The sequence below is a fragment of the Mytilus galloprovincialis genome, chromosome 2, assembly GCF_965363235.1.
Source record: "Mytilus galloprovincialis chromosome 2, xbMytGall1.hap1.1, whole genome shotgun sequence".
In the NCBI taxonomy this organism is placed as follows: Eukaryota; Metazoa; Mollusca; class Bivalvia; order Mytilida; family Mytilidae; genus Mytilus; species Mytilus galloprovincialis.
Genome location: NC_134839.1, coordinates 110,731,754 through 110,856,957, shown reverse-complemented (window position 1 = coordinate 110,856,957; position 125,204 = coordinate 110,731,754). Strand labels below are relative to the sequence as shown.

Below are 125,204 nucleotides of genomic sequence, written 5' to 3'. Positions count from 1 at the left end.
CATGATATTAAGCAGCATTTATAAGAGTTATTAAGAGAATGTTATGGAAGCTTGTTTGTGATATGAAATTAGGCAACTTTAATAAGAGCCATAGGGAGAATGTTATGGAAGCTTGTTTGTGATATGAAATTAGGCAACTTTAATAAGAGCCATAGGGAGAATGTTATGGAAGCTTGTTTGTGATATGAAATTAGGCAACTTTAATAAGAGTCATAGGGAGAATGTTATGGAAGCTTGATTGTGACATGATATTAGGCAGCTTTTACAAGAGTTATTGGGAGAATGTTATGGAAGCATGTTTGTGACATGATATTAGGCAGCTTTCATAAGAGTCGTAGGGAGAATGATATGGAAGCATGTTTGTGACATGATATTAAGCAGCTTTAATAAAAGTCATAGGGAGAATGTTATGGAAGCTTGTTCGTGACATGAAATTAAGCAGCTTTAATAAGAGTCATAGGGAGAATGTTATGGAAGCCTGTTTGTGACATGATATTAAGCAGCTTTTATAAGAGTCATAGGGAGAATGTTATGGAAGCTTGTTTGTGACATGATATTAAGCAGTTTTTGGGATACGATTGCTTTCAAGCAATCTGTAGACTTTTACCGTTGACTCAGGGCTGCATTCCCTCACGTCAACCGTTTTATTCTAAACATTCAGCAACATCTCCAATTCTTATGATTGTCTTGCTTTAAAAGGTAAAAACAGGCAAAAGGATTGAACATAAACAACTTTCCTGTAATGTTCTTCTCATAATATTCATATTTGATATTTCCCTTGACCTATATGCGTGTTTTTAACAACACGGAAAATCAGAATTAAGCAGTATTTATATTTAGTGTTTTTATAAATTTAGAAACACGTCAGAGGGAATTCCCCAGTTTTGATAAATGCGAGAGTTCTCTGACTTCCGATAATTCTATTTCTGTCATATAAGAACTGAAGTGGAGTTTTTCCATATTTTACCGTTATGAAACTGATATTTGATACTGTACTCTCATAAAGAAATGGAGAACCATTCATCATATCATTAAATAAACGTTCTTTTTCCAAATCGCAAGACGTGGGTTTGTTGGGTTACACTAATGTCCTGACAATGTCCTGACAGTGTCCTGACGGAAATGAAAATGTTAAATACTTCTTTATTATTGAAAGGATTTACTTGAAATTTGGAACCAAGCAAGATGAGAACTTATATTTAATAAATAAAATTTAAAAAAATAAAAAAAATATTTATCAGAGTTAGAAAACTTGACCTGACTAACTTGACTTTGAAACTACTAATGTCCTATTCGAAATGAAACGGCTAAAACGTGTTTTATTGACAGGATAGACTTCAAATTCGATACCAAGGAAGATTAAAACATTTAATACAAAAATATCAAAAGAAAAAGGAAAAAAAATATTTTTAAGAGTTACAAAACTTGACCTGACCAACTACGTCCTCCCGTGACTAATGTCCTGAACGATGTAAAATGGTAATAACTTTTTTGTTCTGTGAAGGATCGATTTCAAATTTGATGTCAACGAAGATTCTAAAATTGAATATAGAGATATAAGAAAAAATATTCAAAAAACTAATTTTAAGTGTTAGAAATCTTGACCTGACCAACGTCGAATCTGCCCTGACTAATGTTCTGATCGATGTAGAAAATGTTAATAACTTTTTTGTTATTGAAAGAATTGACTTAATTAAAGTTTCTTACCAAGGAAAATTATAATATTCAAAATAAGCATTATGAAAAAAAAAATTGTTTGTTTTTTGAAATGTTAGAAAACTTGACCTGACGAACTTGATCTTTGTCAATTTAATCACACCTATATTTATTAAAATTGGAGTGTTTACTTACCTATATTTTTCTTATTTATTTCACTCAATTTTTGTTTTTTTAGTTAATGAGGGATTAAACATGTCAAATAACATAAATAAGGACAGGAAATGGGCTTCTTTTGATTTCAAGATATTGTTTTTACAAGCATTCAAAGTAGAATTATGTTAGAATCACATAGAAATATAAAAACTTATAATAAACATAATGGTATTATATGTCACTGTCTTTTGGCTTTCTTCTACACATATATTATGAATTATAAAAATGCATTAAAGTTCTTTATATTTAAATTAGAAAAAAATGAAATATCAATATAATTTAAAGAATTAAGTCTATTCTGTCTTAAGAGAGAGAAAAAACAGTTATATAATATTTGTCATTTCTTCATCGGTCAGGACATTGCAGGACAAGGGTAAACATTGATCAGGTCAAGTTTAAAATATTTTTATTTTACATTCTTATACTAAGTGTTGTAATCTTCCATGATACCAAACTTGGTAACATCCCATTAAATAACAAAAAGGTTATTGGCATTTTTATAACGTTCAGGACATTCATCATGACAAAGATCAAGTTGGTCAGGTCAAGTTTTCTAACATTTGAAAAATTAACAAACATTTTTTTCTCATAAATTCCTATATTTAATGCTATCATGCATCGTCCTTGGTAAGGAACTTAAGTCATTTTTTTTCAAAAATAAAAAGTTATTAACATTTTCTGCATCGGTCAGGACATTAGTCAGGGCAGAGTCGACGTTGGTCAGGTCAAGTTTTCTAACTCTTTAAATTATTTTTTTTAAATCTTTTTCTTGTATCTCTATATTTAGTATTATTATCTTCCTTGACATCAAATTTGAAATCGATCTTTCAAAGAATAAAAAAGTTATAAGCATTTTACATCGGTCAGGACATTAGTCACGGGAAAGACGTAGTTGGTCAGGTCAAGTTTTCTAACTCTTGAAAATATTTTTTTTTTTTTTTTTCTCATATTTTTGTGTCAAATGTTTTAATCTTCCTTGGTATCGAATTTGAAGTCTATCCTGTCAATAATAAAACATTTTTTATCCGTTTCATATCGGTCAGGACATTAGTAGTTTCAAAGTCAAGTTGGTCAGGTCAAGTTTTCTAACTCTTATAAATATTTTTTTAATTAAAAAAAAATATCTATTAAATATAAGTTCTCATCTTGCTTGATTCAAAATTTCAAGTAAATCCTTCCAATAATAAAAAAAGTATTTAGCATTTTCATTTCTGTCAGGACACTGTCAGGACATTGTCAGGACATTAGTGTAACCCGGGTTTGTTTATGTATTAATGCGCATGCGTATAGTTTTCTTGATTTCAAGGGGTATCAGATTGAGTGGTTGCTCTGGAATCCCCGCTTCATTGATTAATTTGAAACTCATGGGACTCTTTCTATGTCTGTCTGCTATTGAGGGTTATTGTTGTGGCATAATTTTAAATCATATGCATCATTTAAATTAAAATGAATGTAGTGTTTACCTATAACACCCCTTCAGCCGAAATGGAGTCTTCCATATTATCGTTTCGAGTTGTCTCCCTTCCGGAAGTATTTTCCGTCAAAATCGAAATACAATACGACTCGTCAAGAAAAATTAACTCGTTAGATGTCAAAAACGTCGTATTATATTAAGAACAATCTTAATTATAAACAGAGGAGTGTGTACGGAAAGGAGTCATGCCCAAGGACCCTAAGGAAATTAATATTTAAAGAGTTAGAAATGGGGTTCCTCCTAGAATTAACGGTGATAAGATACGAAGTGAAATACCTTCTGTCACTCTCAGTGACTGCTGTGAAAAGTAAACTTGGAATTGATAGTACAAAAATAAAACACAATAAGTACATTGCTCATACACTTGTTTCCGGGATTGGCTATTTTTAAAGTTGAGTGACTATTCAGATTATTACATTTTGCATGTGCAGTTGAATTAGTTTTGAAAATAATACTATCCAGCTGTATTAGGGCTGCCAAAAATGCGTGAGACTCACGCATGTTCATGCTTTTTTGCGGCAGTATCCTTGGATCTATTTTTTTTCCCTCTTTGATCTTTTCAATTTTGGCAAAATCTCACGCATTTGCTTAATTAAAAGTTGGCAGAACTGCTATACATGTGTCAATGAAAACTATGGCAATCGTATCCCTCAGAGCATTCTGCTCTTTGATTATAAGAGTCATAGGGAGAATTTTATGGAAGCTTGTTTGTGACATGATATAAAGCAGCTTTTATAAGAGTCATTGGGAAGAATGTTATGAAAGCATGTGCATTTGAATTTGAGAGCACTTACAAGAGTCACTGAAAAGCTGGTTCATGTCATGAAATTGAGCAGCATTAATGAGTAATCACTGAGTAGAATGTTATGGAAGCATGTTCATGAAATGAAATTAAGCAGCATTTATAGGAGGTATTGAAAAGAATGTTTAAGGTTACAGTCTTATAATTGACTGCTCCATAGGCTTACATGCAAAACAGCTATAAGTCTATATATATGTTTCAATTCAGCATAAACCTATAATCAAACAGAAAAAAATGAGTTCAGAAAAAAATTCAGAAAAAAATGCACTATTTTGTTTCCCTCCATGTTTTGGCACCGGAAACTGGAGTAGTAATACAAGACTGGTACCTTAAAGCATGTTAACGACATAATGATAATAAAATTCAGCTCAAGGATATACTGTTTGTGGTGTTTATCTTGTCAATTCAACCAAAAAAATTTTTGTTAAAGGCACTGTAGTGATATGTAGGTCATCAATTGTTAACGGATTCAAAACTGACTGAGTTATTAATTTGATAAAGTGCGACTGAAGTTATGGTCCTTGATGATCTATTGGAATATTGCAGTTATATCTCTTTTTGTGAAATTAGTTATGAATCAATTATCAAATGCTTTAAACTGTTGTATCAGTTAATGATGAAAAATTGAAGTCCAGTTATATTTTGATCATTTTGACTTTTGCGGTCATTGAGATATGGTGCCAAAATGTTGTCCAAGTGTAAAATTGGCGCTTTTATTTTTGCTGTTTCGAAGTTTTAGTTCTAACTCGAATAATTCAAGCCCTTTCCTAGTCCGATTTTCTCCCACACGAGGTTAATGTAGCCATCGTAGATCAGCAGAATATAAAGATTCGGGTTATTTTGGTTCTTGGTAAAACGGCAAATAGCCATTTAAACTGGACAGGTAAACAAAGGTAGAGAACGCCTTTCAAAATACAGAAAACCCAGTTTTCCTTGTTATCCTTTGGTTTGTTTAGCTAATTGGAGATAGTAACTTCATTGTTCGATTAAGGTGAATCCAGAAAACCCCTTTGGGTGCATGAGCTTTATAAAGCGTTATTTTCAATTATTTAATAACCGGCTTATTGACAATGATACCTTATCTTATATTTTTAGATAATTTATCACTGAAAAATAATGGAATTGTTTTCATAACAATAGTACACATGCACAATCCAACAATAGTACACATGCACAATCCATGGTGATGATAAGCATCAGTTTTGTAAGAGTTGTCTTCATTTGTATTGAGTGTGAGTGCAGCAAGGTTGTAATGTCTGGTGTCAGAGTTGTCCTCATTTGTATTGAGTATGCGTGCAACAAGGTTGAAATGTCTGGTGTCAGATTTGTCCTCATTTGTATTGAGTGTGCGTGCAACAAGGTTGTAATGTCTGTTGTCAGAGTTGTCCTCATTTGTATTGAGTGTGCGTGCAACAAGGTTGTAATTTCTGGTGTCAGAGTTGTCCTCATTTGTATTGAGTGTGCGTGCAACAAGGTTGTAATGTCTGATGTCAGAGTTGTCCTCATTTGTATTGAGTGTGCGTGCAACAAGGTTGTATTGTCTGGAGTCAGAGTTGTCCTCATTTGTATTGAGTGTGCGTGCAACAAGGTTGTAATATCTGATGTCAGAGTGGTCCTTATTTGTATTGAGTGTGAGTGCAACAAGGTTGTAATGTCTGGTGTCAGAGTGGTCCTCATTTGTATTGAGTCTAAGTGCAACAAGGTTGTAATGTCTGATGTCAGAGTTGTCATCATTTGTATTGAGTGTGCGTGCAACAAGGTTGCATTGTAATAAAGGCAACAGTAGTATACCGCTGTTCAAAACTCATAAATCCACGGACAAAAAACAAAATCAGGGTAACAAACTAAAACCGAGGGAAACGCATTAAATATAAGTGTGCGTGCAACAAGGTTGTAATGTCTGTTGTCAGAGTTGTCCTCATTTGTCCTCTGCTGGTGGACTATTAGTCCCCGAAGGTATCTCCGGCCCAGTAGCCAGTACTTCGGTACTGGCATGAATATACGGATTTGTTGTGTTATTAAAATTTGCTGTTACAAAATGTTAGAAATTATTATAAATTAAGGAATGTATCTCCCTCATGCAAAGCTATGATTCCTTTCACGGATTTGGCTAAACTTTTTGGACCTTTTGGATTATAGCTCTTCATCTTTTATATAAGCTTTGAATTTCAAATATTTTGGCCACGAGCATCACTGAAGAGACACGTATTGTCGAAATGCGCATCTGGTGCAGGAAAATTGGTACCGTTAATGTTATTACTACCACCGGGTCGATGCCTCTGCTGTTGGACTGTTAGTCACCGAGGGTATCTCCAGCCCAGTAGCCAGAAGTTCGGTACTGGCATGAATATACGGATTTTTTGTGTTATTAAAATTTGCTACAAAATGTTAAGAAATTATTATAAATTAAGGAATGTATCTCCCTCATGCAAAGCTCTGATTCCTTTCACGGATTTGGCTAAACTTTTTGGACTTTTTGGATTATAGCTCTTCATCTTTTATATAAGCTTTGGATTTCAAATATTTTGGCCACGTGCATCACTGAGGAGACACGTATTGTCGAAAAGCGCATCTGGTGCAGGAAAATTGGCACCGTTAAAGTTATTACTACGACTGGGTCGATGCCTCTGCTGGTGGACTGTTAGTCACCGAGGGTATCTCCAGCCCAGTAGCCAGTACTTCGGTACTGGCATGAATATACGGATTTTTTGTGTTATTAAAATTTGCTGTTACAAAATGTTAGAAATTATTATAAATTAAGAAATGTATCTCCCTCATGCAAAGCTATGATTTCTTTCACGGATTTGGCTAAACTTTTTGGAGCTTTTGGATTATAGCTCTTCATCTTTTATATAAGGTTTAGATTACCTTAGCCGTATTTGGCACAACTTTTTGGAATTTTGGATCCTCAATGCTCTTTAACTTTGTACTTGTTTGGCTTTATAACTATTTTAATTTGAGCGTCACTGATGAGTCTTATGTAGACGAAACGCGCGTCTTGCGTACTAAATCATAATCCTGGTCATTGATAATTATTTACACCACTGGGTCGATACCACTGCTGGTGGACGTTTCGTCCCCGATGGTATCACCAGCCCAGTAGTCAACACTTCGGTGTTGACATGAATATCAATAATGTGGTCATTTTTATAAATTTCCTGATTACAAAACTGTGAATTTTCGAAAAACTAAGGATTTTCTTATACCAGGTTTAGATTACCTTAGCCGTATTTGGCACAATTTTTTGGAATTTTGGATCCTCAATGCTCTTCAACTTTGTACTTGTTTGGCTTTATAACTATTTTGATTTGAGCGTCACTGATGAGTCTTATGTAGACGAAACGCGCGTCTGACGTACTAAATTATAATCCTGGTACTTTTGATAACTAATTATATAAGCTTTGGATTTCAAATATTTTGGCAACGAGCATCACTGAAGAGACATGTATTGTCGAAATGCGCATCTGGTGCAGGAAAATTGGTACTGTTAATGTTATTGTATTGAGTGTGCGTGCAACAAGGTTGTAATGTCTGATGTCACAGTTATCTTCATTTGTATTGAGTGTGCGTGCAACAAGGTTGTAATGTTTGATGTCAGAGTTGTCCTCATTTGTATTGAGTGTGCGTGCAACAAGGTTGTAATGTCTGGTATTATTTAACGTGATAGAAATATCTTATTATTCGGCTCTAAAAACCTGTGGTTTGTGGTTCATATCAAAATAGAACATGACAGATAGGATTTAGAACATGCATCAGTAGGCTTAAGTAACCGGGGATTTGTGGTTTTTAGAAACTGAAGGATTATCTTGTAGAGTTGATGTATTTCTATATTTGAAACTGTTGAAGACTTTTAAATATATGTTGTAATCGATAATTGTTTACAAAACCTTTTATGTTCTAATGATGAAAATGACTGTTCCAAGTCAAAAATATGACAGTTGTTTGGAAGGTTGAACCTGGTTGTGTGGTTAGCCAAACCTCGTTCTTTAAGGCAATGTTAGATATATCTCTAAAATGACAACATTACAATACAGGAATACAGTACAAATAAATGGAAGAACATTCAGGACAAAGAAATACATAAAAAATAATATCATTGTACATTTCGACATGTTGATCATAAGATAACAACGAATACCTAAAATAGTATAGGACAGTACACAAAAAAAGCATAATAGAATTACGAACTTAAATCATATAAATGATATGGGTGATTAATTACGTGTACTTTTCCATACGAATAGAAAACAAAAAATAGAATAACAACTTAAAACAATAAGACATAGACAACATCCGATCAGAATGACAAATAAACACATCATGACTAAAAACATGAATGTTGAATTAGCAAATACCGAGAATCGAGACACGTCTTGTAGTAATGCGTATTCACACTCAACAAAACAAGTCATTTCCGGGAATTGTTCACGTCCGGTGCTTAAAAACCAGATGACATGAACTACAATTTAAGACGTGGGGAAAATGTCCTTAGTTGGTTTAGACACAGACACACCGTATGGATCAACCAATTCCTGCCGGTGTGCATAACATTGACGGAGTGTCATTTTTAATCTTTCCTCCTCATAACTTTGTTGAAGCAGTATCTGCGTAAAGAGCACACTCCTGTATATGAGGTCAGTAAAGTGTGAACATACACCAACATAACGTATCAACTGAGATAAAGAAACATCATACAATGGGGCAGAGGGTATGGTACTGCTGAGAATGGGAAATTCATAATTGGGAAGTTAAAATCGTTTTGTTGTCTTAGATTTTAGTGTGAAATGACAGATCATTGCAGTTGGCTAGGTGTGTCTACAGATATAAAAGGTCTTTGCAGATTGCATGGTACTACCTGATATATAATAGATAATTGTATATTTCTGGGTACTTCTTGATATATGATAGATCATTGCATATTTCTGGGTACTTCAACAGATATGATAGATCTTGTAAATTACTAGGTACTTCTAGAAATATGATAAACCCTTGCAGATGTTTGGGTACTTCCTGATATATGATAGATCATTGTATATTTCTGGATACTTGCAGAGATATGATAGATTATTGTAGATTTCTGGGTACTTCACAAGATATGATAAACCATTGCAGATTACTGTGTACTTCCAGAGATATGATATATCATTGTATATTTCCGAGTACTTCAACATATATGATGGATCATTGTGTTTTTCATGGGTACCTCTTGAGATATGGTGGATCATCGCCAATTTCTAGGTATTATAGATTTATTACGCACTGCTGTGTTTTTCCAGAGATATAATATCAATAGCAGGAACAGCGGTATACTAGTTTTGCCTTATTTGTCGTTACATTAAATCGAAAATTGTTTAAATGATTGTGTTTTTACAAATACATTTATATATTCCAATTAAGGTTTTGCCCGTATTTCATGTTTCACTAATATTGGGGTGTCATCCTGGTTTGTCCACTTTTAATTACATGTATATGTAAACATAGAGGGAATTGTTGTTTTAACAATGATAGTTTTTTTCTGAATTATAGTCATATTTTTTACCTTTTATTTTACATGAAAATTAAAAAAGAATATAACATTCTGCTATTAAATGAAGGAAAATGTGAAGATTTTTTCTATATTTTATATATATTTGGCACGATAATGTATTTTATAAACAACAAAAATAGGAAAAATGAAATAATTTTCCAATTTAGCAACAAATAGATTTAAAAAAATTATTGGCTCATTTTGAAAAAAAAGTAAAAAGTAAAATAATGAAACTAAAGATTTATAAGAAAAAAATATAATTTAGATATCTTTTAATTTATTTAACTTACTTTTTGTAAATTTGAAATTTAAACAAAACACACTGTTCTGAAATTTTATATAAAAATTTCCAATTATAAATGCTCGCAACTAGAATATAAATGCAACTGTTCAGTAGCCAAGCTATAAGTATGACACCATTTGAACAGCAATCTGCATCCACATTAGCTGGTTCTTCTAAAAAATAACAATGAAACATCTTTCATTTAATAATCATGATTGCTTAATTTTTAATCATTTTTTTTACAATTTACCCAAGCTGTTAATATCGTCTGACTTTTTTGTGAGCAGTTCTCATGAATCATAGTACTATAAATATGAAATTGTACACCATTCAAATCATTCAAACCAAGTATGGCAAATGCACAAGTTCAACCACTTCAGTATGTACAGAATAAGTTAGGTAGAGACAGCTTGGTCTTAGGAGGTCATCGTTACAGAGTGAAAAACAAAAGACACAACAGAGTTTACTAGCGACGTACTATTCCAGCCTGCCCTTCAACAGTTAACACTCATGATGGGTTGAAAACTACCGCTTTCTATGGAACCACTATTACACAGAAGGACCCCGCACCACAAATCACTTGGAATGATGGCACGAGACTCAAACATACCCACCACAACATCAACGAGATTATTGAGCTACTAAAGAAGACACAGGCACTAACAGAATGCAATATTATCCAGTATGCAACAGGAGGAGCCCGCCAACCAAAAAGACGACGATAAAGAGTAATAGACACCAGATTCCAACTACTGAAAGACCGATACCAATAGTTATCAAAGGTACCAGGATTATAATTTAGTACGCCAGACGCGCGTTTCGTCTACATAAGACTCATCAGTGACGCTCATATCAAAATATTTATAAAGCCAAACAAGTACAAAGTTGAAGAACATTGAGGATCCAAAATTCCAAAAAGTTGTGCCAAATACGTCTAAGGTAATCTATGCCTGGGATAAGAAAATCCTTAGTTTTCAAAAATTCAAAGTTTTGTAAACAGGAAATTTATAAAAATGACCACATTATTGATATTCATGTCAACACCGAAGTGTTGACTACTGGGCTGGTGATACCATCGGGGACGAAACGTCCACCAGCAGTAGCATCGACCCAGTGGTTTAAATAGTTATCAAAGGTACCAGGATTATAATTTAGTACGCCAGACGCTCGTTTCGTCTACATAAGACTCATCAGTGACGCTCATATCAAAATATTTATAAAGCCAAACAAGTACAAAGTTGAACCAAAAATGAATTATCAACGTTGTAGATTAATAAAGGCAACAGTAGTATACCGCTGTTCAAAACTCATAAATCCATGGACAAAAAACGAAATCGGGGTAACAAACTAAAACCGAGGGAAACGCATTAAATATTAGAGGAGAACAACGACACAACATTAAAATGTAACACACACAGCAACGGACCAAGCATCAGACAACATCCGATGAGAACAACCAATATAACATCAAAACCAAATACATGAATTTGGGATAAAAAAGTACCGTGACACGTCTCATAGTAATGTGAATTCACACTCAAAAATAGGAGAAAACAAACGACACAACGGAAACACAAAGTAAAAATGTTACACACACAGAAACGAACTATGATATAACAATGGCCATTTTCCTGACTTGGTACAGGACATTTTTAAAGAAAAAAATGGTGGGTTGAACCTGGTTTTGTGGCATGCCAACCCTCGCACTTTGATGGCATTGTTAAATATAACATTAAAATGACAACATAATAATACAGGACTACAATACAAATAAATAGCAGAACGTATTAGGCATAGAAACACATGAATAATAGATAACAAAAGGCATCAGGTTTAAAATTCATTACGTCAAAAACGCGCCTCGTCCAAACAAGACTTACCAGTGACGCCCAGATATAAAAGTTCGCAAGTCAAAAAAAAGGGGGACAAAGTTGTACAGCTCTGAGGATCAAAAGTTGAAAAAGGTTGCGTCAAATACGGCTAGGGTTTTTTGCTTGTGATAAGAACATCCTTATTATATAGAACAATTTATTCTATTGCAAACAGTAAATTTTATCAAATGAATATAAAAGATTTACATGATCAAACTGACGTTAACTAATTACAGAAAACAAAACCATAATACATAATGCATAATAGATTACTCTGACGCAGCATCCCTTCGTCTCATGTTGAACTGAACAATGAAGTGAAATATTGTAAATTGTGACTTTGTAAATATGATAATGTTTTGTAACTTTTGTTGTATATATAAAATATTATATTCTCTTTTTTTTTTTACATATATGCCCTTATTACTTATTTACCATAGTGCTTAATTTATTTCCTTATGCAATGCATTTATAAAATTGATTAATTTATTAAATTAGTTTCGCAATAAAAGAACTTGTATTAAGTTGTATTAATATTTTATCTTGAAAAGCTTTCAGAAACTAATAAACTACAAAGACACTTTTATAACTGAATAGTATTTGTTTGTTATTTGTTTTATATGTATGTTGAATGAATTGGTTGAATTGATTTTGAAATTACTTGAGAAAAAACATTTAATTTTTTTAATTATTTTTCTATAAAAAAAAAAACCAACCTGAATATCTAGAAAAATAAAGGCAACAGTAGTATACCGCTGTTCAAAACTCATAAACCTATGGACAAAAAACAAAATCGGGGTAGCAAACTAAAACTGCATTAAATATAAGGGGAGAACAACGACACAACATTAAAATGTAACACACACAGCAACGGACTAAGCATTAGACAACATCCGATGAGAATAACCAATATAACATCAAAATCAAATACATGAATTTGGGATAGAAAAGTACCGTGACTCGTCTTGTAGTAATGTGAATTCACACTTACAAACTATATACATAAGTTGGAACAGACTGTACAATTGTATGCTCATTAAACCTTTTTTTTTTTTTTTTGTTTTTTTTTTTTTTTCTTCTTAACTAATAGATAACTAGTAGAACTAAAGTAGGCAAACCAGGAGTAAACCAATCTTGTAAGCGGATATTGAAAAAATAGAACATTCTTAGTTTATTACTGGCTTAAAGTTTTGTATTATTATTTGATCTGTCAAAAATTTATCGGCAAACAATCATCAATATGTCATATTCACTATATCAAAATTAAAGGTGACTTGAATTCTGTTTGAAAAGTTGGCTTATGTTAAATAGGCTTTTTATTTCTTTGTCAGTATCGGATTTATATGAATACATTATTGTGCGAATCAAACGAAATTTTAAGGGAAAGTCAATAGATACATAAATATTACTCTTTTTTATAAATCGGACTAGAGTAGGTAAGTTATTGTCTTTACTATGAAAATATTATTAGTGTAAACAATATTCTATTTTGAAATTAAATATATCTAATACTATTTAAATTCAAATTGTGCCAACTATGATAAAACAAGTGCTTCTATCGATCTGTCTCCATGGTTCTACCTTGAAATCTTTACATCAAATCAAACTTGCATTGAATGATCATTGGAGGTATCTTGTTTCAAGTTTGAGGTTTCTCCGCGACAATGGTTTGATATAGAACAAAAGGGTAAACAGCCATCTTTAACTCACAATAGGAGCAGAAAATCTGACTGCGTTGAAATGTCAGTATTTACTTTCTATTCCTAGAAATTTAGAAAAATAATGACTAGGCTATAAAATTTAGTGAACAATTATATCAACATAAGAACATCTTATTTCTATGAAGGTTATTTGGCCCTGATCTTTCAGTCACGGATCATGGACTTAGAATGATTGTTTAGTCAACATACTAAAGAATTGTCATTTTGTTTTCAACATTTTGTTTTAACTACTAAACTACATACAGATAAACATATCTCTGTGTCAACAGTTAATCATTGAGTCCTTGGATTGTAATTATTTATGAATGGTAAATTTTAAACTACTATCTTGAAAAACAATAGATAGAAATTATGCGTAACATAAAGATAAAAAAAATATCTACTAGTATTAACCGAATCTTGTAGGAGTTATTATCCTTGAACGACGATTGTTTACTAATGTTAAAGTTTTAGTGATGATTTATTTATACAACCAACTGACTACATGACTAAGTATATAAGTAATTGCCATTAAATGATTTCTTTTTCAAAATTAACATTTTCTTATCATTTTGAGATCAACTGTAATAGATACACATAAACTGTAAACAGTAAAAAATGTAACTGATACAATACCAACAAGAATGTCAATATACGTGGTACTGTGAACTGAATACTGGAGTCCTGGATTGATGATTCTTAATGAATTGTAATATGTTCGTTTCTATCTTTAAAACAATAGATAGATAGACATTATGAAGAACAAATATGATTCGTAGTACATGTAACATAAAGATTTAAAAATAAAATATCAACCGACTCTTGTAGGATTTATTATCCTTGAACGACTACTCGTATTTGTTTACCACTGTAAAAGCTTTTTACGCTTTTTCTTCAAGATTAATCAAAATTTCAATTTAAAAAAAAAATGGAGGAGGGGTGTCATATCTAAGCAATTGAAACCAATTGAAAACTAATAAATTAAAGGAAGATTTGCATTCATTACAACTTTCATTCATTGGTTAAACTGTATAACTCAGACCTTAGACAATTTAATGTCTTTCTGTTGAACCAGTCATATAAAATGTATAACCCAGGGAGACAACTACATATGCACTTTCATATTCAGTCAACGTGCATCACTATGCATTATCTATAAATTATGTGGCAAAGGGGAATGATTTAGTCCAATACAATGAGTTGAGTTATCAATGATGATATGTTCATAATTATAAATTAACTGTTAACAAAACCTTTAATTTTAGAAATACTAAGTCTTTTCAGTCTTAAGTCAGGAATAGATTACCTTAGCTGAATCCGGAAAACTTTTAGGAATTTTTGGTTGTTAATGCTCTTCAACGTCGTACTTTATTTGGCCTTTTAAACATTTTTTTATTCGAGCGTCACTGATGAGTCTTTTGAAGACGAAACGTGCGTCTGGCGTAAATATAAAACTTTAATCCTGGTATCTATTATGAGCTTATTTGTCCAATACAATGACTGTACCAATTATAACAAATAAATACAAACAACAGAGTCAAAGGTGGAAATAAGCAAAGAATTACGGTCCATTCAAGATAATTGTCTGTGTCTAGTTAAAATAAGTTGTGATTGCATTGTGCATTTCAACTTCCTGTAAAATATAGAGTTATTGTCCTTTAAACCTAGTGGCAGGTAGAAAGGCTAATGTAATATTGTTATATTTTATTCTTGTAATTTTTTGTAAATAAATACTGTTTAAACTAAAGACAGAAACTTAAAACAGCAAACATGACCAGCAAGACAAGTTAAAATAATAAGTTACATTACTGAAACAATGGACTTTTCTTTTAAGTTAATGCCCTTGAAAAATGATATTGTAAGCATTTGTATTTGTTTGGTATAAAAAAAAAACAGATTGAACATTCAACAACAAAAAGAATAAACAGACAAATATTGGACGGTTCACAAATTCATTTCTTAATATGTTCTATTTTACCAGAATTATTTGTGCGCAGTATTCTTTTTTCATTGTTACATAATAAATCATTAGAACTGCGAGCACACATTAGATTTATTGCCATTATAAAACAAGAATTATTACCATATTCCCATGTGTTACAAACATCGTAGAACTATGTCGGTTGAAGGTAGGCGTTTAATTACCTATATTTGGATTTGTGGTTTTAAGCAATGGATTATTGTGACAGTTAAAACTTATTTGTCTCTGGTTTTTGTGGTTTGTTCTAGAATTATCTATAATAACTTCACGTGTTGAAACATGAACAGACAATGATGCAATATTGAGGGAAATGGTATGGCGTATGGACTGCAAGCAACAGTATAATGATTTAATGAGAATTAGTCGTTCTAACCAAAAGTACTCTACTATGTTTTGACAGTGGCATGAAAAATCAAATGTACAAGTCATTTTTATAGAATTTGTCATGATTTAAACATAATCCTTTACTTAGATCTTTGTTATAATTCCTTATGAGTAAAAACAAGCAGTATTGCCTATATGCAAACAAGATGCATACTTCAATAATAACTATATGGTTAGCAATAGTCCATGTTACTAGCAACAATGTCCATATGGTAGGCAAGAGCCATATACTACCAGCAATTATATGTGTCTGGCAAGAAAGAGTCCCATGTAACCAGCAATTATGTCAATATATTAAGAGACACTTGCATTTCAAATAAACATGGTTGCCGGTAGTATGACTCTTGCTAAACATATGGACATAATTGCTATTTACGAGGGACTCTTGCTTAAAGCTGGTAGTGTTCGACTCTAGCGTACCATTTAAGAATTGAATGCTTCTTTTTGTAACTTCATTGGGGTGTAAAAACGTTGACCGAAGTACATTTTGTAGGCATCACGGAAGCTCTTCATTCTAAAAATGTACCCACGCTCAACGCTTTTACAACTCTATGAAATTACAAAAAGAAGCATTCAATACTTATAATTACAATTTTTTAGCTAGGATCATGAAAACACGATTTTTATCAAGTTATTTTTTAATTCACCTTTGCACTTTATTGTGGGACCTCGTGTCATCATGAATCATAAATTTTATTGTGTAATGCAATTGATAAAGGAATAACGCGAGATGTGCAGTTAGCCAATCAGAATAAAGTATTATAATTATACATTATTGTTGGTCATCCAAACGAGATTGATTTTCTCGCTTGAGCCGGTAAGGCGAAAGCGAGAAAGGCAATGAGTTGAGATGACCAATGATAATCTGTTCATCGCTATTATACGTTGTCAATTTCATGTCAATTTCATTAGCAATGCCACGTGCCTCCTTAGTTTCTAGCGATAATTATCCATTTTTATCACAAAAAAAATATCAAAGGAAAAATGCACAAAATAGCGATAATGAAACATACACCTAATGTAATTATATGAACATAAACAGTGATAATGTATGACTATTGTTTATAATATAAACATATTTGCTGGTTATATAATACTCTTACTTGACAGAGGTGGCGTGCATAAGATGTAAATACTAATAGTTCAAAGATCTATTAGAGTACATACAATCTAAGACACTTTCTTCTTGCAATAGTATTAAAACATTAGACTTTTCATCACTAATTACAAATGTACCCATCATTCAAAACTAAAAGACAAATTAAAAGAGTTGCTTACGTTTGCGTCATAAAAAAGATAGCGCAATGTAGAAAAAAAATCTTATCTAATGAAGGGATAAATCTTACTTTTAAGGGAAATCACTCTGATTCAAACAACCAATTCTCATAAACTGGCATTATCAAGATGCATGATTACTTTATAGGAAACATATTTGTAACGTTTTGGGAACGTGTTTTTCAACAAGCAATCGGCATTCCGATTGGAAACAACTGCTCCTCTTTTTTATCAACTTGTATCTGTATTAATATGAGACTGACTTCATATAATTTTTAAAAAAAAAAAGCAATGAACGAAGTTGTTAAATGTGATATATGCCTTTTTGTACTTCTTTGTTAAATATTTATTTGTTTATATTATGATTAAGATACTTGTTTTAGTAAATCCTGTCATTATGTTATTGTTAAAGATATTCTCGTATTCTGGTCGTTCATTTTTGCTAATGTGTATGCCTTTATGCCTGCTGTGTTACTTCGATACATATAGCGTGGCTATGTACTTATACATCCCGTTATTGTGCTATTGCAAAAGATAATGAATAGTATGCTTGTCGTTTATTTTTTGGTTATGTAATTTGTCTATATGCCTTTTTATGTTTCTTTCATACATATATGACGTTGCTCTGTACTTATACATCCCGTCATTTTGTTATTGTACTACAGTAAATTTGTGTATTCTTGTCCTTAATTTTTGCTAATATGCTTGGTCTATATGCCATTTGGTGCTTATTTGTTACATATTTGTTTGATTTTTGAGTGATTAAGATTATACCACAATGTTGACTGCTGTACCCCTATTTTTGACATTTTTACATAATATATGTGTTTGTTCCATCCATCTCTTGACCTACTGCAAGAAATGAACAATGAGGGTTTGTTGAGAACAAAACTTAATGCCAAAAGAAAAGATTTCTGATTTCTAATTGCGAATTTTACATGTGTAGCAACATAACAGCAGCGCCTGCTTTTTCCAGCTTAAACAATATATAGAGTTGCTTGTCACAAGGAACTTATTAAACCAAAAGTGGGGAAGTTAAAATCATCTCTTCGTTTATTTTACGAACGCCATCATGAGTTCGTTGACCGTTATGGAGTAAGTATATTGTTATCAAAAGTACCAGGATAATAATTTAGTATACGTATCTGCCTTACCAATGGATAGTTTTCAATTATCTTTACTACATTCATATCCTCTATGACCCGTATTGAAACTACCAATTAGAGTTTGATGTATTTACATGAGCAATACCACTGGTGCAACATAGGAATCAGGAGTTACTTACCCTTCCTAAGTATAATAAATCTCTCGTTTATTTTTGGGATTCGAATTGCCAAGCTTTTAGTGTTGTTCTATGTTGTTGTTTGTCTTTGTGTTCTTTTCTTTTTACTATTACATTGTCAATATAAAAAAAGATGTGATATGATTCCAATGATATAACTTTCCACAATAGACCAAATGACACAACAATATGTTACCATACGCCCTTTATCAATGAGATCACCTTATACCCCATTTTCAGCTATAAAAGGCTTCAAAATGAAAAATGTAAAACAATTCAAACGAGAAACCGAACGGCTAAGTTTATTTAAGAAAATAATGAACGAGAAACAAGTATGTAGCACAGCAACGACAGGGTCCTGACTTGGGACAGGAGCATACAGAATGTGGCGGTGTTAAACTAGTTTTGTTGGTTACGGAGGAACATCAGAACAAACTACACAAAACGATAACGGAAAAATTAATATGAGAAACTGAAGAAAAAAAAGACAACCACTTTATTACAGTCAACTCAATTGGGACAGGTCAATACAGAATGTGGCGTCCCAAGTCACATATAGAATGTGGCTGGTGGTCAGCATATTTTCGACTTTGAATGTCCCTCTTGGTATCTTTTGCCTCACTTGTATTACTGGTTATGTTTGGATTTTGCCAACCAAATTGTCAATGTTGCTAATGTTTGTTTTTTTTTATCTTACACATACATTACATGATTTCTATTTGCACATTTCATTAAAGATCCATACCGATTGCTTTCTGCTATTTGAAAACCCAAGATGGAGAAATAAAGGCAACAGTAGTATACCGCTGTTCAAAACTCATAAATCTATGGACAAAAAACAAACTAAAACTGAGGGAAACGCATTAAATATTAGAGGAGAACAAGGACACAACATTAAAATGTAACACACACAGCAACGGACTAAGCATTAGACAACATCCGATGAGAATAACCAATAGCTACATTAAGTATGGTTTTTGCATACACACCAGCTACATTAAGTATTATTTTTGCATACCAACGAGTACCGGCTCTAATAAAAGACGCATTGTTAAATACAAAAGATTAAACAGCCCTTTTAATCAATATTGGGAATAGTGGTGTCGAGAGTTGAGAAGTCAGATGTACTGACAACTGTTGGAAAATAACTTTTTTCTAAATCTGATTTACTTAGTTGTTAGTACATTATTCAAATATATTTGAAACTGTTCTTTAAATGTATCAAAACACTTATGAATCTACCAAGTGAATAACCAATTACTATTATAGTCAATGAAAAAGATGAGAGAACAAACGACAGTCTACGAAACATTACACTGAAAGAAAAATCTATTCTGCCAAATATTTAAGGTTCGTTGAAATTAGGTGCTCCGTATGGGTTAACTGCTCCGCTGATGTTCATGACGAATAAATTTTGGACGATAAGTTGCATGCGATGATACATATCTATATGACATTAGTTGTAAGAATCTTGAAAAGCGTTTTGTCGAAAATCTAATATCAATATCTCGCTTGATAACGTTCTTTTTTATACTTCTTATGTAATTTGATGAATCCAATATAAAGACATAAATGTCTGTTTGATAAAACTATCAAATTAGAGAATATATCATCAGAGGTTTGTTTCATATTAATTGTGCAGGCGTTAATGCTGCTTATTAAAGCCGAATTGTCTAAAATTTGTTTGCTTATTTGGTCATTTTATAATTTGTTGATTTAAGTTTTCTCTATAAATAACACATTAGATAATCATTTACATTTATATTTATTCAATGAAAAACAGCATATGAAAAAAATGTCAATCATGTTTACCAAAAAAAATTGAAAACAAAGTTCAAACCAAATTCGAAAGTAACTCTGTACAAATTCTGTTTCTGACGGTACCACGTTGATTTAGATATGATAAAAATAATCACTTGATAATGTTATTGATGTTTACATTAAGTATAGAGTGAGAAATTACAAGTGACGAATGAATATTAATGTAACCATGCATTGCATGTCGAACGAGACTGTGTTTATCATACAACAAGACAGCAAAGCATTAATCTTTAATTATATAAGATCAAATGTTATTTAAACAGTAACTAGAATTATTGTTTCGTGTACATACTTAACTTCACTTTCCTGCACAGTAATGTTTTAAAATTAGTTAATATCTTTCTCGCTGCAAATTGCACGTTATTAAGTCGCTTACTAATTTTCTTCAACTTCGTACTTTATTTGACCATTTTTACCTTTTTATATCGAGCGTCACTGATGAGTCTTTTGTAGACCAAGCGCACGTCAGGCGCAAATACAAAATTTCCAATCCTGGTATATATGAAGAGTTTATTTACAACCCCTGGGTCGATGCCACCGCTGCTGGAGGGTATCACAATCACAGTAGTCAGCACTTCAGTGTTGACATGAGTCACATTGATATGGTCATAACTATAAATTAACTGTTGACAAAAATTTACATTTCTGAAATATTAAGGCTTTTCTACTCATGAATATATTACCTTATAAAAAAGAAGATGTGGTATGATTGCTAATGGAAATAATCTCCACAAGACACCAAATGACACAGAAATTAACAGCTAAAGGTCAACGTACGGCTTTTAACAATGAGCAAAGCCCATACCGCATAGTCAGCTATGAAAGGCCACGAAATGACAAATGTAAAACAATTCTAACGAGAAAACTAACGGTCTAATTTATGTAAAAAAAACACCTGAAAAAACCGTTGTATTTGGCAAAATTGCTAAGAATGTTTGGTCTTCAATACTCTTCAATCTCGTACTTTATATGGCCTTTATAAAAAAAAATAATTCGAGCGTCACTTATGAGTCTTATGTAGATGAAACTCGCGTCTGGTGCAAACACAAAATTTCGATCCTGGTATCGATGATGAGCTTCATCTAAAATAACTCTGATGAAAAATTCTGCAATAGAACATACAAACAACTATCTTTTAAAATATTCAGCATAAAAACAACACTTTTTGGTAATATTTGTAAACAAACATCGAATGACAACGCCAATGTTGAACCCAATAATGACCAGAGCGCAACAGTATATAAAAAACAACGTAGAAAGAGCAACACTAACCTCACCAAAAACCAGGTCCCCAGCATATGTGGGTCAAGTTTGCACAAATCCGTTGATAAAACGTATGAAGTATGTCACACTCGAGGAAAAAGATTAAACTGTGGTTACAACCATTTGAACATGTCCGTTGTCATCTGAGAAATAGAATTCCCATTGCGTTTAATTTCGTGATGGCGTCTTTAAACTTTCCAAGGGATGATTTCAACTTACCCACTCGGAACTCTTGATGAATATTGATAAAATACAAGCCCTTGAATATCGAATATCTGGAGGCGCTGGTGGAATTGTGCAACATAGAAAGGAAACGTGTATTGGGAAGCATAAATCATCTCTTTCCTAGTTTAGTTTTGTTCTCAACAGAACAAATTCTAACTACATAGTTTTACAATTAATTATCATTTTTTAAATGTACGATTTTAGTAACGAAATAACTTTTATATTAATATGGTAACCAACGTTAACAATTATTCAAATTTGACATCTTTATCAGAAGAAAAGAGTTGTCTATTGTTATATAGTTGTAATTGTTATCTGCTCACGCACTGTGAGATGAACCGACAACTTAATTTTATCTTACTTTAAGTTTTAACAAGAATTGTCGTTCTTTGTATCTGTAGTTTTTATTGCTTTGTTTCTTTACTTGCAGAAATATTTGTTTCATTTTACTTTAATTTTATGGTATTGATTACTGTTGAGTAACATATATTGTTGGCACTGTAATCATATCAGTTGGGTTTGGTTTGAGCGATGACTAGCAGAACCCATGACATGATAATTTTTCCCTCTAGACTTCACCCATAGGTATACATTTTACAATACTTCATTATGCATCGTATAATACATATGTATGCTATAAAAAAAAACAGTCAGAGACTACTGCTTTTGTTAAAGTTGTATTTTGAATGTCTTTTAATCTGTATTCATCTTTAGGATTTATATTTTAGGTTCTAATGTTGAATGAATGAGTAGTGGTGTGATGTTTATAGTAGTTTTCAGAAGTTGCCCAAAAACAAGAATATAAAGTGTTTTAAAAGTAATTCACATAAGTATGTAAATTGCTAGATTAGGGACAATGATTTAACATTTGCGTTTCATCTGCCTTACACGTTATTCAAGATCATAGAATGTTCATGGTATCATCATGCATGTAATAAAGTATGTCACGTTTTGAATTTTTCCGGAGATCGATATTTTTGCAATAAAGTAATAAAATGAAAAATCCTCATTGGTTCTAGGCTTTAATTTTGTGTGTCAGACTCGCGTGTTGGACATGCTTTTGGTTTACAAAAGATTCACCAGTGACGCTCTAATAAAAAAATAACTTTAAGTTAAGGTAGAAAATTCTAGGTATTTCGAACAATTCGTGTCATGGAAAAGTGGTTATTCTGTTTTGTGAATTAAAATAAAAGAAATTCTATAAATTAAAGTGTGCTGTTTTTTATATTTTTCTTTTTTTTCATATTTTGTCATATAGAAGATTCACTGAAATCTTTTTTTTAGATATTAATTGCTTGTATGTCTTTACAAATCTTCTCTCTTTTTGGCATGTTCTAGTTTTTTGCAAGCTTAGTTTCATGCTATTCACCATGTACGCCCGACCCGATATACCACGGCAAAAAACAGGTATGAAGAAAAACACTGTCATATCTATGACTCATATGATTAAGAACACGACAGTCGCATAGAATTCCCTTCTATTTTAATTGGTAAAATCGACAAAAATTGGTATAAAGCAGCCAACAATATGTTATAATCCTAATCACTATAAAAGCATATACCACTATTCCAACAAAGAAAAACAAATGGCATTTAGACATTCTACGGACAAAGTTCATAATCAAAAATGAAAGATAATTATTAACAAATTTACCATAACACAATAACACAATAGCGGTATGCATAGAAAAAAGTAAAATCACAAAAAAAACGGAACTCCGAGAAAAATTCAAACGGAAAGTTCCTATTCAAATGGCAAAAACAAAAGCTCGAACATATCAAATTAATCGATAAAAACTGTCATATTCCTGACTTGGTACAGGCATTTTCTTATGTAGAAAATGGTGGATAAATCCTGGTTTTAAAGCTAACTAAACCGCTCTCTTGCATGACAGATACCAGGAGGCCACGTTAAAGTATGTTAGCAAAAATAGACTTAACAGCATATGCTAAAATATTTTGTTTACGTTTAACTGTTAAAGATATTGTTAAGATGCTAAGAATATTTGATCTAATGAATTCCTCACCATAAGGTTATGTCGTATTCATCAGTTACCATCAGAGTTAAAATGAAAACTTTAATTTTTTCTATCTCATCATATCATTTGTTATTTTACAGTACTGGTTTGTTCGTTTTCAGAACATTGTTAGTCATGCTGAACGTCATCATAATGTTCTGCGGAAAAATGACGAAACGTTTATTGTGCTGAAATTCATCTGACGTATTACGTTAACTTGATCATTGTTTGTCATTGCCACTGTGACGTATAGCGCACAGCTTACAATGTGTAAACTGATTGATTATGTATTCTCTCTATATTTAGATTCAATCGAGGAATAGATGCTGCTTAAACAAATATCGATCGACAGAGTTCTATGGTTAACCAGGAAACCGCGAGAATATGTCTATAAATAGAACAAAATCCATGAATTAACTGTTTTAATAATTGAAACAAAGGCTTTGCAACTTTCCCATGTTATAACAATTGTGTTTTCTAAAAATGATGACATAATTCTACATGATATGCAAATTTTCCTACAAACTGCGAATTCTTCAAAATAATACATGAGTAATAACTATTTATTTTACAATTAATGCATAACTTGATTTAAATCAATATTCAGTTTTTAACTCATTTGTTTTTGTGTAAATAGTCGATTTTGTTGAATTTTATTGATCTTTTCAAAATATATCCATTAAGGGTGCAGTACATCCATAAAATGAGATACCACAATGGAAATGAAATGAGTCAACTTTCGGTTAATAATCTTTTAGTCTACTGACCGTTCAATGACTCCATTGCTGACGTCGAATGACGTCAATCCAGAAATTAAGGAAAAAACAACATAGAAATACATTCATTATAAGGATAACATTATTGCCTAGGTAGCAAAAAAAGTGCTGATGTCCACTTTCATGGTCATTTACAGGCATGTAAAGGGTTACTAGGTTTGATTCTATAAATAAGTTCATTACCATTGGATTTAGTAGCTTTACTGGATTTGTAGAAAAAAAAGAATAGTTTTTTTCATATCATTCGTTGTAAAATATTGCAATATAGTTTTTCACAGCACATATTACACACATGTATCTATCTGGCAGTAAAAGTCGAATTAATTTTTTCTTAAAAAGTGTCAAGAAAAATTAATAAAAAAAATTCATTAAAAGACTGAACACTATATTAATTCAAATGTTTTAATGATACAAATAAGTACAAATCTTTCCGTTTGAATGATTTTACACTAGCAATTTCTGGGGCCCTTTATAGCTAACTGTTCGGTGTGAGCCTAGGCTCCGTGTTAAAGGCCGTACATTAACTTATAATGATTTACTTTTGTAAATTGTTACTTGGATGGAGAGTTGTCTCATTGGCACTCATACCACATCTCCCTATATCTATACTATTTAGAAACGCGTCACATAGTCACAAAATATCACATGATATATTTGATGCAGTTTTTACAACCTCTGTTGCAAGAAAATTTGGAGGTTCTTCCCCCAGTGTATCATCAGATCTGTTAAAATATGATTGAAATGTGCATACCTATAAACTAACTGTTTACAGTCTGTGAATTGTTTGAAATTCTAAGAATTCCGTGGTAAATTATATATTGTCATATAAGTGAGAGTTTTAGCTAGCTATAAAACCAGGTTTAGTCAAACATTATCTGCATACGGAAATGCCTGTACCAAGTCATGAATATGACAGTTGTTTTTAATTCGTTTGGTGTGTTGGAGCTTCCATGTTGTCATTTGATAGAAACTTTCTCTTTTGAATTTTCCTTTGAGTTCGATATTTTTGCTATTTCACATTATACCTGGAATTTTTATTAGTATGCTAACTGCTTGTTTGCTAAATTTACGAAGTGAAAACATAGAATTTTCAGAATGTTTTGAATAAAATTAGGCAAATAACCAGACAATGTTATATTTTTCATATTCCATACTAAAAAGGGGAAAGTAAGACTAACATTTTATTTTCCCAGCATTACGGTAACCTTTTGAACTCAGGTGAAGACAGTTAACTCTGGAGCGGTTGGATTGTATGTATGTGTATATATATTGATGCATATTTACAATATAAATTTTAAACACATGGAAATATCTATTAGGGAATTTTTCGAAAAAGCTTTCAAATTTTCATAAATTTGGTGTATAATGTATGATGAGTAAGTAACTATAATCACGCTCCCTTGGAAAATGACCATACCACCATTTCACGTCAAATCTTAAAACATCGCCAACGATGAGTCTGTTGTAGGTTCAGTGTGGTCTGGCGTTTCAAATAAGTAAGTTTGGTACGGTCTATATTTGGCCTGGATGTTTCAAGACAAAGTAAGTTATAACTTCATGAACATGGACTTTTAATTGTTTGTGAGTGACTTGGTCGAGTTTATACACCAATAAATTCCTTTAAAAAGGTGTTTAATCTTAATAATAACAAACAGTTATTACAAGTTTCGCGTTGTCGACCTATAGACTCTATGTTTCCTGTCCAAACAAGTCAATCGGGAGTAGAATCAGAAACCTCAATAAACGGCCCTGTAGAGGTGTTTTTTTTAGAAATTTTAATTATCAATGTAAATCTATTGTCTATGTGTTACTTAATGTAAGATATTTGAAAGGATATTTACATTATTCATATTTATATAGATATAAGACTTGAATGGGAAAAGATTTCATTTTCATCCATTTTATTTTCTTACCTTATTTCATGATTTAATATGTTGCACCACCCCTCGTCAATTTAAATGTTTTTGGTGGAAAGAAAATAGTTTGGCAAGACAGAACATTTAGATGAGCGTTTCGTCGACAAAACACTCATCAGTGACGCTCGAATCCAAAAAAGTAAATAAAGCCAAATAAAGTACGAAGTTGAAGATCATTGAGAACCAAAATTCTTAAACATTTTGCCAAATACAGCTAAGGTAATTAATTCCTGAGGTAGAAAGCCTCAGAATAGATGTATTTCTGGTGAAAGGTTTAACAAGAATTATTTTATTTTAAAGTAATTTATGGGATGTATTTGTAACTTAAAAACATGATTATGAAATAACTATTGCTTGTTCTCATGAAACCTGTGTATTTTTTATATGAAAATTTAGGAGAAGTAAGTTTTTGTTACATGAAAAACAAGAAGCATCTAAGTAAGGTTTTATTACCCTCAAAACAGGTGTGTTTTTCAGGTAAAAGAAAATATATATTTTGTTTACCAAGACTCCGACTTTCAAATTAGATAATTTGACTAACTCGATTTCATAAATCTGATTATCATGTAAGGATGTAAAAATCTGTAAATATATATCTTCACTTTAAAGTGGCTGTTGTCAAGTCAATTAAAAATATAGCTGTCTTATATAAACAGTTGAAATCTAAACGAAAACAAAGGTAATTTGGTCATGTTTAGTCCAAATTAAACGAGTATAATTCAGACTTTATTAGAGTTTAGTTCAACCTTTTATCGAGTAAATTTCAAACTGAAAATAAAGGACGAGTATTGGTCAAGTGCATTGCCAAAATGAGTTTAGACTATTTCAGACTGGTAAAAAAAGCAAATATAAGGGTCAATTTAAATCAGTACAGTCCAGTATGGTTAAGATTGATGCCGAGTATAATCGAGTAAAATTCAGAATGATTGAATAAAAATCAGTACAGTCAAGTACAGATAAAGGCCATTTAATACTGTTACTGGTTTGAAATGTAACTTTGAAATATTTAACAGTTTTATCTATTATATAAATGTGTCTATGTTTATCCAACTGCAAAAAATATACATAAGCCCAAAATGTTAACAAATATCATAATGGGTACCATTATTGAATTCCTGATTATTTTGTGGGGTTCTGAGTAGTAGTTTTTGGTCTGTTTTAAGTTTATCTTTTTGTCGTTTTTCTTTTTACCCATGGTATTTTCTGTTTTAGATCAATTTATGGTAGTTGATTGTCCTCTTGGAACCTTCATCTCTTCAAGTGTCAGCATGTCATATACCTCTTCACTAATTTTTATTTGAAGTAGCTTAATTAATTCAATTTATATATGATTCAGAAGCCTATTGGTCTGAAATAATTGAATATATAAAACGTGCATTAACTTTTAACTGATAAATGTTTCATTCCCCAAAAAAAATATTATATGACGTCAGAATCATTACGCGTCACAAAGGAATGTTAGCAGTGACGCATATTTACCAGTCTTCTTATTTGTTATCGATAAGAAGTGAGCGTTTTTGAAATTGATTTTAGAAAAAAACTAATAAGCCTTCTGTATCCCATATCAATCTATACTTTGTGCGGAAATCCTAAAAACACAAAATCAAATAATTGCTAGTGTTGTATTAAATAAAAACTTAATTATAGTGTACGGGTTAGATCGATCGAATATCAGGAACATTCGGATACAATTCATTACGGAAATAAGAAAATCTTACTTGTATATTCGATGTTTTTTTTTTGTATATACGATGTGTGATTGTGTAACCAGTGTCTCCAAAGGAAGTTTCTTCATGGACACTCACACACTTTAAATTGTTACACGATGATGGCTGCTGTATCCATATTTTATTTATTATGTCTGTTTAGTTCACATCATTTGTAAATATAACTGTCATCAAAGTGAGAGGTTAAGTGCTACAAAACCAGGTTTAATACACTATTTTCTACATTTGAAAATGCCTGTACCAAGTCAGTAATATGACAGTTCTTGTCTATTCGTTTTTTATGTGTTTTGTCATTTGATTTTGCCATGTGATTATGGACTTTCCGATTAGATTTTCCTCAATAAAAGTTCAGTATTTTTGGGATTTTACTTTTCACAGTCACAATTTAAGAAAGCTCTTGAAGTCACGTAATTATATTATCAAGCGATAATCATATACGACGCCAAATTTACACCACAACACACACCAATAAAATAAATATGTTGGTTAAACGTCAATAAACTCATCATAGATACCAGGAATAAAAATCAATATTGACGTTAGACGCGCGTTTTGTCTTCAAAAGACTCATCAGTGACGCTCGAATCAAAAATGTTATAAAAGGCCAAATAAAGTACGACGTTGAAGAGCATTGAGGACCAAAAATTCCTAAAAGTTTTACCAAATACAGCTAAGGTAATCTATTCCTGAGGAAAAAAGGCTTAGTTTTTCAAAAATTCAAAGTTTTGTTAACAGTTAATTTATAATTATGAACATATTAATGATAACTCAAGTCAACACAGAAGTGCTGACTACTGGGCTGGTGATGTAACAGCAACCTCAACGATACCATAGGACTACTTAAAGCGCTCAACAAAAGATTCGTTAAGCTCTTTATCGTTCTGAGTCTTAACTAACTGCTGGCTGTGAATTAAGTAAACACGCTATCAAATTATTCTGTTAAACCCTTGATGATTATAGTAAAAGACAAAGCTTCAACAGCATAAACTATAATTTTATGTCAAAAGTGATGCATGTCATATTCCTGTACCTTGTATCTTAACAATCTAATTGAAATTAATATTTGGAATTTTCGTCATTCCCTAATTTTGGTACACTTATGCGTAAATGAAGAAAATAATGAAAATGTAATATTTCAATAGTGTAGACTTACGTTGTTAGTTGTCATGTAATATTTCAGTAGTGTAGACTTACATTGTTGGTTGTCATTTGATATTTCAATAGTGTGGACTAACGTTGTTAGTTGTCATGTGATATTTATGTAGTGTAGACTTACGTTGTTGGTTGTCATGTGATATTTCAGTGGTGTAGACTTACGTTGTTTAGTTGTCATGTGATATTTCAGTATTGTAGTCTTACGTTGTTAGTTGTCATGTGATATTTCAGTATTGTACTCTTACGTTGTTAATTGTCATGTGATATTTCAGTATTGTAGACCTACATTGTTAGTTGTCATGTGATACTTCAGTAGTGTAGATTTACGTTGTTGGTTTTCAGGTTATATTTCAGTATTGTAGACCTTCGTTTTAGTTGTCATGTGATATTTCAGTGTTGTTTTGTAATTTTTCAGTATTGTAGAGTTACGTTGTTGGTTGTCATTTTAACAATCTTTTCAAACCAATTTTCACTGGTTTTATCGGTACAAAAAAACTTAAAATTAAATTTGTGTTCGCCACAAGAGTGTTTTGAATACAAAAGACTCATGAGCGATTCAAATAAGTTTCATATGTCAAATAAACCATGTAGAATTTACATACAATCTACCGATACACAAAATAAAAATATAAAGTTTTTGTCTCTTGAAAACCACTTTATAGTTCATGAAAATAAGCATAAACATTTTGAATATGTTATTCAATAGGTATCGCATGTTTCGATTGTATAGAAGTTGTTTTAAATAAGTAAATTGTAGAAAGTTTCTTTACCTCAAAATTAGACATGTTTTTTTTCAGTGTAATGTTCACGGTGTAGGGTCTTATTTGACTTTGTACCAAAAAAGTTAGTTTTACGAGCATTATAAAACTTTTTTCCGTTGAGATTTTATATTTAGATATCAATATTATACAATACAATCATGGCAGTCATGTATGTAAACATATCGCAATTTGTTTTCATCAATCTTAAAACCAAAATCTGAATACACACAACGAAAATTACAGTCAAGTTTGGTTTCAATTTCTTTATTTTGTTTTAGAGACGACTATTTAAGCAACAGGAATGAAACTTAAAGATAGAGGTTGTCATTTTATTACAATTATTCCAACAAACAGTTAATTGAAAACGTGTGGTAGATCTTTGGGTATCACCGTCAATTATATCTATTATAAATTATCTACAAACCCATCTTTGATACTGAAATGTTGACCTTGAACTCAGTAAAATGTGCTGTTTATAGAATAACTTCAATCCTTAAAAAAAAAGTCCATTATCCTGTTAATAAAGTCTATGTGAACTTCCTCCTTCATGAGACTATTCTGGTTTGTTCAAATAAATGACACGAAAGAAAATAATAACGATAACTTCTCACCCATACCCTACCACTGATGAAAGTTATGTCAAAAAACAATGTTATTTTTCTTTCGTGTAAATATACGAGATGAATTTTTAAGATATAACGAAAAAAGGAAAAATAATTCACGTTTGCGATGATTTATCATACCTATTATAGGTTATCTACGACTACTGAAAGAAGAAAATCCTTTAATACCCATGATATTTAGATATTTCGTATTGGCTATTTATAGACCGAAACATTTTAAAGACATGCTTTCGTGCAAGCTTCTTTATTAGTATTAAGTTCATTCAAAGGTTTGAGAAAAAACTCTCAATCCAAGTCACAATTTGTAAAAGTAAACTATTGAAGGTAGCGTAGCATTATGTCACCGCTGTTTCAAAGTTTCAACACCTATTTTTACCGGGATTTCCTCCTTTTGATTAGGCACAACTTACGGTGACCTGTAGCTGGGGTCTTTTTTCTACATCATTTGGTCTCTTATATATTTGTTTTATAAAATAATTTTAATTTGAATGAGCATCATCTATGGATTATATTTCCATTTCTAGATTCAAAAATTAATTTAAAAAATGATAATTAGCAGCGTATTTTTTCAACTTTACAGATACATGATCATTGCTGATATATTTGTGTCCCACAAGACATTAATACTTTCTAATATGGGTCCCGTATGCATGCAACCTTAAATGTTATTCTTTATAAGAGTTGTTTCATGTTATTTCGCCTGTTAATATATCAGATAGAAAAGAACATAAGACTGAAAAGGGAAACAGGGAACCACCTAGATGAATAGCTTCTTTGACGAATTTGATACACAAAAATATTTTTGTCAAGGTTGAATAAAGGCAACAGTAAAATACCGTATGTAAATTTACATGTCTGCTATTGTTTAATGCAACTTTTGTAATGTTTTATGTTGATATTTGATAAAAAAAAATCTATCTATCTCTTTTGGTTAATTAGTTATCAAAAGTACCCGGATTATAATTTAGTACGCCAGACGCGCGTTTCGTCTACACAAGACTCATTAGTGACGCTCATATCAAAATAGTTAAATATAAAGCCAAAAAGGTACAAAGTTGAAGAGCATTGAGGACCCAAAATTCCGAAAAGTTGTACCAAATACGGCTAAGGTAATCTATTCCTGGGACAAGAAAATCTTTAGTTTTTTCGAAAAATTCGAAATTTATAAAAATGACCACATAATTGATAGTCATGTCGTTACCGAAGTGCTGACTACTGGGCTGGTGATAACCTCGGGGACGAAACGTTCACCAGCAGTGGCATCGACCCATGTCGATGATATGTAGTTATAAAATACGCATGAAATGCTCATACATATTTTACAATTTCATTGATTGTTTACTGTTTCATTAAGAACTTTTGGTATTTACAAATATTGTGATACTGAAGGGGGATAACTATTGAAGAAGTGTTCTTGTTAACATGCATACTTATTTAAAAACCAGTTGTTGGCATGACACGGGTTATGTTCATCTCATATATGTTATGATGGTTTGATACTAAACCCCTAACGGGAAGGATTGTGCCTGATATTCATATGATGAAATCAAAATCTTTCAATCAGTTTAATTGAAGGTTGGAGCTGGCATATCAGTTAACTGCTAGTAGTATGATGTTATTTATGTATTATTGTCATTTTGTTTATTTTCTTTGGTTACATCTTCTGACATCAGACTCGGACTTCTCTTGGACAGAATTTTAATGTGCGTATTGTTATGCGTTAACTTTTCTGCATTGGCTAGAGGTATAGGTGGAGGGTTGAGATTTCATAAACATGTTTAACCCCGCCGCATTTTTGCGCCTGTCCCAAATAAAGGCAACAGTAGTATACCGCTAGTCAGGAGCCTCTGCCCTTTGTTAATCTTGTATTATTATTAATTTTAGTTTCTTGTGTACAATTTGAAGTTTAGTATAGCGTTCATTATCACTGAACTAGTATATATATTTGTTTAGGGGCCAGCTGAAGGACACCTCCGGGTGCGGGAATTTTTAGCTGCATTGAAGACCTGTTGGTGACCTTCTGTTGTTGTCTGCTCTATGGTCAGGTTGTTGTCTCTTTGACACATTCCCCCTTTCCATTCTCAATTTTATATATCTTTGGAGGTAAAGTATTGTGATATTAGACATGTTAAACGATATTGACAAAGAATACTTACGATATCGAGCCACGCCTTACTCAAGTTTATGCTTTATTGTAGATATTTAATTAGGGGAGTGAAGCCAACATACTACACATGATATGGTAGCGACTTATCATTCACGGCAGGAAACCTTTCTACATCGTCATGTAATGTGTCATATAACTCATCGGAGACGTCATTGTGGACGCGGAAGTAACTTTAGGAAATTTTATTTTAGGAAATAAAATAACGGTAACGTAGGGTAGCTAATATCGTAAGCAGAATCCATTTGATTGAGTTTGACGCATTAACCTTATTGTTAGCGCATTGGAATGTATTGTTTACAGAAAATGGAATAAAGCGTAAACATTTGGCATTAATCGAAATGATAAAACACAATATAAACACGTGTTTGTCGAAAGAAAAATATAATTAAGACGTCACTTCAACAAAATTACAATAGGGAACATATATACAATTATTGTAGTAATAATTATAAATATATTGTAGATAAATGAAAATAATGAAACAATTAAAGACATCAATTTTCTTCAAATTTTGTGTTTATAACAATTGCATACGATTGTATATTCATATGCTATGGCACTATTGTAAATCTTTATTGAAGCAATTTGTTAACCCTTTCATGAATGTGACCTACCGAATTAGACTATTTACCGGATTTGTTATCACATTAGCAACACGACGGGTGCCACATGTGGAGCAGGATCTGCTTACCCTTCCGGAGCACCTGAGATCACCCCTAGTTTTTTGGTAGGGTTCATGTTGTTTATTCTTTAGTTTTCTATGTTGTGTCGTGTGTGCTGTTGTTTGTTTGTCCTTTTCTTTTTTAGCCATGGCGTTGTCAGTTTGTTTTAGATTTATGAGTTTGACTGTCCCTTTGGTATCTTTCGTCCCCCTTTTGTTAAAGTTAACAGCAACACTTTGAAACATCTAGAGAACAGAGATTACCAGAAACATCTAGAGAACAGAGATTACCAGAAACATCTAGAGAACAGAGATCTAGAGAAACATCTAGAGAACAGAGATTACCAGAAACATCTAGAGAACAGAGATTACCAGAAACATCTAGAGAACAGAGATCTAGAGAAACATCTAGAGAACAGAGATCTAGAGAAACATCTAGAGAACAGAGATCTAGAGAACAGAGATTACCAGAAACATCTAGAGAACAGAGATTACCAGAAACATCTAGAGAACAGAGATTACCAGAAACATCTAGAGAACAGAGATTACCAGAAACATCTAGAGAACAGAGATTACCAGAAACATCTAGAGAACAGAGATTACCAGAAACATCTAGAGAACAGAGATTACCAGAAACATCTAGAGAACAGAGATTACCAGAATGCCATCAAAACCATATTCAAAAAATAAAAATAATTAATATAGAACAAAGATGTTACAAAAGACTACCACTAACGAGGACCCTGTTGTGGTTTATTTTCTTAAATAGAAGCACTGGTCGTAAACAATGGCAAGTGTAGTATACCGCTGTCCAAAAGTCATAAATAAAGGCAAGCGTATTATACCGCTGTGCAATAGTCATAATTAAAGGCAAGCGAAGTATACCGCTATTAAATAGTCATAAATAAGGGCAAGCATAGTATACCGCAGTTCAATAGTCATAAATAAAGGCAATCGTACTATACTGCTGTTTAAGTTTCGTAAATAAAGGCAGACGTAGTATACCGCTGTTCAATAGTCATAAATAAAGGCTAGCGTAGTATACCGCTGTTGAATAGAAATACATAAAGGCAAGCGTAGTAAACTACTGTTCAATAGTCATAAATAAAGGCAAGCGTTGTATACTGCTGTTCAATAGTCATTCTTACATATATTCTAACGAAATAATGAAGAAAGTCTTCATAGAACGAAATTTCTACCTAAAACTATATATGATCATAATATCGTCGCTAAGAAGCGACATCGAATATACAGTTACGTAATTACCGCGGTAAACTGCGTTAATGCGTTTACCAATTATACAAAAATGTCTATAATAAAAAAAAAAGTAAAGTAATTTACAACAGTCATAATTAAAGGCAAGAGTAGATTCCTCTGTTCAATGGTCATAAATATAGGTAAGCGTAGCATACCGCTGTTTAAGTGTCGTAAATAAAGGCAAGCATACTATACCGCTGTTCAATAGTCATAAATAAAGGCAAGCGTAGTATACCGCTGTTCAATAGTAATAAATAAAGGCAAGCGTACTATACCGCTGTTCAATAGTCATTAATAAAGGCAATCGTACTATACCGCTGTTCAATAGTCATAAATAAAGGCAAGCGTACTATACCGCTGTTCAATAGTCATAAATAAAGGCAAGCGTAGTATACCGCTGTTCAATTGAAATAATTAAAGGCAGGCGTAGTATACCGCTGTTCAATAGTCATAAATAAAGGCAATCGTACTATACTGCTGTTTAAGTGTCATAAATAAAGGCAATCGTACTATACTGCTGTTTAAGTGTCGTAAATATAGGCAAGCGTAGTATACCGCTGTTCAATAGAAATAATTAAAGGCAACCGTTGTATGCCGCTGTTCAATTGTCATAAATAAAGGCAAGCGTAGTATGCCGCTGTTCAATTTTCATAAATAAAGGCAAGCGTACTATACCGCTGTTCAATAGTCGTAAATCGATTTAATTGAAATAGTCGAAATGCGTTTCTGTTAACGTTAATGGTTTTCTGTAGTTGGATCGATACCTATGCTGGTTGACTGCTAGTATCAGAGGTATCATTAACGCTTTAGGCAGTACTACGGTATAAGCATGAAAATACGAATATTGTGTTTTTTAAATTGGCTTTTTAAAAATTATTTCCAATTAAGGAATAGATCTCCCTCCTTCAAAGCTCTTATTCTTTGTTAAACTTTGGCTATATATTTTGCCCTTTTCGGTATATTATACCTTCATTTTTTTAACAAGTTTGAGGTTCGTTAGAAGATTTTGACCAAGAGCATCGCTAAAGAGACATTTATTGTAGAAATGTCCATCTGCTGCAGAAAAATTGGTACCGTTAATTTGGTTAGTACCACTTGGTCGATGCCACTATTGGTAGACTGCTAGACCTAGAGGAACCAGCTTAGTACCGGTATGAAAATACGGAGATTGTGACAACTTAAGGAATAAATCTCCCTCGTGAGATGCTCTGATTTCTTGCCCGGCTTTTGCTATACTTTTTGTCCATTTACGTATAGAAACTTCTCAGTTTTTACGTGTTTTTTTTTCAAATATTTTGTCTTTAGTTTTAAAATCGATTAATTTTAAATGGTGTTTATTTTACACACACAAATTGGATGATATAAAATTGAAATAATTATTATACATTTGTATTTAAAACAAACATACTAGCGACTTCCCTTATAATTTTATTTATGAACGTAAAGGTCGTTTTCAAAAGTATGTAGTCCTGTCATGTAATCTTGTCGTGTTAGTGTTATATTTAACATTGCCATAACAGCACGAGGTTTGAGTTGCCACAAAACCAGGTTCAACCTACAATATTTTTTTCTTAAAATATCCTGTACCAAGACAAGAAAATGGCAATGGTTATCTTAAAGTTTCTCTGTATGTTGCATTGACGTTTGGTTTTTTGTTGCACTTCGGTGTTTTTGTTGTTTCGTGTTTTTCCTCTTATAGTTGATGTGTTTCCCTCAGTTTTAGTTTACAACCTGGATTTGTTTCCTCTCGATCGATTTATTACTTTCGAACAGCGGTATGCTACTGTTGCCTTTATTTTTCTATTTTTAGATAAATTAATTGCATCGCAGTTCAATGTATTTACTTAATAGTTCTAATATTAATATAACTATTTCTATACAAGTCATTTAAACGACTTAACACTCAGCTATTTATTATCTTTTGAACACAAATTGATTCATTTGGGTTGCCGATGTCCTTCAATATAAAATTTTACAAAAACGTGTAAGATTTGCAACATCAATATTTATTACTAAAATAAATTTTATTGTAATATGCTAAGAACAGTATTTTGATTCTATAATGAAGACTCTTCGAATGGTTTTACACTAGTAATTTTGGGGCCCTTTTTAGCTTGTTGTTCGTTGTGAGCCAATGCTCCGTGTTGAAGGCCGTACATTGACTTATAATGGTTTCCTTTTTTAAATTGTTATTTAGATGGAGAGTTGTCTCATTGACACTCACACCACATCTTCCTATATCTATCTTCAATATTAAAATTTCAGTAGGATTTGAAATCTCTTACATTTTCACCATGAGAGTGAAAAAAATAAAAAGGTAGATTGGCATTATTCATGAGAGGGAGCCTGCTTGGGGGGGAGGTGCTTGTTTATTCAAACACAGCGGATTATGCTTGTGTAAACGAATCGCGCGCCTGGTTTTCTTAATCATATTATTGGTATCTTTAACGACATTTTACAGCACTTTTGTCGATATCATTGCTGATAAACATTAAATCCAATCTTAAAATTTGTCGATTCCACTGCTGTCGAACGTTACATCCCAAATAAAACTTTGTCAATTCCACTGCTGGTAGACGTTACATTCCAAATAAAACTTTGTCGATTCCACTGCTGGTAGACGTTACATTCATTATAAAACTTTATCGATACCACTGCTGATGAACGTTTTACGTCACCTAAAACTTTGTCGATACCACTACTGATGGACGTTTCATCCAACCTGAAACTCTCTCAATTTAACTTCTAGTGGACGTTTTATCACACCTGAAACAATGACGATTTCACTGATGGAGGACGTTTCACCACATCTAGAACTTTTTTTTCAATTCCTCTCCTGGCGGACGCTTTATCCTGAGAATATTACCTTTCAAGTAGTCAGCATTCTTATACTGACATGAAACGTGGTCGATTTTCTTTAAATAAATTATTCATAGAATGTGAAATTTTAGAACTTGACATAGTGTGTAGAAATACGTCTATCATTGCAGACTCCAGATTTATGTCCAAAATAGATTCATTTTGGGGGATTTTTGTGTCTGTGGATTGCTGTATCAATGAAGAACTCACATTCTGACAAATAATTTATCTTTTTATTCGTCGCCATGAATCTGTGACCGCTTAAAAAAATATTACAGAAAATTTTAGAAAAATTTATAAAAACAAATGTACGTGTAATGTCAATGAAACCCGATTTAAGCGAAGGTATATAGTATCAGTAGACTGTGAAATCTGATTTCATACGCGGACGATCTTTGAACAGTAGCCCATAATCGATTGAAATCAGATGGTCAATGTCAAAGATTATGATAATAACAATAAAAAGATTCGGTAGTATTTCCAAAAGAGGTGATAGTGTTTATACATGTTATCGAAAATTTCTTTCATTTGAATGTTTGATTTGCCAAAATATAATTATATAAATTTTACAGAAAGTTGCACGCAACTAACAGCGAATACACCCATTTATACAGTTAGAGGATATATACCAAGAGCCTTCAGAATCTACAAAGATATTGAAAGGGTGTTTCATAAAACGTAAGTAATTAATATAGACCACCTTGTCCAAAACAAATTACGAAAAGAAAGACAATCCTCATAACACTGAACAAAACAATAAAGATAATGCAGCACTAACTCAAACGATTCTGAACATGGGTGTTCTGAAATAGAAGACAGTATCCATACCATTTTAAATACCACCGTGTTGCTTATGGCAAGTAGACCTCAGGCGATAATGCATGATAGGCGATAATATAAATGATAAAATGTATTTTAGATACTACACCAAAGTTTTACAATCTATAATAGTTACAACTGAGTAAGAATACTGATTTAAAGACATTGTTGAAACTATAATACCATTGCATTTGCTTCAACTTAAAATACAGATGGGCCTCTAGTTATGTTTCTTTAGTATAACTGTAGAACTAATCAGACAAATCAATGAAGGTGACCTTGTTGGAGTTTCCATTGCTTAAACATACTGTTATACATTTTCTCTCCATTCTATTCATTTCATGTTTCAAAATTCACGTTAGAAGCAGATAGTATTACTACAGTTTTCACTTTTTACTGAAAAAGTACGATGATTGTAATTTGTATTCCAAACTTTGAACACAGCATTTATTGAAAAAACTATGAAATACGATTTATAGGTCACAATGAAAATATACAATAAAAATAAAATATTACTTTTATTCTACGATTGTTTTTGACTAAAACAATTTTTGTGTGAATGATAAAATCGATGTCTGTAGTTATATAGAGTTACGGAATTCCTCAATGTTAAATCATCGAACGGATAGATTTTCTCATGGTATTGACATTTTACACATTTATAAACGTATCGAAAGGATTTCCCATATTTATGAATATCTTTGATATTCTTCTTTCTTTCTCGTTTTACTTTCCTATGCCTTTAGCAGTGTTTAAAGGTTTAGTCGTTGTCAAGTGACGTCATTCCTGTCTGCTTCATAGTAACCAGGGAATTTTTCAATGGGATACATCAGTGTACGACGGTTTGACTTCTTCATAGTTTATTACGTCAACAGAATGTAGAAAATCAGCTTATTTCCCGAGCATGACCTTATAACGCTATCTTTCTTCGTAGTTTCAAAACTATAAGAAAATAAACAAATTCACTATAAAAGAACACGTGCAATTGTATGTATCTTTCATACTCTAAAGATATAGAAGTATATATTTTATTAGGATACATTTGAAATGGCTGAAGCACAAGAAGTTTTAGAAAGCAGCAGCTCTCAACCTTCTGAAGGTATGTCTTTAACATCATATTTGTTTTCCTTAATGACAGCATATTTCAAATAGTGTGTTTACTCTTTTGATGGATTTTTAAGACACAATTGTTTGCGTTTAGCATTTGGTAGTATTTGTTGTGCAGATATATACGCATATAATATTTGCATCATCAAGTAAAGCAGAAAAAAGCGTATGCATTTATTTCATATACTATAATGTATCTATAACAAAAAACTTTAATGATAAAACGACATGATGACTAAATATATGGTCATTATACGAGTTAAATGTACTTTAAATTGAAATTCAACTTTTTAAATAATGGATGTATTTTTACATACATATATTTTTTTTTGCATTTTCTGTCATGTACCGTTTAGGAGATAACAAAGATGGATGTACTGATCTTTCAACAAAGACTAAAGATTGCGTTTAATGTTTATATTTACAAATTCACAAACAAATATTGAAAAGAACAAAAATTTGAAAATTTGAAAAATAGATATTAAAAAATTAAAAATTATATTAGTATTCTACTTGTACTGCCAATTTTCTAATGTAATATATTGATGCAGTTAATAATGTTGTTCCCTAATTTATTGACTGTATGGTGATCAAAATAAGGTGACAAAAATTACAACTTCAGATAATTTGTGAATAAGTACCCTTTCTCTCAAAATAAATGAGATTGTTGGTTCGTAGTTTTTGTCTCTCTCAAGAATGTAGGTAATCTTCAAGAGATTCACTTAGGTAACTGAAGTTTAATATTTGAAGTTTTCTGTACTTCACTTCAACTGTAAAGAAAGAATATATCGAAAAAGATTTACCGCGACATAAAAATTTGCTTATTGTTAAAAAGTCAAATACTGTTACTTACTGAGTGTTGATTGTCCTTTTTGTCTAATCATTTGTATTTACTGATATTGTTGTTTGTTTTTGTCACCATGGTGCATGTATCCTTTAACACCTATTTTCACAGGTTATTTAGAGAATAATTTGATCAAAGGTTATTTCCAAGTTTATCTTTAGAAAAGTTCAAATGTATATTCGGTGTGTTTACGAATAGTATTCTTAAATTGTTTTGTTATTTATTTCTCAATAAATAATCTTCCATAAAATTAAATTACAAATAAACATAGTTGTTATCGTTAAATCAATTACTTTGACCTTAAATGTTTTTGAAATAAATTAAAATCTTCTATCTGTATTTAAAAACATTTGTTTAATAATATAAAATAAATAGGATGTTATGATTATAAGTATCATATGTAATGAACGTAGTTTTACGTCAAAGTAAATATGTGCAACGGCTTTACCCGAAAACATATTGTTTTCAACTCATCAAATTTGTGCATAACACGCGTCTTGGTAATCATATATTTCATTTGAACTCATACTGCATCTTCTTATATCTAATTACTAATACAATCGGCAGAAGAATTTAAAGCACTTTAAATATATATGATAAAATTCAAACATACATGTATCAAAAAACTTAATACTGAATTACTAAATATAGCCTTTTGAACATCTAAATGACACTATTTGAAACATGTATTATACTTTAAAATTTTGAATGCAAGGGTCTAACAGTGGCTTTAATATGCCATTCTCTTTGTTGTATTCGCTATCATTTTTTATTCATTTTTCAACAAAACCATAATGTGTTTCGTGTTTGGGTTTGTTTGGTTTTTTTGTTTTGTGTTTTTGCTGTCTCATTTTCGTACACCCAACATTTTTTTTTTTTCATTCAAATCTATATTTATCGAAAAAGGCCAATTATTAGATAAGGGGATTCACATCGTAATAGAGAAACATGAATTTCGGCAAATCAGTCTGTCCAAAGTTGTATGATTTCCTTTTGATACCAACTGAAATGTTTCAATTGTAAAAATCACGAACCCTTCTATCAATATGAATACAACTTTCTTTTGGCCACACAAAATAACTGAAATGTAATAAAGTTAATTTTTGAAAATATATGTTAACCGTTACATTTATTATTTTTTTTTTAAAGCCATATTTTTCAATAAAAAAAAAGAAGCAGAATGAAAAAGCTTATTGAATTAGTTGTGCAAAAAAAAACAACATATTAAAAATTTGCTACATCACATACTTAAATCAAAGAGCTGATAGCTCTGAGGTGAAAGAAGGTGAATAAAAGGTAACTTGAATTACCATAAAAGCAGCCCGACTAACCCAGCCTGCTTTGTTCCATTATTGTTAACGTATTTTTTTTTCTTCAAACAAGAACGTGTCATAAGTACATGGATTTCCCATCCGTACAATCATTTTCTATGTTCAGTGGACTGTGAAAATTAGGTAAAATCTTTAATTTGGCAGTAAAAATAGAAAGATCATATCATAAGGAACACATGTGTACTAAGTTTCAAGTTGATTGGATTTCGACTTCATCAAAAACTACCTCGACCATAAACTTTAACCTGAAGCAGGACGGACGGACAGACCAGAAAACATAATGCCCATAAATGGGGCATAAAAATAGTAAGACTGGTTACATACCCGCAAACTTTTGAAAGTTCCCATGAGGGTTTTTAGTGCGCGACAACAATTTTAAAGGTTACAATTTTAATGAAGTATTTTGCACGATCTGGATTGTTCAGATAAGGTGTCATATTTGTATGATGAACTTACATGCCTTTTTCTTAAGTCTGTTTGCATGATTCTAGTTATTAAATCGGTAGAAAAGATGAACATGTAGCTAGCAGACCAGGATTTATTTTCACTTGTGTAAGAATATTAGCTGCTTGCTGGAATTTCCAATTTTGAATTATGCACAAAGATGCACCTTTAAAATGGTCAAAACATGTCAAAAAAATTTTGTGATGTTTCCAAACTTATATCTTCTTTATTAATTTGACCCCTCATTTAGAAAAGTTATTCCAAATATAATGAATTTTCCCACTTTTGAGTTAAAAAATCTTAATTTTTTTTTTCAACAGTAAAATAACCCCTTGTTTTATGGACAGTCCCTTGTATAAGGGACAACACTCATAATGGGGGGGGGGGTCCCAACCTGTTTTGTCGGTCTTTGTGAAAAAAGAGTAGTACATTGTCCTTTAAATGATTTAAATGATTTAATTGAATACAAAAATAAAATATGTTACAAAAAGTATTATGTCAATAAATTAGTGAGAAAAAAAAACTATTTATTATCTTTATGGTAGTACTGCATCATTGAATTTTGTCAATCAGCCATGCTTTTATCCTTAAGCTAAATCTGCTTTCAGATGAAAATTCACATGCCATGTTCACGATTTTACAACTAGATGAAAACAACACAAGTTGAAAATCTAGCATGTTAGAATAATCTTCAGAGAAAACATATTAATATTTTTTAATAAATGCAAGTCCTTGATAAGAGTAAAGAGAATGAACACAGGGAGAACGTACTGTACTGGCGAAAGAACTCAGGACGAACACACCAAGGGCGAACATGTAAAACAGGGCGAGTTGTCCAGATACCAAATTCACGCATGCGTACTACAAATATCTACAGTAAAAACATCCGGTTACAAGTAAACAAATAACGTTCATTTGGAGGAGATGAAATCTAATAATTTACATAAATAAAAGGGTACATATTTACGATAGTGTTTGTTTTTCAATTATAATTTACAAATTAAATGATTCAGATGCTTAATCATGTGTAAAAATCGGTGTCAGGAATCAAAAGTTGTTATGAAATTGTAATACACAGAAACGAATGCGGCATACAGAGGTTCAATGATTTTAAAGTCGGCAATATAGGCCTTCAGTAGACTTGAAGTCTTCTTCCACCAAAAACGATAGTATGACAGGCATTAGTATATATTAATTTTCAAATGTGTCATTTATATACCAAATAATTAGTTATACTATCCATGCGTTTCGGGACTAGACTTCATTGATCTGCATTACGTTAAACTGTGAAATTTTGTAAACGGAAAATAAACAGACAGAACTCTAAGCATACAAATATCAAAACTCTGTAACCACCTTAGTCTCTATGCTTTAATTTGGCAGTCGCGAGGTTAAGACGAATCATGAAGTTGGAAAATTAAAGCTGGTAGACTTTCCATGTTTCAATGATAATGTTATAATATTTTTATATCTACTTTTTTCAATAGTTCGAAATAAAATTTTAACTCTGACGTTCATCATTATTTTTATGTATATTTCATTTTTTTATAGTATAAACATATTCTTTTTGAAATAAAAATACAATATTTGCAAACATTTTTAACGATCTTTCTTTAAAAATATACATTAAAAATAGAATATTTCCGATGAACTAAAAAGATTGCATTTAATTTTTTTTTCTAAGTTTGGTACGCAAATTACAGCATAAACTACTATAAGATCGTATGCTCTAAATAAAGGGTGAATAATTAAAGCAACAGTAGTATATCGCTGTGAAATGTTCAACAATATAAAAAAAAAACACAGCAATAACCTTAAACAAAAGTCCGCCATTTACAATAATATACACAGGTAAATGAAAATAATCTTGTTCTTAGGTATACAGTTCAAAATGGGGAAAGGAAATATTTTCACAAAATAAATAATTCTGATGTTCATGGTACGACAAAAACTGAAAATTTATAGTTATACCAAACACTTAGTAGACCAGATATTGCCCTGAATAAGTAAACATTAAATAACAAAAAATCATTACAAATAGTATCAATAGGTGAAATCAACAAGAAAGTACGATTTGAGAGTAACTGACTGCTAGTTAAAAGCCAAAAACAATTAATAATAAAAAAGCATGCATCAGAGACTGAAATCAACTTAAGGATATATACATTCTTCTGACGTTTCAGTCTCGTTGAAATCTCGTTCAGGAATTATTCCCAAAACATGTGATACAAGTGGAAAATATCACTGAATTGTAAAAATAATATAATTAAACATAATTCTGCGAAAAAACTGTGCATTTACAATGAATTGTTTTGGAATAATCCAGTTTTCAAATTTTACGACAAATCAAGTCAGGCTTTTAGCCAAAATTTTGAGAAAATAGGTGAGGGGTACAAAAAATTATTTTGCAAGAATAGTTTACATCCCATATCATTTTTTTTCTTTTCAAACTTCTTAGATATGTATTTGTTCAATCATTTTTAACAAAAAAGTTGAAACAATATACATTTTAAAACTGAGAAAAATCACAAATTTACAAAATTGACAGCATGGTAAATTTGACACAAAAAAGCATCAAAATATGATTTTCTTATATTTCACCTACCTATAGTGTTTTAAAGTTAAATTTATTCAGATTGGTTCACTTCATCTTTATTGAAAGTATGAGAAAAAGTTTTATTGTGGAACTGTGATTTTTTTTTCAAGATAATAGTCCCAAAATAGGTAAAAATTGTTGAAAAATGGGGAAATCATCAAAAATTGCTATATTCCAAAAATAGAAGTGCACCACCATATGATTTTTTCTTCACCAATTATTTCTTTAGAGTCATATTAACCCAAAAATCAGGTTAAGAAAAATAGTTTAATTATAGAACTGTTTGGCTCCTCAGAGGTGTACATCCTTAAACATCCCAAGGATTTAGTATTTTAACGTCATAGACAGTCAAAGAAGAAATTACTTGTGCAAGGTTCAATGAGTATACCGGATCACATAGTGATTTCCGCGCGTTTAGTAAAAACTAACCGTAAAATTTGGATGTGAAATGCCGTTTTTAATAAGTTTTCAACAGGTATAGCCTTTACTTATATAGTTCTATATTTCTATATGAAAGTATTTAGTAAAAGTTTTTTAGTAATCTATAAAAACGAAATCCCTGACTTAATAATTTACCAGCGATGCATTTATGTCGTTTGTTAAAATGTATGACATCACTTCACACACGGGCTTAACGATAGAGGGATATATTAACACCGTATGATGGAGCCAAAGGAACGTCGCCGTCTAAAAAAGGAAAATGTACAAAAGGGAGTGAAAAATATGGAGTTTGCCTTTACAAATTTAAATGTCTAAATCTAGAAAAGGACAACTACTGCTGTTTATGTTAGATTTAGTTAAAGTAATTTTGGTAGAATTTTGTTAGTATATTTAGAGAACTCTAGATTATTTAACGAAAAATTATCATCCAGATAACGATTGGTATTGTTGAATCATAGATGTAATAACCATTATATCTATGGTTGAATGTATCAACCAAAAGTGGTAGTTCATAAAAAAAATGATGTTGTTCTGCCTTTCCTTCACACTTTTAAACTTAAATGCAATCGATATTCAAATTTGAGCACCGCAGATTTTGTATACTGTGAACCAACTTATTTTCGTGAGCGATTAAATTTCGCAACTTTTGCGAGTAGAAAAATAACGCGAATATAAATTGTCGCGAATATGTAAAACTTGGAACATGAAAATCCTTATGTAATTATATCGACTAAATTAGAAAATCGCGAAATGAAACAGACGCGAAGTGGTCTGGGAAGGATTAACCGTGAAATAAAGTATCCGCGAATATACAGTACCTGGCCAAAAATATTCGTGCATTTCTTTGCTTTATATTTCATATAAAACCACATTATTTCAAAAAATATTTTGAAGTCATTTATGGTTGTATCAACAAGGCCTTAAAAAAAGACGTAGAATTGTGTAAGTTGGTTAACAGTATATATTTATCAACAAGGCCTTAAAAGACGTAGAATTGTGTAAGTTGGTTAACAGTATATATTTATCAACAAGGCCTTAAAAGACGTAGAATTGTGTAAGTTGGTTAACAGTATATATTTATCAACAAGGCATTAAAAGACGTAGAATTGTGTAAGTTGGTTAACAGTATATATTTTTATCAACAAGGCCTTAAAAGACGTAGAATTATGTAAGTTGGTTAACAGTATATATTTTTTTCAAAACAATGTATAATTATTCATTATATATTCTCTATTCTAGTAATTTGTTGGTTGTTTTTTTTTTTTATCGTTGTTCGAATATATTTTAAAATGCTTATTAAAGTCAACTTCCAGATGGCCGTACGGTTACCTTTCATACGTATAGATTATAAGCTATCTTGGTGTGCAATCTGTGGAAAATGCTTGCACCTTGAAGCGTAGCTGAATGGTGAATACATTTTCAACACAATTGTAAAGGATTGATGAACGGTATGTTTTTCACTTTAATAAAGCGCTCATTATTCAACTGAGTATACTTTCAAGAACTAGCAGACCACCGGGAGAGTTATCGCCCCAGACTCAGTGCTAAACAATTCTAGATATAAATTTAACATGTTATTGTTCACTAGCCTCAGCTTGGTCATGTCATACACGCTTTTCTTGACTATGGTTCACCAGAAGCGCTGAAGTTAAGCCAAAACAATTGAAAACCAAAGATGTATAAATAATCGAATACGTGATGAGATATTTGACATAAAGGAAACTCAAAGATAGCCATATCTAGCTAAGGTTAATTTTGACTAGGGAGTTAGAACCTTGGTTGGGTTGTTTTTTTAAATAATTTCTAAATTTATTTTACAGAATACGAAAAGTATGTTGTTAATCATGTCAGTACCGATGCACTGACTATCGACTACATTACTTTAAAGAACTCAGTTTAATGCAGTAATAAATAACGACATGTCGAGAAAGACAAAACATTACAAGTTATAACATTTCACCGTATGTTTTACTGCAAAGAAGCGGGAAATTGTCTTGAAACTGTTAATGTCATGTGTAGTAACTATAGATCTTTTTCATCGATGCAATGAAATATTGCAATATCTAAGTTCTATTTATACTGAAAATAAACCGTATGTATTGAGAAATGACAAAAGCTTAGATACTATATATGTAGTTTAAAAAAAAAATAATCACATGGGTTGAGCACATGTTAATTGATGAAAGATGATTATCTAAGGGACATATTCCTTATGCATACGCTAAATATGTCCCTGCATCAACGCTTGCACCTGATTATCATTTAAGTTCAGTATTCCCTTTGTACTATAACGCAATAACTCTATAAAAAAAAATATTTTTTTTTCATTTCTATGCGCCAGTTTACGGGCATTGTGGTGTACCGTTGTTTGTCAGTCTTTCCGTCCGTCGTCAAAACTTTAGAAAATTGCTCAGAACGCTTTCTTATTTTCATGAAACTTTTGTTTATATCTTATTACGTAAAATCCCTTTCGTGTGTTTTAATTATAAGATAGTACGTTTGCGAGTTATTGGATTTTATGTATAAACAAAATACAAATTCACTGTTTACAAAATTTAGAATTTTTGAAATACTAAGGCTTTTCTACCTCAGGCATAGATTACCTTAGCTGGATTTGGCAAAACTTTTAGGAATTTTAGTCCTCAATGCTCTTCAACTTCGTACTTTATTTGGCTTTTTTAAATTTTTTGGGATTCGAGCGTCACTGATGAGTCTTTTGTAGACGAAACGCGCGTCTGGCGTATGTATAAAATTTAGTCCTGGTATCTATGTTGAGTTTATTTACAACCACTGGGTCGATGCCACTGCTGGTGGAGATTTATTTCCCCGAGGGTATCACAAGCCCAGTAGTCAGCCCTTTTTGTGCTGACATGAATTATCATTGATATGGTTATATTTATAAATTAACTGTTTACAAAATTTAGAATTTTTGAAATACTAAGGCTTTTCTACCTCAGGCATAGATTAGCTGGATTTGGCAAAACTTTTTGGAATTTTAGTCCTCAATGCTCTTCAACTTCGTACTTTATTTGGCTTTTCTATTTTTTTGGGATTCGAGCGTCACTGATGAGTCTTTTGTAGACGAAACGCATGTCTGACGTATATACAAAATTGTGTCCTGATATCTATGATGAGTTTATTTATATACAGGCTTTTCAAGTTTTTTTATAATGACTCAAAATGCTTTGAACAATTTTCATGAAATTCTGGTGGATTATTTATATATATTGACAGAAGTTCTCATTGGATTTTAAAAAGAAACCTGGTGTTAAGTTTTGGAGTATTGGGACTTAATTTGTAAAAAGTGGTATTTTCCAGTTTTCGGACAAAAAAACGCTTTGAGCAGTTTGAATGAAACGTGGGAGACTGATTTATATTTATTGAAATACATGCAAGCTCCTTTTACTTATTTATATCTAAATATGACATTGTGAAGTTTTGGAACTTTATTTTTTGAACAATCGTTCAAAACGTTCCATTTTTCACACTTGGGAGGGTTAAAGAATTTCATTTTATCAAAAATCGAGGCCACAAATTTCATATTGTATATTTTTACTGTATTCTTTTATACTGATTCAATATAATAATTTCTAAATCTTTGTAATTTCATTTTACAGAATGTGTGAGTCTCCATTAACCTAGTTGACAAATTACTAATTTAGCAAAAGGGGCGGTATAATATGAGTCATTTTCTGCCCCTTATATTACAGTGTTTTTTTATACTTCTTCAAACCTTTCATAATTAAGTAATACTGATAAATAGATAGTTTTCTCGTTTGAATTATTTTACACTTGTCATTTCGGGCCTTTTATATCTGACTATGCGATGTGTGTTTTGTTCATTGTTGAAGGCAGTATGATGACCTTCAGTTATTAACTTGTATGTCATTTGGTCTCTGGTGGAGAGTTGTATCATTGCCAATCATACTACATCTTCTTGTTTTCAAATGACAATTCACCGCAGTATTAACATACGGTTCGCAGTTAACATTTTCGAACTAGGATTATTGTTTATTAACAATGATCAATTCGTAAATGTTTTGAAACTTGGACCAATGCTTATCTTCAAAATGAAGAAATGTCATCTCAAGTTTGTTTTCTAATTCTGTATTTTACTGATAAATAAACTTACTTTTCATCTTTTTGCATCATATAAACAAATAATATTTTTATATGATATCGTATCGATTAAAGCAAGACTACATTTTAAACATGAAAACAGGTTGAAAAATAAAAGAGTTTTTAAAAATCAAAAACTTAAAACAAAACAAAACAAAACAAACAAAAATGAAATTGGGGATGTGACTAGAAAACTAGTAGTCTTGGTTGTTTTTTTAAGTCTTTGAATAACATTTCATCACTTGTTAAACTAAAATCTTTTGATATAAATTGTAAGTGTACATTAAAAGTTGGATAATCTTTTATATATCACTTTCAACTGATTATGCTATACAAAATGATCAGCAGCCCATTTACAAAATCAAATCGGTACTTGGAAAATAGATTATTGCCCATGGTGCTTGTGTTCTGTATCAAAAATATTTTATAAATACTATGCTAATGTTTTTTTTTTAAATAGTGATATTTTCTGCGGTCCCAAATAAAACTATATCTAAGTTAAGTGACAGTTAAATTTGCACGATTGTATATACTCATCTTTTTTAGATTTTCCCTTTAAGTCCAACATACGTGTTCTATGGTTTCTACTGAGTCTAGACAAAACAGTTATTGCTTATTACTTTTATTCTGCTGAGAAAATCATTTGTCCGCAATATTCTTGGCACCTGAGACCTTAATTTAAGTTATATAAAATGTTAGCCTATATTTTATTCCTCGCAATATAATTTATTGTAAAAAATTTTTATTTTGAACACTTTCTAAAAAAAAAACCCACTTCAATAGTAATTGATCAAATCAAGGATTTGTATAGTTTATAGTCTTACTATACAAATCCTTATTTGCATAGTCTTTTTATACAAATCCTTGATAAATTCGAACCAAAATATTTACGTTTCTGTGTCTGCTGAATTCCCATGGAAATGTGGTGTTTGCTAATTGTTACAATTCTTCCTTAAACTTCTTCAAATTCGACTATGTACGTTATTTTTTAAAATCGACTCTACAATGCATTTTTTTTAATCGACTCTACATTTTATTTTTTAAAATAGACTCTGCATGGTGTTTGCTAATTGTTACAATTCTTCCTTAAACTTCTTCAAATTCGACTATGTATGTTATTTTTTAAAATCGACTCTACAATGCATTTTTTTTAATCGACTCTGCATGGTATTTTTTAAAATAGACTCTACAGGGTATTTGTAAATTACTTATCCAACAATATTGCGGACAGAAAAAACACTGATGTAAACCCATGGTAATGTAAGCTTTTATATAAAAGACATAGGATTACTATAAAATATAAGTCTTTGGCAAATTTATCCGTATTTTTTTGCTTATTTTTTTTTTACTTTTAAAGACAATGTATTAAAGATAAGAGTTATAATTCAGCTCCTGTTTATATATCTTTACAAGTTTTATTGATAAATTATGATGATGAAATGGTGTCTGACGTATCAAATTATAAGCCTGGTAACTTCGATAACTGTTTACACCACTGTGTAGATGCCACTGCTGGTAGACTTTTCGTCCCAGAGAGTACCATAGGCCCAGTAGTCAGCACTTCGGTGTTGACATGCATATCAATTATAAAGTCGTTTTTATAAATCTACTGTTTGCAAAAGTAGGAATTATTTAAGATACTAAGGAGTATCATATCCCAAGCATGGTTTACCTTAGTCGTATTTGGCACAACTTTTTTGGAATTTTCAGTAATCAATGCTCTTCAACTTTATACTTGTTTGGCTTTTTAACTCTAAGCGTCACTGATGATTCTTATGTAGACGAAACGCGTGTCTTGCGTATCACTTTATAAGCCTGGTACCATCGATAACTATTAACACACACTGACATGTGTTTTTAACAATATTTCGGATATCGGGATGAGAACAGGTAAATGTGATAAGAATGGGGTCACCATCGGTTAATAGTCGGTTAAAGAGCTCACCAGAGCTCATATTTTGTCTGTTATTATGTATATATATGCCGACTCTAAATAAAATTTACTTACTTACCATCCTTGTTTTTTATAAACGTATCAAAACACAGAAACCCACTGAACAAATAATTTTCTGAGTTATCTCTACTAATATAACAATCTTTTAAATTTTTGAAAACCATTTCTTTTTATCTAAAAATTAGATTGAATCATTAACTATATTTAAGTTAAATGATAATGAATTCCATTTCTGCAGCAAAGCTTATTTCAATAAAAAAAAGAAAAAAAAAGGCGAACATTTGCAGCTATTTATAAATTAAAAAAAAATGAATTAAAGCAATTAAGTCTTATAAATCTATTTGTAAAGTTTAATAGGTACAAAAAGGGCAATTTAAAAAAATCGATCAACGATGTCTGCAAGTTTGAAATGGCAAACTAGATTTAATTTACCATAATGACGTTTAACGGTGTCAGATGAGAAAAAAGTAAAAAGTACAAATTTGTCAGAATTTTTATATGTATGTTAATAGCATGTCTTTCGCATGAAACAATCCATCTGGTAAACTTGTGAAGTTTAGTGGATAACTATATTAGGAATTTGAAATTTAAATGTGTTTTTCAGTCTGAACTTCCACAATTATTCTTTTTAAAGTTAGTTATAAATAACACGGTACCAAATTAAGTTAATATTTAGAATTTATTTTTTTCTTGGTGATGCTCTAAGTCAAACATTGAAAATAAGAAAGCATTTAAAGTTGAAGATTGTTTATCAAAGTTAAAACAAGTTGAATATTGTAGACCTTTTAATGACTTAGAGAAACTGACCTTATCATTAAATTTCAACGTTAATGTTAACAAGAAAACGTATTAAACCATGAAAGGGAAACCAAGGACAATTGACTTTTAAAAGCAAGAAGGGAACTAAAATGTCACCAGTAACGGCTTTATGGTTGAAGGTAAACATTGTTATTCCAAAAGCAATGAAAGATAAACAAAACATTAAGCAAGACCAAAAATAGACACAAAAAAAATATGAAATGACTGTACATCGTAAAGAAAATCTTAAAACTGTTCATGACAGATGAAAATATTTTTTTTTGTTTAATGATAAGAGCTGATATGAGTATACAGCGTGATACTGTGGTACAGAATTTACCAATCACGTGATACTGTGGTACAGAATTTACCAATCACGTGATACTGTGGTACATAATTTATCAATCATGTTATAGTGCCTAACAAGATTTTGTGAGGTAGACGACATTGACCTTAAAACGATCGCATTGACTTGTTTGCTCCAAAAGTAGGTAGATTGGACATATTTTGACTTTATTTAATGACTTTTTTAGTTTGGAATTAATTGTAATTAGTATGTTCCTAAAGAGACTGAAAACTGTTGTTTTTTGTAAGATAAATAATAATTTACCTGGCGTAGCCGTGCGTAAAGTGTATTTCGGCATTTCTCTCCGAAAAATGACTTGCTGATTGGAATAAAACGTCTTATTTGTAAACTTTTTCTGTTTTTCTCCGCAATTGGCCATTAAAAAATAATCTATCTACTGTGTATTTGGAAAATTTTGTAAAAATAGGAGCTTTCACTATCGACTCCTCGGAGTTGATATTAAGAATTGAACGATGGACAGTCAGTGCGTGAATTTTTCTTTCTACCTGATTGGAAGATATTACGAGACGTGAATAAAGTTTATTGATTGGTTAGGACAATCCAAACCTAGTAAATGTCCTTCAATCCCGTAGGGTAGCGGATTTGTCCTCTCTATTTTAGCATTAGATTTTGCCTGGTCATTAATCATGCATGTTCATGATATTGGTACACTTTTATCTATAAATAGTCGAATCTTCTGGAGTTTCGTTAACAACAACGTTAAACGATATATACTACTTCATAACGTGTGACCTCACGTGTGTGGTAAAATTTGTTGATTGATGCACGTGGCTTTTCTAGTAAATGAATAAATCTACAAAGCGAGAGTACTTTCCATTTTCATCAGCTAAGAGGCGACTAGCCCTTTTTGAAAGGCTAATGCTTGTACCTATACTTTTAATTGGTAAAACATAACATGGACTCAGCCAGTGTCCAGTTTGAAGGTCATTTTAGTTACTGTCACATTCATGCACGTTCTGATTTAATCAATGGTCATGTATGAAAAGCATAAACAGTTTGAAGGTAAACTAATCATAACTTAATCCAATCAAATTGCGTAATATTCAATAAGTAATAGGGGTAAACTGGGTAGGGAGAAAATGTAAGGTGTTCAAAGTTTATTGTTTTGCAATAACGAATATAAATTTGTCAAACAAAAGTTTTGCTATAATTTCATGAACATGTCATTTTTTGGGTCTTTCATTTACGTATTTAAGGCTACACAAAGTTTGGGCTTCCACATAATTATTGACTTTATGCAGAAAATTCGTCCTTTTAAAACACAAAATGTTCCCAAAACAATACGTTACTACAAAGTAAAATCATTTCTCAAAACACTACAAAAATCTTCATTTCGATTGGTATAGAAGTATTGTCATAAAGTGCGTTGAAATAAACAGTGGTATAGCAAACATCGAATTCCCTCACAAACTCTTGTTAGGCACTATAGCAGTTCCGATTTTGAATACTAAAACTTTGGCGTCAAAGCTTAACAAGTAGCATATAAAAAAAGGTCTAAGAAGCAAAACAACAGACTTTTTTGAACTTCTTTTGTATAGCTTAAATGTTTTTTATTAGTTATTTTAAAATAACTCAACTTTATTCATAATTTGGAAAGTTGCATCTGAATACCAAAATCACTGGTAGGTGAAACCCCCTTTTCTTTATAACGATATAAAGTAACAAGTTTTATTTGCCTGTTTATTTTTGTTATTATTTTTTCATTTGATGACAAAAATGGAAGATTTTGATTTTTGAGGGAAGATTACAATAACTTTAGAATGTTAGGCATTATAACCAATATTTTGGACCGGTAAAGTAATTGGCATTGTGGAAGTGAAAGGTCAAGTTTCACAAATGGTATTTCAACCTGTAAATAAGATAACATAAGATTGACCATATCAATACTGGAATTACCACCATTGCTTCCGATCTTAGGTTTCATTCATTACGTGTATTCGGTGATAACCAGTGTTTAGTACTACTACGATTAAAACAATAAATTTATTTGGTAATTTTATGTTTTTATTATTTAATAATGATAAGGTTGCAACTTCCTGGGGACAAAGTCGAACATTTTGTTTTTCATAATTTTTTTTTTTTTTTTTTGGCGGATCATTGTTTCATTTGTTCACGAGCATATGTCAAAACGATGATACCATCTTTAAGCTGCCTTTCATTTAAATGTGCCCTGCGAATTTCCTTAAAAATTGATATTCTGTTTTCACTAAAATTTCCGTTTTATTGATATAAATTTATAGGTCTTCACTAAATTCGTTTTTGCGGTATTGATCATTCCATTCTATGTTTTATATAAACGTTGAAAAATTCGATTTATAGCCACGACATCAAGATTATATTTTGCCTTTTTCGGCGCCTTTGCACGTAGAACAGAATAATCCAATGCACACCTGTAAATCTTGATATCAATTAAATGTAATTTTGAGTTACATATCATTTGATCGCATTTTAAAAAAAAGAAAATTCGTAGGACATGATTCTAAGAAACGTTAATTTTAAGTCAAAATTGTTGAACATTTTAACTATATTTACGAGTATGTATACATTTGTAAGTCACTATTTGCCAAATATTTTATTTTCTATTTCTCAGAAATTGAAATTATTAAAATTCCGTATACATACATTTTTGATGTTTTTATGCAGTACCTCCAGTTATAGTTGTATGCAACCTTTAATACCTTGAATCTCGCGAGATCATCCATGTACATGTATGGTACCTCAAGCTTCTAAAATCGAAAATTAGTAAATTGATCCATATGTTAAATTTATTGATGAATTGAATGAATTCTTTATTTGCAAAGGAGTAGTTACATGCTGTAGCAACACAAACATATTTACATTGTGACACACAATAAACAACAGAGAACAATAAAATAAGATATTACAATAGACAAATGATCAACTTATTAGATGTGATCTAATCTGCCAGACATAATTTTCCAACTAAAGATCTAGATTTTGTTTGATACAGATACATGAGTTTTGTCACATTTGGCCACGAACAGTAATAATTTGGTAAAAACTGTAGCAGTACATGTGTATACACTAAAGTAAAATGGTACTCATCTTCAACACTTTTCATATTACAGCAATTGATCTTAGAACTTCATCCAAAAAGTCAGAGGTTTTGTTTAATAAAACTTAGGTAGTGCTTATTTAGTAAAATAAAGAATTAACCACAGCCTAACCAAAAAGATGTACCACTAAACATATTTGTATAGAAGTAGGACTAAGGACATCTGGTAGCAAAATATAAACAACTTATTTCTACAGTCTGTCCTTATTTGGTGCTGTTATACCACTTTCAAAAGTTTAGGGTGGATTGTGCGCTCACAAACACGTTAAACCCGCCACATTCTTTGTGTGCCTATCCCATGCCATAAGCCTGTAGGTTAGAGGTTGTCGTTGGATCATGTCTGTCATATTTGTTAAATTATATTTTGTGAAAAACTATGCTTTTATTCTCCTTGTTTGAATTGTTTCACTTGTTTTATGTTGAGATAATCCATATCAGACTATATTGTTAGGGCTCTCATTGTTAAAGGCCGTGCGATTGCATAAAATTGATAGCATGAACTTCGTTTGTACTTTTATTGATATAGCTGTCCCAATGCCAATTATAATGCGCCTCTTTATTTTTAAATCATTTTTACAGTTAGATATATGTTTTCGCTCTATTTGGAGTTGATGTAATTCCCTTAGTTTTTGGTTTGTTTTGTTTGCTTCCTTGATTTGTCTGTTTACTCGATTTGTGAGATTTTAACGTCAAGATGTCACGTAGACAACTGTCACAAAAATCATCTTTTTCTTCTTTTAATTTCAAACATAGGCTCCAAGTATATGTAATTATAAGAAGAAAAGAATAGCTATGATGATTTAAGAATTAATGAAACACACGCTGTATAAGCAAATTATTCTATATTATATACCAAATATAATTTCAAAGATGGTTCTTTGCTTTACGCCCATTGGCATGACATTTCTTATTTTTTTGGTCAATCAGATGAAAGACACGAATGACGTCGAAGAAACTGGTGGTTTCTTTGATCTTTCGTATAATTTCTTATTTGCGATTTAATATCTAAAATCAGCAAATGCGTTTTGGTTGGAATTCACGTGTATCGAAGTCTTAAAATGAAATATTCTCAAAATAAAATAAAATGGGCGTATGAATGTAATATATTGCTTCCATGCAATACATGAAATAAAATGGGCGGATGAACGTAATATATGTCTTCCATACAATAGATGTCATTAAAATGTCCAAGAATTAAGAAAAAGGATTGGTGCCTTAATCAGTTGTAGTCCAGCCAACGCAAATTTACTATATCTAAAGAAATATGACGGCATTTGGAAATCAAAAGCAACGTTTAGTGTTATTATTAACCCAAAACACAACGACAAATATAAGTTATTTCAAACTATTTTGACAGCCATCCAAATAAAATATAAACGGAAGAATTAATTGTAAAGTAACTTTGCAATCTGCGAATTTTTAACCCCCATCTGTAACTTCGCAGTGATGGTAAATGTTCCATATAAATATGAAATTAACCATAACAGAAGATACTCTGTGTGTGTTTTTTTTTTTTTTTTTTAGTTTTAGTTTTACAAATATCAGGAATCAGTTTCTCAAACACATATCATGTCTTTGATCTGGTTTGCCAAAAAATAGGATTGTAAAATTATAACTTACCGACCATTCACTCCTTTTTTTTTTTGGGGGGGGGGGGGGGGATGCATGTTTTTTTTTAATAAATTGTTCATTCTAAAAAGCTTGAACAAAACGTTGTGTGATTCCATTGAGAATTAGGTGAAACAATTAAATACACAATTTCGTTTTATATATTTGTTCCTGCGTGTTATTGTATTGAAAAAAAATACTACCTTAAATATTTTGTATGATTCTTTGTAATATCAAAAAGGAAAAAGTTGAAACATTGGTAATATAAAACGAAACTAAGGCATGAATAATTAAGTGCCCATTTCTTTCAACTAGTTCATGTTTTTTTATTTGAAAATTAAGATGAAACCTTTCTCTGAAATTTTTGACGTATTATTTCATCAATTGTTTATAGAACAAAACCACATTTCCCCCTTGTGATGTTACAGAACTTACAATGCAACACATTGTTAAATATTGCAATTCGCTGGTTTGTATTTCATGCTATAAAATATTAAACAGTTTTTAAAACTGATCGATTTCTGACTCCCACGCAAAATTTCCACTACTGCATCACGACGATGTGTATTATCGAATAAGGGACTTCCCCTGTTGAGACTTGATAACGCCATCAGTCTCTCATCAAAGTCTATACACCGTATAAAATATAATTCCTTCTGGCAGTATCATTTTTTAAGATGTATTTTATATTTTATTACCGTCATCAACTATTTTGTTTATTTAAGTTTGGTAGCAGAAAACAAAGTAGAGGTATTTGTTAGCGTCTTATAAATATTAAAGGCAACAGTTGTGAGCCAGCTCATGGGTTCTTTATTTATGTGACAGTTGTGAGCCAGCTCATGGGTTCTTTATTTATGTGACAGTTGTGAGCCAGCTCATGGGTTCTTTATTTATGTGACAGTTGTGAGCCAGCTCATGGGTTCTTTATTTATGTGATTACTTGGCCGTTTTTATATTTAAGGAATAACAGTACTGTAGAAGAAGAGTTGCCACCGTCAATTGTAGATTTGACGGTCGCAAATGCAGTTTTACTGGCGACGCATAGCGGAGACAGTAAAACGGAGATTTGCGACCGTCAAATCAAAATTGACGGTGGCAACTCTTCAACTACAGTACTGTTATTCCGATTCTAATGCATGACAAAAAGAAAAAGTACAATAAAACTTTAAAAACGTTTAAATTTGACAAATAGAAAAAAAATCCGCGAAATTTCATGAATTATTTTGACACAAAGACGTCATGGCTAAACGTGACGTCATACAAATGAAAACTGGAGGTTATCACGTTACCCGTACGCTTCAAATTCGGATAAAATTACATTAAAACGCCAAATTCGAGGTAGGTGTTGTTTTATTTTCGATTATATACTAGTAATCGAACATATGTTGAATCAGTCAGTCCAAAATGGCGGGTCCCTCCTTAGTTACGCCTGGTCAACTGTGGATTTGACGGCTACTTTTAGCCAATGAAAAAAAAATGTTACATCCAAATTGCATTAGAATAATCATTTGATTACCGGTACCAGAGACATATAATGCAATTATATGTCTCGGCCGGTACTAGACCAAATATTTCTTGATTATTTGATAATCTAGGACTATATTTTTTTTAATTATTTGATCATTTTGTTTTTAAAAAAATACTGATTATGTGATTTTATTAACCAACTAAGTACATTATTGCCAAAAATGACTGGTTATTAAAAATAACATATTTTCTGTAATGGCCCTGTTTTTCTGTAATGGCCCTGTTTTTTCTGTAATGGCCCTGTTTTTCTGTAATGGCCCTGTTATTTCTGTAATGGCCCTGTTTTTCTGTAATGGCCCTGTATTAATGCCCAGCTTGTCTGTATTAAGCCCAGTTAGGGTTTTTAATAAAGTTAATAAAATTAAGCTGTAAAGAGTATAATACCTCTTTGTATTTTATTTAATTTAGTAACCAGCAACAAACATTAAAGAACCATATAAAGGAATCACTGTTCATCCTGTTTTTCAACACATAACTTCTTTCAACTTAATATCTTGGATATTTGATATATTTAAAGCTTGATCATGGTGAAGTACAAATTATATTTTTTTCAAACTAAACTGTCATTAAAAGAGTAAGAGAGTACATCAAGTTGGCAGCAACACATACACTTTTTTTCAGTTGGTTAATAAATGTATTAAGAAATGGGTGTTTTTATAATGGCCCTGTTATGTGTCCTTGGTCAGTAATAATGGCCTTGGATGTCTGTAATATTGGCAAAACGATTGTGATAATGATTACACTAATGTTGCAAAACTAAATGTAAGATGTGTGTACGTGCTTGTTTCACAACTACATTTACATTTTTTATCCATGATTGACAGGCAAAAATAGAGTCCAGACTTAACACCAAATATACCAATAATAAAACATAGAAATCACTGCCCACGTGCCAGGTTCGGAAGAAATAAATGCCTACGTTCAAAGTCACCAACGTCCCAAGTTCGAACACAGGGGCGGATGCAGGAATTTTCGAAAGGGGGGGGTGCTAACCCAGGGCAAAGGGGGGTGCAGGGGGGTGCAAAACATATGTCCCGATACAAATGCATTGATCGGCAAAAATAAAGGGGGGGTGCGCACCCCCGGAACCCCCCCCCCCCTGGATCCGCCACTGGAACATTCAAAGGCCTGTAACAAAACATAGCCTTAAAATTTAGTGGAATTATCGTTACTAAACCTATATATCGCTTAAGGTCAAGGATCAGTAAATGAACTAGTCCATAGATTTTTTTAAAATTTAGAACTCAATTAGATATTGAAAATATACATCAGAAAATGTAAAAAAAAGTATATGTCACCGACTTCGTTTTCAAGAAAAATCCATTTTTAAAATGGTCCGAGAAGGTACTAAATTACATTGAATATATAGGGGAAATCTATATTTTTCTTCTACAATTTTCGGTTTCCGGTATAAATCACGTGAACCGCTCCATAGAATTTTTTTTTAAATTAATATTTTCTTCCTTTTTGTCTTACGAATTAGATGATATTAAAAAAAAATATGGTCACCGACTTCGTTTTCCCTGTAGAAGCGACGCAAACCCAACATTTTGGCAAAAAAAGCCCATCAAAATTCGTGACGTCGTAATTTTTATTACATAACGTCAAGTTATCATGCTAATAATTTCCAACGTTCTTCGTGTTGATTATGCACAATGATTATGTGTTCTGTATTGATAGATTCTTTTCATCATAAGAGTCTGGATAATTATCACTATTTTGTATTAGTATTACCAATATTCTTTATTCTTTATATTTTAGCAACCATAACACTCTTTTTCTTTTTTGCATTTTATTCTGCAATTTTTGCCCATTATTCTGTATCCCGTAAACCCCAATCAGACCCTCTTTTATGGAACATTTTAAAAAGAAATTGTACGTTGTAAAAAATATGATACATGTATGTTCATTATCAATATACATATCTAAAACAATTACTAGTTGCTGTTCAGACAAAAATACATTGTAAGTATATAAACGCAAAATTTTAAAAACTTAAAAATAGAAATCATCGGGGTTACTGTCTACAAGTTGACGCAATAAAAGATGTAATTGAAGCTATAATTTTTTTATGCCCCCTAAACTACCCCTGTACGTCTGTCCGCCCGTCATTCCGTCTAACCGCCTAAATAGTTATTCCGCAAAACATTATCTACAGTTTGAATCCTAGAACGTTTTCACTTTGCTACATCTGTTTGCATGAGGTCAGGGTTTTGATCTTTATTAATATTTGCTGTATCATTACATGACTTTTAATTATGTACATGGTCTACACTATTGTATTAAATAATTATTTTATTTTCTGTTGTTATTCTTTATAATTTCGCAAACTTTTTTGTTCAATTCGCCAGTATCCGTTATTCTGCAACTGCCTTTGAGATCTAATTATATGTGACAATAAATTAATGTACTTCTCTCTCTGAATTTCGCTTTCTCTCAAGACATTGCACGGTCTTTGTAGTACAGTGTATTTTCCAGAAAATACATCGTGTAAAAACATATCCAAGGAAACCAAACATACGGAAGTTTAGATATGACATAAAAACAGATGTACATATTTATGTTTAATATGCCTACAAAAATACCCCCCCCCCCCCCAAAAAAAAAAAAAAAAAAAAACCGAGAAAAAAAAAACAAGAAAAAAAACAATCGCACACAGGCTGAGACATGACTGGCAATATTGTGTTTTCTTATTAAGTCCATCTACACAAATGAGGGGGGGGGGGGCACTTTTAACGGGACTCCGGGATCGGCTGTTTTTAAGCACGGGATTTCGGGATTGATCCTTTCTGTATCCGGCTATTCTTTTTTCGAATTTTGGGATGGCGTCATTTTAATTTCTATAAATTCGGGACCTCGGGATTTCATGTTTTAAAGTCTGGGATTTCGGGATCAGGACCCCTGCCACCCCCTTCCCCCTTACAAATGCATATCATAAGATGTCTTTTCCTTTTTAATTTTCTTTTGGCCTTGTGTTGTTTGTCTGCTTGTTGTCACATTTTGTGTATAATAATTAGTCAATAATTTGCTCTCAACTGATATATGAAATTACTACCTTTTTCGCTATTATATACACATATTTTCAATTAAAGTGCACATATATGCCACATACTTTGTTTCTTACGGGATTTACATTTTACTTTCGGTACTCAAGGTCTGCGACACTATGCATATTTTTCAGTAGGTATATATATAGTAGTTGTATGATATAGAGATGATCGATATAATCTCGTTCTCGACCTTCAAGTTTTATGAGTGAAATAGAATTGAGAATAGTTCTATTTTATATTTGAGATGCTACTTTCAGCTAGGGTACATTTTTTTTTATTCGGTTAATTTTTACCCATATATATATATATAATACAATTTCCTTTGAGGAGACAACCATACCAATCAATACTATTAGGATACTAAGCCATGTATAAATCTTCAAACCATACACTATTTATACATGTATCTATTTAAAGATTTGTGTTCTATTTTTAACATCGAAATTGCGGACGTGAAAGAAAACACCATTACAAAAAAAAAACAACAACGTTAGAATACAAGATGTAGCGATGGATTAATGATCGTGAAACATCATTTTTGTTTATTTTTTAATTTGTTATAGTCTAAAAACTGTGTATGAATATTAAAGTGTTGTTCCAACCGTGAACAAGGTTAATTAATTTAAGTGTATTATAGTTTAGTGCCATCTATGACTGACTGACAGCAGCGGCGAATTTATGACCAGTATTAGTTTATGTGGGTCATTTCCTTTTTTCTAATTTGAAAATATTTTTACTTGTTCCGACTGGTGTGATAATTTTCAAAATATGGGATATATAGTCTTACCGTACAATACTAAGTTTTAACTTTAGTATTAATGTCCCAAACTTGCAAAAGTGAATATATGGTTTTTGTAAGGACAGTTTTGACATACTACATATAGAATACTTCCGAGACCACACTGTTTTTTTCTTATCACAATTATGTAGAAATAGTAGTGAGCAACAGTTTTCACACTTGTTTTGGTCGGCAGATATATACAAACTCTACCGACGCCAGTCAAACACCTTATTTTCATTTTGAAGATCGTCTTCATGACTGTTTTCATATTAATTTTCAATTTTAGAAAAACAAGTTCATTCTCCTAGAAGTAACATATTTTCCGTCAAATGTACCGTTGACGTCCCATCGAAAAGTCGCCGGGTGCAATTTTAACATTGCAAAATCTGGTCAAAGGGACGTAATTCGTACAAAACGTCGCAATATTTCGCGGAATCCGCTAGACGGCGTTCATTTACTGTTACTTGACCTTAACGTTTATTTTCATTAAAAAAAATCATATTTGAAACTAGCTTCGTAATATCTCCAAAATATCCAAAGAACAGAAAACAGCCGAAGGCTACTTATAAGTCCTCAACACCGCGAGAAAATACAGCATCCGAAAGCGGGTTCGAGTGTGCCCCTTAAAAAAATGTGTTCTTTTTATGGCATTAACCTGTAAATACTAATATTTAAAGGCAAACAGACAAATAAATATAAAGAATATTACAAGGATTCACACAAGGCACTCAGCCACATAAATGTATGAAACCAGACAGTATTGTCACACAAAAAAAAACACCGTAAAAATACATTTAGACAGAAGGCATCACAAACGTATGAAACCAGACAATAATGTCACAAAAAATACACACGTAAAAATAGTTTTAGACAGAAGGCATCACAAATGTATGAAACCAGACAATAATGTCACAAAAAATACACACGTAAAAATAATTTTAGACAGAAGGCATCACAAACGTATGAAACGAGACAATAATGTCACAAAAAATACACACGTAAAAATAATTTTAGACAGAAGGCATCACAAACGTATGAAACGAGACAATAATGTCACAAAAAATACACACGTAAAAATAATTTTAGACAGAAGGCATCACAAATGTATGAAACGAGACAATAATGTCACCAAAAAAACAAAATAAAAATATATTTAGACAGAAGGCATCACAAAAGTATGAAACAAGACAATAATGTCACAAAAATACACGCGTAAAAATAATTTTAGACAGAAGGCATCACACACGTATGAAACGAGACAATAATGTCACAAAAAATACACACGTAAAAATATATTTAGACAGAAGGCATCACAAACGTATGAAACCAGACAATAATGTCACAAAAAACACCGTAAAAATATATTTAGACAGAGGGCATCACAAACGTATGAAACGAGACAATAATGTCACACAAAAAAAAACGAAAGCGCAAAAATACAAATATTAAGATAGAAGGCAACCGAAAGCGCAAAAAAAACGAACTTTAGTTAGAGAGCTTCAAAAACGCGAAAATACGAACTTTTAGATAGAGGGCTTCGAAAACACAAAAAAATACAAATTATAACGTAAAGGGTTGTACAAACGCAAACATACAAACTTAATGAAAGATGTTATCACAAACGCAAAAAAACTTTGAAAATGAGGCGTTCACAAACGCAAAAATACTAATGTTGAGATAGAGGTCTCCACAAAGCGCTTTAGAAACTCCATATTGTCACATTGTATAAACAGATAGCGACTACAACATACTTAATTTATATAACGCTTTAAAAATAACAACAGATGATTATAAAGTTTGAAATATGACAAAAACAATAACGTTATAAAAAGCTGAACCAATAAAGTTTTTCCTGGTTAACCATAATACAATGACGTCAGGAAACCTACTATTTGTCGCTCAAATCACTTTTTAAAAAGCTTAAAGAGTCGAGTTTTTTACAGTTTGTATTCAAAATCAGCAATACAAAATAAAAAAATCTGATAATATGCAGTAAATTCGATATCTTAATTGTCATTTTGAAACAACAAGAAATCAGATGGAAATTGTGTTAGAAAAATATCTTTTCTGTATTTATTTCAATGAAAAACTTCCTAGTTTATCAAATTATATCTACAGATGGAATAATGTTCACTGTTTGTAACGACCTTGTATCAAATAAAAAAAATTGAAAACTACTGGAGTAGTTGACCACCAAAATTTGCTGGACCGACACAGTTTTTGGTATTTTGCAATAAAAGAGAGGGTCAGCAGATTTTCTTTTAGGACCACAAGTGAAAATTAGATTTCGACAACTCTGAAAAACTTGTTTTAATGTTGGTAACAAAACTGAGAGTATTTATATTAATTCAGCGTCAGCAATTAATACAAACTCATCATAGGCACCAGACTTAAAATTGTGTACACGTGTTTCTTTTATAAAAGTCTCATCAGTGACTCTTGAATTAAAAGAATAAATAACGAGGTTCCAGAGCATTGAGGACCCCAAATTCTGAAAGGTATTGATAAATAAAATAACGGATATCTTTTCCTGGGGTGACAATTTTGGTATTTCGATTTTATTTTTTTGGTAAGTTTTGTAAACATCTATAGTAAACAGCAGTAGTTGTCTAGATTTAAACATTTCAATTTCTTGAGGGAAACTCCATAGTTATCTAACGACAAAAGAGACGATTTTTCATTCCCTCTTGATAATTTTTCCTTTTCTAGACTGCAATGTTCCTTTGGCTCTATAATAGTATACGGTGTTTATTTATCCCAACTATGTGTGTGTAGTGATGTCATAGATTGTTTATTTATCCCAACTATGTGTGTGTAGTGATGTCATAGATTGTTTATTTATCCCAACTATGTGTGTGTAGTGATGTCATAGATTGTTTATTTATCCCAACTATGTGTGTGTAGTGATGTCATAGATTGTTTATTTATCCCAACTATGTGTGTGTAGTGATGTCATAGATTGTTTATTTATCCCAACTATGTGTGTGTAGGGATGTCATAGATTGTTTATTTATCCCAACTATGTGTGTGTAGTGATGTCATAGATTGTTTATTTATCCCAACTATGTGTGTGTAGTGATGTCATAGAGTGTTTATTTATCCCAACTATGTGTGTGTAGTGAGGTCATAGATTGTTTATTTATCCCAACTATGTGTGTGTAGTGATGTCATGATTGTTTATTTATCCCAACTATGTGTGTGTAGTGATGTCATAGATTGTTTATTTATCCCAACTATGTGTGTGTAGTGATGTCATAGATTGTTTATTTATCCCAACTATGTGTGTGTAGTGATGTCATAGATTGTTTATTTATCCCAACTATGTGTGTGTTTTAGCGAACATGATCAATGTACCAGTAGTAAAATCATTAAGTCCGGTATTTTGTTACCATAAATTACTTAAAACTTTTACTCAACTCTTTCATAGATATAAAGATGTGATTAGTAAATTTGATTGTAACTGAAGACAGTCAACTTATTTCAAATTCAAATTCAAATATTTTATTGGACAAAGCACATATGATACAATGCGTATTCCAAGATACAAACACATTAAACATGACAATTTATGCAAATATAACATAAAGAAAGCATTTCAAGTACCAATTATATATATAATATCACAGTATTTACTATTATTAAAAACGTTATTTCAAATCCTGAATTAATGGTAAATAAACTCATCATAGATACCAGGACTAAATTTTATACATACGCCAGACGCGCGTTTCGTCTACAAAAGACTCATCAGTGAAGAGCATTGAGATCCAAAATTCCTAAAAATGTTGCCAAATACAGCTAAGATAATCTATGCCTGAGGTAGAAAAGCCTTAGTATTTCAAAAAATTCTAAATTTTGTAAACAGTTAATTTATAAATATAACAATATCAATGATAATTCATGTCAGCACAAAAAGGGCTGACTACTGGGCTTGTGATACCCTCGGGGAAATAAATCTCCACCAGCAGTGGCATCGACCCAGTGGTTGTAAATAAACTCAACATAGATACCAGGACTAAATTTTATACATACGCCAGACGCGCGTTTCGTCTACAAAAGACTCATCAGTGACGCTCGAATCCAAAAAAAAAAAAACAAAAAAAAAAAAAAAAAAGCCAAATAAAGTACGAAGTTGAAGAGCATTGAGATCCAAAATTCCTAAAAGTGTTGCCAAATACAGCTAAGGTAATCTATGCCTGAGGTAGAAAAGCCTTAGTATTTCAAAAAATTCTAAATTTTGTAAACAGTTAATTTATAAATAAAATTGATTAAGTTATCAAAAAAATTAAAACATAACTAAATTTGTATTCTTTTCAAATATTTTTTTTTTGTTTGTTTGGTTTTTTTTTTTTCGTTGGGAGGGGGTCCGTACCTTGACCTATAATGATTTACTCTTTGCATATTGTGACTTGGATGGAGAGTTGTCTCGTTGGCACTCATATCACATCTTTTGGTATCTAATCATATGAATGACGCTGAATTCATGTAAGTGTCGTTATAATTCAAAGTATACAATTTATGTTCTGTTTGTTTGATGGAAAGAAATTGACCGGGAATATTGTAAGAAGCACTCTTAGCAAATGTCTACCATTTTCTTTTCACAATTTTATTTCGCCGAATCTGCTCTCTCCTCCATTAATTAGATAAAAAGACTAACATTAAAGTAACATTGTTTACTCTTTCAGAAATTACAAAAAAAATTATGTAAAAAGACATAAGCAGGTGTGGTACTAGTGCCAATGAGACAACTCTCCATCCAAGTCACAATATAAAAAAGAAATCCCATTAAAAGTCAAAGTACGGTATTCAACACGGAGCCTTGGCTCACACCGAACAGCAAGCTACTAAGTGCCCCAAAAATGACTAGTGTAAAACCATTCAAACGGAGAAAAACCAACGGTGTGATCTATATACAAAACGAGAAAAACTAATGACAAAAATACACGCCGAATACGTAATCTCTGACAAAAATACACACACTGAATATGTTATCTCTGACAAAAATACACACTATGAATATGTTATCTCAGACAAAAAAAACACACTGAATTCGTAATCTCTGACAAAAATACACACTCTGAATATGTTATCTTAGACAAAAATGCACACTCTGAATATGTTATCTCTGACAAAAATACACACTCTGAATATGTTATCTCAGACAAAAAATACACACTCTGAATATGTTATCTCAGACAAAAATACACAGGCTCTGGATATGTTATCTCAGAAAAAAATGTTAATACTATCATGGCAGTTGCTATTTGTCCGGCTAGCCGGACGAATAGTACCAGGACTATTTGTCCGGCCAATACAATGCGCATGTCACTATTTGTGTGTGCGTGTAATATTATCTTCAGCAGCACCAGGGGGTAGCACATGTTTGTATAATCTTTATTGTTAGGGCCTAATCTTGTTACTAGTAATTGAAATTGTTGCTTTCTTCATACCAGAATATAGACCAATGTGGATGACGAATAATTATAGAAAAGTCATGTATATTCCATATTTTTTTAAATAAGTAGAGAGAATAAATTGCTAGTAAAACAAACTTTTAAGTATTGTTTGACTCAGTAGTGCATTTTAAGTTAACGTAAAGGATTTTGTGTAGCTGAAAAAGGTACAAAATTATTATGTTTGTAGCTGTCAAAGAGAATTATAGACCCCTTGACATAAAGTTATCCATATTTTGAGTGAGAGATTGGAGATTTTCAGTCTATAATGCCCCCCCCCCCCCAAAAAAAAAAAGTTCTACACTGTTAAAATCTTGTTCAGAAATTCTAAATTGGATTTTATTTTATTTACGTCAGGGGTCGGGGTGACACGGTGTGCTCCTTTTCTTAAATTGCACATTTTCTTTTTTTCTCCTAATCCCATCTTTGTTGTCCCCTGTATTTCATTATCCCACTTTTTATAATCCTATATCCAACATCCCCACTTCAAGTTGTAACCTCCTCCCACTTTTCTTTAGTCCCTTTCATAAGATTATATCATTTTTTGAAGTTCATACTATCGTTTTTCATTGTCAAATTCCGAAAACTGCAAAATTTATCACAAATATTGATATCGCCGTTTTCAGCCATGATCTTAAAATTGAAAATCAGTGATCGGATTACACGCGCCCCCTCGGTGCTACTGAAGATAATATTACACACACTTCCGAAAGCACATTATATGACATGCGCATTGCAATGGCCGGACAAATAGCCCTGGCACTATTCGTCCGGCTTGCCGGACAAATAGCCACTCCGTACTATCATTACAATTGTAAACTTTCTGTAACTGTCAGTTTTGTTTGTGTTATTTCGATGTGGTCCTATCCACACTAATTTGTATAACAGCTGCTCAATCATTTGAAATCCTTCTAAAATACCAAAAAACAATCGTCCGTGCACTATTTAAATATATATATATATATATATATATATATATATATATATATATATATATATATATATATATATCAGTTGCTTGAATTTTAGTGATGATATATGGAAAAAAAATAAAATACTGTTATATGTATATAACAGTTTTTTCAATTTTTTTTTTCATATATATTTATATATATATCACTAAAATTCAAGCGACTGTGGATATAGACTTGAATGTATGCTGTTGAATAAGAAACTGAAAGTATAAAGATGTAAATAAGTACTACTGTACTTAGTTTATCGGTTAATTGCTGCCAGGCATCATTTGGTGGCCTAAATTTAGTCATATATCACCGCATTTTGCTGGTTTTATTTAGTTTTTGTGTTTAATTATAAAAGATAATTTGTGGTAAAAAAAAAATGCTGGAAGGAAAAAAAACTTCCTTTATGCATCATAATTGTAAATATGTTACTAGTACAAATAAAAAAGATAACCGATATATAGAACAATAAGATAACTCACTATTTAAGGTGCGAAGATAAGTGTATTTAAGTCATCTTATGTTCAGTTTTAATGTGATTGAAATAAAAAGATAGCAGATATTTTCGGTATCTTGTTATTATAACTATGTATTAAATAAGATAATAGATATCAACGGCGACTATATAGGATTCAGGAAAACTTAGTTTTCATCTAAAATTTTCAAATTTGGTCAAGTTTTATGGTTCGAGTATTTACATGACCAAAGTTTAAGTGAATGTGTTGATGTCTCAGAGCTATTTAAGAGACATTGATCATTCCATTAATGTTTAATACCAACTCGATGTGTCTCATTAACGCATTCAGCAGTAACACGACGGGTGGCGCTCGAGGTGGCACTAGCAGTAGAAAATGCTCAACACCTCCAGGATCGCCTTAGATCAATCTAGTACTTTTGGTTGATCTCGTGTTTCCGAATTCTTGTGATTACTTACACAACTTTTTATTGGCCATGGCGATTTCTGTGTTTCTTCAATCTTTATTTTACGATTGCGTCTTCATATGGAATACATATACAGGGGAATACCCACGGATATGTATTTATTGTTGTTATCCTGATTCCGTTCGTTTTATTTCGATTGTGAGATCATCAAATGAGACCGAATGGGATATTCACTTGAACACCACGACGAATGTCAAATGAGGAGCAGGATCTACCTACCATTGAAAAGCAAATGATATCACCCTTTATAGCATCAAAACTTAATATCAAAGCATATTGTGCCTCGAAAAAAATCTGTTTGTTCATCCCTTTATAATTAAAGCCATGATAACTTGGGATAAATTATTCATGTAATGTAACAACACTTTATTTTAACCTATTATTATTATTATCCAGAATATCTTTTTTAAACGCAGTTTTGCCACTTCTAGCTTTGTCATATTTACATATGTTCTTCCACTAAGTTTTATATGTACCATTCCGATAGTTTTATCACGGTGAATTCATTAAATTTCATGGAACATATAATAATCATATATATACTGTTAAAAAAAACAAGAAATATTTTTAATTATTTTCTTGTAGTACCCTCAGCTTGATATTCGTTCTAAAAATATCTGTTCAACAATATAAAATATTTATGTAATGGATATTTTTGAACAGACATTTTAATTTGGTATGTAACTATTCATTGTAAAATACTATGAGAGCACACATTTATGTCGCTTCTATAATTTTTTTTATCGTTCATGATTTTCCATTGATGGAGACCCTCCAGAGAAATATCAGCATTGGTTCTGCATAATCGATAAGAAGTGCTGTTTTATAACCTTCATCGACAGGGTAAATAATTGCAAGGAAAAGCTATATATGGTAACACTCATTCTGTACGATCGATCAACTCTATACTACATAGCGGAATTGTACAAAACCAGCCTGCGTATTTTATTTATAAAGGTCAAATATGATTCGTTGACGAATAAATTACTGTACATTAGAAAACTGAATTGCAACAAATATAATTTCAGCTAAGGTTGCCAATATAAAAGTCAAAGATTTGATGCGTGTTTTCAGTGACGTTTTCATTTAAGTTGTGACGTAGCTAATTGATCAATGTGATGCCTCCATCGATACAAATATTGACCAAATTTTTAGTTCTTAGTTAAAAGTGCAGAAACGCTGTTCAGAAAATTGATCTTTTTCATGAAAATACTAGTAATACTACTTGGAGTTAATCGTTTTAGATTGTTATAAATTCCTTATCAAATAAAAAAAAAAATATATAGTTGCAAATTTATAGACACGACAAAATGCAATACACTGTTTTGTCCTATAAACTTTAACGTGTTTTCCAACGGAAATCCAGTTATTGATTTGGGGTTGTTGAGCGGGTGTTCTAGCTGGTGGATGCGCGGATGGTTCCTGCTGTTCTCATGCATTCACTATGAATTGGAGGTTATCAATTTGATTATAATTATTGACAACCTTTCAGTTTTGTTTAGTTTATGGTCGGTGAAAAGTTTATATCCTTTCAAGGTTTTAATGATTAACATCCAATAGTTGAGGCTCCCACAGGGTACCCCCCCCCCTCAGGTCGCAAGGTCGCTTTTAAATTCGTCCAGAGGTCGTTTTTTCCCAACACAGAGGACCGAAGTCGGTCGGAGGTCGTTTTTTCCAAATTTTACAGGTCGCAGGTCGTTTTTAGAAGGCCCTCAGGTCGGAAGTCGCCTTTAAAAAGCCCAGAGGTCGCAGGTCGTTTTTGACCCTGCGGGAGCCTCATAGTTCCAAGATGTTTGTTGCAAGTTCTTGTAAAAACAAGATAACGGTAAGAAGGAGAGAGCAGAATGGAACTGTTTAATGTGTGGTATATACGTGCAAATAGGGATCTATAGCTTGTGAAAGGTGTCTTATTAACGTGGTATCATCTGAAGTTGGCAAAACTTGCTACCTAAAGCTAGGTTCACACTGCCGATCAGACCAACTTGATCAATCTCGATCAAGACAAATTAAGCGATCGGGAGACTGGTCTGTCTCAATCGACAAAAATGTTCGGGGTGGTCTACCTTGGTCGCCATCGATCTGAATTTCTACCCGATAGTTTTTGACATGACAAAAACATTCGTGTAAGGATCGAGAAGCAAGTCATTCGAGTAGTGATCGAGAATTCGTCCAGTAGCGGTCGAATTGATCGGGAAAGGATCGAGTATGGTCGGAATACAAATAGTTTACTGATCAGTACTCGATCATTTCGATCTTTGCCCGACTAATATCCGATCAATTCCCGATCAACGACAACCTGTACGATACATGGTAAAGATTAACTCGACTTATGCCTGATCGCTTCATGATCACTGCGACTTCTATATACTTTTCATCCCAGATCAACTCGACAAATATCCGATCTCTACGCGACCACATTCGACCACTTTTCGATCTCTTCTCGGCCATACACGAGTAAACATGTTTGCTACACGATTCTCTTAATATGTGTGCAGCTCTGATTAGTTCTCATGACTTTGCTTCTGCAAAAATATCTTGTCACTATTTATTTTTAACTGTTCACAAATTCCTCCATGAACAGTACGCGTCTGTACTTTTGCAAGGAGGTGTAAAAGTTTAAAAGAGAGAACACAGATACAAAAAGAACCTCAAACCGACACAGCCATAGCGAAAAACGAAAGCCGACGAGAAGACAAACAGAAGTGAACATAACACAACACCCAAAAAATAAAAAAACATGTTTTGGAAGGGAAGTAGATTCTGCATTTTGGCCCCAGAGGATTTTTCAAAATATGAAAGAACTTGTGCATTAAAATTCATTATTAGACAGCTGTTGACTAATTTAGCCTTCGAAGTTAGTTTTTAGGCTAATGGGCTCTTTTTGTCTGACTGTCTCTATTTTCCGTATGTCCTGACATTTTTGTAGTATGAAAATAAGAAGATGTGGTATAATTGCCAATGACTATATAAGTAACCGTACGGTCGAATGTTTACAAACACTTTTTTTCATACGCTTTTTTAAATAGTATAATTTATTAAAAAATGAGACGAAAGACAAATGATTTTTATTTGAATTCGTGATATATATATATATATATGTAAACTGTTTCAGAGAAGGTATCCTCAAGGGGATGGAAATTCTATTTTTGGTCAAATATGGGGAAAATATGTGACATCTTTGCCCCCATTTTGCAATATTATTAGTGAAAAAAAGGCAGATTGTTGCCAAGGATACACCAAAAATAAATATCTTGAACCATTCAACTACTGGGTATCAGATCTATGGAAACTACTGATTACATTCATATGCACATATATGACACAAACAGTAGGCTTAATTTGTATAAAAGCAAGGAGAAGGGGATGGTATTATTAATGTGTATTGCCATCTTACATCAGTACTTATCCAGTGACAAATCTCATTTTGAAGAAAAGAACAGTAAAACTCCTATAACAAATCAGCGTCTCACTCTACTTTTATGAAGTTTTTATAACCATTGGGGTCCTCTTTGTTCAGCTCTTGCAAGTCTCTCATACTTATAATTTTGCTATTTGATTAGGGACTTTCCATTTTAAGTTTTTCCTCGGTATTTTTGTGATTACTTTTAATACTGCCCACACAGTGGTCGCCTTGTCAGCCACTGCATATCTAGATTTTTCCGCACCCTTTGCTGTCTACCCCTTTTTGGTTGTTTTCTACGCTCTCTTCAAGCTCCGTCACAGCTATTAACCTGTCTATCTGAGCCCTAACCAGCTTGTCAAACAATCCAACTGCTTGATTTCCATGTAGATAATTATTTCAAATGTAAAATTTTACTCAGACCTTCTGTGAATTACTGAATCTAACCAAATAATCGGGGAACATGTCCATTGGACACAGATAATGCCCCAGCTTGCATATAACGTCATAAAGAGTCATTACTCAAGAATGGTAAAAGTGACGCCACCCAAATTCGCACTTGATCTGTGTATAAATTTACGGTATTATACGTTTCATAATCTCATGGTTGAGGCAAAATGAAATTAGAGAACGGGAACTTATTGTTGGAACGTTCGTATACGTACTCACGGACGGACAGAGGTAAGACGTAATGCCTCCACCGCTGCAGTGCCCGGGGTGATATAAAGCAAATTCAGATGTTTTTATACTGACATTGTACATACTCGACCAATGCACGACTATCCCTACGACCCCTATACGAGTCTGGCCGAGATCAGGCTGAGATCGAGTATAGTCGATTTGGTCTAGCTAGTCGAGTACAAACGATCGTGTAGAGATCGTGAATTGGTCGGAATTATCGAATATGCATTCAAATAGTGGTCGGGTTTGAGTCGTGATGGAGTCGTTAAGGGGTGGTGAATGGTCAGATTAAGGTCGTGTATAGTCGGATAGCAGTCGGGTAGAAGTCGTAAACAGGACCGATCAAGAATTTGGTCACGCTTGGTCGTGGAAATTTGGACAATCGGGGTCATCGAGTTGATTTGATCGGCAGTATGAACCTTGCTTAATACCGCAGTCCCACTAGGCCACGATCGCACTACGATCTGTGAAAAAAAAAGAAATTTTTGACGATCGTAGTGCGATCGTGCAGATCTCAGTAAGGTCGTAGTACGGTCGTAGTAAGGTCTTCAAGATCGTGATGAGCGTGGTCAACTTTGAACATGTTCAAAACAATCGTGGTGCGGTCGTGGAGAAATCAGGTCGTAGTAGAAGCGTAGTGAGAGCGCAGTAAGGTCGTGATAAGAACGCAAAGGTCGCTGTACCATCGTAGCGAAAGCGTGATTCTATTCAGAAAGACTTCGCTATGATCTCACAGCGACGTTACTACGACCTCACTACGACCATCACGTTCTCACCGCGACCCATCTACGCTTCCACTACGACTATACCACGTTTACACCACGTTGTTCAAGACCATAGTACGATTCTAGCACGCCCATGCCGTCCTCATCACGCTCTTCTTACGACCTGACTGCGTTCATACTACGACCATCATGCACATTATCATTTTCACATGAAATACATAAAAGCTCTCCAAGTTTTGTTTGTATGTATGTAATTTGGACCCCTTGTCCTTTTTCGTCAACGGTTCAACCATGCTTGACACGTCTGTGTCATCCCTGCTATCGTCACTAAAACATCATCATTTGAGCTTGATTGACCAGCAATAAGTTGTGGTTGGATTGAATTGGTTGATCCGACATCTCTACTTGATCAGGATTCGTTACTATCAGATCTCCCCCTGCATCTGCCTCTACCCCTATCACTACGCCCACGAGTTCTGCTTGAGTTTGGTTGAATGACAGTGTTGTTTCCGAGAAACTCTACGCATCAATGAGAAATAGAAGGAATGATACAATATTTATATGGAACACGATGTTGACGATATATTACTGGGAGCTTAGTAAGATCGCATTATATATGAACGTGGTATGGTCGTAGTATGGTCGTGGTAAGAGCGTGCTATAATTGCAGTAGAAGCTTGGTAAGATCATGTTTTAATCGGATAAATTGTGGTATGGTCAGAGTGAGGACGTGATGAGCGTGGAAAGATCGTGATAATCGTAGTTAGGTCGCCGAATAAACGTGGTATAATCGTAGCGTGATCGTTGTAGAAGCGTAATGAGGAAGTAACTTAGCATCGTGAAAGCATCGAAAATTTACATTTTCATGCCGCTCATACCGCGACCTCACCACGATCTTAATTTATTTTAGATCGCGGTGAGCGTGGTGCGATTGTGGTCTAGTGGGACTGGGGCTTTAGGCTACAACTCATACTCAATATAAAGGAAGTGCAACCAAAATAAATAGCTCAAAGAAATTTAAAATATGAATAAATGAGCTTTCAATTTAGCATTGCTATCATATGTTTAATATATTTACTTTTTAGTATTTATGTGATTTTTTCAAGCATGTGAAAGAATGTATACGGGTCAATAATGCAAAGACAATTTAAAGTATCAATATGCACTACGCACATAGATGATACGATTTGCAAATTTTATGTAAAATTTTGCAAGTAACAATAAAAAACCGATATCATTGGTAACTGCAATTTCTGTATGAAATCAGGTCCCTGTCTGTAAATACATTTAGCAAAACAATAATTATTTCTTATTGTTAATTTTTGCTTGTAATCGTAGCCACTGCCATAAAAATAACCAGAACAACTGTTAAAGTAGACGGGACAACTAAGAAGATAACCGATTGTCCCTTCACAAATATATGAATTTCAAACTAACGTAAACCGGTGGCAGCCGCCACTTCATGTTGTATTCTTCCCGTTGCACAACAGACCTAACATGAGAGTGTAACATAAAACAAATTTCCCCCATGAATTATGTCCGTCGGACAAAATTTCATAAACAAAAATTATCCGCGGACACTGTTCCCTAATGAGATACTGTCCAGGGCCCGTATACATAAAGATACTTAAATTGCGATGTTTGTTCTGAACAGAAGGATTTTTCTACATGCCCTATACGATTAGTTAACTAACTGAGATTGGATATCTTAACTTGTAGTTTCATGCATAAAGTCAAGGATAATATTTCATTATGAAATTATGTCCTTATCCATAAAATTTTGTCACCCCCTTTGGACAATCTTTCACTATGAAATTCTGTCCATGACAAAATTTCACTATGAAATTCTGTCCATGACAAAATTTCACTATGAAATACTGTCAACGAATGTTGTGTCCATAGAACGATCATGTCATAGGGAACATAAGTGTACTAAGTTTCAAGTTGATTGGACTCTAACGTCATCAAAAACTACCTTGACATAAACACCTTAACATGAAGAGGGACAGACAGGCGGACGAACGGAAGTACGAACAAACGAGCGAACGAACGAATGGATGACCGCATAGACCGGAAAACACAATACCCATAGCTGGGGCACAATAAATGCAAAAAAACTAATATGTTATCTATAAAATCCCAACAAAGATCTACAAATATGATCGGAAATTAATAATGTTGAAGTTTCGAGGGTAAATAGAAAACGGCGGATAGAGAAACTCAATATTGCACAATTCTTTTTTTTTTTTTGGAAGATCTGAAAACCAATATACCTTGACGTCATGTAACGAATTTCATGATATTGTTAAAAAGTTTTGAAAGTGTATATCTATGATGATTGATTATTTGAAGAAGAAAAAATCTTCAAAATACATCCAAAGAAGTATAGAGACCTCGGACTTCGTCCTAAGTCAATATACTTCTTTCAGGTCAATATATCCTTGTATCGACCACAAATGTTTCTTCTTCTTCCTTAATTGTACAGGCCTATCATACATGTGAGTTTATCGTACTGTGTTATGTACATGTTCGATGTGAAAACAACAGATATGCGGGTAAGTGCGAATTATTTACAGTGAAATGATTTTTTTTTTTTAAATAAAAGTTAAAAACAAGGTTGAACATCTATCGAATCGGGACCAATTGCACACCACTCTTAAGAATGGAAGGGTTGTGCAGCTTACTAGGTGTTGTGACAGTCCATTCCAGATTCTGATGGTGTCTGGGAAAACGAGTATCGAGATACTTGAGTCCTGACAAAAGTAATCATTCTTTGTGTACTATTACTGTTGATGTTACTGGCTGTAAATTTGTAGATGGTATGGCAATCAGTTCGTTCGCTACTGTATAAAACATGCTGACTTTACATTGAGCTCTCATTTCCTGTGGTGTCTTCAAATAATGCTACGCTGCAGCGCTCGTTCTTCTATAATAATCTAATGTCTTCCAATAATGTTACGCTGCAGCGCTCGTTCTTCTATAATAATCTAATTTGTAGTACAAATCGTGCGAATCGTCCTTGTATAGCTTCAATAAAAAAAGAAGATGTGGTATTATTGCAATGAGACAACTGTCCACAAGAGATCAAAATGACACAGAAATTAACAACTATAGGTAACCGTACGGCCTTCAACAATGAACAAAGCCCATACCGCATAGTCGGCTATAAAAGGCCCCGAAATGACAATATAAAACAATTCAAACGAGAAAACTATCGGCCTTATTTATGTAAAAAAAAATGAACGAAAAACAAATATGTAACACATAAACAAACGACAACCACTGAATTACAGGCTCCTGACTTGGGACAGGCACATACATACATAATGTGGCGGAGTTAAACATGTTAGCGGGATCACACACCCCTAACCTGGGACAGTGGTATAACAGTACAACCAAGGAGGTTATATTAATATAATATAACCTCCTTGGTACAACATAAGAAAGAACTACAAAATCAGTTGGAAAAGGCTTTCTCATGAGATTGACAAAAATACAAGTGGACGTGGCCGGGTACTTGTACATCCCGACAACAAAAAGACACTAGGAACAGATCTGAAAGTACTCGCAATTATCTGGCAGTTAGTTCGAAGCCACTAACAACTAATAAAAAAAATCATGCATCTAAGACTAAATTATCAATCCGTACACATCCAACATCCAATGGATTTAGTGTAAAGACGTCATAAAAGTCAGAGATAAACATGACCTTGTGCAATGCCAAGTTACAGGTATCGACAGATTGTAAATCCATGAATGTGTATATGTATATAACATACTAGTAATATTTAGTTTGCTTTTAATTTACTGATAACAAAATCAATATTTATACCAATAAAAACAGTATTCAATGATCGTATTACAGTGTTGAATTAGTACCCTTTCAGAATAAGTTTATTTAAAGGAGCGATAAGTTTACAAGGATCATTTCTAAATTTCCAGGCACGGTTAACAACATTTCCGTAAAAATGAGGGTTTGCTATCCCGTTTGAAATAAGTTTTCTACAGGTGCAACCACACTTTAAAACCATCCCTGGTTAATAATTTTCCAGTAATACATAGATTGCGTTCGTTAAAATAGACACGGGCATAGCGAACGAGCTGTGAAATATAAATACTGTAAGATGGTTCCAAAGGACCATCACCATCTAAAAATGGAAAATTAACAATAGGGAACGAAAAATCGTCCCTTTTGTCGTAAATTTTAGTGTGAAGTTTCCCGTTTAAAACCGAAATATCTAAATCCAGGAAAGGACAGTTATTACCGTTTAAATTTGGTTTATTTAAAGTAAGTTCCTTGGGGTAAATTTCAGCAGTATATTGAGAAAATTCTTGATTATTTAACGAAAAAATATCATCAAGATAACGGTAAGTGTTGTTGAATTTATCAATAAAATGCAATTCCGACGGATCTTTACTGAATTTAGTCATAAACTGTGATTCGTAACGTACATAAATACTATCAAGGAGAAAATTAACAGCTCCAATTATCTCATCACACCTCCAGTAAGTATAGATAAAATTGAGAATGGAAATGGGGAATGTGCCAAAGAGACAACAACCCGACCATAGAGCAGACAACAGCAGAAGGTCACCAACAGGTCTTCAATGCAACGAGAAACTCTCGCACCCGGAGGCGTCCTTCAGCTGGCCCCTAAACAAATATATACTGGTCCAGTGATAATGAACACCATACTAAACTCCAAATTGTACACAAGAAACTAAAAGTTAAAATGATACAAGACTAACAAAGGCCAGAGGCTCCTGACTTGGGACAGGCGCAAAAATGCGGCGGGGTTAAACATGTTTGTGAGATCTCAACTCTCCCCCTATACCTCTAGCCAATGCAGAAAAGTAAACGCATAACAATACGCACATTAAAATTCAGTTCAAGAGAAGTCCGAGTCTGATGTCAGAAGATGTAACCAAAGAAAATAAACAAAATGACAATAATACATAAATAACATCAGACTACTAGCAGTTAACTGACATGCCAGCTCCGGACCTCAATTAAACTGATTGAAAAATTATGTCTCCATCATATGAATATCAGGCACAATCCTCCCCGTGAGGGGTTTAGTATCATACCATCATAACATATATGAGAAGAACATAACCCGTGTCATGCCAACAACTGGTTTATTAAGAATAAATGTGTTTAGTTCCGATGCAAAGACCCTATAAGAAAATCAATATTAACGCCAAAATATGCAATCTTTAATGACCTGACAACAGTATCGTAACTATATCCCTTCTTAGTAAGTCTATTTAAAGGTTTTGTTAGCTTCTGAGGTGAATACTGACATTTTTTGTGCTTTATAAAGAATATTTCCATAAAATGTTGGATGTGAAATACCTGAACGTATAAGAAGTCTGCATGTTGAGCTATATTTACGAATGATGTCCTTATACCGATGATAAAATTTAGTAAATGTTTTGACTAGTTTGTAATATCGAAAACCTTTGTGTAATAATTTTTCAGTAATACATAAATTTCTCTCGTTAAAATCTAAACATTGTTACATACACGAGCGAATCGTTCAAGTTGAGATATATAAACTCCGTAAGATGGTGACAAGGGAACGTCACCATCTAAAAATGGATAATTAGGAAATGAGAAATCATCTCTTTTATCATAAATTTTGGTATTAAGCTTTCCGTTAATGATATATATATATATCAAGATCGAGGAAAGGGCAGTGGTCATTGTTAGTATTAGCTTTGTTTAAAGTAAGTTCAACAGGATAAATTTCTTTAGTATACATACTGAAGTCGTCATTATTGAGAGCTAAAATATCATCCAAATATCTAAAAGTATTATTAAATTTGTGTATCCGATGTTGTTTCGATGGGTCTTTGCTGATTTTTGTCACAAATTGTAACTCATAACAATACAAAAACAGGTCCGCAATAAGTGGTGCACAGTAAGTCCCCATTGGAATTCCGATAACCTGACGATATACGGAATCTCCAAAGCGAACAAAAATGTTATCTAGTAAAAGTTCAAGAGCAGATATAGTATCAAAGCATGTCCAATTGACATAGTTTTTTTTTTGTTTATTGCTACTAAAAAATGACCTAAAAGAGTTTGAACATATATATTCACACTCTGACTTTTTAAATGCCCATTTAATTAGGTGTGTGATTTTTTTCTTAATGAGAATGTGAGGCAATGTGGTATATAGGGTAGAAAAATCAAAACTTTGAACAGATTCAAAATCACCAATATAAGCATGCAATTTATCAAGTACTTCCAACGAGTTTTTGACACTCCAAAAGTAATTAATTTCACTATTTTCGAAGGCTTTATTTGAACAATTTATTATCAGGTTTTTTATTGTACCAATTGTACTGGTAAGAAGAATAGATAATTTAGTAGTGGAACAATGGCTTGAAGACGAAATAAATCGATATTTGTAAGGTGTTTTGTGTAGTTTCGGAAGCCAATACATAGTTGGGACTTTCATTGTTAGCATATTTACCTTTCTCATTAGAGAAGAAGGCTTTAAATGAGTTGCAGCAAATATATTTGCATTCAGCTTTACCAAACGACCATTTAATTAAATAGGAAAAATTGTGATTAATAAGATAGTGGGGAAGTGTAGTGTAAAGAGTAGAAAAATCAAAACTATCAACAGAATCAAAAGGACTATCAAAAGCACGTAATTTATCTAAACATCCAAAGATTTTTTTACACTCCAAAAATAGTTTATGATAAGCTCTTAATAGTAGTTAATGAACTTGTTAAAAGCACTGAAAGATTAGTTGTAGAACACTTACTAGAGGCCGAGATGAAACGATATTTAAAAATTTGTTTTTGTAGTTTAGGTAGCCAATACATAGTAGGGACCTTCAAATGTTCAGAAGAAGCCTTAAGCTTTAATGTGGTTGTGGAATGTTTGTTTACTGTGTGACTCTCTGTGGAGTGGATGGACTTGAATGTAGATGAATTTAACATTATTTACGGCATACCATCACCATATTGTTGGCTGCTTTGTCGGCCGGTACAAACACAAACCGCTTTGAAAGTTCTTGAAGTTTGTCTGCTCTATGGTCGGGCTGTTGTCTCTTTGGCACATTCCCCATTTCCATTCTCAATTTTATTCTTATTCTGGAAATAGGTGTATTATTTACTTATTTAATTCTAAATTATTTTCAAAATGTGATATTCTCTACAACATTCATACATTTATTTAAATAAGAATCGAGAAGTTTCTTTTATTAGATTTTCCCCGTTTACACCAATTTTTACAAAACGAGGAAAGAGCGCCTAATTTGTTTATGTTGCCCCAAAATAGTAACCGGATCCCATATGGTGCTAGAGTATTCCATGAGTGGTCTAACAAGCATTTGATAACATAAGGTTTTAGTTTCACAAGGACAGTTTTTATGTTTCTTTGAAGAAAGCTCGGGTGCAAGGGTTGGCTTTAATTGTATAGATGTCAATATGTGTTGTTCCAACTAAAGGTTTTGTGTATGGAGACGCCGAGCTATTTCTCCCAGTCAACCTCTTTGACGATATGGTTGTGGATGTTGCAATTTGCCTTAATATATAGTGTTTCGCTTTGTTGTTACAGTGGCGGATCCAAAAAAATTTATAAGTGGGGGCCCACTGACTGACCTAAGAGGGGCCCGCTCGAGTCACGTTTCAGTGATTCCCTATATAAGCAACCAATTTTTTTCCCAAAAAGGGGGGGGCGAGCCCCCTGCCCCTATAAAATCCGCCACTGTGTTACTCTTAGGAGTTAGCATTTATGGGGGTGAATTTCCATCCGCCAGTCATTCTTCCATTGTTGTAGTCCATTCAGGTCGTTTAGAAGGGTGTTTGCATCGTCTTCGTTTATTATGTGGCGATAGAGAATGCAAATGCCAATCGTCTATTATAAACGTTTGATGATGGCACATACTCTGGGAGGTCATTGATAAAAAGGCTATAATAGAATGATATAAGTCATGAAATATTGTCTTCAATCAGGCACCAGGAATGGATCCATCCATTTTTAAAAGGGGTTTTGATAGGGGGTTTGTAACCATATGTCCCCATTCAACAGCAGGGATTTAAATAAAAAGGGGGCTCCAATCGTCAGAACCTCTTTAATTGAAAATCACCGAAGCGTGACTGGAGCCTCCGTCCCCCTTTTTACAAAATGTTCTGGATCCGCCACGGTCTTCAGTAATGACAGTAATCTGAGCAGCATTTACCCGGCTTTTATCTATTTTTTCCCTTTGTTTTTCACAATTTTTGCGAAATCTCACGCATATAGCTTCATGCGTGACATATATATATATGTGTGGGTCTTAGCGGACCCTTTGCATTCAGTTCAACGATAAAGATGTAACTAGGCATTGATCAGTGGTAGGTTAATAGAAGTAGACGAAAAGTTGCAGAACTGGGGTAATGGACTTCTGTCCTGATATATATAATATTGAATATTCACAGACGACTGGTCACACAGTAGTTATGTATAAACCTGAAATTCAAGTATTAGGTTGATTAATTTATACAAAAAAGATTAAAGAGTTGTATGCTTTGTTCGCGTTTGGGAACAATAATTTCAGTCTCAGTTTCGCGCCTTTGCTACATGTGATCTGGTGATGCTTTCTTGGCTGTCGTGTTTCGATATTTTAAATTTATAGTTCGGTCCGGTCCAGTCCTCTATCATCTTGATTAATACAAGTTATTTTTAAAAACAAGTTGGTCTTAGTAGTGCATATTCGGTCCGATGACAGCTTAAAATATTCAGTATTAGGATATGGACAGGGCTGTCAGTGATAACGCGGAATGTGAACAAGATGATGAGGGTGAATCCACTACAAAGAATGTGAGGGTTGCAGTGATCAATACTATGCATAAAAATAACGCTTCTTTTTAACTTTTAAGTAATTATTGCAAACAGATAAGTTAAAGACATATATTTCTGAAAAAAAATACGTACTCTAGAAAAAAATTCTACCTCGATATAACGATTTTATGTTTTAATACTAGCCTTTTTAGCCCTGAAGCAGAAGAGTCCATATTGTCAGATTCCTACGCCATCAATAAGTTTGTAAGTTCGTAAATATAATGATTTTATTTAATTTTATAATAGAATTTCGAATCGTATGCATGCAATAAAGTAGACGTTATGGTTTTTCTATATTTCAGAGCCACCTAGCATGTTCAGGGTGTACTGTGGAAACTTGTCACCGGCGGTCAATGAGGAAACGCTGCGTGACCTCTTTGAAGAACACGATATAGAAATTGCCGGCAACGTTCTGGTGAAAAGAAACTACGCTTTCGTTGACTGTCCTGATCAAGAGAACGTCGACAAAGCTATTGATAAATTGAATCGTAAGTACTTAATGCACAAATGTTTTCAAATTTTACCCCAACTTTATGCAAAAGCCACCAGGAAGCACGATAACTGCTAAACCGCATGGGAAGCACATGGTTATCATATTCAAAATGGCCGGATTTTGCCGGTTAGTGGTTGATTAAAACAAAGAAATGAATGGCATTGCATCAGTTTGATAGGAACAATGTATTGACTTGAGGTCTGCAAAGTCCAGGAATTATAGCATTGCATGCATTACAAACTCGCTGCACTTCACAACCATAGTAAGGTATGGAAAAGGGGGAGGGTCGTGAATGCAACAATAAAACTATTGCACTCTAAAAATCGTTATAAGTTCTAAAAATTCGCACTTCTAAATGTAATGACCTTAAATGATCAGGATATGTGAAATGCAGCATGCAAGAAAAATTAAACAAAACATAAATAAACAGCAAAAAATTAAATAATATAGAATAAAATAAAATGCACACTTCTTTTGTATTTCCAATTATGGAACACCTCCGCAACTGATATTACCCAGACGGGAGTTAATTAAAACTTGTATTGTATGCACTAATAAATGACTAAAAGTTTTCAACAAATAACATAAAAAATTTAGATTCACTGTACACGGATAAACTAATAAATCTTTAACACCAGGGAAAGAAATTGACCTGAGTGATCTTTTTACTCAGTTGTGGTAGCTCCGGTCGCGAATTGAAAGCAAGTTCTTGACTGACTGAAATCCGCAATTTACAGTGACTCCAAGTACTGGCTACTTCACGGACAAAAATTTAAATTCAAAAAGAAAAATCTTTTTAAAATGTATTGCATCAAAGTCGAGGTGGCGATTAACAAGGATGTCAAATCAGTGTTTACCTGTGACTAAATATAGTTCACGTTAATTCAGGTCACTGATTGGTCATCTATTTAAAGGCGGAATGTATCGTATGCTTGAAAGGATAACAAGAGAGGTGTACCGATGGTCATTAACTATATGAAGCAATCACGGTTTTGGTTTCAAGAAAGCGAAGACAAGTTAGGGAAGATGACAATAGCATGTCATGAAGTTATATCAGTCAAATAAAAGAAAATATGATATATATAATGCTGATAAGAACCTGGAAAACAGTACCTTTTGTTTTTACATTTTCAAAGCCCACGTGGTGTACAGAGAATCAAGGTCAAGTATTGTCGACCATAATAAATAACATTTATAAATAAAAATGATTCATGTTCCTTACTAACTGAACAGTTTACAAAAAAAAGGAAATCAGAGAAGATATCAAGTTCATGACAACGCTTTTGAAATACGTGAAATAGTCGAGTAGAAAAGGGGGGTCATTTGTAAAGTACGTAGTTTAATACACAAAATGAATCGACCAAGATATTTAATAAATTAGATTATTATAGAAATAAAATGAAATATCTCATCTATCATCTACATCTATTCCAGAACAGAGAATTCTTTAGGTGTCTTTAAAAGATATGTAAAAAAATCTTGTACACAGGACATGAAGATTCCCATTTTGCAAATGAAATTTGATTGAAGTCAACAACAAAGATAAGAAAAAAAAAACTTTTTCCCGGGCATCTAAATCACCTCCAGGTATGCTCAGAATGCAGGATTTTGAGTCTAAAATTTCACACAAAATTTTCTGGGGGGGGGGGGGCATGCCCCCAACCCCCCTAAGAAGTTCAGCCCGCTTTGTGGGCTTCACTGGTGATAGTAAAATTATGTGGGCTTCACTGGTGATAGTAAAATTATGTGGGCTACTGACTTTTTGTCTGGGCTAACTGGTTTTCAAGTCTAGTAGCCCAGGTGGCTACTGGCCTTCATAAGTTAATTTTGACCCCTGAACACTATAAAAAAAAATAGATTTCTCTACAACAAAGAACCCCTCTTATATTAAATATGTTATATACTGAATGCTTTAATTAGTATTACACATATATTACTTTGGTTATGGTGGAGGAGTTGCCAGATTTTCTAACAATAATTTATCAAATATGATTAAAAATTGGGTAAACAAATCATGTCATTTGTTGGTCTAGTGTTTAGAACCAGACTCAAAATTCGACCATAGCTAGCTAATATTATGACCGAGGTAGTGAGGTAAAGGAAAATAAACTAATCAGGCTATAATGAGTATATACATGATATAATGTATTAGCAACTTTAAAATTTTAGGGTATTTGCCCTGTAACTCACAGAACTTTGCACACTGAGTACATGTTTGTCCTGGTAGAGTAAAAAAAAATTAGGCACACATTAAAAGAATATGCATTATGTGATTCCAAATTTTTATTTTAGGATTCCTTACATACAGTAAAATCGATACACCGTGACCTAAATTTCATTTGATACCAACTAACCCAAATTACCATTCTGCAGATATATACTGTACATGTCAATCATGTTGATACAATTTATTAATACATGAAGGGAACATCTCAAACATTTTTCTCATATAGGAATACTTCGACACCTTTGAGGAAAGCAAATGAATAGATTAAATTAAGTATTGAAACGCAGGAACAAGTTGCCTTTAAATTTCATTTTCCTATCACATGTGTCCAGATGTATTGACCGATTTTTTATGAACCTCTGTTAGCATTAATTTTAATTTACTTGTAGAGTACAATTTGCTGGGATCCGTCATGCAGGTGGAACCATCTAACTCCAGGAGAAGGTCAGTAACCTAATATAAATCATCAGTATGATACTGAACAGTCTTGTTCAAATCTTGATTGGTTGTTGAAAAAGGTTTCAAAGGACAAAACAGGATGATATGACAGCTATATATGTTTTTTTTTTTGTTATGCAATTTTTGTAGTTGCAGAAAGCTTGAAAAACTTGCAACAACAACTTTGTATTGTGATATCGCACTAATAGATACTAAATCTAGAATATCAACTTTCTCTATTATTGAATGTCAGTCCTGACCATATGAATTGTTTTGGTTTCTAGTATGTATAAGTCTCAAAAAGCTCAAATTATAGCTGCATGAAATACACACAGGAACTTCTATTAGTTGATTAAAAACATTCAAGTTGTCACTAAATATAGTCGTATGTTTAGTGATGTAAAGACTTGTTGCACAATAAACATGTGGCAATTGTCTACAAACACTTTCTACATCTACACGTGATCATGTTATAGGCGCTTTTTGATTAGATGCATCAAGTTTCTACTGCAACCAATAAAAATCCTTGTATCTCCGAAATTTTATCTTAATCCGCCAAGGCCAGGATTTTTTAATTTGTTGGTTTACGGATCCGCCGACCCGATTTTGCCGATTCCTAGAATAAAAATAAAATTGACTTTTCATGCTTTTTTATTCCCGCCGACCCAAACAAATACATTATCCCTGAAAAATAATTAAATGATTCTTTTTTTATGAAATGAAATGCACGAATCACTAACAAAATTGATAACACTCTCTGTTGTGAAAAAATAAAACTTCCAGTTTACGTTTCTAAAAATAGACAAATCAATTATAACTGACCTTGAAATGTCGTTTACGCAAATAATTTTGCGGAACGAAATCTGTGTTTAAATCCCATTTCACAATAAGTTCGTTTCCCTTATTTGTCATCAGTCTGTAAGATGCATAATCTCATAGAAATAGACTTGTCCAAATGTGGACAGGTGGAAAGCACCTTGGAAGTAAAAGTTCTGAATATCAACAAGTCATTTAGAATTTTCTTGTTTCATGGATAATAAAAAAAAAAAATATCGTCCATTTGGATAAAAAACGGGAATGCATGACACTAGATTATAAACCCGATATTCTCGTTTTTTCCGTGGACGAGTCTATTACGTTTTTGACACGTGTGTTGAAACTTATTTTCGTACGACGTTTTTTACATTTTTTTCTTTATCAGTTTTCGTTTTTGAAGATCATTACTCACCAAGTTTTCTGGAATTGATTAAGAGCTACGCGAATTTGTTTTTCTTGTTTGTGAAAAGACGATTTAATTTCGTCTTTGTCTGTGAACACCCCCTTTTTTACGGCAAATCATTAGACAATGTCATGCGATATTTATGACAGCTGAGCAAGAATATTTCATCGAACTAAAATTTGAAATGATGACAAAATAGCATAAAAAACATTTTGTTAGAATGGTGAAATGTATATTTATTTTGCATTTTTTTTTCGGTCTTGAAAGATATTTTTTTTTCATTTTTTTCCCGACCGACCGACCCGACTTTTTCATGGGGAAAATCCGTAAACCAACAAATTAAAAAACCGTGGCCCAAGGGTGAAGAGAACAGGAGTGGAAGATGGTCTCTCTTCAGGTTAAAGATTTGGTTGAGGTAATTTTTTTATGAACATGATGAAGTTGAAGTCCAATCGTCTTGAAACTTGGTAGACATGTTCCCTATGATTAATTCCAAATTATAGGTTTGACCCCTTTTTCACGGTCCACTGAACAGAAAAAATGATTGGGTCATCGCTGTACTTGGGACAAATTATTGTTTAAATATACAAATGTAGCTACAATGTACTAGCTGTACAATGTACATGTATATGCAGAAAACCGAGTACATGTACATTGTATCTACATTTTACACTTAAATATAACGTAACAGTTACCTGATTAGGTGAAAGTATTCTTTCAGTATCACTGTCTGTTGGTTAAAAAAAAAACAAATAAAACAAAAAAAAATTGCATGAAACATTGTTTGGTGCCCTTGTGGAGTTTCAATGTCTGCTACTTGTTTAGTTCGCTGATCTTATAAGACCAGCAAGTACATAGTTGATATTATACTAATACGTAACTTACCAAAATCATTGAAAATGTATTCCATTGTAGCATCTTATTCTTTGTTTATAGTTGTGACTTGACTGTGAAGTCTTTTTTTTTCCCCAAGTCATTATAAATTCAGACTGAATAACAATTTATTTCTAAATGTAAATAGGTACCACTGTTAAGAAACTTTATCAAACTAATCTCTCTCTAGCTTTACTCAAGTACATGTAGTTAAGTAAAATTGTTGACCAATTTATTTTAATTTAAAATGTTGCACTAAATGAGACCTTTGGGTGCTTCCTGCTGCTTTAAGAAGACAAAAAGAAATGGAAGTTCAATTAAATAAGAAAAAAATCAACAAAATTGTGTGCTATCGTGCCTAAATTAATATATTGTTTGTTTCCTCAATCCCGACCTATTCAAGCCAGGTGTGGGTAGATAGGTAGGGAAATAATTTTATTTTTTTCCCAAAGCTGAAACAATATCTGGCTATCAGGCAAGCCTGAAATTGGCAATGAATAAAATAATAATTGAATTAGTTTTGATTTTATGAGATCCTTTTTACAAGGTGGGTTCAGGATTGGGGAAATAAACAATATTTATTTTAGGCCTGAGTTAGATCTACACCAACACATAATCTTATTCATTTGGTAAATCACATGCGTACATTCATAGATTAGGACATACTGAAATCACTTGATTTTGGTTAATTTTATGCCCCTGCAATTAGACGAAGGGGCAGTAAGTTTTACCCTTAACTGTCCTTTCCTCTGTCCCATTTTTGTCGAGCCTAGATTTTTACCAAACTTGGATAGAAGCTTCATACAATCAAATGATAGTATCTAGAGGAAAATTTTTGTTGAGTCTGCGATTTTCAGCTAAAGTATGCGAGACTCTGGGTTTCGCGGAAACCTTACAAATTTTTTTCCACAGTGCCAAACACTTGTCTTCATTTTATAAAACTTGTCCATAAGGCTGAGAATTAAAACTCTATAGTTTGAATTTGGGCAGTGAGGCCATAAAAAAGAAAAAGTTTGTTTGCCCTAACCCTACCTACACAGAAAAAAGTTGCCTACTTAAAATCTTTTATTGCCCTGATTAAAAGGAAGATTTTTTTTTAATCAGTTTGGCATGAAGACAAATAAACATCTGATACTTTAATTTCTTTCTCTGTAAAAAAAAGTAAAGAAAATGCTTACCTACCTACCCACTGTCCCAACCTTTGGGTAGAGTTTTGGCAAACCTAAATATTATTCAGTGTAACCTGAGTCTCTTCAGAGTTCTACCTCTTTATAACCTGAAAAATGCTTTGTTTTTTGTGTCCACTCTTTAATTTTGTCTCATCAAAATTTGATGGAACTTGTACACAATGCAAAACTAGCAGACAGGATTTTAATTTGCGCAATGAGTCATTTACTGTTACAGAGTTTCATGTCGGGTAAATGTTTTTGTATTGCTATTTTGTGTTTTGGAAACAAGTCATCAGCTGGTCACTAATGGTACCAAATGGTAAAACTTTTTCATCAATACATTTTGAGGATGAATTGTAGGCGGACTGACATGACTGGAATCTATACTTGTATTAACATAATTACTTAGGCAATAATCACTCCAAATTAAAAGAACAATAGAGGTAAAAAGAAGGCATTCAATAAGTTTAGTTTAAACATATTTTATTTGCTGAATTAAAGCAAAATGGATTAGACACAAGTAAATCATACTTATGAAGTCTTCTCCATAATACAATATAAAGTTACAATACAAATGTAATAGTATAATATAATGGACATGCATAAAAAACAAACAGTTTATACAATATAATACTAGCTTTCGTAGGTGAACAAAGAGGAGAGAAAGTAAAAAGAGAAAAAGAAAGTTTGAAAAGTCGTATAATTCTGTGACAATGACTTGTGAATTGATGACAACAATGACGTTCTGTATCAGTAATAATAAGTCTTGATAGAACCAAGAATTAAACTTTCAATTTTTTGGCAATTTTATGGGTTGACTGGGTACATTGTATATACTGGTGACAGAAAACCTTTGCAAAAATTTGCATTAGATTGGACCTTCAGCAAGCAACAATCAGTTGATAAATTTTTACACTAAGGGAGTCGGAGTGGGACCCTGAATTCCCTTCCATCTCATATACACTACATGTAATAGTTTAGACAGTAAAACTGGTGTCACAGCTGTTTATGTAGTGACTTCTCTGGTATGAATAGAAGGTTGAAAAATGTTTATGACCCTGAATTTCAAGTTGTTGGGATTTGGGACATCAGAGACCAGTCTATGTAGAAAACATGGAAATTGGCAGACTTTTGGAGGCAACTTTCTGTCAAAATCATGTATCAAGCAGATATTCCAATCAGTCTGTTGTATCTTGGCTACATATACATATGAAACTATTATTGGGGGTTGAAACAAGTTATATTTAAAAGAAATGTTGACTCAATAGAAACTAGTGGAGTCTTTGCATATTTGTTCTGACGTGAAATGATAAGAAAAAAATTAAGCTATTTTGTTGGATATGATTGGTCTGGGGAGAATTATTAAAAAAAAATGTAAATCAATATTGAGGTGAGCCTTTATTTTACAATTTTATTACGAGGGTTTTTTGTTTGATTTTAAGGAGGCCATCCAACAAAATACAGATCAGAAACTTGCCTTCTCATGTGACACGTGAAGAAACAGAAAGTCTTGTCTCTCCTTTTGGAAATGTAGTGAAATGTGAACAAGGTAAATAAGGCCACAAAATAAACAAAGGTATGTGCTTAGGGCTTCCTTACTGATCCTTATTTTGAGTGCCAACACTAAATATTTTTAATTTTATTTTTTTTAACTAAGATACAGGCTGAAATTTCTTTTATATACATTGATAAATAGCAAAAGAAGAACTTCAGCAAATCACTTTACATGTCTAAGAAAAATTTGAACTGAATTATGAAATGACATTCCATGTGCAGGCTTCTGTCAGGAATAAAAGTATGAGAATAGATAAGATGTTTACTCACAATAATTATAAAATCATTTGGCTAACAGAATAAAGTCTAGGTTGAATGTTAATGTTTGTGAATGTAAAGCAATAAACTCTGTGACAACCTTGTTCTTTTAAGCCACAAAAATTCACTTATTAGTCTCAGCTAAAAAATTTATCAACATATTCAAACTATTTTGCCTGTTAAGCAATTCATACTGCACATATTGAATTTTTTTTGTTCAACTTTTTGATTGTCATGATGCTTGCCATTGAAATATAGACTAACATACAAAATTGTTATTCACCATCAAATATCTTCTGCACTTTCAAATGTTTTGCACAGATATTCTTTACTTTTTACATGAGGACTATTCCATTAAAATGGAAGGTTAGGAAAGAAAGTTAAATGTTGGACATGGATTTTGAGTCATTTGTGGTGGTATGTTGTTATGCCCCCATCTATTTTAATGGAATAGTCTTTACTTTTAGAAATAACCATGGTGAGCCTGTTCATAATTCAAGAGTTAAAATTTACAACTAAAATAACATGAATCTAAGATACTTTTCTAAATAAAATGCCTATTTTTAGGGGAGTTTAAAGAGGTATAATCTTCTTTATTCTGTTTTAGTTGGTGCAGAAGCTCTGGTTTATGTTACATTTGAGACTCCAGAACAAGCTCAACAGTAGGTATATTGTGTGAAGGAGCAATATTAACATAACTAAATCACAAAAGGCTTAGCTTGAAAGGCCTAAATAAAATATCACAAAATCATACAAGATTTAATTAATCTATTGGTGTGTGCAAATATAATGAATAAGGGGGAAAGATGAGATGCATTTAATACCAAACCTGTGTTTCTATGTTATATAATATATGAATAGGAAATATTGCAGGAACTTATTTCTTATAGAAAATGAGATGTGTTCAAACACTTAACATATTAATCTTTTAGTACAAGGCAAAACAATATATACCTATTATCTGTCTCCTGACCTTTTTTACCAGTCAGTCAGTCCGTCAGTCATTTAGGTTTCAAGTGCAAACTCAGAATATTTTTATTAGGTTGCAACATTACATGGATATGTGTGATAACATATAATTCGGTCTAGCCACACCATGTGAAGTGAGAAACATTCTTGCCTGTTGCAAACTCGCTTAAAATAGCATGAGAGAAGTTAACACCTTTAATTATCTGTAAAGTTAATTAATATTGCCTTGTGATTTTGATTGCATCCCTCAGTCTTCAAAAAAATGTATCTCTGATAAATTTAAGTCCATTACATGTTATTTGAATCATAATGGCATCTGAAATTCATTGCATGTAATTAAACAGGAAGTAATTTCTATTGTTAATTACCTAAATATACTGATTTCAATGGACATTGACATGCAATGGTTTAAGCTGACCATGCAGCTGCAATCGAGATCAATCATGTCCTAGTTTCTCAAATTCAGCTACTTTTTTTTTGTTAATTCAATATTTAATCAGATTTAGAAAAAAAGCCTGTTCCATTGTGAAATAGTTGGTATATAGTATCAGGGTTAAAATAAAGAAAAACCCACTAATTTTTTTGGCACCTGGTTATTTATATTTCATTATTACATTGGTTGCAATAAATTACATTGATTTCCCAGTTAAATAAAAACCGATAATTTTACATGTGAAATAAACGTGGTTATTTCACTCTCTGACGTCATACAACAATAGGTGTTGTCAAGACGCCAGTAACATTGGATCAAAACAAATTGTGAATGCGTAGAAAAAAGATCTAGTTCCTTACATGTTTTACATTAATTCCTTTCAAAAAAAGCCATTTGCCAATGTAATAAAAAGAATAACTTGTTAAAGAATTCAAATATCGAAAAATATTCAACTCGTGACCGAACAACGCTACGCGCATTCGTGAATTATGTGTTGTTCGGTCACTCAATAAATTTTTTTCTCTATTTGAATTCCTCAATTAGTTATTCTATAATTAATTAATCACAGACTTGTTGCAAGCATTTTATACGATATTATTTACACACTTAACTGTTGTGGAAACAATAAATATAATCCAGATAAAAATGGCCTTTGTGCAAGATACAGAATACATGCAATTAAAGATTTATTAAAAGAAAAGATTCATTAACCCTTATTCACAACTTCTTGAAACTTCTTTCTGTATAGGTCGACAGCATTTCACTACACTTTGCAAGGGGAGACTATTGCTTTTGTTGCTTGTTTTTATATGTTTGACTGTTAATGAGAGTTGGTGATATGATATAGTAATCAAGTACTGGTAAGTTTCATGATAAATGCTTGTTTGAGCACTGTTATTGAATGAACATTTTTTTTTTCTTTTTACAGAGCTGTTGCTGGTTTGAATGGTTTTGAATTCCAAGATAGAATGCTGAAAGTAGATTTTGCTAACAACAGACCCCCAATGAACAATAACAACAGAAGGAGAATGAATGGTCAGAATCAACAACAAAACAGGCAACCAGAATTTCCTATGAGGTACCCCATGTCATCTGCTCCACAATATATTACACCTATCAATCATGTTAACAATAATAAATATATAAACAGCAGAACAGGCAACCAGAATTTGCTATGAGGTACACCATGATATCTGCACCACAAAATATTACACCTAGCTAATATGCATCTAAACAATAATAAATGTAAACATTTACAGCTTTTCTATAAAAGCATGCAAAACAAAACTTTGATAAACATGCTTGATTTGGATGTTTGCAAACAAAAGGTAGGCGTATTTCACTCTGTTTAATGTGTACTGGGATTTGATTGGACAACAAAAATCAACATACATGTACAATGTGGAACTTAACCTCCTTGAAAGGAAGTTAAAATTTATTGCCCAATCAAATTCCAGTATATAATAAACAGACTACCTACTTCTTTTTTACAAACATCCAAACAAACATAGCAAGCAAGTTAATCAAAGGTTTGCTTTGCATACTTTAATAGAAAAGCTGTGACCATATAAAATCTTTAATGGAGAATAAGCACATTTAAAATCTGAGTATTTTGGTCTCATTCAAAGTAGGGTCCATATTAGTATCACTGTTCTGGAAGCGGAACTTGAATAAAACAATAAAAAAAGTATGTTGGTTATCATATGATTTTTGTTGTCATTTAACAATAAATAGTAAGATAAGACGATACAAAATTTAAACAATTTAACACAGGTCAGCCAGAAAAGGTGAAAGTAGGCTAGTATGATGACCATGGTTCATAAAATAATAAGACTTTGTGTATTGTTCTACATTTCAGTATGTGACTTTAGCAATAACTTTGATATATTTTCTTCCAAACAGATTTTTGAAGAAGATAAATTAATAGACCCACAATATTTTGTTTCCAGATGAAATTGATGGCAAATGATAATGAACCTAACAGGATTTTTGCACATATCTCCTGAATAGAAAATGCGACTTATTGTTATACATGTTTTATCAGAACAGTGCATTAAACTATTTGTAAAGGAGTTATTTAGGCGTTGAAACCATGTTAATATTAGATTGTAATGTTGAATGATTAATTATGACATAATTAATAGAAACATTTGTACTGTTGTAACCATCATGTCTTCTTTATTTATGTTAGAATGTTGGTTGGTAGTGAGTTTGTTGGAGCAGTTATAGGAAGACAAGGGCAGACAATTCATGGTATTACAACTCAGACTAGGGCAAGGTATAGTAAATCACCTGCAAGGCAAAATAATACTATTTATCGACTTCTCTTTAGAAAACTAGATTCTTGTTGAAAAGGAGTTAATGCACTGTTATTTAATTTAAAGCAATAAGTATATTGAAATAACTCTGCTTTAATTTCTGTACTTCATATTGACAGTTTCAAGAAAGTCTTCAGCGGTGCATCAAAGAGTCTCATATTTTAAGAACGATCTAGACACCTTGAGCAATAAATATTGAAACAAATCATTAATCTGAACACAAATTTAAAGACATGTCACATAAGAAACATCAACAGCATCATCTTATGTGAGTTGTACCAGTTTAAAACTGAAAAAGAACATCCTGTAATGTTGATTTCGTAGTTCTTGAATGGATAGAACCACCATAAAACCTACTCAGTAAGAGATCTGATTATTACTAGTCCTCTGACTTTTTCCTTAATTTCAGAGTTGATATACATAGGAGAGAAAACATTTCCTCAGAAACAGTAAGTTGATTTTGCTTACATTTTCAGAGTTGATATACATAAGAGAGAACACTTGTCATCAGACACAGTAAGTGACAAATATATATCACCACTACCTATATACTGCTTTATCCTTTACAATGTATGTACAACATTCATTATTATTATTTAATGTTTTTGTGAATTTGAAAAACAGCATTTAAAAATTAGCTCTGATGATATAAATGAAATTTGTACATACATTTGTATATAATACTTTTTCTATAACTTTGCTTTGCAAATACTCTTATTGTATCTATTAATAGACTGGACATTAGCACCTCATTGTGTATTGTTATCTGTATAGCACAGTAGGAAGACTTTTAAAAACTATATCTACTAGATTCACTCACACCTTTACCAGCAAATATCTGTATTTCATGTGTACATTGGTCCAAGTATACTATGTTATGGTTTCCAAGCCTAACATAAAAGTGTCAGGTCTTTTTTTTTGGGGGGGGGGGGGGTAATTTGACTTTATCAGTTTCAAATATTCCTAAAACATTAGTATTTCATGGTTTAGCCAAGAAAGAATTATGTTTTTGATTGGTGGATTTTTTTGGAGGACAAAAAAAAATGTTCATGAAAAACCAAAGCAATCACCTTTATACATATTTATATATATATCTCCTTTGTCATCAAACTAAATGTAGGTTTATACTTGGACCGTGTCAGCCTGTTGTTTCATCTAACTTGAGCCTCGTTATCTTTTCTCTAGTCATATTCAAAATTAATTTCCATTCTAGAAGTTTTTATATTAACTATGTGTGACAAAAGCTGTTTGCTCATGTCAGCATTATCGACGCTTCGCTTGTAAAATTTGGTCCTTCTTGAAGTAGCTGTACCTGACAGTTTGTATAATTAACCTTGTCCTATTATGTCCCAGGGGAAAGATGATGTATCTCTGAAATTCTTCATGATTTTAAACATATTTTTATTCTGCCCTACCCAAGATAGTAGAGGGGCATTATGTTTTCTGGTCTAGGTCCTTTCGTCCTGCTTCAGGTTAAAGTTTTTGGTCAAGGTAGTTTTTAATGAAGTTGTTGAAGTCCAATCAACTTGAAACTTAGTACACATGTTCCTTATGATATGATCTTTCTAATTGTAATGCCAAATAAGAGTTGACCCCAATTTCACTCTCCACTGAACACAGAAAATGATGGTGCGAGTGGGGCATCTGTGTACTGGGGACACATTCTTGTTTAACATGTTAAATAAGACATTTTTTTCTAGCTTAATTTTATGTTGGGTTTACCCAAGACTATTTAAGCTGTCAAATTCAACTGAATCAATAGACTGTTATTACTGCTCTACTGAGGCCATTACTACTCTACTGAGGCCATTACTGCTCTACTGAGGCCATTACTACTCTACTGAGGCCATTACTACTCTACTGAGGCCATTACTGCTCTACTGAGGCCATTACTGCTCTACTGAGGCCATTACTACTCTACTGAGGCCATTACTACTCTACTGAGGCCAAAATTAAAAAAATATGTTTGTTTCCCCTGCCCCTACCCCTGTCAAAACATTATTTACCACATTAAAATCGAAACTGTTTTTATTCCTGAAAATAATTAGTTTTCATTTTTGACTGGTGTTTAAAAGCAAAATGATTGATAATCTAAATAAATACACTCAAATTGAGCACAAAGTGATAAGTGGCCTTGACTAGACAAGTCAAACTATTCATGTGACCACTCTATGACATCAAGTTGAAATTTTTTTTTTTTTTAAGAGCCTGCCTTCCTTGTCTATTTATAAAGGGTAAACCTGGGGAGGGGGAAACATACATTCTTATCAATGTGGCCTGAGTGAATTTATTTGAGGGGATATCTACATACAAGTTTATCACAGTCCACTATCTGGAAGTTTCATATAATCAAATATTATGGTTGGCTGTACAAATGCAGTGGAAGAATAGGGTGGTTGATGTTAAACTCATCACGCATGACATTAATATATTGTTCAATGATCTTTAATGTCTGTTTTTCTTGTTTGGTCAACTCTTTAATAAAAAATAGCTCTCATTGTAAAATTGTGCTGGATGGGTGGGATAATTCCCTTTCATCCATTTTAGTTTGTAAAACAGCTCAAACTTTTGTGATCCTTCTTCAATTAATTTTCTTAACTAATCTGGTTTAGAATGATAATTAAGAAACAATTTGTTAGAACTTTGTTGTGGTAAGTATTTCATGCATATTTAAGACAAAACAGATATTAACATTTAACATTTTAGCTGTTCCATTTAAACTTGCATTGTACTCGGGGGAGGCACTTTCTATATATGATAACCATCTGTAAACACAACTTCAGAATTTTACTTTCATTTTGACTGTACTAAATAGTCTTAACATGAACCCATAGTTCAAAGTGCCTACCTTTCCTGTCCCATGTAATTGTTTATAGAACAGTTTGTACAAGTTTACCACAAGATGGTTAACCAATTAAACATACCAAATCAACAGTGTTAGAAGGTGGATAAAAGCAATGTAATTACATCAGAATTATTCCTAATTTATGCACTGGATGTCTTGTTTTTATGACTTAGGTGCATTTAAACCAAGTTATATGATAATTATTCTGAAATAAATTTGTGGTGTCAGAAGTATTCAGTTATTTTTGCCTTTTATATTGATGTTAAAAAACGTAATTAAAAAATTCATTTAAAAAGGTGCTAAGTCGTAATATTTTTTGAAGCTATTGATATTGTTTCTCCATGATGAATAAAATTATTTTACTCCTTATTGACTTTCCAGTGACAATATTTGTTGAATAGTAATTTGTATTATTTATGTACTCCATACAACTTTATTGCAAGTTTACCTGTATAAAAAGGAATGATTAATATACAATTGATAACAATTCAGACAGCCTCAGATATTCATTACTGTACGCAAGTTTTCCTAAATTTATATGATAGGCCTTTGACTTTGTTATATTGTTCATTCTTTTAAATGGATTAGTTAATGATCTGTCATTTCAGTTAGTCACAATAAAAGGAAGTCCAGAAAGTTGTACAGAGGCATGTAAAGAAATTTACAAGGTCGTACAAACAGAAGCACAGTCATTGAACAAAGGGTAAGGTTAAATGTCAGAAAACAGCTCACCAATTATCTCCACGTTTCATCCATTATGCAAGTTCCTACAGCTACAGACAAACTTGTCATTAGCAGTGTAATTCGTAACAGGATCCAGTCTGCCATATCAATTCCACTTTACAATTCACACTATTTTGATTGTATTATTTAAACAACAAATCTTATTCTTTTTCTCCTTTCATTTGTCACCAATAAGGTTTTGTTGAAACACATGATGACGACAAACGCTTTTTGAGCTCACCTGGCCTAAAAGGCCAAGTGAGCTTTTCTCATCACTTGGCGGCCGTCGTCGTCGTCGTTAACTTTTACAAAAATCTTCTCCTGAAACTACTGGGCCAAATTTAATCAAATTTAGCCACAATCATCATTGGGGTATCTAGTTTAAAAAATGTGTGGCGTGACCCAGCCAACCAACCAAGATGGCCGGCATGGCTAAAAATAGAACAAAAGGGTAAAATGTAGATTTTGGCTTATAACTCTGAAACCGAAGCATTTAGAGCAAATCTGACATGGGGGTTAATTTGTTTATCAAGTCAAGATCTAGCTGCCCTGAAATTTTCAGACAAATTGGACAATCGTTTGTTGGGTTGCTGTCCTTGAATTGGCAATTTTAAGGAAATTTTGCAGTTTTTGGTTAATATCTTGAATTTTATTATAGATAGAGATAAACTGTAAACAGCAATAATGATCAGCAAAGTAAGATCTACAAATAAGTCAACATGACCAAAATGATCAGTTGACCTCTTAAGGAGTTATTGCCCTTTATAGTCATTTTTTACCAATTTCTGTAAATTTTTGTAATCTTTTACAAAAATCTTCTCCTGATACTACTGGGTAAAATTTAACCATACTTGGCCACAATCATCATTGGGGTAACTAGTATAAAAAATGTGTGGCCTGACCCGGCCAACCAACCGAGATGGCTGCCATGGCTAAAAATAGAACACAGGGGTAAAATGTAGATTTTGGCTTATAACTCTGAAACCGAAGCATTTAGAGCAAATCTGACAAAGAGGTTAAATTGTTCATGAAGTTAAGATCTATCTGACCTGCAATTTTCAGACGAATCAGACAATCGGTTGTTGGGTTGCTGCCCCTGAATTGGTAATTTTTAAAGAAATTTTGCCGTTTTAGGTTATCTTGAATATTATTGTAGATAGAGATAAACTGTAAACAGCAATAATGTTCAGCAAAGTAAGATCTACAAATAAATCAACATGACCAAAATGGTCAGTTGACCGCTTAAGGAGTTGCAGCCCTCTACAGTTAATTTTTTGTAAATTTCAAAATATTTTCCTCTGTAACTAATTGGCCAAGTTCATTAAAGATGAAGATAATTGTAAGTAGCAAGAATGTTCAGTAAAGTAAGATCTACAAACACATCACCATCACCAAAACACAATTTTGTCATTAATCCATCTGTGTCTTTTGTTGAATATGCACATAGACCAAGGTGAGCAACACAGGCTCTTAAGATCCTCTAGTTTGTCACAGAACAGAGATTTTTGGAACTTCTAAGACTTTATTAACAGCTCTCAAAAAATATTAAAGGTCGAGAAATAAAATCAACACTAAATCAAAATTTTAATTTTATTTCACTTTTAGACCAAATCAGGTTGATGGATCTGTAAACTAACTAATAAAAAATAAATGGCCTTGGGATCAACCTTGAGTGTTTTGAAGTTGTTAATTCTAATCCAAGCAGATTCAAACTTGCGATTGGAATCAAAATTGCAGCTGTAGGACTTCAAATAAAACAATCAAGTAGGGTGTTAATTTAAAAAAATAGGCACTTGAGTCTGTAGATGTAATTTGTTGGCTACTTAGCAAAGGTGTATTGAGTCCTTATATTTATTGTTACATTATTACAAGATCTCACAAACATGTTTAACCCCGCCGCATTTTTTGCGCCTGTCCCTAGTCAGGAGCCTCCGGCCTTTGTTAGTCTTGTATTATTTTAATTTTAGTTTCTTGTGTACAATTTGGAAATTAGTATGGCGTTCATTATCACTGAACTAGTATATATTTGTTTAGGGGCCAGCTGAAGGACGCCTCCGGGTGCGGGAATTTCTCGCTACATTGAAGACCTGCTGGTGACCTTCTGCTGTTGTTTTTTTCAATGGTCGGGTTGTTTTCTCTTTGGCACATTCCCCATTTCCATTCTCAATTTTAAGTAATCTGATTAATAATTTCATTGGAGTCCAATCAGAAAAAATACCCATATTTTAATATCAATGTGTTTTGTGCTATAAGTTAATCTATTGCATATGTTTCTGTACAAATTGTAAAAATCAGAAGTTTAAACTGCATTTAGTGGAAGTAAACAATGTGAGTATTGTGGAAAGTGGGAGACCAATTAGTTCATTGTAGTATTAGTGGAAAAAACAAAATATCATCTACATGCATACACATATTCTACATAGATACATGTACAGTTTTGCTACTTTCTTTATTTTCATATTTTCACAAGTGAAATTTTTATGCCCCACCTGTGATAGTAGAGGGGCATTATGTGTTCTGGTCTGTGGGCATCCGTGTGCTGCGGACTCATTCTTGTTTAAGTGGTCTGTTTAAAAGTTACTTCTGGTCCATATGTCTGGACATGTATTAAACTTCTCTTTAGTATTATATTTTCTTAACATGTGAACAATTTTGTTGGCTAATTGGTTGTTGCTGAATATTGAAAATGAAAATGCCTTTGATCTTGAGAATATATGATCATTAGTCTTCTATACTTTCTTCTACCTTTAAAGTGGACCTTTCTGAACAGGCTTATCCTGGAGTCTGAATCAGATGCAAGATCAATCTGTACTGATGGTGATGGTCTTTTAGAGGGGACTGGCTGTGGTATTTCTTGGAAATTATTCAAAATCTCAAAAACTGATATTTCCTCTGTCCCCAGATTGGTCTATGGTAGATCGAGTAGATTTTGTTTGAAGGGTTTGGAGACCAGTTATTCCAGTTCCTATTAGCTTTTATACATTTTATTTATATGGAATTACTTCTACTTCTCTTCTTTTAGATACAGTCGACTCTCGTTATGTCGAAGTCAGCCGGACTAGAGAAATATTTCGAGATACACATAGTTCGACTCAAACGAACACCGGAAGTTCGACAATCTAAGGGACACAACTCTTGCTTAGCTTGGTAAAGCTAAAATAAATCCGGGTGAATATGGCAAGGGGATCGACATTCTAGTTTCAGATCGATGTATTTGTATGTCACAGTCTTTTATTATTATGATGACATTATTAGCTCACCTGTCCCGAAGGGACAAGTGAGCTTATGCCATCACTTGGCGTCCGTCGTCGTCCGTCGTCTGTCGTCGTAAACTATTTCAAGAATCTTCTCCTCTGAAACTACTGGGCCAAATACTTTCAAACTTTAACTGAATGTTCCTTAGGGTATCTAATTTATAAATTGTATCCGAAGTTTTGATCTATCAACAAACATGGTCGCCATTGCTAAAAATAGAACATAGGGGTCAAATGCAGTTTTTGGCTTATAACTCAAAAACCAAAGCATTTAGAGCAAATCTGACATGGGGTAATATTGTTTATCAGGTCAAGATCTATCTGCCCTGAAATTTTCAGATGAATCAGACAACCCGTTGTTGGGTTGCTGCCCCTGAATTGATAATTTTAAGGAAATTTTGCTGTTTTTGGTTATTATCTTGAATATTATTATAGATAGAGATAAACTGTAAACAGCAATAATGTTCAGCAAAGTAAGATTTACAAATAAGTCAACATGACGGAAATGGTCAGTTGACCCCTTTAGGAGTTATTGCCCTTTATAGTCAATTTTTAACCATTTTTCGTAAATCTTAGTAATCTTTTACAAAAATCTTCTCCTCTGAAACTACTGGGCCAAATACTTTCAAACTTTAACTGAATGTTCCTTAGGGTATCTTGTTTGTAAATTGTATCCGAAGTTATGATCTATCAACAAACATGGTCGCCATTGCTAAAAATAGAACATAGGGGTCAAATGCATTTTTTGGCTTATAACTCAAAAACCAAAGCATTTAGAGCAAATCTGACCTGGGGCTATATTGTTTATCAGGTCAAGATCTATCTGCCCTGAAATTTTCAGATGAATCAGACAACCTGTTGTTGGGTTGCTGCCCCTGAATTGATAATTTTAAGGAAATTTTGCTGTTTTTGGTTATTATCTTGAATATTATTATAGATAGAGATAAACTGTAAACAGCAATAATGTTCAGCAAAGTAAGATTTACAAATAAGTTAAATGACGGAAATGGTCAGTTGACCCCTTTAGGAGTTATTGCCCTTTATAGTCAATTTTTAACCATTTTTCGTAAATCTTAAAAATCTTTTACAAAATTCTTCTCCTCTGAAACTACTGGGCCAAATACTTCCAAACTTTAACTGAATGTTCCTTAGGGTATCTAGTTTGTAAATTGTATCCGAAGTTATGATCTATCAACAAACATGGTCGCCATTGCTAAAAATAGAACATAGGGGTCAAATGCAGTTTTTGGCTTATAACTCAAAAACCAAAGCATTTAGAGCAAATCTGACCTGGGGTTATATTGTTTATCAGGTCAAGATCTACAATGTATCTGCCCTGAAATTTTCAGATGAATCAGACAACCTGTTGTTGGGTTGCTGCCCCTGAATTGATAATTTTAAGGAAATTTTGCTGTTTTTGTTTATTATCTTGAATATAATTATAGATAGAAATAAACTGTAAACAGCAATGATGTTCAGCAAAGTAAGATCTTCAATTAAGTCAATTTGACCAAAATTGTCAATTGACCCCTTAAGGAGTTATTGCCCTTTAAGGACTTTTTTCGCAATTTGTTCATCATGTTGACTTACTTTAAAAAATCTTCTCCTTTGAAACTGCTGTATCAATTTCAGCCAAACTTAGGCTAAATGAGTTTCAGAGTATTTAGTATAAATTTTATATTTTATTTCCTTGTATGTCAAGAAACATAGCTACTATGGCTAAAATAGAACATAGGAGAAAATGATTATTTTTTTTGGCTTTTGAAGAAAATAGGACGATCCAAAAAACATTTAAATAAATTGAAAAGCCAAAATAATCATTGATGAGAGATTTAACCAAAAGAATTAAGGTGAGCGATTCAGGCTCTTGAGAGCCTCTTGTTTTTATTTATTCAATTCTTTCAATTAAAAAAAATCCTATGGCTTTTCCAAGAGAGTAATTTCCAATTGATAGTTTCGTTATTCAGGTCGGTTATAGCTGACAAAATTGTTTATTCTCGGATACAAGAGATTTAAGAAAATGTTGATTTCTATTCATTTTGTTTTATCTCACTGTTTCTTTTCAAAAGAAAATATAACAAGATTAAAGACGCCGTTTGAGTAGTTTTTAGGTGATCATCAACGGAAGCCATAATCCTCACTTTATACACACCCAAGCTCATTAGTTTAAATCACAAATTAATTGTTTTGTAAACATTTTAAATACTTTTTCATGAACATTAACAATGTATCACTAATTATGTGTCAAAATTCTATAAAAGATAATCTTAGGTAAACACTCGTGGAAATAGCATGTCATAAATCAATACAGTGGTCAGTGACCGGAAATTTAATTACACGTGTATTGTCAGATTAACTATTCAATCCATTTAAATCCCGGAGGTCATGTTTTGACATATGTGTATTAGTTCGAGATAAAAAATGAATTTTGAATGCTTTTGTTAACCTTGGGACCGTAAATTTAGTTCGACTCAACCGAAATTTCGACTCATCCAATTTCGACTCATCAGGAGTCGAATTACATACTTTTGTATGGAATAAAGTTCGGGACCACGTGAAAACTTCGACTCATCCGAAATTTCGAGTCAACCGAGTTCGAGACAACGAGAGTTAACTGTACTTTAATGGTATTTTTATACCCCCTCTTTCAAAAAAGGGGGGTATACTGTTTTACCTCTGTCTGTCAGTCCGTCCGTCCGTCAGTCAGTCCGTCCCATGAAACTTTCGTCACATTTTTCTCAGGAACTACACATCCACCCTTTCTGTAATTTGGTATCAACATTTATATATGTCAGCCATACCGTGTGATGCGTTTTCAGATTCATCATTCATCGACTTCCTGTTTACCGAACACTTACATTTTTTTACACACACACTATTAATATTATCCACTTGCGGCGGGGGTATCATCAGTGAGCAGTAGCTCGCAGTTTCACTTGTTATACCAGTCTGTTTAGACCGACCTATCAGCAGTCAGTATTTTCCACAACATTAGAACACATGATATTTGTACAGGAAGGACAGATAAATGGGGAAAAAGTTTAGTTATGAAACTTATACAGAATGCATATTACCACCACCAAACACTGATATAGTTTTAATTTTAGTGACATCACTTTCACTGTTCTTCAGTTATTACCGTTGAATGAATTGACGTATATTTACTAAAAAGGGAATCCTTGTCCAAGGAACATATTTTCCTTCAATTCAGGTCCTTCCATCTCCTGAATGCCTTTAAATGTGTAGAACAGATCTAATTGACAATTTCTTGAAATTTTACAACTGCAAAAAAATAGAATTGTTGAATGAAGTTAGCTGTTAACAAGCATTTAAAAAAAAAATGAAATCTTTTATTTTCAGAGAATATCCTATGAAGGTGTTATGTCCAAATAGTGTATGTGGAAGAATCATTGGAAAGCAGGGAAATGTCATCAAAAATTTCATGGAACAAACAGGAGCTCACATCATTGTATCTAGGTAGGGTATTCTAACACAATAACATCAAATGAACATACCAGTATATTGTATTTATAATAACTTTCCTGAAATAGGTCACAAATTATTAATTAAAGGTAGTTACCAATGTTTCTTTAAATGAATGGTTGTTTTGAAATGCTTATTTATGGGAGGTATTATAGTTAACCATTGCCTGTCCATCGTCAACAGTTAACTCAAAAAAGCTTCAACTAATTTCCAAAACACTTGGGTGAATTATTTATATTAAATTTTATAAATTTTAGATTTTATAATTATATATATTTTAAACATATATCATGGGGAAATGTGCTAGTTCTTTCGCTGAAGCATTGAATATGCCTTTCAAGTAGCACTTTGATTTTCTTTCTTTTTCAGTGCCACAGACATGAGTAATTTTTACATAGACAGAGTCATCACTATCACGGGTACTGTAGATGCATGCAGTAAAGCTGAAGCATTGCTCAGTGAAAAAATGAGAAAATGTCTTGATCAAGATGCTCAAAGTTACAATGTGAGTTGGATTATGTAACTAAAAAAAGGAATAAGAAAGAAAAGCATCTGAATATGGATTTTATTAAATCATGAAATTTAAGATAATAGATAATTTCCATTATATCAACTTCGAAAAGGGCATAACTAGAAATTATAAATGAAAGTTCAAATTGTTGCAGAAATATAGACAAAAAAATATGCCCTGTTTTTGATTCAATTTTTTGTAAAATTATTGCGTGATCTGAAGCAATGTTCACTTGTTATAAACAACACCTTTTGTGTATTTTGTAGCAGAGATGCAGACTGCAGAAATTATTTAATTTGCTTATTATTTTATGTTTGTTTATTATAGCAACAAATGAATATGTTTGGTGGTATGCCTCCAATGGGTATGATGGGTCCAGGACCTAGTAATATGGGCTACCAAAACATGAGGAATTTCCCACCCTATGGAATGGTAAGTGTTGTAGCTAGGTCATAAAAGCAACATGATGATTGGACAATATCCTAGTATTGATGATGGATGTAATATTCCGCCCCAGTCTGATTGCTTTTCAATGCTATGTCATAGCTGCTTAATAAATGGTTTAAGCTGACCAAATTAGTTTTTTTGGTAAAACAATAACTTTATACATATGCATGTATTGTACATCACTTGAGCCTGTTTTGATATTTCTTAATCCATCATTAATGACCGAAGCAGTCCATCAATTTGTTAGCATGACCATTCATATTCGTTCTGATTTTTTTCCAAAAATCCTCTGCCATTCTTATCCAAAATCAGAATACAATATCCTAGTATTGATGATGGATGTAATATTGCGCCCCAGTATGATTGCAAATCACTACTATTTCATAGCTACTTGTATATAGAAAAGTATAAGCTGAATCTGCTGATTGATCTACTAAACAATATTGCTTTCCAATGAAATACATAAAAGTATGTAAATCTTAATTTCATTTAGAATTGGGGCTAATTTGATCAGGATTTAATCAATTTGATAACGGAATAAATAGTATTGTAAAATAATTTTGGTGTTATTCTGACCCATATCCCATATTTTAAAGCTAAAAAAGCAATTTATCCTACTAAAGCAATGTCTTTTATATTTCTGTGTAGAATGGATACACATGTCTTAATAGAATGTGTATTAGAATCTGGCACTTTGCCAATTGTGTATTATAGTTGTGAATGATCCGTCTTGATTGTTATGTTGATTATGTTGATTATGCCAGTTGTCCATTTGATTGTTTTGCAAGAATGTTCAAAAATGGAGAATTGAATATGGCCCTTCTGTTTTAGTTTGATAAAACCAGCAACATGATGATTGGACAATATCCTAGTATCAATGATGGATGTAATATTCCGCCCCAGTCTGATTGCTATTCACTCTATGTCATAGCTTCTTATATATATACTTTTTTGCTGCAGGAGTTGGTATGTCTCAGTTGAATATTTGTTAGAATGAAACATCTGATTAATAATTGTGCTCAGGAGCAAGTAGGTTTGTTTTTCTTCTTTTTTTGGTTGTCCAGTTCTATTTTCTTTTGATTGATTTCCAAGAAGGCTTCTAAATCCTTTGCCACGATGATTCAAAAGAGAGAAATGAATTCAACCCTATTGTTGTAGCTTTCTTGTAACAGCAACATGATGATTGGACAATATCCTAGTATTGATGAGGAATGTAATATTCCGCCCCAGTCTGATTGCTATTTGTTACTGCCATAGATACTTGTATTTAGAAAGGTTATATACTGTGGATTCATTTTTATTCTTGGTATACCAATTTTCGTGGGTTTCGTGGGTCACAGCAAACCACGAATTTAAGAAATCAACGAAGAATAATCCCGAGAAATGTGTATGGATTCCGTGTTTATTTCCGGTTATGTTAAGCAGTTCTAGTATAGTGTTGACTAGCAATAAACATTGTAACATAACACATGTTTTTTATTGAAAGAAGATACAAGTATTTGATTAAATCTATAATAAATTTATCGAATATCAGTGATAATTTACTTTTTAAAATTGATTAAAACTGCAAGTTGTTAATTACCGTGTCATAGTTTGATTTACCAGTGATTAAAAATCAATAGGATTAAGTACGGAGATATTGCCCGTAGGTAATATTGTTTATAACAGGAACATTTATTTTCACACCTTATACTTATATCACTGTTTATTATATCGTGATTAGGGAAATGAGCTTTCAATCATAAAGTTTTGAATGCCTTATAGAATTCAGACAAAAATTTATAAATTGTAAAACAAACATTAATTAGTTGTCTCTGTCCATTATTGTAATCGAAGTTATCAATGAGCACTTTAACCTAGAATGACCAAGCAAGGATTTTGACAATTCAATGAATTCCTTCTTTTTATGCCCCACCTAGGATAGTAGAGGGGCATTATGTTTTCTGGTCTGTGCGTCCGTTCGTTCGTCCGTCCGTCTGTTCGTTCGTTCGTCCGTCTGTCCCGCTTCAGGTTAAAGTTTTTGGTCAAGGTAGTTTTTGATGAAGTTGAAGTCCAATCAACTTGAAACTTAGTACACATGTTCCTTATGATATGATCTTTCTAATTTTAAAGCCAAATTAAACTTTTGACCCCAATTTCACGGTCCACTGAACATAGAAAATAAAAGTGCATGTTTCAGGTTAAAGGTTTTGGTCAAGGTAGTTTTTGATGAAGTTGAAGTCCAATCAACTTGAAACTTAGTACAAATGTTCCCTATGATATTATCTTTCTAATTTTAATGCCTAATTATATTTTTTATCCAATTTCACGGTCCATTGAACATGGAAAATGATAGTGGGAGTGGGGCATCCGTGTACTTTGGACACATTCTTGTTTGTTTTGTTTTATTATTGATCAAACCAAGGAGGTTATTTGATCTCCTAAATCAAAAGGAAATCCACAAATTACGTATATAATTTTTTGGTGTTGTAATCAGCAATCCACGAATTTACGTATACCACGATACGTCTTTTTTTCTCTATCCACGAAAATTGATACCCACGAAAATAAATGAATCCACAGTATGCTTGCTGTCAATAACTTTCAGGCCTACTGCAAGGTGCTTGTCAGTTAACCAACTTCTCATATGACTTAAGAATTTGAATCAGCCTTGTGTTGCATTGTCTGCACACACTTTCGGAAATTGGTAAAAATTCTGGTATTAAATTTCAAATTGTGGGATATTTTTGTGGTAATAATCCAAAACAGTTTTTTGGGACGTTTTTAAAACAAAGTTAGGTCTCTATCTACAATTTCAATAACAAACCAGTTTGTTTTATTTTCTTTTGATTTATTTCAAAGAAGGCTCCTTAATCCTTTGCCATGCTGATTCAAAAGAGAGAAATGATTTTAATCCTGTTCAGGCTATTGTTTTAGCTTTCTTATAACAGCAACATGATGATTGGACAATATCCTAGTATTGATGAGGAATGTAATATTCCGCCCCAGTCTGATTGCTTTTCATTGTTACTCAAGGATGTGTAGTTTTTAAGACACTTTTGAATTTATTTTATTAGTCCCCCAATGTTGAAGGTGATTTTAGGTTTGTACTCCTGTCTGTTAGTCCAGCAAATCAGTTCATGCTTGAAGATTTTTGACTTTATATTTGCTGTATAGTTTACACAATGGCGAGTTGCAGATTAAGTTAACATTTTTTTCCAGTACAATAATTTTTTAACCGTGAGGGGACAATGTATTGCCATGCAATACTCTCAGAAAGCTATCATAAATTATTTGCCATGATAATTCAAAACATAGAAATAATTTGTTAATAGCTTTGTAATGAAAGCAACATGGTGATTGGACAATATCCTAGTATTGATGATGGGTGTAATATTCCGCCCCAGTCTGATTGCTAGTCATTGTATTCTATGTTATTGTTGGTCTTGGATTTTTTTTTTTATAAAGTTTTAAAAGTGATGTGTTTTAGACTCCTTTGAATAATTATATTTTCTACTGTATATTTATCATGCAGTGAAGGGTGCATGAAGTCTTACCCTTGTCTGTCAGTTTGTCCTGAAATTGGTTTCCATTCTCAAACTTAAGTTTCCACGAACTAAATGTTGCAAAACTAATACTCAATGGAATCACTTGCTGTTGTAGAGTTGTGTCCCTTTATGACTTTATAATACAAGCAAGGGGATGCCCCTGTGTCCCAATGACACGTTCTCCCTTTATTTCTCTTTTGTAAAAATTCTTTTTGATCTCAAGGAAAGATCAGAAGTCCTTTGCCATGCTAATTGAAAACATAAAAATGATTTATCATAAACCTACTGTTTTTGCTTTGTAATGAGAGCAACATGATGATTGGACAATATCCTAGTATTGATGATGGATGTAATATTCCGCCCCAGTCTGATTGCTAATCACTCGAAGATTCTTTTTTCTTGGGTTTGTGATTCTATTATTTTTATGATTTATTGGAATTGTTTTCAATTTGATTGAAGTTCAACTTTATTTTTATTATTTTTTCAGGAACAAGGAGGAGGTGGAGGAAACTATTATCCAGGTATTTATGGACAGGTACCAAACGTCCCCCCACAACAGGAGTTGGAAGTCACCTACCTGTACATACCAGAAAACACAGTGGGAGCAGTTATAGGCAGTAAAGGATCAAATATTAAAGAGATCATGAGATTGTCAAGTGCTCGCATCAAGGTAAGACTTGAAATTCAAAAAATAAATTTATTGAAACGATTGTATAAACTTAATTTTCTGGCAATATGCAAGTTCTATTTTAATTGTTGAGGTAAATTTTTGAGTAATGGAATATTGAATACTGTAATTTCAGAAATAATGCGATATGGTGAGTATTGCAATAAAAAGAACTCTTGTTCTGATATCTGTATGCAGATTTTTCTGAAACTGCAATGATAATTCTAGCTTTGTTGTCTATTTGTAAAAAATCTCAGTAATGAATACACACAATAATTTCTGCACCAAAAACTACTGAAATGACTAAAAACAATTCAGCTGTATTGTGTAATGTAAACTTGCTCAAACATTTCAAAATGTTAAAATTCATTTCTATTTTGAATAGATCCTTCCACAAAAAAATGGAGAAATGAATGGTGATAGAAAACAAGGAGGTCCTCAAAATCAAATGGACGAAAGAAAAGTGATAATCACTGGATCAGCTGAATCACAATGGAAGGTAAATACTCGTCCAGTGATATTATTAAGTCTCCCAAACAAAGTTTGGAGACTTATTGTTTTTGCTCAGTTCTTATTATTTTTATTATTCTTCTTTTTCTTTTTCTTTTTCTTCCGCCACTTTAAAAATAATTTGTCTGCAACGTTTCTCCAAAACCGCTGGTCAGATTAACTTGGGGTTTCATAGAATGTTAGACTAATTTGTCTAGGTGATCCATCAATCTTTTGTTTGTGCATTAGGGTCTGTTAAGGGGTATTTTGGGGGGCAGAAAGAAGGGAGGGGTTTACTATAGAATCCTATGGGATTTTATTTTCTAAAATTTTCAAATGAATATAACTTGAAAACTAACTGTAAGTGATAGACACTTGCTGTCTTCAGAAATGATCATAGGACAATAAAACAAATGACATGAAATATAGGGCAAGTCCCTGGGGGGATCACCTCACCCCATTCAATTTCAGAATGTGCTATTAACTTGTTAACAGTCCAGATCCCCACCCCTAAACCATATACATTCTTGAATGGGACAATAAAACAAATCAAATGAAATTAAAGGGAAGTCCCTGGGGGTCACCCCACCCCGTTCAATTTCAGAATATGCTATTAACTTGTTAACAGTCCAGATCCCCACTCCTAAACCATATATACTTGAATGGGACAATAAAACAAATCTTAATGTAATTAAAGGGAAGTCCCTGGGGGTCACCCCCACCCAGTTCAATTTCAGAATGTGCTATAACGTGTTAACAGTCCAGATCCCCACCCCTAAACCATATATATTCTTGAATGGGACAATAAGACAAATGTAATGAAATTAAAGGGAAGTCCCTGGGAGTCTACCCCCCCCCCCCCCTTTTCTGTTTGCAAACTTGTAAACGGTCTAGATCCCCACCCCTAAACCATATATATTCTTGTATGGGACAATAAAACAAATTGGGTAAGTTCAGGGGGGGGGGGGGGGGTCACCCCACCCTGTTCAATTTCAGAATGTGCTATTATCTTGTAAACAGTCCATATCCCCACCCTAAACCATATATTTTCTTGAATGGGACAATAAAACAAATCAAATGAAATTAAAGGGAAGTCCCTGGGGGTCACCCCCACCCCACGTTCAATTTCAATGTGTGCTATTAACTTGTTAACAGGCCAGATCCCCACCCCTAAACCATATATATTCTTGTAGGGGACAATAAAACAAATCAAATGAAATTAAAAGGAAGTCCCTAGGGGTCACCCCCACCCCATTCAATTTGAGAATATACTGTTATCTTGTAAACGGTCCAGATCCCCACCCCTAAACCATATATATTCTTGTAGGGGAAAATAAAACAAATCAAATGAAATAAAAAAGAAATCCCTAGGGCGTCACACCACCCCATCTTGTTGGAAAACTTGTAAACGGTCAAGATCCCTACCCCTAAACCGTATATATTCTTGTATGGGACAATTAAACGATTAAAATGAATACTGGGACCATAGGAATGGTGAGTTATGGGAGCTTTGTTTGGGAGACTTCGTAACAGCATCCTGTTACAATTACTTCTTGTTTTAAAGATTTGTATCAAGTGGAATAATTTAGAAATCAAAATATTTACGCTCCCAAAAATTCAGGAGCATTAGAACAAACTAGAGGTCTGTTTATTGTTGTATAAACATTTTCTACTAATGCAAATTGTTTTACAAATAGATATAGGAAGATGTGGTATGAGTGCCAATGAGACAACTCTCCATCCATCCAAGTAACAATTTATAAAATAAACCATTTTAGGTCAAGGTACTGTCTTCAACACTGAGCCTAGGCTCACACCAAACAGCAAGCTATGAAGGGCCCCAAAAATTACTGGTGTAAAACCATTCAAGCAGGAAAACCAATGGTCTCATCTATATAAAAATAAGAAATGAGAACCACTTATGAACCATTGAACATCAGATTCCTGCCTTGTGACAGGTGCAAACAATTGCAGTGGGATTAAACGTTTTAATGGTGTCAAACCTTTCCCCTTTTCTGAAACAATAGTATAACATGACAACATAGAAAGACGCACTATAAAATATCAAATGGAAGGCTCAACTCGATAAAAAAAAATTAACACACAAAATGTATCAATATTGGGCAAATAAAGGGAATGATTATAAGATACTATTCACAAAATTCATCAGCAGGTTAAAAGTAATTTTTTTTTCAGGCTCAGTTCTATATCTTTGACAAGATAAAGTCAGAAGGAGGGTTCGCTAGAATTGAAGAGGTTCATCTACGATCAGAGGTGATGGTACCCAGGTCAATGGTTGGACGAATCATTGGAAAAGGTGGACAGAATGTAAGTACTAGAGAGGTCATTGCTTCAAGGTTAAATGTTACCAAATATACATCGCTGTGAATGCATTATACACGACACATTCCCTGTTCAAAATTAATGACTCGATTAAAAAGTTGGTAATCACATCAAAGGTCATCTCTTCATTGATCCAGTCAAACTGAGATAAGACCAGGTCATTTCTCACATCTTTTCAAATTTACATTTTACTGACGACAATGGATGTCAAGAATAATATTGAAGATTTTCACTTTCACTGTTCAAGAGTTATGGCTCTTAAAAGAAATGGATTTTCCCTTCTTGTCTGTGCTTTATCTCATGAACCTTTAAACCAAAGAGATTGTAACTGATCTTAGAATAGGGGTAAGGTTCAATATTGAAAATTGTCAATTTTCCTGTTTAGGAGTTGGGATCCTTGTGATATTGAAAAATGCCAGGACACAAATAAAGGTTAAAAATCCAATTTGATGTCACTCTGTCAGCCTCTTGTTATTCATAAAGAGACGATACACACAAAATATATGAAGCTTGAATACACACTTAATTGTTAAATGGAAAAAGACATCCTGTTCCAAATATCGAGTTTGGACAAATCTCATATTCCAAATTTATGACTTCACACTCTACTTAGATAAATTAAACATGTCTTGTTGATTGGCCTTGACTTCACAAGTTTCAACTGTAATGGAATTTTATGTAGATTTAAATTTGGCTCAAAACATCAATCTTTGAAACTATCTGGCAAATATAAATGTTTTGTAAATGAAATTTGAGAACACAAGTAATGATGATCTTTTTATTAGGTACGAGAAATGCAGAGAGTTAGTGGTGCTATAGTTAAACTGCCAGAAGTCAACAGTCAACAAAATCCACAAGATGACTCTGAAGTCGCTGTTTCAATTATTGGACATTTTTATGCTATGCAGCCAGCCATCAGACGAATCCGATCTCTGGTTAATCAGCGGGGAAACCAACAGGGAGGAATGATGGGAGGCCCAATGGGGGGCATGGGAGGCCCACCACAACAGAGAAGACCCAGACGGGAACAAAATGGAAATTAAATGATTGAGATTAAACAAATGATGTATTACCTCCATGTGAAGATCGTTAAAATGAAAAATTATTTGACTTGTTTTAAAAAGGCTTTATTGTTGATGTATTGTTTATCTCCCAGTATATAGCTCCATTTTACAGGGGCTAGGGAGGTGTTAAAGGGCATTAATTAATAGTATTATGGACGATTCACTGGAGGTCGATGATAGAGGGATGGGGGTCGTAGAGATCAAAGGAAGGCCATTGTTGTTTTTGTTTTGAAAATAGCATGGTCTTTTTGTAATAGAATTTATTTTTGATACTTGTTGAAAGCATTTTTTTTTTGTTATAATTTTTATGACCTGTTTTTATGGGTGGTTTTTTGCCCATATGTTGACAATTTAAAAAAAAATGATAAAATTAGAATTTTTATTTCCAACTAAACTTCCACTTGTATAGAAATTTTGGTGACAATTCTATTCTGTTCCTAAACACAGGTCTGACAATTACACCATATTATGTTACCATTCAACAGCGGATGCATTAATATAATTCTCATCTGTTCATCAAAGTAGATTTATTGGTCCATCATTTCTGCATTGGGTACGGGAGAGGGGATTATATTAAGTTTTGTATTCAGTGTAAATTAAGATAAGTGAAAGGGGCCTTTTCTAAGTCAAATCTTGCTATTTTCAGGTAAACAAGTTTTATAATTTATTTTAAGATCATTATTTCTCAATCTATTTCTAATGATAAAGATTTTAACTATTAAAGCATCTGGATACGACTCTTAATAAAATGTTTGATGAACAGTTGAGAATTTACAAATGTTACAACATCCACTTTTCAACTAAGTATTGAAAACTTTATTTCATTATTACAATTTTATTTCTTCTCGACAACATAAACACTTGAAACTGTCAACATTTGATTTCTTCTTTTATCACTGGATAATAAGAAGTTGCATGGCAAACTATCAAATGTAGCAACACTGACAGAAGTCTCACTTACATCAGACAGGCATCTCACAAGTCACAATTCTGTGTGTGACCACTGCAATGTTTACTATTGTTAATGATTTTCAATTAGAGTAATTGGCATAAGATAAAGCCACAAAGAAATGTTCAACAATTTTGAAGTGTTCACATACAAAATATTAATGACTCAAGCTTTATTGAAGAATATACAACAAACATTGTTGCATTTATTTAACATCAGTCATAATAATTATCTACCTTGAGAGGTTAGAAGGAACATCATATTATCTGACATGGGCCACACATCTTTTTCAGATAATATGTTGATCAAAAATATTCAAAACTACATATATACATGACTTCAATGAAGTGAATGAGAAATTCATTTTACTACAAGTCCTGCTGTATATGACAATTTAAAAAATTGGTTACTTTTTCATTGTCAAATTAATGTACATCGTATATCTGCAACCAAAAAAGACTTTTGACAATGGAAAAGTTGGTATTACAATGATTTCTCATTGGGAGAAAATAATGAGCCTATTTTAAACAGTTTGTGTAATAATTGTCAGGATTTCTACTGTAATTCGAAGGTTTTGTCAAGTTCTATTTGCCACAAGCATTTCAGTGTTGATTTATTGTTAAAGAGTTTGAAAATAATTCAATAACTGGAAATGTGAGACTAAACTAAAAATGAATATATAAAGTGCAATAGAAATTTGTCATAATTTGCAGCAACATAAAGCCGAATCATGTCATCCAACTTATGCAAACTTTTGTAATTTTCTATGACTTTACTAACATCAGTTGATTAGAAATTTTGACAATTATCAAATTTTGAAAACATTGTTATATATAAATTTGATACTTTGGTGGTACCAGCTGAACATTTGCTGAATGTGAAGTATTTACTTTGTATGTGAAATAATTTAATCATGAAACTGAATACATGTACTGGGTAATATAAATGATTGTAAACTGTTCATTTTGATACATGTTCTGAGAAATATAGAAAATTTAAATACTTCACATGAATTCCACCTCAGCATGTGAAATATCCATTGTTTTAGCAAACATTGGCTGCATTGTAAATAGCAGTCTTTTTTTTCAGTCGTTTGTTTCTTGGTGTTATTCATTAATGTTTTTTTAAAGTTAAATAGTTACCTTTATACAGTTTGGTGATCCTCAGCAGTGAACTAAAATTACTTCTGAATAGTTTGATAATCTGTTAACTTTTTATGCACATTTTGATGGGACATTTAGCCCTTGCCATAAAAATATACACTCTAAAATAAAATTAAAATCAGAGTAATTATAGGCCACTGCTAAGATATAAAGCTCTCCATTGGAGCTCCTGAACATGTTTTTATACTTTATCTGTCTGTCAATCTATATATACAATACTGATAAAGATGAACATGTTTTTGAATGTACAGATTTCTTGTAAACTTTTATGGTACTTTACAGGTTATATACTGCGTGATTTAATTTTCCCCTTTTTTAATTTTCAAAGAATTGTACTGAGCCAAGTCTAGAACGCTAATTCTTCTCGGACAGAAGTATCATTGTATTTGTACAAGGCCAGTAATTCTTGGTATCTTTAGTATATGTTTATTATTTAGTGTACAATATTGTCTTAATACTTTATTTCTGTAAAAGAGAAAATGCCAGCTTTGTAAAGGGAAGTTTTTATTCTGAATCCTATTTCTCTGTTAGCCCTTTTTAAAATGCTTCAACTAGTCACTTGACTTGTGTCAGCAATTTTCAATTTAGGACAGATTAATCAAGTGTTAACTGACTGTTGTAATGGTGACATATTCCAGTCATCCAAATTAGTCCATCAATGCTTCCTAAAGTTCAAAATTCTGACATACTGTAAACTGTTGGGTTGAGTTTGCCTAAAGAAAAATTTCCTTTTACACTGTTGTCAAGTTTTATCTACCTCATTTAAAGGGATGTGTATTTTACAAGGAGGACTGCATTTTCTCTTTACAATCATATACAGACTTGGCTCAACATAGACGTTTTTCAGTTTTATATATAACCACTGTAGTTTTTCGTCCTCCGTATTAAAAGTAGTTCAGTAATAGATTACACACAGCCATTTCAGATCTAATGTCATCCAAAACGCTACAACACCTTATGTTATTTGTTAAAGGTGTTTACAATGGAAATACTCTAATGCAGTTTCTATTAAATTAAATCAACATCTCCATGCCCCTGTATGTTTGCAAACATATTTTCTTTAGGGACATACATTTTAACTTCTGCAAATGGTAAATAATTATATAATTTCTATATATTGATGATTCAGTGAAACCCTTGAATACAAAAGTAATTACTTCAATATTTGTTTATTTGACAAATGAACATATCTGATAATTGGTGCACAGGATGACATTGGATTCTGGACGAGCTACAGTTTAATGCATGTTTTGTCAAGTTGCCACGGCTAAACTGTATTAAATATCTGAACAGTTTCTCATTTCTGCCGGAAATAAAGTATTCTAGTTATATTGTGTTCAATATTTTGTATTCATGCCATAAATAAAGGCAACAGTAGTATACTGCTGTTCGAAAGTCATAGATCAATTAAGAAAACAAATATGGGTTACAAACTAAAACCGAGGGAAACATATCAACTATATAAGAGAAAAACAACAAAAACACTGAAGTACAACTATAAACCAAACCACCATGTAACATACAGAGAAACATACTATAAGTTAACAAATAGCCATTTCCCTGACTTGGTACAGGACATTTTAAGAAAAATGGTGGGTTGAATCTGATTTTGTGGCTAGCCAAACCTTGCGCTTTTATTGCAATGTTAAATATAACACCATTACATAACTGGACTACAGTATAAATAATTTAAAAAAAATATAAAACAATCAGGACAGAGAAATACTCAAATAAACTACAATAGCACATTTCGACATGTTCAAAGTTATCTAAGGTACCCAGCTTGTAATTTAAAACGCCAGACGCATATTTCATTTTCATAAGACTCGTCAGTGACGATCAGATCAAAATAGTTAAAGCCAAAATTACTTCACTACTCCCTTCCATATGCTTCTCTTCTACCATAGTTGTGAGCAAATCAAAATATTTCCCCAAGAAGCAGTTTGTCTTTACCACGGCATTTATGATTTTGCAGTGGACCATGTCATGAAAAGAAAAGCTATTGCTCTCTGTGAAGTTTATTCGATTGGAACTTGATATATATATATATGCTTTAGAAGTTCATTATTCATTGCTTTATTTGGCTGTATATTACAATGTTAAACATTCCTAAAGATGACATGCAACCCTTGGGTCAATAGCTTCCTTGTTAGCAGTGCTATAAATTGGCAAAACTTCTGAGCTTTAATACACTAATGTCTAGGATTGATGTGATCAACATAGGCACCAAACTTAGAAAAACTTCAGTGTGAATACATCTATGGATATTCGAAAACTAACACTGTCAATTGATATCTTTATTTGGTCTCTCTCCACTCATTAGACATCATGGCATGACCAAGACAATAGTATACTAAAAATAACATAGTGTGGTATGAGACGTCTCCATCAAACTCACAAATTTTGCCTTTCTGTAGTATCCCCAATTTGTACACGCTGCCCCTAAAGTAGCTAGTGTCACAATAACTTGGTATTGATGTAAATGATTTAGAAATATATTGCCTAGGAAACTTGGAAGACCCAACAGTATAATGGTGTTTTTAAGGAGATGTGTTAATTTCGGCATTCAATATAGAACAAGAGAAAGGAGATAATATAAAAGATGTGATATGATTGCCAATGAGACAACTCTCCTCCACAAGAGACCAAAATGACATAGAAATTATAAACTATAAGTCACCGTATGGCCTTCAATGAGCAAAGCCCATACCACATAGTCCGCTATAAATGGCCCCAAAATGACAATGTAAAACAATTCAAACGAGAAAATTTATGTAAAGTAAAAGTTGTTCATCTTGGATGATTTTCCGAAGTAGCGTAGAACAGACCAATTTTCTATGCAAGAAAATGCCTGAACAAAGTCAGGAATATGACATTTGTTATCCATTCGTTTGATGCGTAGGGCTTTTGATTTTGCCATTTGGTTCTCTTGAAGTTTCATCAGAGTTCAGTATTTTTTGTGCATTTACTTGGTCCAGTCTCGGATGGTTCTATGATAGAAGCTATCTTCATATTCAGAGGTGTTGCACGGTGGTTGATGATATTAATTGATTGGCTATGTCGCGTTTTTCGGTTGTTAACAAGATAGTATTGTGAATTTTGGTGGTATGATATTAGTACGGTGACCAGACAATATTTTTTAGATTTAATCGTCAAACATACTATAGGGCTATATTATATATCATTGGATTCGGAAAAATGAGTACTTTTGAAATATCGATGTCGTCAAAAAGAAATGTGGTTAACAGTTTTGCATAAATTAAGGTCAAAGATCAAAGTCTGTTATTATATTTTTCTTCAATATTTTCAAATTTTTCACATATATACAACAATTTAGGTTAAATTTCAGATAAAGACATTTTCTCAAATCTCAAATCAATTAGCAATGAATTATCTTGAAAAATGTAAAAAAAAAATAATAATTATTATTATCGATTTACTCTGAAAATTGGCGTTTTTCAAACACTTGTTCTTTTATACAAAATCAACAAATATTCTGTTTCAGTTACAGAAGTTACCTTACCGGCTGACGTTCAACCTCAGCAATAAATGATCAATATTATTTTTACCCGAAGCCTATTATCATGAAAGCGTATTTTGCAAAAACTCATTCATGTAATTAACCAAAACTCAAAACCACTCAATACCTCAAAAATAGTTACATTTAAAAACCCAATCAAAGAGATCCACACAGCAGAATTAAGCCAGGAGTATCTTCTGGTTCATCTGTCAAGGAACATAATTCTGACCTTTAACAGGAGCAATGCTCCAAACATACAATGTTTTATTGTGAACAAACACATGACTTTTTACATGAAGATTTTCCCTTACATGAATACACAAGCTCCTGCAAGATTTCTGCTGACATATGCCCTTTGGAATACACGGGGTTTAATGAATCATTCAACTCTCGCCAACAGTATACTGAAGATGACGGAATAGGGTTTAGCAATGTGTAATGCGGTTCAAATTTCAGTTTGAAACGAAACACATAAAATATACGGTTTCAGTGCCGCTTTACAGAGAGATTAACTGACTAAACTTACATATTTACTGGTGGCAAGCTTGACGTGCATTGTTAAAATAAATATATCATGATGGAATGATTTAAAGAGATTTTTCTGCTCATAAAGCTTTGAAATTAATGTTCATGCCCAAACAAGGGCTTCAACTTTGTCAATATTACCGAAGCTCTGCAAACCACTGTCCTTCAAAGTCTTGTAGTCAGTTTGTTTACTTACTCCAAACACAGACGGAGTAATGTCGCATCCGGTAAATGCATTTATAGAAGGCAAATTGTTGAGGAAAGACAGGCGCATAGTTGGTGAATGGGTAACAATCTTAGCCCTTCCTTTACAATGCTTATGTTACCTATCTGCACTCACAACTCGCTAGTATGTGACAGATGTTTGTAGTATTCACAGAGGTCCGCATAATTTTGCATAATTTTGCTTTTCCCATTTCTCTAATCTTCGTGTTAAAGTTTGAGGCATGGAGAATCATACGAATATCGGCCTCATCTTGAGTGCTAAACAAGTGACGACAGTCATTAACAGTGTTGGTATACATAACTTTCACAATTTCGGGATTTACAATATTCCGGCAAAGTAAAGCTCACAATCAGGTGGAATCATAGGCCTGGGATTTGTCAAAGTTTTGAAGAATAAAACCACCAAAATAATTAAGGAGTGCCTGTTTGTTTTCTGTAACAGAAAGAAACTTTTTCCAGTCAGGAATACTTCTTCCTTCAATAATCTGATAAACTTTAATGGAAGCTGTAGTCTTTGTGCGGCCTGCGTTTCCAGCAGACTTTATAGAGTTGTTCATGGTGTAGCGGTCAAAAACATCTGTTACTGTGTGCGCTACAGAAAAGCATTGAGACAATCAGCTGCAAGATCACCGAATGTTTTGTTTTTATTAACATCAATACATTGAACTAATGCCATACCATCTCTGATTTAAGTTGTGAGTGATGATACAATGGAAGGTAGGGAAAGTGCACAATAGACTTAAGATTATAATTGCTTCACCAAATCAGACTTCCATGATTTTCTCGTGGTGCCGTCATCATAACAAAGGGAAATTGGAAGGGGACCTACAGGTTGCGACAGTACATGTTCTATTCTTACATCATCTTTACAGTTTGCCAAAAGCAATGCACATCTTAATACAAGTTCTTGAATTATTTGACCTGAAATTATTTCCCCCGATTTACATTTAAGGTTTGTTTTTGTAGTCATGTTTTTAAACGTTATTAGTTTTGACTTTGATATAGGACTATATAAACTCCTTGACTAAAGAAAGAGAACTAGTGATGAAAAGTCTAGACATATTCAAGCATTCGTCGACAGCGGTGATCAAAGACTCTTGAATATCTCTTAAGACATTAAGGATGGGATTCCACATCAAAGGGATTAGTCATGGTTTATTTAGATGCTTCACAGTGACAATAACATGTTTTTCATCTAATTTCATTGCTGTTTGTTTTGTTTCCTCGTGTGAATTTGCATTATTTGCAGTAATTCCAGCCATTTCCAGTAATTAATGACCAAGGGATTCTATGAAATGTCTAGTAAGGGTCTATCTAACAAGCGTAGACTTTTAATTTGTTATGCCTACAGTGCCACCTGATCCCCTTGATGCTTTTATAATGTTCTTTTAAACAGCAAAATGTCTACTACTCTAAGGAAAATATCCCAGTATATAAATGTCAGTAATACAGCACAACCCCATTGTTTATATGTATCTATAAGAGGCCGTGTATGAGCTTCGAATACCTCCGTTATATGAGCGTTAGGACTTGTGTCTGGGTTGAATGGCTGAAATAATGCTTCTGAGATAAATGAATTTGATATTATTGATTGATAAAGGTATGAAATATCATATAAATGTTGCTTATTTAACATTTTGTGTAAAAACAAGTGATGAAATTGAATTGAAATGTACTCTATTAAATGCAAAATATTTGTAGTGTTAAACTTTTACAAAAACCCTTTATTAACGGATTAATTTTAATAAACTTTATTTGAAATCGTTAAAACAAGTTGTAACAACAATGTATATAATAACAGGTAGACCTCAAAACTTTTCAAATTCGATTTTTCTTTCAAATAAACACGTACTACAACGCCCATTTTACAAAAAATGCACCGTACTATTTTTTGACGACAAGTCAAAATGATAAGTTTAACATTTGAACTACCAATACTGTGTTTTTTAGCCGTATAGTTCGTATGACGATTAAACTCCTTAAATAAGCGACTTTCCTTGTAAAGGAAGGGCTAAGATTGTTACCCATTCACCAACTATGTGCCTGTCTTTCCTCAACAATTTGCCTTCTATAAATGCATTTACCGGATGCGACATTACTCCGTCTGTGTTTGGAGTAAGTAAACAAACTGACTACAAGACTTTGAAGGACAGTGGTTCGCAGAGCTTCGGTAATATTGACAAAGTTGAAGCCCTTGTTTGGGCATGAACATTAATTTCAAAGATTTATGAGCAGAAAAATCTCTTTAAATCATTCCATCATGATATATTTATTTAAACAATGCACGTCAAGCTTGCCACCAGTAAATATGTAAGTTTAGTCAGTTAATCTCTCTGTAAAGCGGCACTGAAACCGTATATTTTATGTGTTTCGTTTCAAACTGAAATTTGAACCGCATTACACATTGCTAAACCCCTATTCCGTCATCTTCAGTATACTGTTGGCGAGAGTTAAATGATTCATTAAACCCCGTGTATTCCAAAGGGCATATGTCAGCAGAAATCTTGCAGGAGCTTGTGTATTCATGTAAGGGAAAATCTTCATGTAAAAAGTCATGTGTTTGTTCACAATAAAACATTGTATGTTTGGAGCATTGCTCCTGTTAAAGGTCAGAATTATGTTCCTTGACAGATGAACCAGAAGATACTCCTGGCTTAATTCCGCTGTGTGGATCTCTTTGATTGGATTTTTAAATGTAACTATTTTTGAGGTATTGAGTGGTTTTGAGTTTTGGTTAATTACATGAATGAGTTTTTGCAAAATACGCTTTCATGATAATAGCCTTCGGGTAAAAATAATATTGATCATTTATTGCTGAGGTTGAACGTCAGCCGGTAAGGTAACTTCTGTAACTGAAACAGAATATTTGTTGATTTTGTATAAAAGAACAAGTGTTTGAAAAACGAAAATTTTCAGAATAAATCGATAATAATAAATTTGTTTTTTACATTTTTCAAGATAATTCATTGCTAATTGATTTGAGAAAATGTCTTTATCTGAAATTTAACCTAAATTGTTGTATATATGTGAAAATTTTGAAAATATGGAAGAAAAAAATAATAACAGACTTTGATCTTTGACCTTAATTTATGCAAAACTGTTACCACATTTCTTTTTGACGACATTGATATTTCAAAAGTACTCATTTTTCGAATCCAATGATATATAATATAACCATATAGTATGTTTGACGATTAAATCTAAAAAATATTGTGTCTGGTCACCGTTCTATTGGAGAACATATCATTTCTTTCGAATGAATGACACTTTTCAATTAATAGACCCCCTTTCTAAGACAGTTTTTACTTTCTGTAGAATTTCTGTGTATTTTTTGGGATTTTATGCTACGGTATATTAAACAGTCAACTGCGAAGAGTCGTATGCCGGTACCAGTTGTTAATTCATCAATGTAATTACTGGATATTAATATTAGTTGTTTGCTGTATCTGTTTTATCTCACCTTTTTAAAAAATCGGAATGACATTTCCGACGAGCCTATCAGATGGTACAACTCCTGTTCTTATGGATTTGTTGTATATAGTCTCTAAGTATGAGCAAAATGTTCTGCTGCTTCTTTCATTACTCTGCATGGTATCAGACCAGATCATGTAGCTTTCCTATTGGACTTCTGATAAAGAGTACCAGGCATTCCCATAATGTTGCAACTTCACATTTCATGCATACCTTTTCTAATGCGTGGTTTAGCATTTTCATACCAATCAGGTGACACAACTGTATGATAACTTGGATCTTTCAAATGAGCTCTCTATCACTGTGGATCCACAGTGCAACTCCATAATATATAAGTATTATGCAATTGTCATGGAACGCCTTGACATTTGTTCTAGCTGTTTGATACCAAATTGATGTCGCTTGGGTCTATCTAATGATGTGGTCCATGGTCACAATTAAACCCCTTTTACCTCCCTTAGAATGCATCAAATGTATTCCAGTTGAAGTGATGCAAATTAAA

At 32.6% G+C, this 125,204-nt stretch overlaps 1 protein-coding gene and 1 long non-coding RNA gene across 4 annotated transcripts; one reads left to right on the top strand and one right to left on the bottom strand.

The window, feature by feature from the left end:
* Positions 1-38,908: 38,908 nt before the first annotated feature.
* On the bottom strand, positions 38,909-40,610 carry LOC143065365 (uncharacterized). The gene is made up of 2 exons (XR_012975457.1): positions 40,460-40,610; positions 38,909-39,441 (listed from the first exon to the last, which is right to left on the bottom strand). It is a non-coding gene; the product is annotated as an uncharacterized LOC143065365 (long non-coding RNA).
* LOC143065364 (insulin-like growth factor 2 mRNA-binding protein 2) lies at positions 39,532-118,290 on the top strand. 3 transcript variants are annotated; one of them, XM_076238895.1, is made up of 16 exons: positions 39,532-39,598; positions 83,848-84,033; positions 86,655-86,709; positions 91,407-91,513; positions 92,384-92,438; positions 94,107-94,256; positions 95,370-95,456; positions 95,973-96,012; positions 98,950-99,044; positions 105,679-105,795; positions 106,171-106,306; positions 106,640-106,744; positions 110,774-110,956; positions 111,339-111,452; positions 113,639-113,770; positions 114,571-118,290. In XM_076238895.1, the coding sequence occupies exons 1-16, from the start codon at positions 39,547-39,549 to the stop codon at positions 114,826-114,828; spliced, it is 1,872 nt and encodes a 623-aa protein (XP_076095010.1). In that variant the 5' UTR covers positions 39,532-39,546; the 3' UTR covers positions 114,829-118,290. The 3 variants fall into 3 exon arrangements, with proteins under 3 accessions (XP_076095010.1, XP_076095011.1, XP_076095012.1); XM_076238896.1 differs by lacking the exon at positions 95,973-96,012 and adding an exon at positions 95,906-95,945; XM_076238897.1 differs by lacking the exons at positions 91,407-91,513; positions 92,384-92,438.
* The last annotated feature ends 6,914 nt before the right edge of the window (positions 118,291-125,204 follow it).

Excerpts from the sequence above, each read along its gene's own strand:
- LOC143065364 (XM_076238895.1), top strand. The coding sequence starts at position 39,547 with ATGGCTGAAGCACAAGAAGTTTTAGAAAGCAGCAGCTCTCAACCTTCT. Across the intron at positions 94,257-95,369 it reads CAACCAGAATTTCCTATGAG|AATGTTGGTTGGTAGTGAGT; the intron begins GTACCCCATGTC and ends TATTTATGTTAG. Across the intron at positions 96,013-98,949 it reads AACACTTGTCATCAGACACA|TTAGTCACAATAAAAGGAAG; the intron begins GTAAGTGACAAA and ends CTGTCATTTCAG.